This window comes from Lynx rufus, unplaced genomic scaffold (genome assembly GCF_022079265.1).
Source record: "Lynx rufus isolate CCGP_SWC_20201006 ecotype Redwood Valley unplaced genomic scaffold, mLynRuf1.p SCAF_10, whole genome shotgun sequence".
NCBI classification, from domain to species: Eukaryota; Metazoa; Chordata; class Mammalia; order Carnivora; family Felidae; genus Lynx; species Lynx rufus.
Window position 1 is genome coordinate 23,983,033 of NW_025814824.1, and position 144,179 is coordinate 24,127,211.

Consider the following 144,179-nt stretch of genomic DNA (forward strand, 5'->3'; position numbering starts at 1 on the left):
TAGGTCCTCCTCCCTATTTGTATTTATTAATTCATGATACATTATTATTACTAATGTGGTAGGCAATACTAGCCAAAAGGCAAATGAGTACTCTAAATGGTTCTGGCTAACTTCTTTCAGAATCACTTTTTCAGGAACAGACATCAAGTGAGTTTTACAATCTATCTGAGTTTACCTTTCTGGAGTAATTATCCCACACTGTCCACTATCTTTCAAGTCACAAGCCCTGTCATATTACAGCTATACACTTTCCATTTTGGTTAATGCTCGTCCTTCTACTTAGAACCCTTCTCCATCACAGGCCCAGATGACAGGTCTTTGGTAGGTACCCTCCCCACGACCCTGGCACCCAACATGCTCCCTGAATATGCTTCCTATGTCTAAATTCCACCTACTCCCCCAAATCTTTCTCAGCTTCTCCAACAGTATGCTATTTCAGCCTTCCTCACAGTGTCAGCTGCCCTTCCTCAAGACACACCAAACTGGCCCCCACCTTGCTATTAAATTAAGACCAGCCCATTCCAAGACCTCTATACCCGACTGCCTTTGGCTTCAGCTGGTACCAATGGAGGCTCCTTAGAGTCAGTATGGAAGGAAGAGGTTCTCCTTGAAAGAAAGAGTGTGATTAACCCCATTCACCTCTTTCTACCAGCATTACTGCTTGGGGCTGTCCTTCTGAGGAACCCAGAGGCAAACACAGATGGTCTCTAACATGAGTCATCACCTTTTGGAAGTCACCTGGCCTGGTGTCTCTGAAGACCCTGTTCTCCACCCACACTCAACCTAGAAAGCAACTCAAAGGAGTTGCTTAGCAGCCCAAGCCCAACTTAATCCAACACCCAGATAACTCCCCCTGGCCCAATTATTCTGAAAGTACACTTTCTGCTCTCCTGAGTCAGTTTTTATATGACAAAAATTCATATTGTCTCCTGGAGACAATCTAAGATGCTGATTGGTGCAAAGTTCACGCCACCTCTCTGATCGCCAAGTCTCCGTCCTGGTAGAGGGGATGGGAACTTCAGTTCATTCCAACGAAGAAAAATTGTAAGTGTTAGTGTGTGTGTTTCATAAGAAAGTACATGACTCAAATCACTTGCACTGGTAAACAAAGTCTCCCCAAAGACTTAAAGTGGAAAAAAAAAAAACACCTGTGAATTTTCACAAGTGCACACTTACTTGATGAATTGAGAGCCCCAATAGGTTCAGCAACGGTGTGAGTGTCTCAGGAGAGTCTGGCTAATGTGATTCACCTTATCTGACTCTTTCCCATTGAATTAATGGAGGATTTAATTTAGATTTTGAAAAAACATAATTGAAATATTCTTATGCACAGAATGGTCCAATAAAAACAAATTCCTTGCTACATCACACAGGTCTGAGATAGGCAAATCTAAAACATTTCTATGGGCCCTGTGCACATTTTTATAGAAACAAAGCAGACAAAAAGAGCATTTCTGTATCTTTCTCATGGAATGGAAACAGATGGTTTATACACAGGCATTTTATAAGTACTACATTCTTCACAGATATGCAAATTTAGGCTCAATGGCAAGGGGTTGATTTATCCTGTTAATATCCCTGTTATATATCTATTTTTCTCACTTTTTGTCTCTTTTTCCCTCCTACAAAAATTGAATCTTTGGCATTCCAAAATGCCAAAATCTGTAAGTGGACAATAAGTGTCCTGGATTTTCAGAAGCCATTTTTAATGCAAAAGGATAGAAGGAATCGGAGATAAAACCCTCCAACCCAGGCTTTACTGTTAACAACTTTGCCACTGACCCAGCTTGTGACCCAGGGCACATCACTTACCCTTTTGGTGCCGTGTTTCTTCATCTGGAAAATGAAGGTACCATAATAAGGGCTCGCTGCTTCACAGGGCTGTGAGGGAAAAGTCATGATTAATTCATTTCCCACACTCAACACCAGAATTGTACAGCACAATAAAATATAAGCAATGAAGACACAGGTGTTTTAGGATTCTTGAGTTAATGAGCTAAAGTATTACTTAGCTTTCAAATGCGATGGCAGACATATTTCAAAACTTGAGAATTATCAACCTTAAAGTGGAAAGAAAATTCTCATTGGAACCTCACATGTATGACCATCCCATCATGCACTGGCTGCCTGAGCTCAGAAAAGACACTAACCTTGCCAATCTTTCATTTTCCCCATCTTCAAAATGATGTGTTGGATTTGCTGTTGCTATGTTTCCTGCCATGCTGGAAGTTCAAGGATTTCTATCATTGTGAAGCATCTAGTCCTTCCTTCCATACACATCCATAGAAATTGCTTTATTTTACCTTAGAGCTCACTTTTTGGTGGTCAGATTTCCAATGGTACACCAGAATTATTTCTACATATACTAAGCTGGGATCCTTTTTTGAAGAATCCATTTACTCTGGGTTTTTTTACTGTAAATTCCACAATAAAATTATATGGAAATAAATTTAAAGAGCAAGTACCTTAGTATCTTCTCATGTGAAAGCAGTTTGGTGCAGTTTCCTCTACAGTTTTATGTATTATTTATACTATTAATATTTTCATAAGAATGGGTTTATGCTATGTATTCATTACAAAATTGTCTTTGTTTTTAGAAATCCTTCCTGGTCAGCAGGTATAGATCAATCTCATTCTTTCTTAGTAACTGTATTAGATTCCTCTATGAGTCTGGACATCCTTTTGATAATTTTTTTGTCTAATTTTCCCTAATCAAAAACCTCCTGTTCAGCATACCCCTCTACATATTATATCTTTGTATAAGTAAATGACTATTGCAGAATAATTAACCCACAATGGGAGCTTGCAATCGTATTTCAGGATGTGTTTGGTTTACTAATAAACCAATGTGTCAATATCCACCCTTTAATCAAATATGGCACAACATACCATCCTATAAGGCAAATGAAGGATACACAGAATGTAAGTTATTATATATGATAAAACTTAATTAGCCATTTGCCTCAAAATGATTATATATTTTTTAAAATGTCTACCTCCTTTGTTTGCTATAAATATTCATTTAGATACATAAAATATACTCAGCAGCATTTTGTCTGCATCCCATCAAGCAAATTCATTGAGGCGTGAGGGCTATGTAAGCAGTGGAGCAGAAGACCATGCTATTACATGGATAAATGCTCCGGAGTTACTGAAGCAAGACAAAAACAATCACGGGAACATGGATTTCAGAATATGCTGAAGCAACCATGTTTGGGGGACTGGGGGAAAGGAAGGGGATTGCTCAGAAATAGAAAAAACACAGATCCCATGATATTCCATAGAACTGAGTGTATTTAGTCTGATTCAGATAAATTGTTACTGTTATGCTATCTGCCCCTCAGATATTTTAAATTCATCAAGAAGCCATGGTCAGTTAACAGATGTATATAATGGAACGTTTTATAGGATGATTTTCTTTTAATCACCCAAAGGTCTAATAGGGTGGTTGGCCTGCTTCCCTAATAAAATTTAAATAGCTTTGCCTCAGGTCAAAGTGAAGTCGGCCATCCTACGAGGAGTTCATCTGTGACATCCATAATAGCTGCCCAGTCTCAAGAGACTATTTGAGATTACTGCTTCTGTCAGAAAATAAATAAATAATCACAGAGAGAGAGAGAGAGAGAGAGAGAGAGAGAGAGAGAGAGAGAAAAGCATTGCAAGCAGCAGCTTCCTGACCAAACAAATTTCAGTCTGTAGTCTGGGCCTTTACCTTATTAAGGCCTGAAAGAACAACACGATCCCTTTCTATGTCCTCCTGGCTTGGCATATCTCATGATCCCTTCCTCACCCAGTGCAGAGGCCAGACTCTGCCCATGGAAGAGATCACAGTCAGACTTCAGCAGGCTCCATTCTTGTTCCTTGGCTTGTGGCCTTGAATCTCTAGTGTGGTCCTGTCTGTTCCTTTTCCTACCTCTCTGCTTCATCCATGCTTCTGTTGTATTTTATGCTTGGTTTTCACCGGTGGCTTCAACCTTGAATTCTCATGGATTAAACCCTCAGGCTCATTCTCCAATGCTGAGCCCAGATCCTGGGGCTAAACAATTGGTAAGTCTTTAACTGGTCAATCACACATGTGTAAGGGCACATACACACACACAGTGTACCTAACCGTGTATGGGTGAGTCTGCCATGTTACTTTTACAAGTAAAGCTCAGAAGACTTCCCCAGGCTTAGGCTTCTCTCCCTGTCTTAGATCTATTTTCTCTCTGTGGATACCTTACCACGCTCATGGCGATAAATTAAGATGGTCATGATACCTCTAGTCCTTCAAGTTCAAGGCCAGCAGGAAAATGTCTCTGACTCTATCCCTGAGTTCTCAGAAACACATTTAATTATATTTTACTGGCTGTCAATAGGTCTCAAGACACTCCCTGAACCAACTGTTGTGGCAGGAAATTTTAAACACCGATGCCTCCCAAATTCATGGAGATTGAAGCAGAGACTGATGACTGGAGAAAATCTCCAGGGAAACTCTAGATTTATTGCTGCAAGAGAATAAATACTGAGGTGAATGTACATGAAGATAACCAGATCAATTACATCATATTTTTGTGCCAATTATGTAAATTAAGAAGTTCTTTCAAGACCTTCTAATGACTTGTAGAATCATATAGTACGGAGCCTTAGCACTTAGCAATCATCTAGCTCTTGGCTATTCAAAATGTGCTTCACAGACTGGCAACAACAGCATCCCCAGGAAGCTTGTTAGAATTGCAGAATCTCCGGCCCCCTGGACCTATTGCATCAGGATCTGCACTTTAACAAGATCTCTGGTATGCAGAGTAAAGTTGAAAATTAATAGTTCAAACTTGACTCTCAATTGACAGATACAGAAACTGGGACAAGGCAAATGAAGAGCCTAATCCAAAGTCATACAACCAGTAAGTGTAGAACTGGCGTGGGAAATGGAATCCAGGTCTCTTGTCATGTGTGGGAGGATTTACTCCAAGTTCACACCACTTTGCACGGTGAACTTTTAAATCAATCATAATTACGTTTTTAATTATGTTTTTGTTATTAAAACATAGAAAGCAGGATATAAGTCACTATAGCATAATGCTTCAAAAGTACAACTCTGCAATCAAAGAGGCTTTGATTCAAATCTCAGCTCTAGCATTTTTTACCTCATAAATTTGGGGAAGGTTATTTGACTACTATACATGCAGTTTGTTCATCTACCTACCTTATAGAATTGTTATAGGAATTGAAAGAGATGAGGCACCTATGCATATTATATATGCTTAAAACTTAGTATTTTGAGTACATAGAACTCAAAAATATTATTTTTATCATTTTTCATAGAATTAACATTTTTTATACATTTATTCTTTTTATCTATATCTTTTCAGACATCAGCAATACAAGGATGGATAAAAATGAGTGCCTGCCATCAGGGAGACTATATTCTATCAGAGGAGACAGAATAGCAACAAATTGGACTGTGACAAAAGCAAACCCATCAGCATGAACAAAGTGCCATCAAGGCACAGAATAGAAGCAGTTAATTTTGCCTAGAAAAGAAGAAAAAAGTCCTCAGAAAAAATTACATAGCCTTTACCTCGATGCGGGCCTGGGAGATCAAGGTATTCAATTAAATTCAGGTTTTGAGGAATTAACATGCACTTGGTATTGATGGTCAAGGGCATTAAAATATAAATAAGATAGATCCCGACAGAATTATAGAATCAGAAAATACACAGTGATGTAATAGGCTGGAGGCTATGATGCTTACCCAATATTTCCCCCACTCCCTTGCTGTTGAGCATAGCCACATAACTAGTTGTGAGCAATGAACCAAGGCAGAAGTGATGTGTATCCAGAACAGAGCAGAGAAAGTCTAAGAGCACATATCCAGTGGTGCAGTTACAAGATGGTAGAACTTCTGTGACAGTGTGGAGCAGGGTTCCTGCCAACCAAATCGGACAAGTTGTATGAGTGGGGAACACATTCGGCTGGTGGTAAATCACTCAGACTTGGGGGTTGCTTGTTACCATACTATAACCCCAAAACAGCCTGACGCACACATTCTGATGATAATGTTCATCAAGAGTGACTCTTCATTTTAACGTGGAAGAAACCATGGTGTCAGAAGAAGGTGTGAGGGAAGGGATTGGCCTCAGACAAAGTGGGGGGTGGAGATGTAGCCAAACCTACCCAAATGTTTTACTAAGCTGCATTTTCTAATATTTTCCCTGTTCACACGTCAGTATTTTTCAGAATTTAATCTTGAGATCCTACTAAGGACGTGCACCCTCATTTTGGCCAACAAAACTGCAATATGTCATTGGGTCATAGTGCATTTCAAGGTTACAAAAACAGTTATGAATTGCCTTAAGGAAAACAAATCCATCTGTGTGTCTTTGTGTGCTACTTCAAAGCCACTCGACCATCTGAAATCAAACTTCTTAGGATTAAATAGGCTACAAGGCTGAGACCTAGAGAATGTCACTTTTCACCTCTAGCCAATTTTCACAGCCAAGTGGCAAACTCCTCCCAAACGACATTTCTAACGGGAGGCCAACAGACCTCTAACCAAAGCAGTTCCAATGTGCCACTGTAATAACCTACTTCTTTTGATTGCATTTATTTTTAATGATTATTTTCCCTGCATGCCAATCCAACCTGTGCTGGCAACCAGGAATGAGGGGGAGGGGAGAAAGCAAACGACCAGGCACGTTGTCTTGGGCTGCAGTGCCACCTAGAGGTACCATTCAAGAACTGATGCATTGCTTTTAAAGGGGGGCCTTTCAACACTGCACCTGGCTGGCTCAAAGAACTGAAATGATTCCCTCAATTCACTGAAACAAAATATATTATGCAAAAAGCATGACCATGGGTGTTTTCAGTGAAAAATTATTGGCCTTAAAGAGGGAGGCCCTTTAAGTTATAGTTGCAACTGGCACTTGGAAAATGCTTTTCTCTGAAGTTATTTTCATCACAATCGTTAGATTTGACCTGTAACTTGAACTGAATTGACAGAAAGTCATTTAGCAGTGGATTGTTACAAAAGTCTGAATACGTCCATATGGTCAGAACTACAATTCAATCGCAAAAATGAAATGTATTCAAAAGTTATTTAGGCTTTACTCAGAAGCCAGGAAGTATATTGTGAGGAGAGAAAGAAGGATGAGGCCAATGATGGTTTGGTGAGAGTTTAAGTTCTACAAATGAGAGGGTTTGATGAGCATATTCTTAATTGTCACTATTTCAAGGGCAAATTCAAAATTCTTTTGTTATGGATGGCAAGGTGTTGTAACTTCTCCTCAGGCAATGCCAACTTGTACACAATGCAAACCATTCTGAATAAACATGAAGAACCCTTGTTTCATGAGGAAGTGATTTTCAAATGGTGACCACAATGAACACATGGGGTCAAGGAAAAGATAATTCAGGCAGGCTTTGGGAAAGAAAATGATTTAGTCAAATTATTAATGATACTTTCAATACAAGAGGAGCAGAAATCTGAGACCAATCATTCAAGAGCTCAGGGATTTTCAGCTGCAACCTCTTGGGGACATTTTAAGCCAATGACGATGGGCTCCTCTTCGAATTGAAGGAGCATATGTACATTCAGTAACACACTCTGGGGACTACAGACCACATGCTACCTTCATTTGCATCATTTGAGATTTTAAAAAAAAGGATGTGAAAAGCCCAACAAAGACAAGTGACAAAAAGGGGAAAAATGTATTTTGCAGCACAAAAATCTTATTACCCTTACAAAAACAAAATTCAAAACTAGGCAAATTAGTAATTCTAATCGTTGGAAGACATGGTCATTTTCAGAAGGCTACAATTAAAATAACTCTTTCCATTTTTGAATACTTGCTAGGATTCCTTTACTATCTTAGTAATTTACTCAGTTAGTCCTCAGACAACCCTAATGTGCTGGGTACTATCATATCCCCATTTTATAGATGAAGACAGTGAGGTCTAGAGAGGTTAAGCAAACTTACAGGGAGAGCGTGAATCCAAACCCAGGTAATTAGTCGGCCTTCAGATGCTGTACTCTTAAATACCATGCTATTAAACTATCTCATTAAAGAACACTTTCTAGTGGACAGGCAACTCAAGAAACCTGCTTTTTTGCTGTGGGGTTGTTCAAGATGGTGCCTCCTGAGGACCATTCCTGCTGCCACTCTGTAGATGTCCTTTACTGCTTGGATGACCATTCAGGTCAGAACGCCTCGCTGATCACAGGAGCTATAAGCCCTATCAGTATTCTAGAACCTAATGACTTTTTCTCCTGGATCCTTCTCTGGTTGGAGCTGAGCCAGCCCATTCTTCAGTCACCCCACAAAGAATTTCCCTTTCCTGCCCAGTGTTCATGCAAGCCTTCCCCTTCCCAGGCCTTGGGCAAAGGTGACTTTTCTGAAGTCAATCAGTATACCCTGTCTGAGGTAGATGTTCAATAAATATTTGAATAGAATCAATGGAGGTATTTCCGAAGCTTAATCAAGCCAGAGGCATTTTCAATATTGATGGAGTTCCTGGCAGCATTTCTAACCTCACTCAAGATCCCTGGTGGCTGAAGATGGAAAATGGTCAATTGCCTGCAGGCATTCATTGTTCTCCCTAAGATGCCCTCTGGGAGAATTGGAACACTAAAAAGACTCAATAATAAGAATTTTACTGGTTAAAAAAAAAAAAAGAAATAAATAAAAAAAATCAGCCAAGGGAAATAAGGCTCATCTGCAAATGTCATTAAACTAAATGCCTCTTTGTTGTACCTTTTAGATCCTTTCTGATGAGGGTGAAAGAGAGGTCATTTGATTGTGATTCCCAGAAGCTGCCACTCTGCGTACAACATGTTCAGTTGGTTTAATTATTAAATCTCATGCTATCAGGACATAATAAAATCTAAATTATCCATGAGGTTGGGGAAAAGGAAAGTAGAGGGCTATGAAATCTCCTGGCACACCCCTCATATTATCTACCTGGTTCAGAAGTACTGAATAAATAAAAGAATGAACAAAAGAACACACAAATCAGCCAATGGAGAAACAAGTTAATGAAGGAACCAAAATATTCTGGGCCAACTAAAGGTGGAATGCCATTAGAGGCAGCCCCACTACTTCCTATATACAATGGACACCCATGTAGACCATTCTCTTTTTGTACCTAGGCAGTGTCTGCAGCCAGGTGCATGCTGTCTAGTGACCTGGCTAGCCTGGCCGGGAGTTGGCGGGCTCCAGCACATTGAGCTGCAGAGAGCAGGAGAGCATCCATGGCATCATGCCCAAGAGAAGAGCCAGAGATGGAAGCCAGAGGAGCCTGTCTAAAGTGGGTTGTCAGAACAAAGGAGGCTGGTGGTGACTATTGGGAGTCAAGAGAGAGCCAAGGTGAGGATCCAAAAGACCAGCAAGCCAGAGAAGGTGAGCCAAGCAGATTGGAATAGATGGGCAGAAGGGCCATTTTTGCCAGCATCGAGACCACAAGCATTTTGCTTGGCTGGGTTTTCTTCTGCTTTGTGATTTTTTTTTAATGGGTAATACATGTACATGAAGCAAACCTCAAAGTGTTCCAAAGGGTATACTGGGTGGTAACCTCATTCTCATCCTTATCTCCTACTTCCCCAGTTTTCTTCACCTGATTATCTTCTGGATACTCTCAGAGGTAGCCTGGACCTGATAGATACATAACCATATACAGATCTACAACCTTTACAACCTTTATGTCACAAGCCATATCATATTATATGTATCAGTCTGTATCTTTCTTTTTCACCTAACAATATGTTTTAGAAATGGTTCCATATCAATATATATACACCTGGGTCATTCTTCTTGATGGCTACATAATATTCCATTGTACAGAAACACCATAATTTATTTAACCCATGTTTAAATGATATTTAATTCCCACTCCAAACTTTGCTATATCAGATAATGTTGTGATGGCATGCATTTTAGATGTGTGTGAATATATCTATAAAAGGGAAACTTCTGGGTGAAAGGATATGTATATGTAGGTCTTTGAGAGCTAATGGTCTCTGTACCATATTTTCCCCTCGAATCCTGGCTAGAAGCATTTCAGTCAGAACTTTCCTATCTTCTCCTGTTTTATTTATTCAGCTCTATCCGTCTTTGCTAAGGATCCTAAACAATCCAAAACAGAACCCTAAATATTACCATTGTTCTTTTAACAATTTAAAATTTTTGCTTTTCAGTTCTCTGAAGCTAACCTAAATTATTGCCTGGCTGTAAAGACTTATTCACATTTCCTCTCCTCACAGTTTTGCCTATGATCAATCTCCTTCATTGAAAGTATAACACAGAGATGTCACCATAGATGTCACCTATCCTTGACTGTCATTAAAAGTGGATATGCCTGTGGGTGGGATGGAGGAAATCACTAAGGTTTCTAACATAACTGCTAGACTGTGAGTTCCTAGAGGGTAAAAAATTGTATCATATTCTCCTGTTAGGTTCTCTCTTCCCCACCTCGTCCCCTACTCAATGCTCCTGGCTACAGCAGGAATTCTGAAATGTTTGGTGACTACATTATTTTCCTAGGGCAACTGTAACAAATTACCATGAAGTAAGTGACTTTAAACAACATGTATTTATTCTTTCACAATTCTGGAGTCCTACAAATCAAGGAATTGTAGGGGCATGTTCCCTCTAAAGGCTTAAGAGGGGAATTTGTCCTAGACCTTTCTCTTAGCTTCTGATGCTGCTGGCAATCCTTAGAGTTCCCTGGCTTGTAGACACATCTCTCTAATCTCAGACTCCATCATTACATGAAGTTCTTCCTGCGTGTCTGTCTTCTCTTCTTATAAGGACACCAGTCACAATGGATTAAGGACCATCCTAGCCAAGTATGACCTCATCTTAATCTGAGAACATCTGCAAAGACCTATTTCCAAGTAAGGTCACATTCACTGAGGTCAATGTTTATGATTTCAACATACACATTAGGGAGATACAACTCAATCCACAGTGGTGACTTAATGGGAAAAAATAAGCAATTAACTAAGTGCATACTTCACAGGAAGAAGAAAAGAAGGAAGGAAATTAAAAAGGAAGGAAGGAGGGAAGGAAAAAACTGTATTTTTCTTAAAACTTGAAGTATCATATCAGGAGAAAAAAGCCATGTCAAGTAAGTTTTCTGAATTGATGTTCTGGTGAGTTACTCTGCGATTTGTATTCTTTCATATAACTGGCTCACATGAAGTTCTTTCCCCCTAAGACAAGGGGTTTATTTCCTAAGTCTTTGCCTATACAAGGCTTTTTTTTAAAAATTATCTGATGGTAAGTACTTTGCATTAAATACCCAGAGTATAGTAGGTTAGGATCCTGTTTACTTGTTTGCTTTTGAGGAAAAGAATTTTTTACTTCTATGCCAACGAGGGTGTCACCAGTGACCAGACCACATGCCTCTAGTTGTCATTCTCTCCCACCCCTCGTGACCTCACCTCTGTATGCAACAGAGGAAGGAAGGAAGGAAGGAAGGAAGGAAGGAAGGAAGGAAGGAAGGAAGGAAGGAAGAGGGAGGGAGGGAGGAAGGGAGGAAGGAAGGAAGGAAGGAAGGAAGGAAGGAAGGAAGGAAGGAAGGAAGGAATTCTCAGGTTCCATTCCTAAAAAGCAGGAACAAGTGTGGCATCTTGAGCTGTTGGCCTGAAGACGGGAGACCTGGGCTCTGGGTCCAGCTCTGAAACCACACAGATAATCACAGGTTGTCCCTGAACACCAGTTACCTCACCAATTAAAAACAAAGTGTCACCAGCTAGACCCCAAGACCCAACCTTTATTGCTCACCTGCTTGTATTCACTGACCTTCTTCCCACATTTTTCCTTAAGCTCTTCTTTCCAGCTTATCTCTTAACTAAGGCAAGTGGAAAATGAAACCATTGCTTGCCATAGCAACTGCCCTGACAAGAAAGACCTCCAGACCTGCGCGGGTGGACCATGGAGTGACCTCTAGAAGGACCCTACAACTACCTATAAGTCATTATAATACTGAAATCCACCCAAAGAGGAGCACAAGCCTCAGTTACATAACATACAATGTGTGTATAGGCTTTGTTTCCCTAAGGCACATGCACCACCTATGCCTGCCTGTACATATAAGGACAAGTCTTCTCTATCTAAATATTCATCATAACTCTAAATAAAAGGAAACCATCCACCCTTGCTTGGGGAATCATGGCTTTGGAAGTCATTCCCCTTTCCCCGTAATCTCCTTATTTGCTGCAAATAAAGTTTTCTTTGTGTGACAGTTCAACTTGGTGCAGTTTCTGACTCACCAAGGAGGGAACTCACAGTGGTTTGGTTACAAAAGTGCATAGAATGGATATTCTTTACACATCTGCTCAGCACTGACATTAATTCTATCCTGGATGTCCACTCACTGGATTAGGTCCACAGAAGGATAGTGTTTATTTTGCTCAGTATCCAGTTGGGAAATCAAGAAACAGTTCTTAGGAGAACTTGAAAGCTTCCAATGCTTGAGACTGAGGGAGAAAAACCCATTCCAAACCATCTCCATTCTAAAATAAGAACCCTAAGAGTCCTGGCCTGCCACAGGGAAAAAGCCATTCAATTGGCTTCTTGGATTTGAATTAGAACATTAGCCACAGTACAATGTTATCTAGTCCTTCTGGGCACTTCAACTCAGTGAGTCAAGACAATAGAAAGAAAAGATGTTTCCTGTTCTTTCTCTTTCTCTTTCTTTCTTTCTTTCTTTCTTTCTTTCTTTCTTTTTCTTTTTCTTTCTCTCTCTCTCTCTCTCTCTCTCTCTCTCTCTCTCTTTCTTGTGAGATATTTTTTTTCTCCAAGATTTTTTAGACTCAATAAATTTGGGTAACCTTTAAGACTTACACTATCTGAGATAGGGAGCCATACTGGACTCAAACAGACCTGGGTTGGAATCCCAGCTCTGCCACTTAGGCCCTGAACCTGTTTCCTCATCTGTTAAAATAGGAATTACTGCAAGGATAACATGAGAAAACATGAGAAAGATTGTAGGACACAGTAAACACTTAGAAAATATGAGTTTTCCTATTGACAATAAGGAATATACATTCTCTCTGTAACTTGCCCAAATCTGAGCTGACCACGTGTCTGGTTGATGCTCCATTAGTACCCTCAGGTAGATATCTAGCACTCTTTAGGATAAACCATCTGTACAAGGGCAGTTATACATGCTATGATGTATGTTTTTAGTAATTCATCTGTGTACTTGTTCACTGTTCCCACTGAAATTCCATCAAGTCTACAATCTCAGGAGTTATAAACTCCTCAAAGGGCCATATCTGTTTACACCCATTTGAACAGCCTCTCAAGTGGTAACAGGGACACAGTACACATCAACCCAGTGGCTGATGGAGAAACCCACAGGAATGCACATTCTGCCTTTCTACACAGCTGGGATTTTTCATTGGTTCCCTTTTCTCTAGTTGGTGATGAAATGGCCTCTTTTGTGATCTTGTCAACTAAATGATATGTTCCTCAGGAAGAGGGAATGTACCTTTGTTTTGTTTTTCTTCTGCCAAGGCTTCCAGAGAGTACTCCCCCTAACAGGTGCTGTATCAATGTTAATGCCAACTCTACGTCAAGTTGTGGCCATTTAGACAAACTTAATGTTCAAAGTGATAAATGCTCATTTCCTGTTTTCAAAGAGCAGTTAGGAATCTTTTTTTAAATTGCCAACACACATCATGTTTTTTAAAAAGTGAAAATTTGGGGTTGTGTACTTATTTAGGTTTTCAAAATTAAAAGGTTAAAGGGCAAACTATTCAAGAGTAAAGCATTCTTTTTAAAAATGTACGTCATGTAATAACTTGCAAACTGTGAAAAGAAAAAGATAATAGGACAAAATTATTGTGGATGTTGCAATAGACAGAATAATAGCCGATCAAAGAACTAATTCACAGAACCTGTAAATATGTCACCTTATTGACAAAAGGGTCTTTGTAGATGTGATTAGCGATCTTGAGATGGAGAGAGTATCCTGGATTATTCAAGTCATCTCAGTGTAATCACAGGGTTCTTATAAGGGAAAGAGCAGGGGAGGACAGTCAGAACCAGAGAAAAGAAAAAGCTAAAATGATGTCATTGCTGGAGGGGATGGGGGAATGATGTCATTCCATTAGCCAAGGAATGCAAGCAGCCTGTAGGACCTGGAAAAGACAAGGAGTGAATCCTCCCCTACAGCCTCTTGAGGGAATGACATCCCGTGCACACCTTGATTTTTGCCCATAAAACCCAGTTTTGTAATTCTGGCTTCCCGAACTATAAAATAAGTTAGTATTATTTTAAGTCATAAAGTTAATGGTAATTTGTCAGGTCAAGTAGAGAAAACCAGACATAATACATATAACAAACTAATTATGTTGGAGTTTGAGATCAAAATTAAGAGATGCCATATGTAAGCAAACTAGAAAGATTGATGGATTAATTGCATTTTACATTCTTTTTTTATTTTTGAACCTTAGCACAAAATGATGTTATCCAAAGGCTATGGGAAACACAGAATTAAGAAGGCACAAGAACCCAGTGTGGGTTATAGATGATAAGCAGAAACCAAGGGAAGCTAGGCCCTGGGAAGTACAGCCATGTCCCAAAGGGTCTGGGGTCCATCACTGTGGTTTCTTAACTGTCTTCAGGTCTGTGTCATTCCTTTACAGCACAGTGATGGGTGGGAAGGCAGGGATAAGGTAAGTCTATATTATATACCTAGGTTTTAGGGGATGGTGGGAGGGAATATTTGTTCCTTTCAGCTTCTCTCAGGATCCACAAAGTTTTGCTTCTCACTAACATTCACATGGTGTAGGATAAAGAAGGGTGTTCAGATGGCTGGTAGGAAAGAAAATGGCAAAAGTCTACCACTGGTTCTGATCATCTGAATTATCCAGCACAGCATTTAATCAAGAAATTTAAGATACTGTCATGAAGACCCATTCATCTGTAGTTATAAAAAACATAAATAATTTAATCTCAAGTAAATTAGAGAATGTTTGCAAATTCTGTTCCATGTAAAGTGTTCCACTTTCCTCTTTTTGTCCCTCCTTCCTTCTTACCTTTTCTTCCCTGTTTCTGGGTATATCATTTGAAAATCTGGCACGTTAGTCTCTGGAAACAGTATTTACCCAAAATTGGCAATCTGGGAGGATCTAGTGTGAGCTGGGTACTGGATGTCTGCAGCAATATAGGCAGGGAAAGTGTGCAGCTTTCTTCCTCTCTCTCTCCCCCTCTCCCCCCTCCCTTTTATTTTCTAGTTCCCCATGGCCTCCCACCACCTCCGCGGAAAGGTAAAAACAGAATACTCCTATGGGGTAGAATGAGCAGCTAATCCAAGCAGCAGGGCATGAAGGAGCAAGCAGAAACTTCACCAGCACAGGGCAAGGACAGGAGAGCATAGATGTGGATCAGGGCCAGGCTTACCCTGCCATTCTGTCCTCAGATAAAAAGATGATGTACTTTGTGGTGAATGGCACTTTGTGGTGACAGCTCTCTTAAGTCACACTGTTCTAATATGGACCAGTATCCTCTGCAACAGGTAAAGTCTCTCGGCCTGGGCTCTTCCTTCACTGTCTGTTGCCCTGGGATTGGACATTCCTGTGCTGAATGTCTTACTTTCTGTATTCCATGTCACTTACTCTTCCTTTGTTGTAGCAAGTCCTCCTCAAGCTTCTTTAGAAAGGGTATATAGTGTATGAGAGATAAGGTTTTGAGACCCTGACTGTCTTGAAATGTCATTATTATTGACATTTTATCAATGGTTTAGTTAGGTATAGAATTACAGGTTGAAAATAATTTTCCTTTGGAAATTTAAAGGCATTGTTTCATTGTCATTTTGCTTCTGGTATTTCTGTTGAAAGATGCATAGCCATTCTAATTCCTGTTTCTTAATTTCTTTTTTCCTCTCTGCAAACTTGGAGAATTTTTTCACTGGGCAATGGGCCCAAATGACAATATGCTTTATTTCCATTCATTCTTCTGAATTTGTTAATGTTTATTTTTGAGAGAGAGAGTATGAGTGGGGGGGTGCAAAGAGAGAGGGGGACAGAGGATCAGAAGCAGGCTCTGTGCTGACAGCAGAGAGCCCAATGCCAGGCTCAAACCCATGACCCAAGCTGAAGCTGGGTGCTTAACTGACTGAACCACCCAAGCTTCTGGGTTTTAGATAAGCTTTTTCAATCTAGCAACTCATGCCTTTCAGTTCTAGAAATTTGTCTTGATTTATTTGGCTATGTAGTCCTGTTTTCTCTGATGTCTCCTTGTGGAATAGCTATTTTTGGATGTTGGACTTCTTCTGATTTCTCTTTATGTGTTCCTGAAAGACTCCTCGAATTTGTCTTCCAAACTCTATGTTGTTTACTTTTTTTATACTTCTCCCATGTTTTTAATTTCTAAGAGCTTACTTTTGCTCTTTAAATGCTCCTTATTGACAGTAACTTGTTCTTGTTTCATGGCTGCAATAGTTTTGTCTATCTCTTTAAATATATTCATGATAATTTTTTTTCTTTTCTCTGCATGAGCTCTATCTCCCCCAACTTGATATTTTTGTTTTAGTTGGTCTCCATCTTCCATGCTAGAGACTTTCCACAAATATCCAGTGATCCTTGGATTATTCAGAGGAGCTAAAATCCTGATGGAAAGTGTGGGGCATGACTTGCCAACTTTGAACTTTACTGTAGGATGATGGTATGGAGGTTATATTTGTTGGGAAGATATCTGATGTTAGTGTCTTAAGGTCTTCCCTCTTGACTGGTCATACTCCAGGGAAAAGTCTTTGAATCTCAGAAAGATAAAGGTGTCAGTGTCCTGTAAGCTGAACGAGGAATATTGGCTTTTATCACCAAGCACCCAGAATGTATATTGTCACTTAATTCCCCCATTTGTTGTTGTTTTTTTTGAATAGTACCAACACTCAACTATGCCTGGCACCCATCCCCCAATTTAGCAGCCCTCTGTTTTATTCCAGAAAATACATCTCCAGATGTTGGTCTGGGTAGTAGTGGCATAGCATTGAAGAACAATACTTTAGGATAGAACTGCTTCTCAAACTTTCATCCCACCTTTCATTGAAACACCAGTTACAGAGGTATCTGCTTCCCTAGTTCCTCAGCTTTTTGGGAAATTCACAGTGTAAATCTAGATTATTCTCAGCTTTCTCCCACTACTGGTTTGGGATTCAACTTCCTAGGGTGCCTAGGTGGCTCAGTCAGTTAAGCGTCCAACTCTTGATTTCAGCTCAGGTCATGATTTCATGGTTTGTGGGTTCTAGCCCTGCATCAGGCTCTGAGCTGACAGTGTGGCGCCTGCTTGGGATTCTCTGTCTCCCTCTCTCTCTGCCCTCCCCTGCTCACTCTCTATCCCTATCAAAAATAAATAAACATTAAAAAAAAAAAAAGGATTCAGCTTCCTTAGGTTGTTTGTTCAGTTCCCAATTTTCCATCTACTTTGCAGCTTCACAATTTTGTTGTAACGGTCTTCTGTCCTTGTGGGTCTATCTTTAAAAGAAAATCTATAGGACTCTAGTTTTAACGGGATTTTAGAGGAGATAATTTATATGCTCTCTCACCCCTGAAAACATTCAGTATTTCTGATTCCTAACTGAGTCTTATCCTCAGTCTTATGTACCATGTGCCAACTTGTGGAGGTTTTGCTGTCAATTTGCTTTATTTTTGCTTTTATTTTGAGGGCGTAAGGCCTTCCTTACTTCCTTAGCCAGCATTCATGGCCAAAAGAGGAATCATGAAAGCAGGCTAGTTTCACAGCTGCAGTTATGAGGCGGAAGGTGGGCTCCAACACACTTCTGCAAGGGGCATATTTTATCCTTCAATGTCAGCACACTGGATGGTCAAGAACGGCAGGCCACGTGCCTTCTTTTTCTTTCATGAGATCTATCTTGCTAACATGTGAAGCAGTATCCATGTTGTAAGCACCATGCTTCCCTTCCCTGGACCTTATGGGGAGTGATTCTGTAGTAAGTAGTACATCAGGGATGCGGAACAGACAAGGGCGACGGAGCCCCTTCCCATGTCAGGCTTCAGGCTGAAGCAAGCCTGAGCTGGAACAGAGAGAAAACTAACACCACTAAGGCGAACTTGGAGTTCTGATTACATTAAGGGAATTCTCATCTAGATATACCTTCTCATCAAGGGCCTGAGCTTCCTACTTGGAGCAATGGATCCATTGCCTCCACAGATGGAAACCCATTTAACTTGAATGGGACAAAAATTACACGTTTATTTTCACTAAACTCTAACTGAAATTTAGCATGTCAGTTCATATAAAATGCTGGCAATGAAGTGCAGTAGTATTATTGGTACCTGTGACCACCCTGTCCACAAAATCAGATATTCATAATTTACTCTAGATTAATGCAGATGTCTCAACACACAGTTTACTTTCATGACTACATCACAAGTATGGGGACTCTTGGATCCATCACCAGATCTTGCACTAGATCTTGTGCCAATAAAACAGCATAAATACCATATTATCACATTGTTTAAGTATCTTGGGAATAGTCTTTCAATAGCATTGGTTTCCTTTACAATCCTCTGTATTTTGTTTTATTCATTTAAAAACATTATTCCTAGGGGTTCCTGGGCTTCAAAGGAGTCCATGGCATAAGAAAGTTGAGACACTGATCCAGAAGAGCCATGAACCTGCTGAAGTGTACATTCAGGGTGGAGGAAGCTTACTTCCACTCAGTCACGTTTAAAGGGCTGCAGGAGGTAGAAATCATCCAGCGTGCCAGGTGCACAAGTCAGCTGATCATGGCAACCACTGACGAAGGGCTGCGATGGGCACTGCAGGGAGACATCACGGAGAGGAGGCTCTGGCTCAGACCTGAGTGTCAGGCATAGCTGCCAGGAGGAACTGAGACGAGCAGTGCGGACAGGAACTGGGTAGGGCAAATGGACACGAGCACATGGTTCTCCAGGCAGAAAGCAGAGCCTGAGTAAAGGGTGGGGGTGAGAGGGCTGGCATATCTGAGAACAGATGTTTCTGTGCCCAAAGGTAGACTTTGGAGTAGAGAGAGGTGAGGAAGAAGCAGAACGTGGATCTTCTTTATTTGTCTGCACATGTTTCATCAAGCCCCACCAGAATGTAATCTGCTTGGGAGTCTATTTTATTCACCCTGTATCTCCAGTGTCTAGAATCGTAGCAAATGTACAGGTAGGAGTCAGATCACAGAGAGCCGCAGAGATCATGTAAAGTTTTTAGATTTTATCTAAGAGGTAAAAACATCTGTTTCTGGAATGACTGATCAAGAAAAGAAGATAGGTGTGGTGAATTAAAAAAACTCCTGAGGCACCTGAGTGGCTCAGATGGTTAAGTGTCCAATTCTTGATATACACTCAGGTCATGATCTTGTGGTCATAAGATCAAGCCTTGCATCAGGCTCCATGCTGAGCATGAGCCTGTTTGGGATTCTCTCTCTCCGTCTCTCTCTGCCCCTCCTCCATTCACACAGGCTCTGTAAAAAACAAAAAAAAAAAAACAAAACAAAAAAACAAAAAAACCCCAAAAAAACAAAAACAGAAAACCCCACAAAACTCCTAAACCCACACTGGAATTATTCATAAGATATGCCCTGAAGGGATCTTTGTCCAGCTCTTGAGTTCTGCCTTGCTGCACAGCAATGGGAAGATGTGCCAGAAAACCTGCATGGAAAAATTTCCAGAAAGCCAAAATCCTGAGGACAGTGAGAAACTCTACTAAAGTGTATGTCAAATGCTATGAAATGTGGTTTGTGAACTGCCAGCCTGAAAGGCCACAAGTTAAAGGACCTTGCACCTAAATCCCCATTCTACAGAAATTTAAGAAATATAAATTCACAAATAAACCTGATATGCAGATGCAGAAAAAAATAAAGGAAACTGGGTAACTATTTCTAGGATTTTTCATTTGAAAATTTGCCTCACCCTGCAATTTTAAGTTGAGGCATTTTTGCCTGTTTTCCATTTTCAGCTATGAAAACGAAGCGTAACATCTAGATCTGGAAAGAAAAGATGTTATTTTTACTTTAAAGCTTGTAAAACAATATGCTTTCCTAAGGATTAATTCCCATCTTGTGGACATTTGCATATATCCATCAGAGATCCTTCTCAACAGGCTACCTGTCATGGTATAAACATAAAGGTTACTCTCTAATTAGTTTGAGAACATCATTAACCACCACCATTGTCTACTGTCTTTTAGATTCACACTCTCAATCACAGCTCTGGTTTTCTCCATCCCTTTAACTATTTGATACAATTAGACTTTAATAAATGGAGGTTCCACACCTGTAAGGACTCCATTCACAATTTTCCATTTTAATTTTCAGATCTTCGTCTTTCTCTCCATGATTTCCCCCTCTTTTAATTCATCTACACAGTAGCCTATCCCCTGTGATACCCAACTTCATGTCCATCGAAATACCAAGAACATATATGGGAAGTAATCAATGAACTTATGTCAAAGTGAGTCCTCTACAATGCCCTATCCCCCAAGTAATCTGGTAAATTTTTTTAAGGTTTAATTTTGAAAGAGAGCGAGAGAAAGGAGAGAGAACAGTAGTGGGGGAGGGGCAGAGAGAGAAGGAGACAGAAAATCTCAAACAGTGCGCAGAGCCTGACACGGGGCTCCACCTCATGAACCTGTGAGATCCTGACCTAAGCCGAAGTGGAGAGTCAGACACTTAACCGACTAAGCCACCAAGGCGCCCCTCAAAACTTTCAAAGTGAGGGTGATAAAAGTGCCAGGTAGTATTCCAAGCCCTTTAAATACACTAACTCATTTAGTCTTCATAAACTTTCTGTGAGAATAGTACTTTTATCACTATTTTATCAAAGAAACAGCTGGGGTCCACAGAGGTTAAGCCCCTTGTTCACAGTTACCCCACTAGTAGGTATATGAGGCTGGGTTCATCCCCAAGCAGCCTGGCTGCAGAGCTCAGACCAATGGCCATTAACATATGTTGTCTTGGGGCTCCTAGGTGGCTCAGTAGTATGAGCATGTGACTCTTGATTTCGGCTCAGGTCATGATGCCAGGGTCGTGGGATGGAGCCCTGCATCCGGCTCCATGCTGAGCGTGGAGCCTGCTTAATATTCTCCCTCTCTCCCTCTGCCCCTCTAGCCAGTCAGTGCTCTTTCTCAAAATAAATAGAAAATAAAATATGCTGCCTCTTGATTACACTGTCCATGACTATTGTGTACGTGCATCTGTGTATGTCTGCAGAAACCCTTTGCAAAGCCTGCCTTATTTAAAGTTAGTTATTTGCTCCCCTATTTAAGCACTGCATGCAGCAGAAGGGAGGCAGCAGCAAAGGGCTCAGGGCATGTGTCTAGTTAAACAAGTATAAGGGCAATAAGGATGCCAATCAGTTCCAACGGATGCTACACAAGTGAGGGCAGGAAGCCTCATCCTATTTTAGGGGGTTGAGAGGGAAGGCTCCTGAAGAAAGTGACGTTTCTGCTAAAACCCAAGGACAAGCAGGAGTTGGCTAGGCAGTGTGGGGAACGGAAGGAGCAGAACGAGTGTCGGAGAAAGGCACTAACCCCTGAGGTCATGAGGATGGCCAGAACATGCCCTGAAATTTTCCTGCAAAGCCTCCCAATTCCTGGCTGTCACATCCCAAGCTGGTTGACGTGCTGCCCCACTGGCCAAGGTGACATGGCTGTACCGTAGCACCAAATAAACCATGTGTTCATTTGTTTCTCTAGCCAGCTGCTGTCCAGGCCAGATAAGGCAAGTGTTTTAGAGGCATGATTTCATGTAGGCACATCCTAGAATTAAAGTTATTTAGGTATGCCTGCAGGAAAGCTGAAGGAAACACCCCAAAGGCCAACAGAAGCGTGCTTTACTGAATTTACAATGCAGAAAATATTTGTAGTTCCTTAGACATTTGTATTGCTATAAAAATTACACTTTATGGTATAATTATTAATGGTTTGAAGAGAAATAAACAGTATAAACGAAATATGGCCAATACTATGAAAATGTAAACCATATAAATCAAAATCATGAAACAATTATTCAATACCCAGAGGCCTACTTAATATATACATATGAAATTTCTTACACACATATACAATAAAAGCCCACAAAAGCCTTCACTCTGAAGCCGATCACTGTACAAATATGAAAATAAATCTTTATCTTTTAACCTCAATTTTATCTTCAGCAAGAGGGTTGTATGACTTGGGTTTATGCAAATCACATTTGGTATTAAATAATCAAATGTCACATATGTCATATAAAGCAGCAAGTGGAAAAAATAAATTATGAAAATGCATGAGGCTAAAAGTTAACAGTGAAAAATGTCTTCTTATCCAACATTCTTTTCCATGATGAAATTAAAATATTATCCAATGTGTCAGGACGCATAAAAAAAGGAGCATAATAGAATTGTGATTTTAAAAGCTCTCAAAGGAAAAATTGAGTCAAGATGAGTTAGCTGCACAGGACTATGCAAATGTGTCACAATAAGTCTAAGTTAAAAACATTAAATATTTTTTTCTTACCAAAAATACACTGTAACTTTGAGAACACCTTCATGAAATCAAATGTGAGTAATAATTATGATTTCCCACCAATGCAGCTGAAAGAACTTTCAAGTAGCTTTTCTTTAAACAAGATTGCTAACCAAAGCTATAAGTCTCTAATTTGGATTTTATTGCCAAAATATTTATCTAGGTTCAAATAAAGATGATTGCTTTGTCTATTAAAGGTGCCTTTGTAATCTCCGAATCTATGGGTGTACTAACCATACAATCCAGAGGCAAAAGCGAAGATAATACTTCTGTATCAAAGGTATACTCTACATACAGACCGTCATACAAACACAGAGAGACACTTTGGGGGAAAATAAATAAAGGCAACACAACATGTATATTAACACAATTTTGTGCAACTGCACCAGACACCTGAACATGTGTCCCCTGTGTCAACACAGAAGATCCTTTCTAACCTGGGCTCCAAAAGGTGCCACAGAGACAAACAGCAGTGGCCAAATCTGCATCTCACCATAGTCCCAAAATAACCACCTCCCTGCCCTGTTCCATTCATTTGACAAGCAAGGCATTCTTTTCAGTCAAAACTATAAACTTCTTTTTCTGCAACCAAAACCACACAACAGAAATGCATGGTAGAGTTGCTGAGGATAGATCAAACTTTCCAGTGGGGGGAGGGGGGAGGGGGGGGCTAGATGTCAATAGAGAAAAGGCAAGCTTTTCAAAGCTAAAGGATGCTGTGGTTATTTATAACCTGTGTGTGTAACATATCTGGTCAGTTTTCATTTAAAAAAAAATGAAGCTAGGGAATTTAAGGTTTGATCATAAAAATCATAAACAGGAGAAAACTGCTACATGGGATTCTTTTAATTCAACAAAAAGGAACGTTATTAGCTCACATAATACCATAAATAACCACTATTCTTTAAGTTTTTCAGGAACCTGGACCTAACCTATACGAACCAAGGTAAGTTCAAACGTCTGGTTGGAAATAACTTAATTGGTTCAAGACCACTGAAAACCAAACACCAAAAACCAGGCTTCTCTCTAGGGTCAGGTGTCGACTCTCTCAGCTGCTAGCGACATTTCGGTGGAGAAATCTGGGAGGCACTGCAGGTTCTAGAAGAGCAAGGCCAACCAAGCTGTTGGTGAGCAGGAGTCACTAGTCACATTCACCAAAGGACTCAGACTTCCCATTCCTAAGGACAATTCCTCTTTTGAAGAGTTGAGTTTCCAAAACCACACATTTCTATCACTGTTCATTATTTCAGGAAGCAAATGCTGGCAACTAGGGAGTTGAGGGATTTGCACTGTATTGGAGATTATGTTTGTAAACCATGGAAAGGTAGGAATCAAGCATGCACATTTTCATTTGTCAAAATGTTAAATTGTTTCTACTGGTAGTGTTTTTTTTTTTTAATGAGGTATAATTCACATGCCATAAACTTCAGCCATTTTAAAGTATATAATTCAGTGTTATTTTGTATATTCACAGTTGTACAACCATTATCACAATGTAATTCCAGAAAATTCTCATCCCCCAAAGAAACCACATACCCATTAGCAGTCACTCCCAGTTCCTGTGTGTCCCCAATCCATGGTCATGACTTACTGGTATATATTTTTAAGTAAAGAGTGACAACTTTCCTGGGCATTGCATTTTTAGTAGTATGTGGCCTCCTAAGTTTTCATTAGAATTTTTAACATTGACTCTAAACCATGGATTTTGTAAGTATTCTGAGATTACAGTACCATTTTTTTCCAACTCTTTGTCAAAAAAAAAATGTTTTTTTCTTTATATATATAAAAAAAATAGATTTTTCTGTCTCCACTGGAGCCTAACACATTACCATGTTTTTTCTCAAGTTCTGTTGTTTCAGAAATGAGAAAAGTCAATATCCCCAATATTTAAAAAGTACAACCAACCAGAGTCCTTATTAACTGTGGGCCAGCAGGCGCTCCTTCCCGCTCCTTACAGCGCACAAAATCTGAGAGGTCAAGGCCCACAAGGCCAAGATGCTTGTTTCACAGATGAGGAAACAGATCTAATGTGGGTTGCTGACAGATCTCAGGCCACAGGCTAGTTAGCAGTAAAGCTAGGATGGTAACCCCTTTTTACTAATATTCTACTATCGAATATTTGAAATAAAATTTTGTCATGGATTATCTACAAAGTCAGCTACACATGAATCTAATTATGTCAGTTTCTTCTACAGCTTTGATCTGAGCAGGTGACTTTTTTTTTTTTTATCACTTTTTACACATTATCTTGGAGACTCTGCAAGGACAAGACAAGTATATTTAACCAGGGGGCCCAAATCATTCACTGAAACATAGCAAAAAGCCAGGGCTCCAGAGAGATCTAGAGCACGATTCAGACTCCCACACTGTAACTTCCCACAGGCAGTGTCTGTAGGATGTACCACTCTGCAAGAAGCAAACAGGTCATGGAAACTTAGCACTCTGGGACTTGAGAGGCCAAGGATGTGTGGGATTTAACTACTGCAACAGTTCTTCATCTGGGTTGACTTTTTGGAACTGGTCCCGCTCAGATTGGTAATGGATTTGCTGTCATCCTCATCAGTTCTTTTTTTCACTTCCCTGGGGGAAGGGGGAAAGGGAGGGAGGGAGATAGGAAGAGAGAAAGAAAGAGAGAGAGAATGAATTATCGAGGTACAAAACCGAACCACAAATGGCTTTGTAGAAATAAAAACAACACTGCTGAGCATTTGCTGTGTGCCACCCAGACCTTGTGGTAAATGCTTTATAGGTATTGACTGTCTTAATCCTCACCAGGACCATATGAATTTGTTGTGCCCCATTTGATATATGATGAAACCAAGGCAAAAAAAAAAAAAAAAAAAAAAGGTTAAGAAATTTCCCTTCGGTCAGGCAGCTGGAGGAGACACAGAGCTGTGCTCTGAGCACCAGGCCACACTCACATGTGCAAAGGCAGGCACACACACATGTGCATAGGTACACACACACACACACGCACAGCCTACTCTTGCTCTCTCTGGTGGTTTCATACACTTTATTGTCTCCTGCATGCACAGCTCACTCCTTAATACTCTGGAACCTGGCTTCCATCCCTGACTCATGCTTGCTGACCTTCATGAAAACAACGATAACTTTATAACCATTCTTTAATTATACATGATCATGGATGTCGTGATGAATGTTTAAGTTAAAATCCAGAAAAAGAAAAATCTTCCTAAATTTCTCTTAGAATTAACAGCTAGAGGCAACAATGACAAAAGATCTGTAAAATCTTGCAAAAGTCTCCTAGGGAAAGATCCTTCCACGTGTATTCCTTGGGATGCTCGTGAAACATGCAGGGACCCTGAAGTCCCACCTGAAACTACTAAGGACTGGCGTATTCCTAGTACAGCAATATATTTCAGTAGAAATAGAATATAATCCACATATGCTATTTTAAATTTATCAGAGACCACATCAAAAAATGTAAAAACAAATATGCAGATTTAATTTTATTAATATATTTGATTTAAATGAGTATAGCAAATATATTGTCATTTCAGCATTTATTATCAATAAAAACAGTAATGAAGTATTTTATAATTTTTATACTGTCTTCAAAATCCAGCATATACTTAATACCTACAGCACATCTTAATTTGGGTTAGCCACACTTCTGGAATGTCCGAATTGGTCAGCACAACTCCAAAAGGTGCTCATTTGTGCTAATCACTTTCGAAAACCACTATACTGTGAATTGGAAAGAAGATGCCTCAGCGGAAGAAAAAAAGAGAGAGAAATTAATTCTTGCTGAAGGCCAGCTAATAAATGCTAGGCTTTACATTTTTACATTTTTCTTATTTAATGCACATTCACATGCACACAACATAAACACACATGCAAACCTGACAGGTTGACAGGTGAGTACTATTATCCTCTCTCCACAGGTAAGGAAACAAAGACTCAGGATAAGAAGGAAGGAACACGAGCCAACCTAGAACAGCCCACGAGACTCATTTCAGACTTCTGACCACCAGAAGCGGAACATGATAAATTTGTACTGCTTAAGGGACTACGTTCGTGGGAGTTCATTACAGCAACAACAGGAAAGTGATACAACTTCCAACTGCATCATCTCGGACATTTGGTCATTCAACAAACTCTGGGACACTCTCTGTGAGCTTTGAAGGGGAGAAAGTCTAAACAAATCATTACAAGGCCCTGAGAGAGCTGCTAATGCCCATACACAGTGTGATGTGGAAATACAAAGGGTATACCACAGTCGTGCTGGCCTGCAGGAAAGGAAGGCTTTATGGAGACAGCTTCATGGAGACTTTGACAATGGAGGGATCTCTTAAAAGGACAAGGATTGAAGGGTTCCTGGGTGGCTCAGTTGGTTAAGCGTCCGACTTCGTGGCACAAAAACAGACACACAGACCAATGGAATAGAATAGAAACCCCAGAACTTGACCCACAAACGTATGGCCAACTCATCTTTGACAAAGCAGGAAAGAACATCCAATGGAAAAAAGACAGCCTCTTTAACAAATGGTGCTGGGAGAACTGGACAGCAACATGCAGAAGGTTGAAACTAGACCACTTTCTCACACCATTTACAAAAATAAACTCAAAATGGATAAAGGACCTAAATGTGAGACAGGAAACCATCAAAACCTTAGAGGAGAAAGCAGGAAAAGACCTCTCTGACCTCAGCCGTAGCAATCTCTTACTCGACACATCCCCAAAGGCAAGGGAATTAAAAGCAAAAGTGAATTACTGGGACCTTATGAAGATAAAAAGCTTCTGCACAGCAAAGGAAACAACCAACAAAACTAAAAGGCAACCAACACAATGGGAAAAGATATTTGCAAATGACATATCGGACAAAGGGCTAGTATCTAAAATCTATAAAGAGCTCACCAAACTCCACACCCGAAAAACAAATAACCCAGTGAAGAAATGGGCAGAAAACATGAATAGACACTTCTCTAAAGAAGACATCCAGATGGCCAACAGGCACATGAAAAGATGTTCAGCGTCGCTCCTTATCAGGGAAATACAAATCAAAACCACACTCAGGTATCACCTCACGCCAGTCAGAGTGGCCAAAATGAACAAATCAGGAGACTATAGATGCTGGAGAGGATGTGGAGAAACGGGAACCCTCTTGCACTGTTGGTGGGAATGCAAATTGGTGCAGCCGCTCTGGAAAGCAGTGTGGAGGTTCCTCAGAAAATTAAAAATAGACCTACCCTATGACCCAGCAATAGCACTGCTAGGAATTTACCCAAGGGATACAGGAGTACTGATGCATAGGGGCACTTGTACCCCAATGTTCATAGCAGCACTCTCAACAATAGCCAAATTATGGAAAGAGCCTAAATGTCCATCAACTGATGAATGGATAAAGAAATTGTGGTTTATATACACAATGGAATACTACGTGGCAATGAGAAAAAATGAAATATGGCCTTTTGTAGCAACGTGGATGGAACTGGAGAGTGTGATGCTAAGTGAAATAAGCCATACAGAGAAAGACAGATACCATATGGTTTCACTCTTATGTGGATCCTGAGAAACTTAACAGGAACCCATGGGGGAGGGGAAGGAAAAAAAAAAAAAAAAAAAAAGGACGTTAGAGTGGGAGAGAGCCAAAGCATAAGAGACTGTTAAAGACTGAGAACAAACTGAGGGTTGATGGGGGGTGGGAGGGAGGGGCGGGTGGGTGATGGGTATTGAGGAGGACACCTTTTGGGATGAGCACTGGGTGTTATATGGAAACCAATTTGTCAATAAACTTCATATATAAAAAAAAAAAAAAAAAAAGCGTCCGACTTCGGCTCAGGTCATGATCTCAGTTTGTGAGTTTGAGCCCCATGTCAGGCTCTGTGCTGACAGCTCGGAGCCTGGAGCCTGCTTCGGATTCTGTGTCTCCTTCTCTCTCTGTGCCTCCCTGACCTGTGCTCTGTCTCTCTCTCAAAAATAAATAAATGTAAAAAAAAAATTTTTTTAATTTAAAAAAAAAAAAGGACAGGGATTGGCCTTCAGTTAATGAGGAAAGGAGAGTCCAGGTTCAGGGAACAGCATGCATAAAGGCAAGGAAACATAAAAGAGCCTGGCCACAACTAGAAATAAAGTTTGACTGTGTCCACAGATTATCACTCCTTTGGGAAGCAAGATAAGAGATGCCACCAGAAAGGTAGGTGAGGCCAGGCTGTGAGGGTTTAGACATGTTGGATACAGTCATGCCTTCAGAATTCCTACTTGTTGATGGGTTGGGGATGTGGTTTTGGAATTTTAAAAAGAAGTGGAGGTTAAAAATACAGAAAGTGGAAGTCACCAGCTAGAGACGGTTCTAGAAACACTGGGGACAGAAGGCATTAGGTGGAGAGAGAGTAAAGAAGAGAATGTGGAATGCAATCCTGAGACTGCCAACACTGAAGTGACAAGCCTACGCTTCAGATTCACGTGACAAGTCCCAATGATGCCACTTAGTGGCTGTGTCACTTTGAGCAAGTTGATCAAGCACTCTAATTCTCCATTTTCTGATCTGTAGAATGGGTATAATAATCATAGCACCTTCACAAGACAACTCATGTCTCTCCTTCTGGGGGTTCCAATGGCCTCTATCAGCTACAATCATCTGGCTGCCTGGTCATATGTTTCTTCTTTTCCTCTCATGTTGTTATTTTTTTGTTTTCAGAGACAGGGAGAGAGAGAGAGAGAAAGAGAAAGAGAGAGAGAGGGAGAGAGAGAGACAGTGTGAGCAGGGGAGGGGCAAAGAGACAGAGAGACACAGAATCTGAAGCAGGCTCTAGGCTCCGAGCTGTCAGCACAGAGCCCGATGTAGGGCTTGAACTCATGAACCGCGGGATCATGACCTGAGCTGAAGTCGGACGCTCAATCGACTGAGCCACCCAGGCGCCCCTCTTCCTCTCATGTTAAATTACATGGCCTGTCTCAAATTTATTTCCTCGGTATCTTTACTGAATCATGTATGGGGCCTCCATGGGCTGAATGCTCACATAATGCAGACATTATAGAACCTGAAAACAAATATTAAGGAGGAAAAACATGTACCCATATTTTTCATCTGGCCTTTGGGTTTCTTTAATCCATCATAAATGCAGGCATGTCCCACTTTAAGGAAATCAACAGTGTTAAGGCTGGGAAAACTAGACTATCTCTCCAAAAACTACCACATGCGTAACAGCTGCATTTTAGGTGAGTCAGTCTCATGGATGGATTTACACCCACAGGCTCAGCTCCTCGGCTGAACTGATAATATCAACCTAAGCATTTTTTGTGGGTTTTTTTTTTTTTCAATTTTCAGAAATTGATCAATTAAATGCCCCTGGAACTTGAATCTAGTGCAAAATGCTTAACACTTGTGGTCCTGGTATGGCAAATTCACCTGCCAAGGGATGATGATTGTGACAGATGTCCCGTCAGCATTACAAGGAAACTGCATTTCTAGGAGAAACTTTTCCTGGGATTGAGAGGTTTCCAGAAAAAGCAGTATTAGTAGTTGCAGGTGTTAACCACACATTTATGGCCACCTTTCAAAACAGAATTCTGTTTCAGACTGTGCAAATTCATAAACTCTTATAGTACATGTTTTAAGATGTAACACAGTGTGAAAGGGGCCACGACAGGAATTATCTTGTGAGATCCAAATCGAGAATGTGACATGCTTTGGATGATGCATAGCTTTCTGAAGGATGAAAAACTTTTAAAAATGATAATTTCACCTGTGGTGACTCTGCCATTTCAAGACATAGGTACTTTGACAAGCAAATCTGAAGGCAGGATAGAAAGCAAATTCAAGCATTTACATGTTTGCCCTACTTGTAATTTTCACATTTAACACATCGCTAACGTAACTAAACCAGAGGCCTTGACAGGCCACGATGCAATAACAACAATAAAAGAACTCCTTGATAAGTGATTCACGAGAAGTGACCTCGTTATCAAAATGCCTCTGCACACAGGTGTTCTAAGGAAAGAAGCACATGGCTGTGCGGATGCTGCATGGTAAACAGGGCGCCGGGCGGGAGCAGATGGGGAAAAGGCACAGGCGGCTCACAGCCTCTCCCATCTTTACAATACAATAAAGGGAATCGATTCTGTGCTCTGGGTGTGACTGTGGCAATTTGGAGTCATTTAACTTTAATATGACCCCGTGAAGACAATTCAGCATTAAACAGTGATTATGGGATTCAGTGGACTACTGGCTATGATACACAGAACCATGGACTGTCAGAACCGGAAGGACCTTGGGGGTCGTTTCCTCCAGGCTCCTTCCTCATTTTACAGATTAGAGAGGCCGAGAGGAGACTCCATGGCTGTGCGAGGGCAGATTTAAGATTGGACTTTGAGCCTCCTGACACTACAGTCTTCCAATAAGCTAGGCAGCAAACGACAGCCTCACAGGGGGCCTGACATACAGCATCCTTTTCTCCCCACTGCCAAAGCTAAGGCTCCCTCCACCTCCCCTGGGGTTCCAGGTCAGCCTCGGGCCCTGCAATGTTCTGCAGACCTGCAGTCAGGCCCTTCCCACACCCATCGAGCCCAGCAAGTGCATCACCTCCACCCTGGAATCCCCGGGTATACTGCAGTGAAACACCATATGACCACCTGGAAAAGTGTAAACAACTAATAGTTCAGCAATGAATCCATCTTTCGTGCATTTCGCTGAATCTCTCACCACCTCTACTGAGTGAGCCTTCCTTGGTCAAAATGGCTGGAGGCCCCTATGCACACAGAGGTGCACGAAGTCACTTATTTCACCCAACTTACAAAGGTTTTACTTGGGTTCTTGTTTGACAAATATAATACTAGCCCATGATTCTCCCTGCGACTCACAGGCAGAAAACCAAGTAATTCCCCTGAATCTACAAATGTTTAATGCTTACCTTTTTTCTACCTGTTCTAGGTCACACTCAAAGTTAGCACTGCTTTTGCTTTAAACAAAGATGATTTCCAGTGTGGTGGGGAAAGGTGGTTCTCTGTCTTGGACTGATAGCAAAGGAGATAATTTTTAAAAACAGGCCATTTAAAATCCTGGGCTAATTTCCTGGGGCAGCTGAGTGGCTCAGTCAGTTAAGCATCTGACCCTTGATTTTTGGCTCAGGTCATGATCTCATGGTTCATGAGATCGAGCCCCACCAGGCTCTATGCTAACAGTGTGGCACCTGTTTGGAATTCTCTCTCTCTGTCTCTGTCTCTGTCTCTGTCTCTCTCTCTCTCTCCTTTCTCTGCCTCTCCCCACCCCCAACCTCACCCCATGTGTGTGCCTGCGCACTCTCTCTCAAAATAAATAAATAGTCTTAAAAAAAAAGTCCTGGGGCCCATTTCCTGATTCTCTCAAGTGAGGGCAAGGATCTTGCCCAAGGCCCCAGTCGAAGCAGCTAGTAAGCACTAGAAACACCAAGTCATCAATATAAAAGCAGCACTTAAAACACTGCAAGGTATTTTACTTGTCAATGTATATTAGCAAGCCAACTATCCTTCTAAAATTAAGATTCTTGTAGGGGTGCCTGGGTGGCTCAACCGGTTGGGCATCCGACTTCAGCTCAGGTTATGATTTCACAGTCGGTAGGTTTGAGCCCCACGTCAGGCTCTGAGCTGATAGCTCAGAGCCTGGAGCCTGCTTCAGATTTTGTGTCTCCCTCTCTCTTTGCCCCTCCCGGGCTTGTGCTCTGTCTCTGTCTCTCAAAAATAATAAATAAAAACATTGAACAATTTTTAAAAAAAGATTCTTGTAAAACCTCACAAATGACCAGGAAAAAAAACCTACACAAATTACACTAAAATTATGGCTTTGTCAGTAATTAAAGATCACTGGCCTGAATCTTGCTAATGTACACTTTCTTTTCTTTTTTTCCTTTCCTTTCCTTCCAATTTTTTTGGATATTTAATTCCTTTAGGCTAGTAAAGAATCATCTTTTCATTTGTGGCAGAAAACTAGGCAAAAAAGAGAGATCTAACAGATAATATTGTTATTTCCTAAAAATTAAATTTACTCCAAGGATTAAAACACTCACATTTATATTCAAGTTCCTCAATGATATAATTTTCATTCTAATCTATATCCCAAAGTGTTATTTATTATTAACACCACTACCTTAGCTTAGTAATTATCTGACTAATAATTTTAACAAGGTGCTTCCAACTGGCATGACATACAATTTGCTTTGTTGAGGTTTTTTTTTTCCCTTTACCCAGGAAAATGTCATAATAGATAATTTCATAATAGTCTCTTGTGTTTAAAATCTGGTTCCTGGAAATGATTCATACAAGTCAACTATTAGCTTTGCAGTGACATTTTGCAGAAATGTCAACGACACCTCAGATGCACCTGTTTTGTTTGGCAGTAAAGGTACTTTGCCAACATTCACAGTGCAGAGGCAGCATTACCAGTTTTTATAAAATCTGTGCTCAATTGTTTCACTCACCACTACTAAATACAAGACTGTGTTTTCGAATGTATATTCATGTTATGGTCAAGAAATTTGATATATGCACCAACTACATGAAAATTCAATCCTACTTCCAGTTTTCCAAATATGAGGCAACACTTTACCGAGCGAGATGGAGAACAGCTTCCACTACATTCGAGCCATCTTTGGCGCTGGTTTCACAGAACAATGCCCCATAGGTCTGTAGAAAAGAAATACACACAATTAAATGAAGAATTCTCTCTCTCTCAGGTCTCTTTCTTAGGTCTCCCGGAATTTTAGCTTTTAAAACCAACAAATAAAATAAAAATACTCTTCTGTTGAGGATGCTAATAGCCAAGAAACTGGATTCAGAGTTTCAATGCTTTAAGAAAGATTGAATCTGAATGTAGTTATGCCAGAAACAGTTTCTAGTCAGAGGAATTTTATTTTGCCTTAAAAGTAAGCACTGTACACAATTTCATGTTTTAAGGTTCTTCCCACAGTCCTATCGCAGTTGCTACAAATGTTCTCTAAAAGATCATCTGAGAGAAGTAAAAATGATAGTTTAAGGTAACCACTCACGAATTAAACGTCCATCAAAAGTATGTGTCCTTTGGGCCAGCAGCTAACACACATCCCTTCACACTATCATCTTTTCCTATCAAGATTCAGCAACCTCCATGTTGCTAAAACCAATGGACATCTTCTAGGCCTCTATTATTCAACCTCCCAGCAGTTATGTATAGGATCACAGATCATATTCTCCCGCTTCAAACCTTTCAATGCTTCTCATTCCTCCTCAAGTAACGCTCAAGTGCTTCACCACGGCTGACAATGCAGTCCCAGCCCACCCCCCAGCTTTACCTGACATCATCTCCCCTCACTCACAATGCTCCAATTACCCTGACCTTCCCTCCGTTTCTACAATGTTCTAAATTCCCTCCTACCTCGAGACCTGTGCACCTGCTGTTTCCCTTACCTGGGTTATGCCCTTCCCCCATCAAACCCCTTCTGCAGGCTGACTCCTACCACCCTTTGGGGTTTTCAGGTAAGCCTCCCCGGAGGTTAAGATTCAGTGTTGTCTCACCCTGACAAGTTGCTGCACAGCCCTGTGTGGTTTTCCTGCATTGCACTTGCCACAAGTGTAATGGATGAAGTTACTTTTGTGTCTTTGCCTGGAGACAATTTCCCTCAGGAAAGGCCTGGGTGTGGGCAACACTGTCCATGTGGGACAAGGGGAGGATGTAATGGCTGCTCTGGAGCATGGAGAGAGAGAACGACACAATGGGGAAAGATTCCACTCCACAGTGGGACCTTCACCCATGAGCCCCTGTGGATTCCACAGAAAATGCATAAAAATCACAAAATTCTAGTGGAAATGGGTAGCACTGCTGCTGAGTTCTAGAGCTAGGATGTCAGGGGGTGAAACAGAGATTGCCTCCACAGATGCACAGGGGTAGGGGTCACAAGACACACAGGTAAACAAACCTTGGGAACATATAGCCAGGAATGATGTGCTCTCAAGGGGGTGTGTGGGACAATGTGGCACGCGCATTATGTAAGTTTTACATAAATCTCCCCCAGAAATAAACTACATGAAGACAAGGACTGTCTGCTTTGTGCTCTAGTCTCTGCTCAGCACACAATGAAGTGGATACAATGAAGTGTGTGTTGAATGAATCCCCTCTGTATTTCACTGCCTGGTTTTGATGTTTAGCATGTTAGGCTCACAATTCCAAGATTTAAATCAAGAAATATTTTCCAACTGAAAATAGTGACACTGAAACTCATTGTTCAAGCCCGCATGTCCATGCTACAGGGCAGCCCTTCCATGGTGCTGATGACAGACAACAATGACCACAGTATCAGATCAGACTGTTAGGGCATGAATTTATCCAACCCAAGTACCTCTGATTCCTTGTTGGGGAAGGACAGGTCGTGAGAGGGCCCTGGAGCATTCTCACACACTGGTAATAATGGCAGAATAAACACTTCCCATGGTAATAGGCTGGATAGACATGGGCTTCATCCTCTATTCAAGTGCATAACCAAATTTAGACTATTCAACTAAGCACAAATCTTAGAGAAAAAAAAACAACAAGTTTCCCAATGCTCTTCCACCCAAGTGACACACTGCCCTTTGGCACAGTAAACCTCTGGAACTCAACCATGTTTTCTAAACAGGAAACCCTTCTTTTTCCTTGACATTGATTCCAGAACTACAGGAGTCCAGGAACTGGTAGAGAGTGGGGAGGAAGGCAGGATAATTCTGGCTACTCTTTGTCAATGTTCTCCACTGGAGGATGACCAAGTGGTCATTTTACTTCCATGAGAGGTTTAAATCCTTGGTACAACTACATCCATTGAAGGGAGGTGAGCGGAGTTCTGCCTGAATAAGGACAGGAGACCCATCAAAAAGGATGGAGGTTGGGGTGCCTGGGGGGCTCAGTTGGTTAAGCATCTGACTTTGGCTCAGGTCATGATCTCACCATTCATGGGTTCGAGCTCCACATCGGGCTCCGTGCTGACAGCTCAGAGCCTGGAGCCTGCTTCAGAGTGTGTGTTTCCCTCTCTCTACCCATCCCCCACTCCCACTCTGTATCTCTCTCTCTCAAAAATAAATAAACGTTTAAAAAAAAGTTTTAAAAAAGGATGGAGGTTTGCCAAAATACCTCTTAAAGTGAATGTAGACAAAAGTGAAGGGCCATAAACTACAAAGCTCACGAACTGCTAAGGTCTATCCCAATAGACCCACTTCTACCCTTACCATGGCTAGCTTTTCTCCAAAGTATCCTGGGACACACTTTTGTCCCTCTGCTGCAGCAGCGTCACGAAGATCAGCCTTGTTTCCCACCAACATGATAGGAATGCTCTCCTGGGTTGCATCCTGCCATAAAGAATAAAATTGTGTGTTCATCAGACACCGAACAAGTTCCACTGACAAGAGCAGCAATACCAACCCCACTTCCATTCTCCAAATGCCCCTCGGGTGCCAAGTGACATAGAGGGACGATCTTTAAGCCTCAAAATATCTCTAAAAAGAGTCAGACTTCTTCCCATTGCCAAGTGAGAACACTGAAATTCAGAGAGGCCAAATAAGAACTTGTAAAGGCCCAGGCCACGGTCCAAATGCACTCCATCCCCCCGCCACCGTACAAACCAATATAAACTCAAGAGGCATGACCACAGAATTATATTTGGCTGTGGCGCCCAGAGCATTTTCTGCAGCTTTCACTCCAACGAGCGGTGATGACCAGTCAACTTCGTTATCTCAGGTACAAAACACACAGGAAATCCCTCAGCCATAATGGGATAAAAACAGAGCCTGAGGGCTCCACATGCACTGCTGTCTGGTTTACAACAAAAGCAAAATATGAAGGTTCTAAAAGGTTCATTTTTCTTACAAGAGTTAATTACCAATCATTCAAAGGAATCAATTGTAAGGATAATGCTCCTAAATCAACTTACACAAACTGTACCACCATCTGGGACCACACAAGCTGGCAGAGCGTGAAATGAGAGAAGCACAGCTGAGTTTGAGGCCCCCGCTCCCACCACCGGGCTGCTGGTGTGGGTGTGTGAAATTAGGCAAATCTCTTCATGTTTCTGACTCAGTTTCCCCACTTGTAAAATGAAGGAGTTAGTAAGAGCACATGTGACCTCAAAACGTGCTGATGAGAACAGAGGAAGATGACCTGACCAGCACAGAAAAACAGGGTTCTGGTTCCTAAGCACGAAAAGCAGGAGCCCCGACTAAGGCACATGGGACGTGCCCTTTGCAGTGTCTAAGATACAAGGTGTTCTTTCAGTTTGGTGCCCTACCTGTCACGAGATCAAGAAATAAGCATTAAAAATGATGACATTATACCTGACTTCCTTTCTCTTCAGACCATTTTCCTTGCACCAGAGTGTGATAACAGCAAAGGGGGAAAGGAAATAAAAGGCCCTCCCAGAAACTAGGCACTCCATCCACTAACGTGTTAATTAATTGTGCTTCTTGGGCAAACTGCTCAGGTTCCAAGGGGGCACCATTTGGAAGCCATTAAACAAATATTCACTTAAGTAAGCCAAGAACCCAAGCATCCAAATGACTTCCCAAAGTCATTCCAGTAAAGACTGGCAGTTCCTTCAGGTCTTGACTCAAACTCCACCTTCCAGGGAGGCCACGCTGACCACACCACCTGCGGTCCAGTGCTTCATCATCAGGCCCCTTCCCCTGCTCTCTTCTTGTTGCTACAAGATTTGTTATTTTCTACAATTCTATTTATTTTACATATTTATTGCTAGTTATGTTTCCCCTACTAGAGTGCAAGCCCCGTAAGGATAGGGCTCTCCGTTTATTAATGGATACACTGCAGGCTCTAGAATAGTACGTGCACAAAGGAGGCACTCCCAAAATGCTCTTGAATGTGTAAAAGTCAGGAAGAGATCCCACATCTCAAGTGTCTCCTCCCTTCAACTTTCACCCAATTATTCAATCAATACATTATTCATGACAGGTGAGTAAATGGCCAAAATTTAACTTTATCCCTAATTTTGTTGCACGACTTTGTAACCCAGTGGTTTTTATCAAAGTGTATTCACTAATAATTCAGAGGGTCTGTTCACCGCTGAAGTTCTACTACAACGCTCTGGCTTACCCCAACAATCATAATCTGAGTTTCTACCCATATTTATAGTGGCCATATAAACTGTCCCTACAGGGGATGTCTGGGTGGCTCAGTCAGTTAAGTGGCCAACTTCAGCTCAGGTCACGATCTCATGGTTCCTGAGTTCGAGCCCCACATCAGACACTCTGCTATCAGTGCAGAGGCCGCTTCCTATCCACTTTGGATCCTCTGTCTCTCTCTGCCCCTCCCCGCTCTTGCTTGCTCTCTCTCTCTCCCTCTCAAAAATAAACATTTAAATAAATAAATAAATAAATAAACTGTCCCTGTAGAATTTCCTCAAATTAGAGTGAGCCATGGCAAAGGTTTATAACGCTTTGTTTTTTTCTGAAGGTGAAAGTCTAATGCCAACTGGTATCTATTTTTTCCCGATTGCAAATTCAATCATTCATATTCAATACAGTTTTCATCCTTTTCAGACCCTGTGAAAGGTGATCCAAAGAGCTAAAAAAGTCACTTATCATGTGTTGGTGATTAGCAAATCACGGCAAATTATGAGGTCCTGGTACATGCTGTGGCTGGTCACTAAGGGCCGTTTCAACATGGGCTGACCTTGCCTTTAGGCCTCCTTTCCTTGAGCATAAATCCAAAGACTTAAAACAAAGACTAAGTCTAAAAACAACAACAACAATTAAAAAACCAAACAAACAAAAAACAAAGACTAAGTCTGATAGTTTTAACAACAAAAAGTTTTGCTATAGATTTTGAATTTCTGTGGGGTATGAGTTTGCTGGGATTATGTCATTCTGGACTCATCGCTCTGTCCCAGGGAGGTCTGTCTGTTCCCTTGAGCAGCTGCTTTTCCTCTGTTCACTGATGGTACCTTGGAATTCCTTTCTGGACCTCAAAAGCTTTTCTCAACCCACTGCTTACTCTGGTGCTTTATCCCAGTAGCAACCAGGGTTGAATCAGGAGAGCCAATTCCCCATTCAACTCCTAACCTCTAAATAACCACAAGCCATTGTCCTATTCTTTCTCTACCTCAAGTTTCACATAAAAAAGTGAGAAAAACATTACACTTTTTACTTCTTTTCTCAGATACATTACAGAGATGAATATAACATGTGGAAAGTTTTGTGAAATAAAAATTCTACGTAAATGTCAACACACTTTCATCGTTATTTATAACAAATTTAAGCCATGATATTTCAGTAGAACAAAATGCACATTTCTTTGTCATTTCTCACATCACTTCTTTAGTTAGAAAGAGATCATTAATTCTATTTTTGATAGGGTATTAAATAGGCCCAACTGAAGAATCTAGAGGCTAACCTGGTATCATACAGCAATCAGTTCTGTGTTTAGCCACCACTGTACTATTTCATGCCTGTTAAAAATTATAGATAATGGACTTAATTGAAAAATTATATTAGCCACTATTTTTTTTAATTTTATTTTTTCTTTTTTCTTTTTTTTTTTTCAACGTTTATTTATTTTTGGGACAGAGAGAGACAGAGCATGAACGGGGGAGGGGCAGAGAGAGAGGGAGACACAGAATCGGAAACAGGCTCCAGGCTCTGAGCCATCAGCCCAGAGCCCGACACGGGGCTCGAACTCACGGACCGCGAGATCGTGACCTGGCTGAAGTCGGATGCTTAACCGACTGCGCCACCCAGGCGCCCCTAATTTTATTTTTTCTAAAAGAGTATATTGAGTGGTGCCTGGGTGGCTCAGTTGGTTGGGTGACTGACTTTGGCTCAGGTCATGATCTCTCAGTTTGTGAGTTCGAGCCCCGTGTCGGGCTCTGTGCTGACAGCTCAGAGCTTGGAGCCTACTTATGATTCTGTGTTTCCCCCTCTCTCTGCCCCTCCCCTGCTCACGCACTGTGTCTGTCTCTCAATAATAAATAAACGTTAAAAAAAAAATTAAAAGAGTATATTGAACCATAGCTTGCAGTTTTATGTTGATTAATAACTGCTGGGGGCTCCTGGGTGGCTCAGTCAGTTAAGCGACTAACTTTGGCTCAGGTCATGATCTCATGGTTCGTGAGTTTGAGCCCCACGTCGGGCTCTGTGCTGACAGCTCAGAGCCTGGAGCCTGCTTTGGATTCTGTGTCTCCCTCTCCCTCTCTGCCCTTTCCCCATTCATGCTCTGTCTCTCAAAAATAATAAATAAACATTAAGAAAAATTAAAAAAAAAAATAAACGCTGACAGCAAGACACCTGGGTGGCTCAGTCGGTTAAGCATTTGACTTTTGATTTTGTTTCAGGTCATGATCTCGTCATGGTTCTGGGATCGAGCCCCACATCAAGCTCTGTACTGACAGCATGGAGCCTGCTTAGGATTCTCTCTCTCTCTAAATAAATAAACCTTTAAAAAAATAAATAAAACTTAAAAAAAATAACCTCTGGCAGCACACTATGGTCAAAATCATTTCCTACTTTCAGAAATTATTCACCACGAAACCAAAGATAAGAAAGGTCCTCAGATGAAAGGCATCATCTCATTTAACAAACAAACAAAAAAGAGCACAGATGTTACCACGTATGTTTAAAATACCAACTGGAGGGTGGGAGGGAGGGGCGGGTGGGTGATGGGTATTGAGGAGGGCACCTTTTGGGATGAGCACTGGGTGTTGTATGGAAACCAATTTGTCAATAAACTTCATAAAAAAAAAAAAAAAAAAAAAAAAAAAAGAAAAAAAAAAAAAATAAAATACCAACTGGAGGGGCACCCAGGTGGCTCAGTTGGTTGAGCGTCCGACTTCGGCTCAGGTCATGATCTCACAGCTCGTGAGTTCGAGCCCTGCATCAGGCTCTGTGTTGACAGCTCGGAGCCCTGGAGCCTGCTTCAGATTCTGTGCCTCCCTCTCTCTCTGCCCCAACCCACTTGCATTCTGTCTCTATCTCTCTCAAAAATAAACAAACATTTAAAAAAAATTAAAAAGTAAATAAATAAATAACATACCAACTGGTATTTCAGTGATACCCAAATTACTGCCACCACAAGGCTGAGAACGCAGGTGCCACAGAACTGGGCCGTGCACATGCTCACATCCGTGATGCGACACCCACACGTCCGGCATGCATGGAAGGCCCTGTGCAACACCCAGTCATGCTACACACTACCCCATGTGTAAAAGCAGCTTCTTCTCAGGCTGCCTACATGTGCATTTACTTCCAAAAGGGTTCTGATTTCATCTGTAAGAACATCCCCAAGTTTCATTCCCAGAAGCTCCCTTCAGTGGTATCCATGGTTCTGTGGAAACCTACCCAGCTACTGAGGAAGAGACCAATACTTCCAAGTGTCACTGGAAACTCCCTCTAACACCCAGTCCTTCCTGTGACAGCCTGGACCAATGGTCTCTACCGGTGTGCACTTCAACCAAGAAAAGAAATCGCACATTCCAAGACGGCCTATGACTCTCTTGTGTAATTTTTGGTTTGTTTCTCTGTGTTGAGGTCTTACCTCAATCATATCTACCCACTCTCGTACATTAAGAAAGGATTTCTCGCACGTCACATCATACAGCAACAGAACGCCATCTGCTCTCCTGAAGTAAGACTTGGCAATACTTCTGAATCTGGCAAAGAGAAAAGCATGTTAAGTAACGGTTCTAATCAGTCCACTGGGCAGGAGCTGCCCCTTCATCTCTTTTATGCTTTTTTTCTCATCTTCTATAATGAGCCTCCCTTGAGAAGACTCTAACGGCAACCGTCACTGTGAAACAGCCACCTCCAAGGACTGGGATGTCTCAGCGGAAGGTAACTGGACAACAATCTGGGGTGCTAATCTACAAGAGCCAATCAATTTCTCCATCAAACTACCCCCAAGAATGTCTGCAAACCGCAAAACATAACCAGGACAAGGTTGGAGCATAATTTCTTAAAAATTTCAGCCTTGGCAACAAGCTCCTGAACCTACACGTGGGACACAGAGGAGGGAGGGAGATGCACAAGAGAGAAAATCTCCGTTTTGGTGGGGGGGGGGTCACATGAAAGAAGAACAACGGCTGCAACAGGCCAGAAACTGTATACACAGGGTGAGGGGCAGCTCGTGAGGGGAAGAGCATATACCTCAACGTGTATGTCCCAACTCTAAGCCAACTGCCCTATTTTATATTATCTTCAGTAAGGCCACATCAACCGTGAATGTTTTTTATTCCTTTTTTTAAAAAATATTTTTTAAATGTTTATTTATCTTAGAGGGCAGGGGCAGAGAGATGGGGACAGAGGATCTGAAGCAGGCTCCATGCCGACAGCAGAGAGCCCGATGCGGGGCTTGAACTCACAAACTGTGAGATCATGACCTGAGTTGAAGTCGGTCGCCCAACCAACTGAGCCACCCAGGCATCCCAACCACAAATATTTTTTTGTTTTTTTTTAATTAATTTTTTAATGTTTATTTATATTTGAGAGAGAGAAAGAGAGAGAGAGAAAGAGAGAGAGAGAGAAAGAGAGTGCGTGAGTAGGCGGGATAGAGAGAGACGAAAACAGAGAAACTGAAGCAGGCTCCAGGTTCTGAGCTGCCAGCACAGAGCCTGACGTGGGGTTCGAACCCACGAACTGCGAGATCATGACCTGAGCCGAAGTCGGGTGCTTAACTGACTGAGCCACCCAGGCGCCCCATGAATGTTTTTTAAACGTTGAAACTCAGCCTGCTCCAGAATATGAGCTCCGGGTGAACAGCTTTTACATATCTGTGTCTGTTCACTGCTGAATCTTAGCAGCCTGAGTAGTGCCTGGTACACAGGCAGGCAGCACCCAAACTTAGTTGAACAACTGGAGAGATTCTATTTCCAAAGAGTTAGACAAGATTAAAACCTGTGCTTAATACTTATGGTCATTGGCAATGAATGCAAGATAAGGCAATGCCACCCAACATGAGTCTTCCATTTAGTTTGTGCCTCTGCCCTTGAACTGAAGGAAGCGGACAGATTCTCTTTTCCATCACTTACTGTACCCGACTAAGTACCTGCCCCCACTGATACTGCATTTGGACTGTTGGGTCACCTAAATTCCCTTGTTCTCTTTTTCCCAAGTCAACACAGGCTCAGAGGAAGCCTAAAGATCTCCACAGACAACGGACAGGTAAGTGAAGGAGGGAAGAATGTGGCAAAAAGTGCGCATTCCTGAAATTGTAATATAATTATATGATCACGAGCAGAAAAAAACACCAAGCACCTTAGGAGGCTTGTCTAGGCAAACCTAAGCAGAGCCCGAAGCACCAAACAAAGCACTTGCCTCTCCTGACCGGCTGTATCCCAGAGCTGCAGGACCGTTCGCTCTCCATCCACAATGAGAGTTTTCATTTGAAAATCAACTCCTAAGAAGGAATTATAAGAGAACATGAGGGAACATGATGTAAATAATTCTATTGTTCTTTTACTCTCAAGCACTACTGGGATAAGAAAAAAGCCAATAAGCCCAAGCTCAGTGAGGTAGACAGGAATGAATGTGGCCTTCAAGGGGACTGACCTTCAGATACTAATTACAAGTCAGACCACACGTGTGCACACAGATGTACCATCTGCAGGTTGGCTGACTTGGGGAAGGATTTAATCTATGGACAAAAGGAAAATCTATGTTCTATTTGCTTGGGTAATCAGACAAACTCAGTTATGTCTCTGTGTTTGTGTGTGTGCATGTGTATGTGCTTGTGTGCACATAAACGTGCATATGTGTATGTATGCGCATGTGTATGAGTGTGTATACGGGTAAGACACACATACGTGCCATGCTCTTTAGCAACTGAACAAAACACTGCAGTCTTTTTATGAATCAAATTACAGTGAACTTTCAGCTTTGTTATCTTGAAGGGTATGTAAGTAACAAAGGACCATAAATTTACAAAGATACCCACTATGAAGAGGGTAATCAATCTGTTCTAATATTTCTAGTTATCAAAATAAGAACTCTTAGATGAAGAACAAAAGTGAATGATAATTTGCGTATCTTCAACCCTATTTACTGATTATTATCCAAATCTGGGAAATCAGGACACTTCTTTTCTTGTTCTCAGAAGTATTTACTCATGTATTCCATTGTAAAGGAGGGGAGGGATCATACACCTGCCTATGATTTTGACCATGACAAACTGGCCATTAATAATGTCACTTTATCAACAAGTGACATCTTATCAGAAAAGCCTTCCCTGGTCACCCTGTGTGAGATTTCGCCTCTCTCCAAACCTCATATTTTTTTATTTGTTTTTCACCGACTCCCATCCTTTGGGATGTAGCTTCCTTCGAGGCTGGGTTTTAGTTGACTGTTCATTGTGTGCCTTCAGCACCTACAACTGCATTTGGCTCATAGCAGAACCCAGGAAATGTTTGCTGAACAAATGAATCTCCAGCTCTGAACTTGGTTCAGTTTTTCTGACCGGCTAAGTAGATTATCTTTGTCCTTTGTCAGTCTTCTTTTCCTAAAGTTGGGCCTTGACTAAAACAGAAGAGGACCATTCTACAGACAAGGAGACACACACACACACACACACACACACACACACACACACACACGCATGTACGTATACAGAGAGAGATCTGTATATCTGTGTATCTAATCTCTAAAGAAAATAAACTCAAGCTAAACAAGGTCATCTCCCCATTATCAACTGAAGAAGGAACCATACCCAAAGTGGCACTTGTATTTCCTCGAAATTCATTCTTGCAAAGTCTCATGAGGAAACTAGACTTCCCCACTGCAGCATCTCCAGCAAGCACAATCTTGTAAGCCTTCTGTGAGCTGGAAGATTTATGGTTACCATCCACCATGTCTGTCTAGGGGACAAAAGCCACAGTGGGTGATAAAGGTCATGCCAGTTTTCTTCCTAAAAAGTTGTATGACACTGAAAACTCACAGTGTTCATGAATAAAATACCTCAGCAACTACCTACCGGTGGTGACAGTGCCGAGATGGGCTTTCTCGAAGAACTGACAATGCTGCCTTCGCTAGAGGGCCCCTGGGGCTTCCAGTCCAAGATGGAAGCCACGCCTTCTGCACCAAACGTCTCTTCATCTCTTATATCAGGAACCTAATTTTTTTTTTAAGGCAGCGATTAAAAAACAAAGTCTCTCATTACACATATACATCATGGATTAGAGAGAAGAAAAATAAGTAGCTGAATCTATAGTCAGTGCTGTTAGGGAACAGAGTAGCCCCGAATGGCAATCTGTGAGAATTTCTTCCCAACTTGGTGGAGGGAAAAACCATTCGGCTGACTATGTTTCATATTTATAACCATTAAGTCGTATTCCCATGACGGATACAAGTCAAATGGGGTGACAGATTTCTATCAAAGGTAAGGCCCAGGAGACCATGATTTCTGGGGCTTACGTCTGTGTCTGAAGCATCACCCGCAAAGCTCTCCTGCGTGCCGTGTGACCTCTGAAGTCCCCTCTGGTGCTTGTACTCCACCTCTGAGTCGTACTCATTGGAGTCTCTCAGGGTAGACAAGCCGCTGTCGAAGCAGCTCTCAGGCAGGCTGTCAACCTCACAATTCATTCTCTGCATTGGATCACAGAGGGCCAACGAGTCACAGTCCTCATCCACATAGGAAGAGCGGGATGACCTGGTGACAAAGGGGAAGAGAGATTTACCAGAGAGCTCACAAAGCTCAGGACCACACAGCAGTGGACTCCAGAAGATCAACACTCTAGCTTTGGCCAAGAACCACAATGTATACCATGATTGTGCATCAGGGGAAACAAAATGTTCAAAGCAATATCAGTTCATTCCATGCAACAATCAGTTAACATAAAGATACTCAAATCAAACATTTAACAAAAATGAAGCTGTTTTTAAAATCACTTTATTTCCTGATACAAAAGGAATTACAGTGTCCAGGGCATAAATGCAATCTCAAGTTGAGTTAAGAAAAATGTATGCAGAACATGTGAACCTTTTTACTCTGATGTGTTTGGACCATATTCCAAACAGCTTGTCCATTTCTGGATAACTCTCTACTTAAAAGAGATGCTGAGAACCTGGACAGCGAAGGCATCTATGGTGATGTGAGACTCAGATGCAAGAAACAGTTCCATGAACTCAGCTTAAGTCTCGTGAACTCAGCTTAAGTCTTAACAGTTTCTCTCCTCAAATACTCAAAGAGCGATACATAATGAAGAAGAACACATTCTCTCAAGTTGCACAAGACAAAATAAGGGCCAACTGATAAACTTTTCCAGGAGTCATACTTCCAAACAACATGGTGAAAAATGACAGGCAATTAGAAAGGTATGGTACTGGAATATGACCTGGGAGTTTTCTGCCAGTAGGTGTTGATACAGAGTCTAGAAAGACTCCTATAGGAAAGGTACTTGGATAAAGGCTAGATCCCCTGACTTCTATGGATGTTTCCATTTATCAAACTCTCTAACATCTTATAAGTGAGGCAGAAATTAACATCAAACAGGAGAATCAAAAGAAACCACATTATTTCCCTATATACTTTTGCTTTTCCATTTGATTTTCACAAAAACCTAAGTTTATGTTGAAATAAAAGCAAGGGCTATAACTCATTTAGTCACCACTACACTCTGGGGACCATTCTGGCCACTTGGCATAGACCATCTCATCAGAATGGAGAAATGGGCAGGGTATATAAGTGTACAGAGATAAAAATATTAAGAGATTAATATGCTTAGAAAACAGAAGGTGATCTCAAATATAAGTAAATATAAGCCATATAAATCTGAGAACTCAAAAATATTTTGGTGCCATTAGCAAATGTGTCAAATTAATTAAAAAGGTAATAACTTAAACCACCAAACTCTCCCTAAATATGTTGCTCATATCCTGGGGCATGTATTCACACCATATCTGTAGCTAGCGATTATCTGTGTGTGTGTGTGTGTGTGTGTGTGTGTGTGTGTGTGTGTACATTTTCTTGTTGTTTTATAATTTATGAAACTCTCCTTCCAAAACTGATTTAGGTAACACTATAAGGAAACTAAGAAAACCATACTCATAATATAGTACAAACTACTTCAGCTCCATGTAATTATTGATCAGAACTTTTTTTAAAAACTTATTCAGATTTTTGATAAGGAATGAAGAAGTGAAATCCTGAATTGAGAAATCACTTCCATGAATATCTAGACTCCAAATTAAAAATATAGGTACAGGGGCGCCTGGGTGGCGCAGTCGGTTAAGCGTCCGACTTCAGCCAGGTCACGATCTTGCGGTCCGTGAGTTCGAGCCCCGCGTCGGGCTCTGGGCTGATGGCTCGGAGCCTGGAGCCTGTTTCCGATTCTGTGTCTCCCTCTCTCTCTGCCCCTCCCCCGTTCATGCTCTGTCTCTCTCTGTCCCAAAAATAAATAAAAACGTTGAAAAAAGAGAAAAAAAAATTAAAAAAAAATAATAAAATAAAAATATAGGTACAGATCAGACTTTCTCAAAATCAAGTTCTAGACATACTCTTTTAAAAGTAAACTATTCTTACTTCCCCAAAGAATATTTTCATCATAATTAAATATGTACAAATATAGAACAAGTCATATTTTTGTTACAGATCTTAGAGAAAACACAAAACTAAAACAAATAGACAAGTTAAAACCCAGTAAGGCCACAAAAGCAATAAAATTCACAATGTGCTTTCAAAAAGTAAATTTAAATGTTGATTTCTTACATCAAATTAATGACCCTCCAAAGGGGACATCAGTCCAGACCCTACTGGCCCACTGGTTCCTATTCAGGGTGATGAGCACCTGAGTGCTATGCTCTTATCTCTCTGAGCCACAGGCGTGTGATGACTTTGTCCCTTAGAACCTACTGTTGAGGAGTTCTTAGTCCAGTACTATTCAGTCTTACCCATAGTGTGTAATCTTTTCCAGAATGAACTATGGTAAAATTTCTGAAATAATTTTCAGTTATGTATCTTTTCCCTTATGTGCTTAGAATTGATCTTAAATATCAGTCCAGAAAAAGCACATTGCACCCACACATTGTTAAAAAGAAGGAGCCTGGGTGGCTCAGTCGGTTAAGCTGTGCTGACAGCTCACAGCCTGGAGCCTGCTTCAGATTCTCCCTCTCTCTGCCCCTCCCTTGCTCTCTCTCTCTCTCTCAAAAAATGAACATTAAAAAAAATTTAAATAAAGATAAAAAATGTCTACTGCTTAGTAACAGAGCAACCAAGTTGCCTACACATCTATAAACCATCCACATTTATTATTTCACAAATCAGTGAACAACAAAACTTCTGATACCTGGATAGAATTTTCCTAAAAGTGACCACCAATAAGCCTTGGTAACAGACCTTTCTGAAAGGGGACTTGACCATCTTGCTATCTCCGGGATAGTAAGTACATTATTCTTGAGAACAAAAGTTCTCAAATGCAAAGGGAATGAACATGAATTGGAGGGTTGCACTGGAAATGGAGAGCTGGAAACCTAGAGTTTATGTGCTCACTTCTATTTACAAACTTTGATACACTCCAAAGTTAACTTTTTAAGTAAAACAAAGGACATATGTGTTTGTACACACATGTATACATACATGTAACCTTCCAGTCCTTATCACTAGATCTCAAGCTAGGACCAATATTTCACTTCATATGATTCAGAATAGAGGTAAATTCTCACTTCAGCTTCAATACAATAGCTCACCAACACCTACTAGTCATATTTCTATTTGTTTTTAACGTTTCCCTGCCCTTGAACACAGCTTACATATTATGCTGAGCTATTAAGCATTTACAGATCACGCCAAGAGTCTCAAAATCATATACCACACGTACATCAACATCCTACACTGTAATTCCATTTATTTCCCTGAAACAGCACTCAGAGTCCATTTCTTAGGAACACGACATGATGAGGGATGAGGTAATGGGGAACACATGTAAAATCAAGTCATGATAACATCTTAAGGAAACTACTTTGCCCTCTCTGGGACATTTTTACTTGGAATTTTTACAGGTTTCAGAAATTTACAATAACATAGCAGAAAATAGAAATTTGTGCCCAAAGTAGATTCTACTATTTTATTAATTCACCTTTAAGGAAATTCACTTTCCTTTTAACTTTGATCCAGAATTCAAACAAAAAGTAAGTAGGTGTTAACATACCTGTCATAGCCCAGAGGTTGAGGGGAATGACCATTAAATTTGGGACTGCTTCTAGAAATTGTATTCCCTGGTGATATATTATTTATGCGCTGCAATACAAAAAATATATAAGCAATTTTTTGTTATGCCAGGTACATATAGTACATATACATATACACATATTTACAACACACTAGTTACCTTGCACTGTAATTCAAATCTTGGTATCCTACATGAGTAAGTGTTGAGTATGGACGCTGAGGTAAAAACTTCAACAAGGCACCTGCACACAGTACCCTTGCCTCATTGTGTCTTCAGTCCAAGCCTTACTGCATAAGCGATAAAGGGGTATCCCAGTTCCCCACATCTGCCAGGACCCTGCAATACCAACTTCTTTGGATTTCTCTCTTCTCAAACCATAATTTGGCCGAGTGACTGACCTGTCCATATGTAAAGCTACTGCATAGGAACCCCAAACTGGAAGCTGACCTCCAAAAGTGGGAGAGGAGGATTTCTGGCATGTGCCCTCTGGGGAAGTTCCTCAAATTTCCAAGAAGGGCTTAGCTTGTTTCCACAGCAGGGTTTTAAAACTAATGCCCACTCTGATAATCTTACCACCATAGAAAATACTTACTGTGTCTAAATGCATGCCTCAGTCAGAAGTGTGTTCTCCCTCCTCAGAAATGAGCAGTATTTTCTTTGTACTTCTATAAGATTTCCCACTTTTTCTTATATTATTGCCATCCATGCACATCTTAACTCCCCACTACATTATAAACTCTTCCTGGACCCAGGTCACACTTTATACATCTTTCTCTGGTTTCCCTGAACATCTAACAGAGAGTCAGTTAACATCTAGGTATTTACGTCTACAGAGGGGTGGCATATTTTTTAATTTGGGAAAATGTTGCTTCTTCTCATTAAATGGAATAGTTTCTCATTATTGTAAGTTCCCCTTTAAGAAAATACATGATTTGTGGGGTGCCTGGGCAGCTAAGTCCATTAAGCAAGTCTGACTCTTGGTCTTGGCTCAGGTCATGACCTCACTGTTCATGAGTCCAAGCCCCACGTCGGGTTCTGTCCTGCCAGTGGGGTCCTGCTTGAGATTCTCTCTTTTCCTCTCTCTCTACCCCTCCCCTGTTCATGCTTGCTCTCTTTCTCTCAAAACAAACAAACCAACAAAATACTTTAAAAAGAAAATACATTATTTTCATCAAGATATCCCATTACAAGAAGGAACAAAATGTATTCTAAAATTCTACTTGCGGGGCTCCTGGGTGGCTCAGTCAGTTAAGCATCTGACTTCAGCTCTGGTCATGATCTTACGGTTCGTGAGTTCAAGCCCCACATCAGGCTCTGTGCTGACAGCCCCGAGTCTGGGGCCTGGTTCAGATTCTGTGCCTCCCTCTCTCTCTGCCCCTCCCCCACTCACACTCTCTCTGTCTCTCAAAGATACATAAATGTTAAAATTTAAAAAAAATAAAATAAAATTCTACTTGCATACCAAAGATCTGTTGAACTTGCTGTAACTGTTTTCAAGGGCACTCCTCAGGCCGTCATTACTGTCATGCAGTTTCCGGTTAGCTGTTCTGCAGAGCAGATAAATTAAATAGATAGATAAGGAAAGTGGGGGTGAAAATCACTGCCTTTGCAGGCTCTCATGTTCATTCTATGGAATTACTTACCACCTCTTGCAACTTTGTACCACTCCCCTTCAAACCTCATCAACTGAGATCATAATTCATTATTAGAACTACAACTTGGTGAATCACCTCTCTTTTAAAGGTTTGGAAGCATTTAAGGAAGGAATTAGCTATGCTGTAGAATCCCCTCCCTCAGGTAGGTTCACAGTGTGAGTAGGTTTCCTGCAGGTCTCTGTTCCCTAAGTGCCTGGACCCAGCTGGCCCCCTGCACGTGTCCCAGCCAGGTGTGGATGCGATGTGTTTTATCACAGTTCTTTCTCCTCCTGGCTATTCCCACATCCTACTCATGGCCTGCCACTGCCCAGGTACCAGTTAAGGTTCCAATGTTGACTGTGGATTCAAATCCCAACACAGGCATGTACTTACCATATAATTTATGGGAGTCATTTAAGCTGTCAAAGCCTCGGCAACCTCTTCTAAAAAATGAGGACAATAACAGAGCCCCTGCCTGAGAGCAGCCAATCTTTTCCTACTGAAGGCTTATCCATCCTTCAGATCTCAGCTCAACTGCTGCACCTGCCAGAACACTTTCTGGACCTTCCTGGTTAGGAGGAAGCTCTGTCCTGTATGCCCCTGGGGGACACGTCCCTTCCCCCTGTCCCACGTCCCCTGCAGCACTTTATGTTTGTTTCTATAATTATTGATCAGTTTCCATTCTCTTTCCCTAGATGAGCCCCATATCTAGAGAGACTTTTTATTTTTCTTTTTTTTTTACTTGTACTCCATCCTCAGCTCCTGGAACACCTGACCCATAAAAGGTAATGAATGTAAATCTGCTGAATGAATGAATAAATGAACAGAGTTACTATGTCAACGCTGTACCTGCTACAGGTGAGAATTAATAAGCATTGTAAATGGTGAAAAAAACAAAACAAAACAACAGGGGCTCCTGGGTGGCTCAGTGAGTTAGGCATCCGACATTGGCTCAGGTCACGATCTCAACGTTCGTGAGTTTGAGCCCTGCATTGGGCTCTGTGCTGACAGCTCAGAGCCTGGAGCCCGCTTCAGATTCTGTGTCTCCCTCTCTCTCTGCCCCTCCCTCACTCACACCCTCTCTCTCACTCTCAAAAATAAACATTAAAAAAATTTAAAAACAAACAAACAACAACAACAACAACAAAACTTGACAAGCCTGACCTTACTTCCTTTGGGAAGACAAACCAGAAGAAAATACCTGGATAGAAAAGAGAGCAGGGTGGAGGAGGGGAAGGTTTTGTGGAGAAGGCCCTCACAGGCTAGAATTACAGTAACTCAGGAGCAAAGTTGACAGGGTGGGTATAATATTTCCAGTAGGGTTAAAAAAAAAAAAAACTAAGAAAAATAGCCGTGTCATCAAGAACAATACACTGGGAAAGAATGATCCTTTGTACCTGGTGCTGTGGCATGAGCTAACAGGACTCCTGACAACCTCTGCTGGGCTGCAGAGGAAACCTCTGAGGTCACAGCCCTTAGTCTTTACAGAGGTATTATAACATACCACCTGACTTGCGAGGGTTTTCAGAAAATTATACTCTAGCCTCTGGATTTGAATAGTTTACTTAGGATTAAAAGCATGAGAAAACCAAGTGGATGTGCTGGAGGCAGCATGGTGAGAAGAAACGAGCATATATCCGCAAACCCAGTATATGGCAACTTGTGTCAGATGTGGCACGGCTCTTATTAACAAAACATTAGGAAAATGTAGATGTAATGAGCATTTTATATGAGAACTTACTGGAGTATTTCGATTTGCCTCTCAAGACTATTTCGATCTTCTGTGTACTCTTGGATTATTTGCAGATCCCTGTAAAATCATATTTTATGTTTGAACAAGAATTTGGTATTCAGTCCTGCCTCACCTGTACCTATCTTCCCAGACCCCCTTTCTCAAAGATGTGTCCCTGGCCCTGGTTTTCTAGCTCCCTGCGCTTCCTGCGCTCCTGCTCGGTTCCTCTGTGCCGTGAGCACATCCCCTCTGCTTCCTGTGCAAGTTTCTGGCTGTGTTCCTCCCAGAACATCATGACCCCTCCCCTTCTGCTAAGTCCACTCTCCCCAGGCACTCATCACCAGTCCCTTCAATCCAGCCTGCTCTCTCACCTCTGACCCTTCCCTGCTTATTCCCTGCCTTACACAATCCCAACCCAGCTACCTTCTCCTGCCTTGTGATTCCTTCTCCTCTCCTTGCCTGGGCCTCCCCTCCTCACCCTGGACCGCAGAGGAGTCCGCAGGACCAGGCTTTCTCCGTCTGCTATAAACCTATGCTCAGAGATTCCTGTTGCTTTATTACAAAGCCCTGGCTGCCTCCCCATAACATCCACTGAAAACAGCCACTCACCACCAGCCCATATTCTACCCCCATTCCTAAGTGGACAAATCCCTAAGCTTCCAAAGACTCTGAGGCTCTCAACTTTTGTTCACAATAACCTGTCTGCTCACTCTCTTGATGATAAAGCTCAAAGTTTCCCAATGGACTATAGGAATTTAAGTTCCTTAGTCAACAATTCTGGGCCCTTACATCATAGCCTTAAATTAGCTTTAAAATTTTTTAATTTTATTTAACTTTTATCTTTCCATTCAAAATATCTTTTTCTGTCCAAACGTCTGAGCACTGTTCCCCAAACAGTCTTATCTGTCCCTATGTTTGTGCCTCTGCCTTGGTTACTGCCTCACCTGGAACATCTCTGAGACTCTCTTTTTCCATCTGTGAAATAGGAATACTAAAAGTCCCTATCTCCTAAGATATTCTATGGACTGAAAGAGTTAATACTAGTAAAGTACTAAGTACAGGGCCCGGCAGACGGTAATGCTACTTTTGTTACTTGCTGATGTTGCTACTTTTGTTACTTGCTGATGTTGCCCCTTTGGCCAACACAAACCAACTCCTTTCAACCTCAATGTCTCCTCTTTAACAAAGTTTTCACTTCGTCTGAATAAAAAGTACATTTTGCCTACCATCACATGGCAGTGAACCCCACCTGTAACACTGCTGCTGGTATTGTTTCTGACACTGCTTAGCTCTCACGTTAACTCTGTCATCTTTTGGCTTTGAATCTTTCTCAACAACATTTGATGTTCTCACAGAGCAGAGACCACATCTTTGCTTTTTTATGTATTCTACACTCATAACTCCTTATTTAGTTTAGGAGCCTGTGTACAGTAAGTACTTGCTTCGCTGCTTTTCATTACAGGACTTTAATTCTGATTAAAGTTTGCAAGCAAATAAAACAAAAAGCAACATAGTTTTCCCAAGTGTACATGTTTTATATATATGAGTATGCATATGAATGTATGTGTATGTGTATACACATACATACATGTGTATTCTGTGCATATAACCACATATGCATTCACATGCAAGTGTGTGTATACAAATACATGCATTATACATTTGTACACCTTTACCTATATACATATACAAATATATATAAATACATGTGTTTGTGTGTGTGTGTGTGTGTGTGTGTGTGTGTGTGTGTTAGGTCTTGTGTTATTAACACCATACTAATAAAACTAAAGCATATCAAAAGTAAATGACTTACTAATAAGATGCTACTTTTTCCCCTTTCATATGTTGAAGGGCCAGGATTCCCACCTTCAAAGCACTTTAATTAGCACTGACTCCTGACACTTCATATTCTTCTGGTCCCAATAATTTAAGTATTTATTAAGTCCTGCACTGTCCTAAGCACTCAATAACTAAACTGTTTGTTAAAAAAATTAAAACACAAAAATCACCAGGAAACATGACACTGAAAGTGAAAGCTTTAGAAAGAACATATCAGCAAAAGTTAATAAATAATTCTTTATTTATTTCAGTTATTACACAGCTCAGCTTCATTCACATGAATGGTCATCAAAACAAACATTCCACTCAAACTAAAGAATAAAATGGAGAGTTTCATACCTTTCTGAATTCAGACTCTGATCGGCATAATCACTTTTCAAAGCATCTAATTCACTCTGAAGAAAGGCTATGTTTGTCTGTGCTTCTAAAAGATCTTTCTTAACTTTCTGATTTTCCTGGAGAAGAGGAACAACAGCATGGGCAGTTAGATTCAGGAGTGTCTTCCACCTGAGAGAGTCAAGTGCAGGGGAACCTCGCGCACCAACCTTACCCCTCCACCGTTCTTCCAATCTTGGTATTCCAACAAACTATCAATTCAAGGTGATTTAAAATTATTATAAAGTATTAAAATCTCAAAGAACTAAATCCTTGAAGCTGTTCTTTTTTTTTTTTAATGCTTGACATTTGGTGCCAAACAATAGTCTAGACCTGATCATGAGGTCCTTTAACATGTTATTGGCAAATAAACTCCAATCAAATACTTAAACATCTGTTTTACTCAATGAGAGCTACAAAAATGCTGACAAATATTCTGTGAAATTACTAGTACCGTTACCAAGTAGACTGCCTAGTTTTTATAATAAATCCTATCACCTAATGTTTGTAAGTTTTGCACTTAAAAATAAACTAGTGTGGTTTAAAAAATGTCCATATTTTTCAAAAAAAAAAAAAAACCATTGGGGCCTTCTGGTTCAAAATGATGGACTGAGCACTATTCTTTCCCTTTTGAGACCCCATTAACATGAAATACCAAATAACATGAAATAAACCAATACAAGTTAAAAGAATGGAGGAGGGGTCCCTCAACCATTCAGTGAATTAAATACATTTTTGGAAAATGGAAACTGGATGGAAATATGCTAAAGGGAAGAGAACAGGAGCAAAGGAGGTACAGAGGAGGCAGAGTTGAAGGTTCTGCTATAGAACAAAGGAGGAGGCAAAGGAGAAGACAGTTGGAAATGGGGCTAAAAACAGAGATTAAATTTTTATATTAAGGCACACCCCCCCAAGGCCATCCCCTTTATACTAGCAAATAATAGCAGATAGTTGATTCCCAAGGCAGTAATACAGGGCATGTCTTTTAAAAAATAACTGGAAGACCCTGATACTGTTAGCTACAGCTTCTCGATTATCCATACCCCACTCATTCCGGTAATCAGGGGTCCCACAGTCTGACAGTCAGCTTCACACACAGAGCTCCTAGGAAGACTCTCTTTCAGGGAAGAGGCCTTGAGGCAAACAGATCTATTTACCTAGCTGCACAGGAATCCTACACCAGCGACCTTTTAAAATGCTCAGAAATTACAGGATGACATAAGGGGAGCAAGTCTGAAAAACAATCACTCCAATAAGAACTGAAACTTTGTGGACTCCAAAATTAATATTTTCAAGGAGAAAAAACAAACTCCATGCATTGGGAACAATAAATAAGAACCTGTAAGGCATCAGTGGATGATATCATGAAGATGCCAGAGTTGGGTTTTTGTTTGTTTGTTTGTTTGTTTGTTTTACAAGAAACCAAAAACTCAACCAGAAAATCCAAGAAAAACAAGCAATTCCACAAGAAAGTCATGATCCAAGTACAAAGCCAACTAAGATGTGGCAAAATTTGGAACTGCTGGTGCATTCCACTTTGACCATAAAGCTGGGAGTTTCCCTTCTGAACGGTACGGAGTAATGACTACACAGAAAGAAAGGCACTTCTCCACAGTCAGCTCACTTCTGGCTCTGCAATGAGAATATTTAGACTCATAATAAAGGAAATGCTCACTACTGGCTTTCAAGAGTCCACCTAAAAACAAAATAAAGACAATTTTAAGGACGGTAACAAAACAGATGCAAATGCTGTCAACTGCGGCAACAGAAAGAGCAAAGGTATGGTCAGCAAAAGATGGGAAAGGGACAAAAAGAGGAACGCTGGAGGAAGAGAAGGGCAATAACAGTCATCCTACAAAGCCAGGGACACAGACGGAGCTGAAGTTGTAAGAATACAGGGTTAACAATTTCGAGTTCAAGGGCGATGCCATTACTGCTTTGAATTAAAAAATAAGTAAAAGCATTCACAATAGGGGGCACCTGGGTGGCTCAGTCACTTAAGCGTCTGACTTTGACTCAGGTCATGATCTCACAGGTTCGATTTGTGAGTTCCATTCAGAGTTCGAGCCTGGGGCCATGTGGGGCTCTGCACTGACAGCTCAGAGCCTGCTGCCCCTCCCCTGCTCTGGTGCACACGTGTGCACATACTCTCTTTCTCTCTCAAAATTAAATAAAAAATATTTTTTAAAAATCCAGAGGAATGGGGGTGCATGGGGGGCTCAGTCAGTTAAGTGTCTGACTTTGGCTCAGGTCATGATATCATGGTTCATGAGTTTGAGCCCCACATCAGGCTCTGTGCTGACAGCCCAGAGCCTGGAGCCTGCTTCAGATTCTGTATCTCCCTCTCTCTCTGCCCCTCCCCTGCTCGTGCTCTGTCTCTCAAAAATTTTAAATGTTAAGAAAAATTTTTTTAAAGTCCAAGGCAATGCTTTATACTTAAAAAAAAAAAAACATTCACAATAGTTGGGGTATCACTGAGGATAAAAGACTGAGTAACACCCTTGGTCAAAGGTATGTCAAAGACTTTCTCTAACTGCGGTATTAATTTCTCTCTATGCTTCCATCCCTGGAACACTGAAATAACAGCATGATTATGTCTAGGAAACAGTCATCTAAGAGAAAATGTATTTCTGTAAGTGAAAGTTGATTCTTACCATTGATAAATCATAAATTTGCTTTTTTAATGCAGCCACATCTTCCTTTTGACTTATGTGTTTTGACTGTTCTTCTAGCTGAAAAAGCAAATAAAAGTTGTGCATTTTGCAAACTCGCTTTGAATTGCTTCAGTTAAGTTTCTGAATATCCGTAAGTGTAGATACAGGAATTCTGAAAGTCTTCAATTTTCAACTTTATCAGTCATTAAACTACACATAACTCATGAGGATTTGAAAATTTGCTTTAAATAATTTAAATAATTTCAAGTTCCTGAACTTGAAAAAGGGGTTTTATCGTTTAATGAACTTCCTTCGAAACAACTGAAAAGTCCTTTTGGGAAACCTTTCAAATATTCAGCAACCTACCTTCGCTTTTTCAGTTATGTTACATAGGAGTCTGGACCTTTATATTCCCCAAGAACTTTTATCTGTACTTTTTATCTATCCTCTATTATGATTATTTATGAAGGCCTTGATTCTACCAGAGTCTAAGATTTTTAAAAGAGGGTTAGTGTCAGATTCAACTGTTTTCTTCACAGCGATTTCAGTAAATGGTTATTAAAATAACTGAAATCAATAAAATGTAAGTATGACATAAGGCTAATGAATACATACTTGAGCTCTGCTTTCTGGCTGACTTATTAGTATATGAATACATACACAAACTATATGAATACATACACGAGCTTTGCTTTCTTGTTGACTTGTTAGTATTACCAGACTAAACTGGCTCGGGAGCATCTCTAACATGGACAACAAAAAAATATCTTCTCTACAAACAGCTTACTTACCCGGAACCTTAGGGATTTGTGGGTTTCCATTAATTGAATAGTTAGGTACTGAGCAAAAGGAATGCTGTATTTCATCAAGTCTAAGTCAAAGGCTAAGTAATCTGATGCTGGACTTTCTTCATCTTGCCAGACATCATCAACTAAAGATTTTCACACAACTATGCCGTGACTGCCGCATGGCAGACCATACGACTGTAACTAAGAAGAGCTCTTGATTTTATAAGAGGGATGTCAACTTCAGAGAAGAAAAACTGTGTGTGTGTGTGACGGGGTGGGGAGGGGTGTAGGATCTAGCTCCTCAGCATCAATGGCATAAGGTAATGGCAACTGTAACCAATTTGTGAACGTTTCCATAGTTCTTTAAATCCTTTAATGTTCTTACCCTACGACCCAGCAATGACACTACTAGGTATTTATCCAAGGGATATAGGAGTGCTGTTTTGAAGGGACACATGCACCCCAATGTTTATAGCAGCACTATCGACAACAAAGTATGGAAAGAGCCCAAATGTCCATCAACAGATGAATGGATAAAGAAGACATGGTATGTATCTGTATGTATGTGTGTGTATGTACACACACACACACACACACACACACACACACACACACAATGGAGTATTACTCGGCAATCAAAAAGAATGAAATCTTGCCATTTGCAACTACGTGGATGGAACTAGAGGGTATTATGCTACGTGAAATTAGCCAATCAGAGAAAAACAAATATCATATGACTTCACTCATAGGAGAAATTTAAGATACAAAACAGATGAACATAAGAGAAGGGAAGCAAAAATAATATAAGCGAGGAGGGGGACAAAACATAAAACACTCTTAAATATAGAGAACAAACTGAGGGTTGTTGGAGAGGTTGTGGATGGGGGGGATGGGCTAAATGTGCAAGGGGCATTAGGAAAACACTTGGGATGAGCACTGGGTTCATATGTAGGGGATGAATCACTGCAATCTACTCCTGAAATCATCATAGCACTATATGCTTAGATGTAAATTAGAAAATAAAAAAAATAAAAATAAAAATAAATAAATCCTTTAATGTTCCCTCACATAAATCATTGCTTGCTCTCTTGCAGAACAACCCTCAAGCAGGCAAGAAGTCTGGTGTGAGAAAGCACAAACTGTGTACCAAGACCACTCCCTTGCTTATTGGCTCTGTGACTCTGGACAAGTTACTTCACTTCACAAGGAACTCAGCGTCCTTACCTGTGAAAGTGGGAGATTTACCTATCCTCAGAGAAAGTCTGAGAATTAGATTTAAAAATTATGAAAAGAAGCTTAGTAAATCATGAAGTCAAAAAAGTATTGGTTATTACGGTTAAGCAAGACGGCCAATGATTAACCCCATATTATGGATGAGAAACTAAAGATAAGATAAAGAAGCCAATTGTCCCAGGTGTTACAGGCAGAAAGTGGCATAGTCTTGATAAGAACTCAGGTCCCAGGCTTCTGACTCATGCTCTTCGCTGACTATTTGGTCCTCATCATATGCCTTATCATGGTAAGAAATTTTGTGTCTTTCTTGTGTAACTTTCTCTTAGCCTAAAGATTTGGAAAGGCATGAGGATAACTGAGGACAGGGGCTAGGAGAATCTGTGATTCTGGCATAAACAAAGGATTGGTCCATTCAAATTCTGTAATGCAAGCATTATGTATGGTCTAACGACCTTTGGAAATCAGAGAAAAAGGCTGACATCAATAATAATTTCCCAAGAAGGCTATTGGGGAAAATTTTTAATAATTCCAGAGGTTTGAACTGCAATAGCCCATAAAATACAGTTAACTGTCCCTTAATCTCATGAATATAAACATTGGAAAGAGCTTGAAAGGTTATCATATCAACAACCAGAGAAGCAAAGTGATGTGCCAGAATCCACGATGCTACTTTCAGGGATGATTATTTTTTAAGTATCCATTTGCCTTTTAGCCAAGATATTTCCACTAGTTATGGAGACAATCCACATGCAAGAAGTGGATCCCGTACCGTGCTGCAGACAACCCGTACCCGCAGGTGAGAGCCTGTTTTAAGCATCTCTTGCAAACTCTGCACCCAGTGATTTGAAACTATTAATGGTGGGAATACTCACAGCACAGAAACTGGCAAATGTTGCAGACTCCTCCCTTTCCCCCTTCTGCCTCCAGAACCAGTTGTTAAGTATCTACCAGCACACACTCGGTGACACATAACCTACTCATTAGAAACCAAACACAGCAAAGGCCAAAGGCCAAAACCAATCACACCTTTGCTCACATTTCAACAAATTCTCTCCCACCTCCTACTGATCTGGGGTCCCCTAGATCTGGAACTTTCTACATAGAAGAAAGTATTTACTTCATTTAATGTTCACTGAATACTGACTGTGTACCTTGCAGTAAGCTGGGGATAGGGATACAGGAATACGTGATGAGTAAAGACAGTACCCCTCCTGTCATGAGCAGAGTCCACTGAACGTGTGGGAATTGAGGGCACCTGAGGAAGGAAAACTGGGGCTTGATGGACAACTGTTCAAGGGATCAGAAATATTTATTAGATCTGTGTGCAGAAGATAGGTTCCCCTTGGAAACAGAAAAGGAAATCAGGGATCTTCAAAAAAAACATCTTTCCAGAGAGTGCAGTTTGACTCTGAAATCTGATTCCAACTGCTGCTTTAATATGATTCCAAATGTTTTTAGTTGCCAGTAATTAAACACACCGATATACTGAGACTATTCCTAGAAGCCTCACTGCCACAAACCTACCTTTCTGAGTTTCTTTATTGTCACCTGTAGATCCCCTACTTCTGTTTCATACTGACGTCTGAGGTCACTGAGGGCTTCCTCAGCTTTACGTTTTTCCTAAAAAAAAAAAAAATTATTGATTTAAAAAAATTTTGTTAACATTTATTCATTTTTCAGAGACAGAGACAAAGCGTGAGCGGGTGAAGAGCAGACAGAGAGGGAGACACAAAATCCGAAGCAGGCTCCAGGCTCTGAGCTGACAGCACAGAGCCCAACGCAGGGCTCAAACTCATGAACCACAAGATTACAACCTGAGTGAAGTCAGATGCTTAACTGACTGAGCCATCCAGGTGCCCAAAAATTATTGATTTAAATAGGTTCTTCAACACCTCATAAAGCAGGAAATGTTTTGTGTCAAACTAAGGCTGACCCCAAGTCTCCCACACAGGGAGTGTGAGAAGGGATGGAAGAAATAAATCAAATGACTCTTCTGGAACTAGAACCTGCAGGAGTGAAAGAAGAATGGAACACTAGAGCCTACGTGCACACATCAGCTGAAGAGACACCTCTATGACTATTACCCACATTATGATGGAAGGCCATAGCACATCAATTAACTAGCTAAATTAATTGTTGCTGTTATCAATTAAAAGATATGGCAACAGCCAAGGGTCCAAGTGCTTGCCTGAACCCTAGCATGTCATCAGGGCCTAGGAAGGTTTGGTGGGTTTGTCCTTTTTCCAAGAGCTCACACATTACCTGAATTCAAATCACATCACCTACACATTGCTATGCTAAGTGCTTCCACGTGGGCTCATACTTCCCAAACGTGTCCTATCTGTGTCAGAGAGTGGCAAGGGGCACCCCAGGAGGTCAGCTCCTCCCAAGAGCCCAGGTATCTTCAGATTTCCTTTTTCTCTTAACAAAGTATGTAACTTTATATCCTATGTTTAGTATTCAAATCAAGTTTTATGTTAATAACCAGTGAAATTGAGTGTACAAATATCCACCGATAGCCTACTATATACCAACAGTCCTGGGCACAGAGGAACAAAGCAGGAGCAATGCAGACAAACATGCATCCTGGTGGGGGAAGCCAGGAAACAAAGATGACCTCCAGAAGTACTACTAAGGAGAAGCTAACGATGAGATGTGACAGGAAGTGAGTTAGATGGGAGTAAGGTAGGGCGCTCTCTGCATAGGAGACCTGACCCCATGTCTAAACACCCGCCTGAGATCCAGGGTCTTCCTGCCCACTTACTGGCTGTCCAGCTGGGACAACTTACTTGGTGCCTCCACTTCCTTACTGGATTAAAGGGAGGACTGTATTAAATTATCCAAGTAAATTAAATAACCCATATAAATTAAAGAACCCACATAAATTAAATATTCTATGCTTAGGAGAAAATATATAGGAGAAGAGCAACATTTTCACTCATTATAACCTTTGCCTGAGTAATCCTCCCGACTTTATCCAGCTTTACGGGTGAGGCAGCCAGTGTCACCACTTCACAGGTGGGATGAAGATGTGCAGACTCCCAGTGAGGCGCCACCTTGGACAGCCTTCCTGCCATCAAAATGGACCCAGATGTCACTAGGCAAGTCTCCTCACTAAATCCAGGGCCACGACCCCAAACATAACAAGTTTTACAGTTTAAAAATATTTCATCCAGAGCTCAATACAGGAAATTATCACTGTGTAGCTCTCTCCATTCCCAACCTGTCACAGGTAGATGTCAAGAGATCAGATAGGAGGTCATCGCAGCAACCTACATGAGACGTGGCGGTAGTTTGGACCAACTCATCACAAACTTCCAGGAAACTGAAGGGAAGGGAAGCCTTCCCAGCTCATTCTATGAGACCACCATTAGACACATCAAACACATCAAAAGAAACCTATAAACCAATATCTTTTATGAGCATGGATGCAAAAATTATAAACAAAATTTAGCAAAATGAATTCAACAAGATATGAAAACAAAAATACATCATAACTGAGGTTTATCCCCAGAGTGCAAGTGTGTTTTAATACTCAAAAATCAATGTGATTCACCACATTGATATTCTAAAAATGAGAAAAACCATGGTCATTTCAATAGAGACAGAAAAAGCATTTGCCGAAATCCAACCTTCCATTCCTGATTGGCACAACAACTCTTAGCCAACCAGGAACCTGCTCAATTCGGTAAAGGGCATCTATGAACAACATGGACAAGGATGGCTGTCTCACCACTTTTCTTCTTCTAACCACTGCAAGTAAGGAGAGAAAAATCAATAAAGTGATTATTCACATCAGAAGTAAAGAGAAATAAAACTGTCTTTATTCATAGATTACATAACCATCTACCTAGAAATTCTGATGGAATCTACCAAACAAGCTACTGAGTGTGAACAAGGTAAACAAAGGCTCCAGGGTACAAGATCTACATGGAAAACTCAAATGTGCTTCTGTAGATTCACAATCAGAAATGGAAATCTTCAACAACCACTGTGTAGAGTAGCATTAAAATATCAAATACATAGGAATAAATCTAAGGAAAGATTTATAAGATCTTTATACTGAATACTACAAAACATTGCTAAGAGAAATTAAAGAAGACCTAAGTAAATGGAAAACGCATCAGGCTTATGGACCAAATTATTCATTATTGTTTAGATGCCATTTCTCTCCAAATTGATCTATGGATGCAATGAAGTCCAACCAAACCCCCAGCAGGTTTTTGTTTTGTTTTTTAGAAATTGACAAGCTGATTCTATGGAAATTAAAGGATCTAAAATAGCCAAGACAAGACAACTTTGAAAAACTAACATTACCTGACTTTGAGACTTATTATAAAGCAATAATGTAATATTGGCCTAAAGCAATCAATGGGGAAAATCAGCAGGCCCAGAAATAAACCCACACAAATACAGTAAACCAATTTTGGACAAAGTGCAAAGGCAATTCAGTGGAAAACAATCTTTTCAACAAATGATACAGGAACAACTGGATATCTACCTGCAAAAAAAACCATGAACTTTGATCCACACCTTGCAAAATGGATCCTAAATGTAGAACATAAAACATAAAAAAAAAAAAGTACAGAAGAAAACATAGCAGAAAATCTTTGTGACCTTGGGGTAGGCGAAGATTTCTTAGATGCTAAAAGCATGATCCATTAAAGAGAAACTGACAAATTGGACTTCATCAAAATGAAAATTTTCGACTCTTCAAAATACAGTTAGGAGAGTGAAAAGACAAGTCCCAGTGTGGGAGAGAATGTTAAAATCAGAATATATAAGAACTCTCAAAGCTTCATAACAAGAAAACAACCTAATTTTAAAAGTGAGAAAAAGACTTTAACAGCTATTTCACCGAAGAAGATACACAGCAGTGGCCTGGCAAGGAGGACAGAGGAGGGAGGAAGGGGCGTGAGGAAACCCACAAGATGGACGGATACACCCCATTATCTTGACTGCGGTGATGGTTTCAGAGTATACAGATATACCCACTATTATTGTATTCTATGCTTTAAATACGTGCAGCTTCTTGTATATCAATTATACTGCAAGAAAGCCATTACACTAAAAAAATTTAACTGAAGCAATGAATACCACTATACATACAACAGGAGCTAAGGTCAGGAAGAGTGGAATACAGGCCAGAGGACTGGGAGAGAGCATCAAGGAGAAGAGGAGACTTTCCCTGAACTTTGCCAAGTTCAGGAAAAGGGGAAGGAGTGGGGCAACGGTTACCCAGGCAAAGAAAAGAGCTGGAGCAAAGCCGGACCAGAGCTGTGTGGTGAAGAATCACAGGGAGCTGAGCTGAGCCAGATGTTATAATTAACCAAACCTGATGCTATAAGGCGTGGGGGCCATGGTAAGGTCTCCAATACCAACAACAAATATGTCTGTTCCGTACTTAGCTGGAAGAAGCAGGGAGACTGGCAGCAGAATAGCATATGTGCTCAATAAGTGTGCGATGCAGGAGTGAGCACACAGATTAACGGACGGAGGGAAAAAAGGAAAAGAATTTACGATTTTTCTGTTTCTAGACTACAACAAATGAAGTGCTAACAGAAGAATGGGATCCCCACTGCACTGAAGCTGGGCCTGTGGATTCTGAGCCATTCACTCAGTTGACTATGACTTCCCAGTAGTTATTAAATATGTCATTAAGAAATAAGACAACAAAGAGACCTGAAGTCATGCATGTGAGAGAGCAGTTTTAGGCAAAGAATGTGAAAAAAGGCAAAGTACGCAAAGCAACAGGAAAGAGCGGGTAGGCCCCAGGTGCAATGTGCCCACCATACCTCAGGCACGGTGCTAGGCACATAGCCAGATCATCAGGCTTAACCTCCACAAAGCAGGTAGGTGACATTACCCCATTCTAAGATGGAACCACAACCGTCAGAGGGCAGGTTATTTTCCCAGGGCTACCTACCCCAGGCAGGAAGCACACTAAGGCCTGTCAGACGCCAGTGCTCAGGCCTTCTTACTACCCACTGCTGCCTCTCAGTGGTAACAGAGCAAATGAGTGGAAAAGAAAATAGAATGTTCAACTGAACGTTAGCCTCAAAGATACATCATATCTATTTTCTGTTTTCAGTAAACATTAATCACCTAACTATATTACATAAGGAAAAAAGACAATTATTGTGTCTCCAGGAATCACTGAAGGTGTAGCAACTTTCAACCACAAGAGTGCCTATGATGAATAAAAAGTACATCCCATTAGGGGTGGCCTGGGTGGCTCAGTCAGTTGAACGTCCGACTCTTGATTTCAGCTCAGGTTATGATCCCAGGGTTGTGGGATCGAGCCCCACGCCAGGCTCCACACTGAGCATGGAGGCTGCTTAAGATTCTCCCTCTTTCCCTCTGCCCCCTCCCCTGCTCACACACTTTCTCTCTCGCTCTCTAAGAAAATAAATAAATAATAAATAAATAAAATTTTTAAAAAAGTACATTCCATTATAAAACACTGAAGTTTGCAGAGAGAATTTTAATTTCCCCACAACCTACATTTAAAGTTGGCAGTGGACATGGTCAGTGACAACGGTATAAAAGCTGAGCCACCTTCCTCTACCAAAGAGGGTTCTGCCTTCGTCCTCAGGCCTCAGCTCTCACATCGCCTCTACAAAGAGGCTGCTGGCCTCCCCGCCTCCTTTCCCCATTGCGGTCTACCACACTTGCTTTTCACTGCACTTGTTGTGCTTGAAATTATCTGCCTTATTTGATTACTTATTATCTCTCTCTCTCTCCTTACTCTCCCCACAAAGCCACCACCACCAAAAATTGCCCTCACTGAGAGCCCCCCGGAGCCTGGACTTGCTGCACCACCTTGCCTGGTGCCCAGTCTACATAAGGTGCTCCCTCAAGATTCGTGGAAAGAAGGGGTCGATCCCACACACTCACATCTTTCCGTGTCTTGTGCTCTGCCGCCTGAATCCTCTGGTCCATTTCCTCCTCCAGCTCACTCAACTGCATGGCTGCCTTGTCCTGGGCTCTGAAATTCAAGAGGATGCACGCCTTGTCACCGCAACATGCAGAGAAAACTTCAACCTCTGCTATTCCAACCCCTATTTTTACAGATGAGGAGAAACCTGCCGTTTAAAGTAATATTCCCTGTTCCTTCCACGTAATAAAACGAGATTGGCAATTTGACCATTTGGGTGTAAAATGACATTAAAACTAGACATTAAATAAATGGTATAAATTAGATAGAACAGTATTAAACTAGATTGTGGCAAAGTACAGATAAAGATACCAAATCACTGGGAAGCTGTCAATAAATTCTGAAAATCCTTTTTACTGCCATGACTGAGTGACAACTCTGGACAAAAAAAGAACCCCATGGCAAACAGATGGTTAGATATAATTTTGAAATTTTATTCTATGAAACACACAGTACTACAGTTAGAAGGGGGAAAAAAAAGGAATCTCAACAACTATTTCTAATCAGTTCCCAAAGTTCTAGAATACAGATATATGGTCTTTACATTGTAGAAAAATTCTGTTTCTTTTATTAATGTCATCACTAAATCACCTCTCTCTAGAGGCAGAGCACACGGATTTGCCAAAAAGTCAGAAATGGGAACATTTCATTGAAAAGAGCTCTGGGATAGTTTTCTTGAGCAACTGTCTAGTATGGAGACATCTGCTACTTTACAATGGTTGAGGCTTCAGATTAAACCCTAGAAAAAGTATCATTTGTTCTCTCTCTGCTGCAGGTCTGATTATCTAAATTTTATCCTGCATGAGCCTTGCCTACTCAACTAGATTATGAGAGACTTGAAAGCAGCCACGTGAGATTTAGACGATCAATGACATGCTGTTAATAAAAAGTAGAGACCAGGACCTAAATATAAGACCTCCCATCTTCCAGTTTGAAGGCTTCTGCCATACCATCCTACCCGCTTTCCACTTACTTACTCCTTGTTAACAGTCTGTTCATGCTATAGTTTAATTTCTATATCAAGTTCCAAATGAACACTGAGGGGTTGGGAGAAGGGCCCAGAATAAAATTTTTCATGATTTCCTACTACTTCCTGCTTGTGTTTTCTTCATCCTTACCTTACAGCTTGTCCAAAGGTATGTTAACCTGGTTTAGAAAGTCAGCTATTTCTGGTTCGTTTATAAATACTTACTGTCTGAAATCTAGGAATTACATATCTCCAGAGCAACTTTGGTTTGATTTGGTCAACTCTGGGAATGTAAACAGCCAAGCCACATATCCCTTCTCCCTCTATGACCATTTTTCCAACTGCCCCTTCTAGATATCCAGATGCTCCTTCTAAACATCTGGGCATCTGAGACTGCTCCTGAATGTGTTCTTTCTGCCTCCTCATTTCTGAGCAACTTTTTTTTTTGGTAAATTGGGGTACTCTATAATGACACAGTGTTTGCCTCCAGCAATTCCTAACTCCTAGTGAAATGTCTAATGAGATGAAGACTGTCCACTCTAACCTAGTCCAGGGCTCCCATCCAGACACTAGGACCATTCTTCAGGTCCAAGTGCAGGGCGAAAAGATGGAGACCCTCCCCCAACCAAAAGCCCAGGTGAGGAATGGATGGCCCTCAGGTAAGAACATAAGATAACTGCACAGTTGTCATGTAAGTCCTTCAGTGAGGTCTCAGACAGCTAGGGCAGAGCCTGACTGTGGATTCCACCCAGACAACACAGAAGCAGGAAGGAGAGAAGCACTAACACAGATCAACACACATGACACACTCACTCCACAGGAGCAGAGCAGCCTGGCTGCTGATGAGAACATTAAGAATCCCATTCTTTTTTCCCCAATGGGTTTACATGGTAACATCCTTAAAGGTCACATGTAAATGTGTGTGTGTGTGTGTGTGTGTGTGTGTGTGTGTTCCACATGGTTTTGTGTGAGTCTGTGTGTGTATATATGTGTGTGTGTGTACAGGGAAGTTAGTCTGTTTTAAGACGTATTCACTGGATACTCTAAAATCTCAACACGTGTGTCTGTGAATCACCCCCAGCTCCATAATGCTCTACAGAATTTGGAATGCAGAGGACCACCCTCCTATCCTACTGAAAGCCCCTAGCAGGCAAACTTGAGGGAGAAGTTCAGGGTCAGGAACTGAAAATTTTCTAAGAAACCCCCTGTGAATGGTACAACTCTTGCGTGACCCCAGCACTATACAAAGTCCTACTTAGCATCAATGTTTTATTTATTTATTTATTTATTTTTAATTTTTTTTTTTCCAACGTTTATTTTACTTTTGGGACAGAGAGAGACAGAGCAGGAACAGGGGAGGGGCAGAGAGAGAGGGAGACACAGAATCGGAAACAGGCTCCAGGCTCTGAGCCATCAGCCCAGAGCCTGACGTGGGGCTCGAACTCACGGACCGCGAGATCGTGACCTGGCTGAAGTCGGACGCTTAACCAACTGCGCCACCCAGGCGCCCCAGCATCAATGTTTTAAAACATTACTCTTCTATACGTTAATTCCCTTCACTTACTGCAGAGAGTCAACTAGATAGTTTGATCATCATTTTGAAGGAAAGAATAAAGAGACAGAGGAATAGCCCTCTCCTGCCTCCATGCACATGGGGAACATCCTATCAAAGAGGCTGTCACAAGTTCTGGCAGAGACCAGCAGGATGTGCTGCACGCTCGGAGATGTCGGTAAAACAGATGGCAGCAACGAGCATCTGTGGGGCAGAACACCCAGGAATTAGGGCAAACAACATGCCCTCTTTCCCACTACTGCCAAAGGACTGTGGTCCTTCCGGGGGGGCAAAAAGGCTGATGTTTGGATTGTAACATATCTAAGCTCTTTCTCTGCACTGGGCTGCTGGTAAAACCAATAAGATGAATGGCTTACACAAACTGTCTGCATGACGGTACGCGATTAAAGCTTTTTGGCTTTCAGTTCAGGCTGGGCGGAGAGGGCGGGAGAGAGGAAGAGTCCCACCACTAAGCCCACGCCAGGGGCTCCAGCCATGACATCATCGATTGCATCTCAACACCCTGAGAATGTGAATATTTATCGTTTCGTTCTGCAGATGCAGAAACCTGCCCAAAGTCACACACCTGTCAGTGATGAGGCCAGGCTTCAAATGGGAGTCCTGTCTGCCTCTCTGGATGAAAAGTTTCCCGTACGTTTCAAGTGGCTGGATAGAAGATAACAAATCTCTCTGAACTGGTCTGTATGGAATCACTGGCCTTGAAAAGTTTATATGACAGGGTCACAGCGACCTACTGATGGGCTGCTGGCCGCCCCTACAAAGTACTGCCCGACACAGCTGCCCTCATAGCTGGCTGAGTTTAGGCAGCTCCAGATTCCTGAGGCTCAGGAAGCCCACCCACAACATGATGCGACAGCGCAGTTCAGTCCACGTGCCACCTGGTCAGAGAGCCAGTTAAAAGACCCCCGCGTGCCACAGAGAAAGGAAAGGTTCTAATACCTCTTCACTGCAATGGCCAGGCTTTCCATTTCTGTGCTTTGCAGTTTGATCTCGCGGATGAAGTTCCTTATAACATGTTCGTATGGCTGAATTAATCTTGGCTCCACAAGGTTGATGTTTAGATACAAGGTACTGACTTGCTCCTTTCTGCCAAAAAAAAAAAAAAAAAAAAAAAAAAAAAAAAAAAAAAAAAAATTTTTTAATTAAAATTAAAAACTAAATTAAACCGAGTAAAAAATAAAAAGGCAAATTTTCACAATACTTTGAGGAATAAGATACGTAAGAACCAAGAAAGAAAAAAGCAACAATAGAAGGACCGGAAGAGAGGGAAGAGATGCCGTTGCCTTATTCTCCGTATTATTTTTCAAGTGGAACAGCAAGCTCATTTTTTCCTGGATTTATTGAGGGATGACTGGATAAATAAAAACTGTATATATTTAGTTTTATAAGGTCATGACTTAGTGTTAGAAGATGTAGACCAGTGCATAGGGAGGGAATGATAGGGAGTTACTGCTGTTTTTCTTTTTTTTCCTTTAACAGAAAGGTAAAAAATAGATGTACAGAAAAAAAGTGAGGTAACCATTAAACCGATTAATAACGTGTTCCACCAATCTCTAATAAGACATATTTCAGCATTTATGATCAGAAGAGTGAGTATACCTGTTATTTGATAGTCCATTAAAAATTACTTCATATAAATTCATATATATTTATATGTGACAATTCTATTTGTCATTAACTTTTATTAAAAGACAAATACTCCAGAGTCATTTCAAAAGAAAAACTGATGCGCCTTGGCAGCCTGCCTGCCGGAGGATAAAGGAGTGAGTCAGGGGGGCTTGCGGTGCCCCTGACTCAAGTTCAGGACCTGGTGCGCGAAGGAAGGAAGGAAGACCCTGTGAGGACACAGAAAGGTGACCATCTAAAAGCCCAGGAGACAGGCCTCAGAAAGAACTAACCCCGCTAACGCCGTGATCTGGGACTTCTAGCCTCCAAAAATGTGAGAAATCTTGGTTGTTGAAGCCACCCAGTCTGGTATTTGTTACTAGAGATACCTAGGCAACCAGAGCCAACGATAAAAAGTCCCTGAGTGACTGAGTGACAGAGCTGGGATTCCACCCCAGTCTGTGGCTGAAGACCACATCCACCATAACACTATTTTGCTTCCCAATTGTGTTAGACATCTGAACCTTGCAGAAGAAATGGGATTCAAAATTAATCCACTGAACTATGAAACAGTGAAAAATCTGAGGTATATATTAACCTAGAAGCTTAGTTAAGCATGGCCTCAAGGGGTGCCCATGTGGCTATAAAATCCCCTAGGTCTTAAATAAACTGTTCAATCTGTGTAGATGCCAATTATGATTCAAAAGAACTGCTCAAGTGAAATGTTATTAATAAACCCGCAGGATGAAGTCACTTTATTTGATATAAGACAGAAAGCAGTCATCACCGTTCCCATCAGAGCAGAGTACAAATGCTAGTTGCAATAGTGAGCTGTACTTACTAGAGCAGGAAACAAAACAAAAAATACTCTTATATTGTCCCATGCAACCTCAGTGCATAACTGGATCATTAACTTCTTTGCCTTTTGTCATTTACGGATCACCAGCAGAATACAAAACATAAAAACTTTCTCCTTAATAGGGACCTGCCTGTCAGAGATGGCCATTAAGATACTGTCACCTAGAGTCCTTGTTTAGTGGCTAACAGCACAATAAAACGTTCAGAAGCAGAGATCAGATTTCCTGCTTTCTGCAAATTTCAAAAATAAGAAAGACACATAATGATTTCTAAATCTTCTCAAGTCCTTTGCTGGTCTTGACATTATAAAGAATTTCGGATGGTTTACGGTGACGTATACAAACAGATCAATTCTAGAAAATATCTGCCATCATCAGAAGATAGGTTCTATAGTTAACCATCATGCTACAGACTACTGGAATGCTCATCTGTCCTGCTTCTTCTTACTGGGCACACAGGGAGAAGTCACTTCCCAGAACCACAGGCAAGTACACCGGAGCCATGCGACTGGTTCTGATCAATGGAGTGGGAAGAGAAATGGTGTGTTTGCCACTTCATGGCTTATTCCCTAAAATCCTTCATAAAATCCTCAGCTTATACTCATTTTTGTTTGTCTCTCTCTCTCTGTGTCTCTCCTTCCACCCCCTTTCCCTCTCCCTCTCTTCCCACTCCTCTACCTATTTCCATCTCTCTTCCTCATCCTCATAGTTTAAGTGGAGAACTCTAATATGGCAAAGACACAGGATAGAGTGCGCTGGGATTCTGGAGTCCCCACACTGAGGTCACCTGCCCTGCAGGGCTGCCTGACCACTTTAATCTGAATGACATGAGAGAAAGAAATAAGTTTGTATTTTGCAAGTTTGTTCCAAGCCACTATGACTTGGAACTTGTTACAGTCAGTTTGAACTTAAAAAGTTGGCATTATAGTTTCCTATGTTGTTTTTTTAATCATCCTCTTCCAGATTAAACTACTTCCTCATCCTCTTCCGTGCTAGCTTTGTATTTACTACGTAAAAGCTTCTATGACCAGGGTTAAGTCTTTACCACCACCACCCACTCTCTTTCAAGGAAACAAAAGACTCTTCTGAAGCATTCATATACTGAAGCAGATACTTACTAAGCACCTTCCATATGTAGTCCAGGCAGTGATTTAGCATTTAATATGTACTAGTCACTCAACCCTCCTGGCAACCCTATAAGGAAGTTACCACTAGTATCCTGTTTACCAAAGAGGAAACTGAGGCAGAGACAGGTAAGCATTGTCCTGATAGCAAAGCCAGGATTCCATCTCAGCCCATCTGGCTCGAGTCCAGCTCCCCATGGAGAAACTAGCTCTTCGTGCCAAGAGTAGACGTTGAGCTGGTCTTCAGGGGTCCCAAGGGCATGAAGAAGATTTAACATACCAAGATTTTTAAAAACCTACTTTGCAGGAGGATGTATATTATCGCTGCAGGGATTGTCCACATCACAAAGAGACTCCTTTAAAGAAGGAAGGCATGAATAAGATTAAAATGAGATAATCTCATAAAATTTGGTTTGCCTAAAGCTATTTGGGGAAAGCACGTTAGGAGACAATAAGGCACATTCCGACCTTCCCCCGCCCCCCATATTCCTGTGTGCTTCATTTGGTCTCTATCTGTGAAACCAGAGAACCACCTGGATTATGCTGAGACAGCCACCAGAAAGTACCTGGCAATTCTGACACCTCATGGAAAAAAACAAAGACAAAAAATGTCTTATTGTAACAAGAGATGATACCTGGTCCCTCTATGCAAGCTTTCAATGCTGTGCCCCACGCACAGGCAGCTAAACACATGTGGGTTCTTCAGCTCAGCAGACTTGGTGCCACTATTTGGTGCCAAGACGATCTTTAGTCTGCTAAGAGTACCACAGTCATCGGCCTCCCTAGTGTCCTTGCTCCTGCCATCAAAGGTTAAACAAGCAGAGGATGCACAATGCCACACACACAGATCTGGTTTTTTCTGGCCCAACCCAGGGTGGCACAGGTGGGTGCTGAGTGTGGTGCCCGGTGGTGACAAACCTGAAGCTCTTTTAATTCGTTAAGTCCAGGGACTCATCTCAGGCAATTACGTTTGGATTCACAAGTACCACATACACCTGTTTATAGGTGTGCTTGACAAATACTCGGTACCAACAGAGGGTCGAATCATATGCTTTAGTCAGCCAAGACAAAACATGCTCTCTGCACTTCAGTGCTGGGAGAGCCCCTAACACTAAAAGTAATCTAATTTATGTCTGAAGGAAAGAGATCAAATGAAAGGCTGAGAAAGACATCAGATCAGAGAAAAACACGCACTGAATTGTCAACCAGCTTTAGATGTTTAAACTTGAGCCTACTCATCTTCTTGTCTGATAAACTACAAGATCATTTGTTTAAAAAAAAAAAAAGGACAGCGGTGATGGCTAATTACTGATGAAAAATTCACAACTTAGAATTTTAAAATTGTCCCTGGGAAAATAAAAAATAAAAACCAAAATAAAATTATCTTGGGAAATGTGCATTTTAAATCACAAATATTCCCACTGAAGCTGAAAGGGCTATTACATGAACTTGGAAGAAAAACAGGTATGCTTAAGATGTGCAAAAATTTTTAAAGGGTCACATATTTTCACAGGATTAACACTTTACTTAGAAGAGCACGCCTATATCTACCTTTATGTGTATGTAATGTAGTAGAGCTGGGATTTAGAATGCCTGCACACCTCTGGTCTAAGGACACCTCTGGGGGTCACCTGGGCGGCTCAGGTGGTTGCCGGCTCAGGTCACAGTCTCAGTTTGTGAGTTCAAGCCACTTGTGGGGCTCTGTGCTGACAGCTTAGAGCCTGAAGCCTGCTTCAGGTTGTTTCCCTCTCCCAATCTCTCTCTCTCTCTCCCCCTCCCCTGCTTGTGTGCTCACTCACTCTCTCTCTAAAATAAATAAACATTAAAAAAAATAATAATAAGGGCACCTCTGGGAACAGCCAAGCACAGACAACACCACTCCGCACAAAGGAACACAGTGACCCAATAAGGTTGTTAGGAAAAGACTCCATTAGATTCCAAGTCTTGCTCCCTTAAGCATTAAAATAGGGAGCTAACCTATTCATTCAAACTATAAGTTAAACAGATCTAAAGCCCAAACAGTTTGCTGTTGCCAAAAGCTAACAGCATTAAGTACCAATGTCTGCATCATTGTACAGTAGCGACTGCCATAAGAAAACTGACATTATGACACTAATATATGAGCGTGGGAAATTAAAATATCCATGCCATGCAAGGGGCACCATGCTACATCCTAAAAGTAAAATGCTAAAAAACAGACTGAGTTCCTTCCCTCATTTGAAGGTTAAGTACAAGATGCTCTGGCAGCATAGACAGGTGAACATGACCAGCCTTTAGGGGATTACTTGAGGGATGAGTAGAGTAATACTAAAGTAGATTAGTAACCATAAGCTGAAGAGGTGGGGGCAGGGAGCAGGTAACTGAAAGAAGCTGGTGGGACTGGACAGCTCAGAGTGGGGGAGGGACAGCAGCAGCATCAGATGTGGATGTAGCCTGAGAAGTTAGCAGGAGCCAGAGGACCTCACAGGGCCTGAAAGCACAGCAGAGACACGGTGGGGGTGCAGGGCAGTTACTGAGAGAGTAGGAATCCAGCGGAAGTGTTAAAATGAAGTGATAACTTAATCAAGCATGCATCTTTACTATTCCCATCTTCACAACATTTTGGCTGAAGCAGGTAATTAAGCAAAGGACTTTGAAACAAGTTTGTAGAGATAAAGGTAAATCTAAGTCCATTGTCATTGAATCCAGAAATGTACAACTTCAGAAGTTTTCATGAACTTCTACTTTCCTTTGCCATAGAATGTGTAAAATTATAGACAAGTAAAATCTGATCAGATAGACCAACAGATCACGAGAACAGAACAGATAGCCCATAAAGAGACCCAGATGAATATAGTCAATGGATATTTGACAAAAGAGCAAAGGTAATATACAATGGAGCGAAGAGAGTCTTTGCAACAAACGGTGCTAGAACTGGGCTTCCTCTTACAAAAGAACCAACAGAGACACAGAATTTATACCCTTTGCCAAAATGAAGTCAAAATGGATCACAGACCTAAATGTAAAATGCCAAACTATAAAGCTTCTAGAAGATAAGAAAGGAGAAAACCTAGATGACCATGGGTATGGCAACAAAGTTTTAGATACAACACCAAAGGCATAATCCATTAAAGAAAGAACTGAGAAGCTGGACTCCACCAAAATTAAAAACTGCTTTGTGAAAGTGCCAAGAAAATGAGAAGATAAGCCACAGACTGGAGAAAATATCTGCAAAAGGTACATCTGATAATGTAGTGTCATCCAAAATATACCCCTCAAAAACCCTTAAAACTCAGTAAGAAAACAAACAACCTGACGTAAAAAATGCGTCAAAGACCTTAACAGATACCTCACCAAGGAAGATATACAGATGATAAATAAACATATGAAGAACTGCTCCACATCATTTGGCATCAGGGAAATGCAAATGAAAACAAAAGATACCACGACAACACCTATTAGAATGGCCAAAATCCAGAACACTGACAACATCAAATCCTGGTGAGGATGTGGATCAACAGGAACTCTCATTCATTGCTGGCAGGAATGCAAAATGGTATTCACTTGGGAAGACAGTTTGACAGTTACTTAGAAAACTAAATGTACTCTTAACCATACAATCTAGCAATTTACCTAAAGGAGTTGAAAACTTATGTCCACACAAAACCCTGCATATGAATCCGTATAGCCACTTCAGTCATAATTACCAAAACTGGGAAGCAACCCAGATAGATGTTCTTGGGTAGGTGAGTGGATAAACTCGGGTGCATCCAGACAACAAAATAGTGCCCAACACTAAAAAACTGACCCGTGAAGCCATGAGAAGAATTGAGGAACTTTAGATGCATATTACTACATGAAACAAACCAATCTGAAGAGATTACATATTAATTCCAATTCTATGACATTCTGGAAAAGGTAAAACCTGGAGACAGTATTTCATTAGGGCAATGAAAATACTCTGTACCATAAGAATGGGTATATGTCACAGTACCTTTGCCCACATAATGTACACAAGTGAACCCTAATGTAAAATAAGGAATCTGGGTGACTATGATGTATAAATGTAGGTTCATCAATTGTAACAAATGTATCATTCTGATGGGAGTTCTGGAAAATGGAGGAAGTTGGCAAGTGTGTGGCCAGGGGGTATATGGGAGATCTCTGCACATTCCTCTTAATTTTTCCATGGACCTAAAATCGCTCTAAAAACTAAATCTTTTTTAAAAAAATCTGATAGTTTCAGGGTGCCTGTGTGGCTCAGTCAGTTGAGCATCTGACTCTTGATTTTGGCTCAGGTCATGATCCCAGGGTCATGGGATCGAGCCCCATGTCAGGCTCCACACTGGGCATGGTGCCTGCTTGAGATTCTCTGCCTCTGCCCCTCTATCCCACTGCTCTCTCTCTTTCTCTCTCTAAAATAAAAAATAAATAAAAAATAATTTTAAAATCAGATAGCTTTATTTCTCTTTGGGGGTAATAAAAATGGGTATACTCCTATTCAGGTGACACCAGCTGATCTCTCTGGATGCCCTGAACCACCCATACTGTCATTTGGTCAGTAAGTGGAAAGGCTTATCCTTTTACCCCCACACAAGTTAGGTAAAAGGTACTGACTGACTTCAAAACGTACTCTTATTACATAGTACATCACATTTCAGAATAAACCCCAAATGACTAGAAAATAAATTCCAACAGCCAAATCCAGCTCTGGCCCTAAGGCAGCATTAGCTCTCTCTGTGAAGTTCATGTCTCTCTCTCCAGACAAGGGTGTACCTCTCGGCCCACTAACCGCCTGAAGCCGGCCGCCTCTGACTGGAAGTGATTCCCGCTGGTGTTCTCACAAAAGGTGAGAACATTAACTCAGTTACAAAATTATTTCCGGCTCTCCCTTCCAGAGGGGAAAAAAAAAAAATAATGATCTCTTCAACTCGGTCCCACCATCCCACAGACAGAAAGACAAGCCAGTCTACTGGCCTGGCCTTTCCTTGGCTCTGCTTTGCTACTGCTCAGGCAGAGGATGATGTAGTCTGGGTGTTCAACTACCAGTGCCTCATCCAGGCCCCCTCCCAAATACATCTCCCACGGATAAAATTCCTTCAGGATTCCCATCACCCTGACGAGTATTTTACTTCCCTAAGCACTTATATGGGTAACATTCCAGCAAAGATTTTAAAATGGAAACTCCCTGGGAGATGATTCAAAGTCTAGAAACATTTCAAATTGTAAATTGCTTCCTATTTGAAATCACTGACATTTAGTTACTGGGAGTTTACCAATGGAGGGAGGAAGACAGAAACAGCAAGAGGCACTGTGCTAAAGGTTTAGGGAGGGCATGCTCCCAACAGCTGAGGCCTGCCTCAGTCATGAATGAATAGTGCGTGGGGGAAGTGTAATGGCCTGGCTAAATCAAATGCTTCCACACCACATCTGGCTTCATGACCCAGGGCAAAACGCTTAACCTCCTGAGCTTCAGTTTCCTCAGACATAAAGCGAGGACAGTAATGGAACCTACCACATAATGTGACCATTAACTCCTACTGAAGCACACACAACTGTACCAGGCACACTGCAGGGAATCCATAAATGTTGGCCATTATTATGGTCTGTTATTGCTCTTGACTCCTCTACCCCAATGCATTAAAAAGAACTAGGGGTTATCTCCTGTGTGCTTCTGGGTTGTGTTTTGGGAAGGGGCCAAAAGGGAAAAAGTGATGTGATGTGGAAACCTCACAGACAGAACTGCCGTCTTATGGGTGCCAGTGCCGAAGAAACTAAAAAATGAGAACTGGGTCATGCCCGAGGTCATTCTGCAAAGCTTATGGTCCAGGCGTGTGATATAATGATTCATAAGAAATATATACTTGGTCACTCGGGTGACCAAAATACATTTCTTAGATAGATTTCGTATTCATCCACAGTTCCTGAAAAGCTGCAGAGCCATAAAGGTGAAATGGGAGTCTTTTTATTAACGAAGGTGACTTTTGGATCCCATCCTAGGGCAGTGATTGGTTGCCAGGAAGACCAACCATAGGATTAAAGAGTTGAAACTTTCAGCCCCACCCACCCCACACCATGACCTCCAGGGAGAGGAGACGCGCCAATGGCCAACAATTTAGCCAATCACGACTGTGTAATGAACCCTCCATAAAAACCCAAGAGAACATGTTTTTGCTCCTTTTCAGAGAGTTTCCATGTTTGGGGAAAGCCAGAACACTTCCATGTGCCACCGAGGTGGGCCCCAAGCTCCATGAGGACAGAATCTCCTTTGGTTAGGACCTCATCCTAGGTATCTCTTCACGTGGCTGATACATATTATGTCATACCCTTTAATAAACTGGTATATGTTAAGTAGGTGTCTCCCCGAGTTCTGTGGGCCTCTCTAGTGAATTAATTGAAACCCAATCAGTCAGAAGCACAGGTAACAGCCTGGGGCTTGTGACTGGCATCTGCAGTGGGGATGGGGGATGAACCCTTAACCTGTGGCATCTGATGTTATCTCCAACTGTCAGAATTGAGTTGAATTCTTGAACACCCTGCTGGTGTTCAAGGATTGCTTGGTTTTGGTGGGGGAGGGGGTACAGAGGTCAGCCCCCACCCATGTTGGAATTGGGTTCAAGTGCTCCAAAAGAAAGAGTCAGTAAAAGTCTTCTGTAAAGCACCAGTCAGAAAACATTTACGATTTCTATTGCAAATACTCAACCTTGCCATTGTAGCATGAAAACAGGCATAGACAAACCATAAATGAATCAGCTTGGCTATGCTCCAATAAAACCTTATTTATACAAACAGGCCGAGGGCCAATGGACCTTCCTTTGATCCCTGTATAAGTCTATTAACAGAAGGCCCTGAGCACAGTAATGAGCACGGGGCAATGCAGGCCTAGCTTTCTATACACAAGGGAATGGGCGGGCCTTCGTTCACATCTTGCCCCTAGGTGCAGAACAGTTTTTTTTATATACGGATATCACATTGTCAGCGTGCTCTATATGTGTGCAGGTGTATGTGAGAATACATACCTCTTTACTTAAGAGTACTGACCTTGCACGTTCATACCCCCAGTATTTCTCTTCTATCAATTTACCTGGCATCAAGTTAAATGTAGGCATAATCCAGTAATGTTAGTGCAAGCTGGTGTATTTTCACTGAAAATCTCTTTGTTTTGGTAAGAAAGATGGGAGTTAGGGAGAAAATAAAAGAGTGCCACATCAGTTCCTATTCAAAATTTTCCTTTAGAAGACATCTGTCACCTTCCCAGGTTTGCCTGGGACAATCTCAGTTTATCCTGTTGTCCTGTATTCTGTCTTGCCTTAAAAAAAAGGAAAATTCTGGATAAATGCTAATCAAAAAGCTACATTAACAGTAGGTAACTATTACTAAACTATGTACTAACTATGCACCGAAGTTATTAACAGCTGCATTACAATAAGCCAGGGTGAGCTGTGGATCTGTACCCTTTTACCTCTTGCTGTCACCTAGTGGTGTGTGACATACCCCACCCGTGCAGTGGAGAAACTTCTCACCAACAGATGGCTAAATCAGAAGACAATCAGTGATAAGCCCATCTCTCCTTTCCTGATCCTTTTCAGACACAGTGTAACTAAGCCTTTCCTTTCAGGACTAAGGAACAGAATGCTCACTGATAAGACACATTAGGCTCAGACAAGAGAAGCTATAGACAGGTAACTCTTGTGGATCTCAGATGGTGGTGGAGAAAGGCTGGGGACGGCTGCCCTGCTGGCCATCCGGGCAACCAGCCTATTGTGCCACTACCTGCAAGATGCACAGGGCAGCCAGGCGGCTGTGTGGCCAAATCAATGGGAAATTAGGAAATTAAAGGCACAGTGTACATGAAATTGGTACAGAAAACAGAAGTCGGACCACCCTGCCCCACAGCAACAGAAAGTAACTAGAATGCTCTTGCTATTGTAACTGAACCATTTTAGTAAAACTTACATGTATAACTTATTTTATTGAATGGTAATGACTTTACATTTTGCAATAAACCCTTCTAGCAGCAATGACTTCAAAGAACAAAGGTTCATGCTTTAAAAAGGTAAGTACCAAATCTCCTTTCTACAAAAATGATGGTGATAAATGTGTAACTTGCTCATCATGTTTCCCAACTGTCACAGCCAAGAGGAACCGATGCAGATATAACAACTAAACGGAATGTGGTCCTGGATGGGATGCTGGAACACAAAAGTCCACTGGGGAGAAACTGAGGAAATATTAATAAAGTATGGACTTAAGTTAATAAGGATGTACCAGGACCAGTTCACTAATTGTTAACAAGTGCACTATACCAACACAAGATGTTAATCCTGGGGGAAAGTGGGTACAAGTTATAAGGAAACTCTGTACTATCTTCACAACTTTTCTGTAAATCTAAAAACATTCTAAACAAAAGAAGTTTTTGTAAAAAAAAAAAAAAAAGTTTGTCAACATTTAGCCTCCACCATGGTGGACCAGACTGATACCATTAACCGCAAGAAATCCAGAAGATAATAAATAACAAATCTCCTAAAAGCATCTACGTATTTTTAAAAAAAATTTTTTTAATGTTTATTTGTTTTTGAGAAAGACAGAGAGACAGAGCATGAGTAGGGGGAGGGGCAGAGAGAAAGGGAGACACAGAATTTGAAACAGACTCCAGGCTCTGAGCTGTCAGCATAGAGCCAGATGCGGGGCTCAAACTCACAAACCGTGAGATATGACCTGAGCCGAAGTCTGACGCTTAACCGACTGAGCCACCCAGGTGCCCCGCATCTACATCTTTTAAGAAAACTGTTCAGGGTCTACAATTCATTCATGCAGCTGCAGAATGAAAGCATGCAAAGCATGACCCTTCCCTTAGATCAAAAGACTATCTTTCTAAATTGATTCTATGTATTTTCACTTCCAAGTTTTCTTGTACAAATGCACATGGTGACGCAACAAGTGTTTATGTGTCTCTGGTTAGCAGAAAAGGAACTCTGCAGAGATAAATGAGGCCAGTTTTATATCAGTGTCATCAATGCTTCTAAAAGAAAATCAGTGGAGTTAATTCCAATAATGGTTTGATTTTGTTTTTTCCATCCACTTCATGCAGAGTAAAGCTTTTGGAAGTTCATTTTGTTGAAGGTAAAACATCCAAACTCATTACAAATGTGACTATAAATTCAGTGCAATATAAAACGAAAGCACTTTTAGTAAAAATCTTTTAGTCAAAAATTAAATTTTTACTAAATTAAGAAATGTATGGAGTAGAAATACATGTGGAACTGTCAGTGGTGCATATGACTGCACCCAAACAGGCTTTGATATTCTTACCAACTGAAAGAGAAGCTGTAGCTATCAGAATTTCAAATATATTCACACATATCATTCCAGCATCTAAACATTTTTGTGGAGATTACTTTTTTTCGTGGCTTATCATCATTCAAGTTTTGGAAGCATTTGAACCTTTCGAGAACTACTTAACAAATCATCCTATGGTTTTTTTGTAAACCTGTCCCCTAAGTTGGCATTACATTTTGTTCAAAAGCTGCTGGAAAACTTTTATCAAATTAGTCAACAATGGGAGCTACAAAAACTACCTTCAGCTTCTGTAGCTGTTAGAGGTTGGAATTCACTGAAAAATAAGCCTGAAAACAGGAATGCACTGATGAACTAAACAGATTAAGAGCTCAAATGTTGCACAAATTAAATTCTAAAATTCCGTAATTATGATTTGGAATATCTCCACCTATTTTTACTTGATTAAATTTATACTCTGTACCAAAATAAAATGAAATTGAAAAGGCCTACAATTCTGGAGCATCTCAGTACTGAAAAACATTCCTAAGAATCATAATAGGAGACAACTCATCTGACAAGTCTTATCTTGTAAAACTTAAGAAATCTGTCAAAGTATTTGTCAAAGAAAGTACTTTGAAAGTACTTTGAAGACAGAAGGCATAGAACTTGTGACCATCAAGGGTGGAAATATTTACGTATGTCAATATTTACACTTCTCCATACTAAAACTAAATACAATTGAGAATATCTGCCATTTATAAGAATTTGCTCTAAGCTTATGGCAGAATTTTCTCTATGACCGTATCTCAGCGCTTAGACAGAGAATGTTTTCTCAGTTAAAAACATGATGACCTTCAAAGAAGCCTCAATGCTGATGTCAATAATTTCAAATTTAATAATCATAAAGTGGAACTCTAAAGAAGATCACAAACAATTTTATGGCGCAGAAAAAGCATAAAAGACCACAATGAAGAAAGATATATTCTTCGTGGAAGTACGAGAAGTAGTAGTATGAATAAGATGAATAAGTAACTGATTAAAGTGCTGAAGTATTTTCCAAAACTAACTATTCCACTTACACAATTTTTTTAACAGTCACAAGATTGATCAAAAGATTTTCTTTGCCTTAATGTATATACAATGTGTGTATGTTTTAGAAATAACCTTATTTTTAAAACTTTTTGAGTAGAACTATTTCAAGGACCACATATATAATAAAAGCAATTTGTCAGACAATAAAATACAATTCCAAGAAAGTTAGATAATCTCAAGCATATTAGTTTCTCTCATTTTATTCACAGGAAAATTCTGGGTTTGAGGATCAATTCTATGACCACTCTACTTCCTACTTCATTTCCTTCAACCTGCTCATATTCTAAGCACTCTTAGGTGCTCACTGTCCTCAAATATTTTCAACAGTGCTCAACATGTAATACATAAATTTTCAACAAAGGAGACAATGTTCAGATCAAATACGTCACTTTGGTTGATTTCACATCATCCCATTCCTTAACCATTTTTTTCAAATTTTAAGACTAAAAAAGGGTTTGGAAACACATGCATCCCTTCCTGGTCAAAGTGTACTTCGATATTGCTCTCTGATCAAATCAAAACCCTTTGTATTTCCTATCTAGAAAGTAAACCCTGGGGCACCTGGGTAGCTCAGCTGGTTGAATGTCCAACTCTTGGTTTTGGCTCAGGTCATGATCTCACAGTTCATGGGAATGAGCCCCACACTGGGCTCTGCTGATGGCATGAAGCCTGCTTGGGATTCCTCTCTCTCCCTCTCTCTCTCTGCTGCTCCTCTGCTTGCATGCTCTCTCTCTCAAAAAAATAAATTTCAAAACAAACAAATAAATAAAAAGCTCTTTCAGAAAGTGAACACTGCATATCAGTCAAGGCTCTCCCAAAAGTTACCTCCTCCATGAAGCCTGCCCTGTTTCAACCGCAAGAAATCTTCCCCTTCAGATCCCCTGCCACACTTCATCTGAAGCTCTGTGGACTGTTTTCTTTTTTTTTTTATTTAATTTTTTTTTTCAACGTTTATTTATTTTTGGGACAGAGAGAGACAGAGCATGAACGGGGGAGGGGCAGAGAGAGAGGGAGACACAGAATCGGAAACAGGCTCCAGGCTCTGAGCCATCAGCCCAGAGCCCGACGCGGGGCTCGAACTCACGGACCGCGAGATCGTGACCTGGCTGAAGTCGGACGCTTAACCGACTGCGCCACCCAGGCGCCCCTGGACTGTTTTCTGTGAATGTTTACCTTCCCTGTTACCCTATCAGCCTCCATATCCCTTGCAGCACCAGAGAGCTAACCTGACACAGATCTTGCATCAATGAATAAAGGAGGCCAGAGCCTAGAGAAGGAGGACTCAGTGGGAGCTGAAGAGGAGAAGAGAATATGGACTTCTGTGCTGGATCTGAGGTTGGCTGAGGAAGTCCATGCTGAGGAGGGAGCAGATGAACCTTGCTGGTCACAGAGTCAGAGAAGAGACTAACTAAGGGAAATCGAACTGCCAAGGAAGAAGGGCCAATCCCCTCCTGAACGCTGTGAGAAAGCAGGGCTTTCCAGAAAGCACATCTCAACCCTACAGGCAAGAGCGTACACTGTTACTCTAAACCCACTGCTGCCCTTCATTTATTTTTCCCTTTTCTCATTTTGCATTGTTTCTAACAGGGGATGTGCCCAATATTTACCATATAATACTAGGAAAGAGTCCAAAATTGTCTACTCCAGAAACCGTCTGTCCTGCAGAGGTTTTTCACTAATATCTCTAATAGGCACAGGTGCCTTCGTTGTCCATCCACCTCAGATCTGCCTTTCTGTGTTCTGAGGTTGCTGAAATCAGAACTCCAGCCGAATGGCTGAACTAATGTTGTGAATCCTGACTATATTTTCTCATTAATAAACAAGGATGCATTTGTAACAAACGAACATGTACATTTTAGTTTCAGAATCATGAGTACCACTAAAGAGCACATTTTTTCTCTCCTAAAATTAGCATATTCTGGAATATAAGTGCATCCTACCTGTTCACTCAGCAGCAAACATATTTCTTGAATTTGTATTTAGTATATGTTAAAAACCTACTACTGATTATTCATATAATGCTAAATTATTATTGACATCATGGAAAGATAACTGGTGCCAAAGCTATAGTCACATTTTCTTGAACAGTTAAATCTTGACCTTATGCCGGTGTATGGATGATATGGGCAAGAAATTTTGTTGTACATCATATACAACCCACTCTGGCCTTCTTAAAAACCTCTCTCGAGGGTTACTACAGTTTTCTCTGAAAGATCATGTAATTAAATAAGAAAGTTTTTTCTATGGCATCCTTGAACTACCTTAAAACTATTTGTATACATGGCAATGTTTGTTTAGTTACTGTATGAAAAGCATAGCAAAGAATTTTTTAATCTACTGCTTTTAAAGTATCATTGATTTTTACCTATATACCTTCTTACCTAACTATCAAACATAAAGATAAATCAATAATGGCTTTCCAGTCTCTCTGTTTTACGCAAAGAGGTGGATCCAAAATATTAAACTAAAGTTAAATTCGCTGTAGAGGTTTCCTCATAATGTTTTTGAACACATTTCCCTTTTAAAGTAAAATGCTGCTGATACCATTAATCTGACATTTCAACAGCTAAGACCTTTTGAGAGACTGCTGGTCTCATTCAGTGGTGCCTGGGGCATGTTTTCCACAAGGGAGAAGCTTCCCGAGATACACTCCACCGCTCATCAACTGTCCATTTCAATGCTTTCCAAGCATCCTGCAGGAAAGTTTAATTACTTTTTCATTTGATTTTCTCAACACCCAAAGGGTGATTTTCTGGAATGTGATTTAAAAAAAAAAAAAAAGAAAGCAGCCAAAAATCCTATCAAAATCTGACTTTTTTACATTATACCAGGATCAGTTGTCCTGAAAACAAATCCACTTAGGAGTTTCCAGAGCTGCAGCCCACTAGCAAACAACCTTCAGATTTGCAAACACTATCTACTGAGGGAATCTGACCTCAGCCCCTCAGGAGAGCCAAGAAAAGAACAACTGGTCTCTTAATTGAGTCATCATCTTAACTCACTGGTTCATCAGATTTAAAAAAAAGAAGGCAATCTCAGTGAGCTGTGTATTTACATTTATCTCAGTTTATATTTTTCATCCCAAACCTTTACTCTTCCCTGGTTTGTAGTTCTGGTTCCCTGTGGTATGAGCTGCCCTCTGCTCTCATGTGCCTGGAAAACATCCCCTCTGGGCAATACAATTGGCCCAAACGCTACTAAATAAAATGGAAATAGATGTTGAATGGTTGCTTTCAATCCAAGTACTAAAGAAGGCGCTTAATAAAATGACATAAGCAATACAATTATTATAAAAATTCATATGAGTGGATAAGGAGAATGCACAAAGCTGTAGTAGGTGTTTACCTCCATGGATAGTTTTTGTAGCATTTCCCCAAGACTCATAAAAAAGAGCATTAAAGGGGTGACTGGGTGGCTCAGTCAGTTGAGCGTCCGACTCTTGATTTTGGATCAGATCATGATTTCACAGTTCTTGAGATCAAGCCCTACACCTGGCTCTCTGCTAACAGCACGGAGCCTGCTTGGGATTTTCTCTCTCCCCTCTCAGCCTCTCTCTTCTCTCAAAATAAATAAATAAACTTCAAAAAAAAAAAAAGAGCATGAAAAATAATTTCAGTGACCAGCTATTGGCCTGGAGGCCCATGACACAGGTGAAAGCACCCACACCTGGCCAGACTCCCATGGGCTCATCCAAGCATATGCCCACTCCTACTCTTGACTAGACACCTATTTCTCGCATGTATTCATAATAATAAAATTGAATGTTCGTGCTTATCCAAGTATCATCATTTCTACAAAGATACTTTAGAACTATCAGGTCTACTTTGCAGAACTTTCAAAATGAACATGGGAAAAGGAGCTAACTGGAATAAAAATTAAGACTGCAAATAATAATAATAATAATAATTTCAAAATGACAACAGCACTCCAGCCACCTAAAATTCAGGGATCTGGCACCAAGAAGAATCCAAAGAAGGTTGAAAGCCAAGAAAGAATAAAAAACAGCCTCTACGACACCCCTGCTCAGTACAGGAATAACCTGCATTCAGAGAGGTTTGAAAACACAATTCTAATCATTTGCTTTGTGAATCTTCAGCAGATGGAGGTACCCAGGAAGGAAGGAAGAACTGACAATCATGAAGTGTCACCGGGTAGCCTGACAGCTAGAAGAGAAAATGTATATAGGAACTCAGAAAGCCACGCTGAACTACCATCTCAACAAATCCTGGGGATATCACTATACTACAGCCCAGGATGAAACCAGACTTCATGATGATGTCCCTGAGTTAGCAAGGAAATCTTAAACCATTTTGCAGTTATTAAGAGCAATGCATTGTATGTGTCCATGTGTTTACCAAAGACATGTGACAGACTGCTCATTGTACAGTAACAGCCACAAAGCAGAAATTTCCCAAATGGATAAGTAAATCCATTTATTTATGGGATACTCTACACACAGGGATACTCTATAGCAATGGAAATGACAGATGTACAACTCCAAGCTCATGAACACAATGTGGAGCACAGGAAGGAAGATACGCTGTTTGGGGCCCTGTATGTAAATTAAAACAAAAAACAAAAAACAAAAAAACCCTGGCAGGGGCGCCTGGGTGGCTCAGCCAGTTGGGCGTCCGACTTCAGCTCAGGTCATGATTTTACGGTTTGGGGTTTGAGCCCCATGTCGGGCTCTGTGCTGACAGCTCAGAGCCTGGAGCCTGCTTCAGATTCTGTGTCTCTTTCTCTCTCTGCCCCTCCCCCACTTGTGCTCTGTCTCTCTCTGTCTCTCAAAAATAAATAGATGTTAAAAAAAAAAGGCAAAGGATAATGACTGTTCTGGGGCTGAGGACAACAGGGATTGAAAGGGAGCACTGGGGACTTTGAAAAAATTGGTAAAATGTTCAGGTTCTTGATCTGGATGCCGATTACGTGAGCATTCCATCTGGGAAGATCAAGGAAGATTAAGCTCTGTGAACTGTTCTGTATGCGTACGTCTTTGAAGAATACATTCACAAAATACACAATATATTCAGTGAAGTATCAATTACTTATCTTCATGGTAAATTCTGTCAGGAACACTTCACAATTCAGATTTCAGACAACCAGGGCAACCCAAGGCATAATTCTGGCATACGTCAAGTTCATATTTTCTACCTAAGTTCAACATTCTCTTTCTCGGTCTTCTCTTTTTATAAGCAACTCCCAAGCAAAAGTGGCTAAATCCCATACTCTCATTTCTCATTTTACTGGCAGAGTTAAAACAATTTTTAAATGTTTATTTATTTTGGAGAGAGAGAGAAGGGAGAGGGGAGCGGACGAGTGGGGGAGGAGCAGAAAGAGAGAGGTACACACAGAATCCGATGTAGGCTCCAGGCTCTGAGCTGTCAGCACAGAACCCATCTCGGGTCCAGAACTCACGAACTGTGAGATCATGACCTGAGCCCAAGTCGGACGCTTAACGGACTGAGCCACCCAGGTGCTCCTCCCTAACAGAGTTTAAAATGTGCACAAATCACCCAGGGACCCTCTTAAAATGCAAGTGCTTCAGCAGGTTCATGGTGGGGCTTCAGAGTCTGCGGTTCTAGAACCACTACCAGGTGCTGCCAGTGCTGCTGGTCTGCACTGCTGAGTAGCAGTGCCTGAGAAAAGGTGTGATTTAAAAGAAGCGTCTGCTGGGGTGCCTGGGTGGCTCAGATGGTTAAGCGACCGACTCTTGATTTTCGGCTCAGGGCACAATCTCACAATTTGTGGGTTCAAGCCCCGAATCAGGCTCCATGCCAGCAGCCTGCTCGGGATATTCTCTCTCTCTCAAAATAAATAAACTTTAAAAAAGTAAAAAAAAAATAATAATGAAAGCAGCGTCTGTTGAGCTCCTGGGAACTGAAAAATGAGCATGCAACTAGCAGCTTTCTTATGGCTGAATTTTAGGACTTTTATCTGGTGGAACACTTCTGGGATTCCCTATGCCTCTCAAATTGCATCCTTGTTAGGAGCTACCAATTCAGGGACTAAAACTAGTAGTTGGGGACAGTAGAGGAAGAACCTTCCCTACTCTAAGGAACTTCATAATGTTTCTCATTATCTTTGGACTTCGTGGCATAATGACTTTTCCACAGCATCTGCAAGAGGGAAGGAGGGAAAGAAAGGGAAGGAGGGAAAGAAAGCGAAGGAGGAGAAGGAAGACATAAGCAAGCAAGCAGATGGTTTGCCCGGGGAAGGGCGACAGTGTGGAATGCTGGCGTGGCTTGATGCGGCCAAGGCTGCTTCAATCCGAAATGCCTCTTCTGTCAGGTGCTTGGTTCAGACTCACGGATACTGTGATGAAGAGTGGGACTGCAGGGTAAGGATGGAGCGGTACAGAGGAAGCCCATTTCCCCCCAGGGGGCATCTCAGAGCCATAAACACATGCAGGGCAAGCCTTTTCTTGGCAGATAGAAAAATAACAGGAACCACAGAAAGCTGCCACAGAAATTTGGAATGTTGTTTTGGACTGTTTAGGCATTTGGAAGGGGCGTGGGAGGAATATAACATACGTACCGGGTTTTTTTTTCCAGAATCAAGTAAATATCCACAAGTTTTCTGGTATATATTTTATAACCTAGAAGCATTTTTAAAATGGTCTCTGATCTTTTCAAAACTGATTCCCAAGACATCGGGAATCTCAGAAACTGGGAACATCTGAAAAAGTTTCTTACTGGCTGTGGTTAATTTTATGTGTCAATTTGGTGAGGCTACTGTACTCAAACACTTGGTCATACACGTCTGGATGTTGCTGTGAAGGAATTTTGTAAATGACACTAACATTTAAATCAGTAGGCTCTGAGTAAAGCACATTCCCCTCCATGATGCAGGCAGGCCTCATCCGATTAGCTGAAGACCTTAAGATAAAAGACTGACCTCCCTGGAGGAGGAAGGCATTCTGCCCATCCCTCTGCCTGCAATGACTCTTCCCGGGGTCTCCAGCCTCGTGGTCTACCTCTGCAGACTCTGGACTTGCCAGCCTACACAATCTAAGAACCAATTCCTTAAAATAAATTCCTTTCTCTCTCTTATACACACACACACACACACACACACACACACACACACACACGCTTTATAGTTTCTGTTTCTCTAGGGAACCCTAAATAATATGGTAGTTTACATCATTGCACTTTGGGGCTAATCACACATAAACAAACATATACCAGCTTCACAGCATATACAAGCTAGCACCTAAAAGAGCTGAATAAGATTATTCAACTTACTCAGTTGAATAAATTGAATTCAATAAGAACTGAATTATTTTTCAGTTGGCAAATACGAACTTTAAGTGTCATTCGATGGAGTAGGTCACTTTTTTTTTTTTTTTAATTTTTTTTTCAACGTTTATTTATTTTTGGGACAGAGAGAGGCAGAGCATGAACGGGGGAGGGGCAGAGAGAGAGGGAGACACAGAATCGGAAACAGGCTCCAGGCTCCGAGCCATCAGCCCAGAGCCTGACGCGGGGCTCGAACTCACAGACCGCAAGATCGTGACCTGGCTGAAGTCGGACGCTTAACCGACTGCGCCACCCAGGCGCCCCTGGAGTAGGTCACTTTTTACGGGCTCCAAATGCTCAGCTATATCGTAACATTTTAATTGTCACAGGGCTCATTAGGATTGTAATAACCTGTCTGAAAAAGCTGCAGACTTTTGGGGACTGATGGATTTTTATTGGCCTAAAGACAGCTTATTCACTATAATCTATTAGCAGCAAGGCAATGCATTATCCCCTTAGACCAGTACAAAGCCTCTGAATCTGTACACACAGAACCAACCTCCCACTCAGCGCTGGCTTTGTGCCTGGCCCTGCCCCCTCATGAATTTGTACTGAAGACCAGGACTGCTCCACCACAATGTGTGTTCCTATAGCATCAACCAGCTTGTTTCCTAGGTCAACAGGTGAGTGATGCTGAAGTGGAAGCTGTGTTTCCCAGCATATTAAGGCTCTGTGCCCCCAAGTAACAGCCACCAAATGCAAGTCCATTCCCCAAGCTGCGGCGGCAGCTGAGGTAAATACAGGGCCGACACAATGCCCACTCGGCCGGGGGCCTTCCTCTTGGCACAGATGGTCCACATGCTTTGTCCTGGTTCTCTCAGAGCTTTGTGCATTTTGTCCTTGTCCCTATAATTCAGCAGCCACAACCTATATACCTCCTCCATCGAGCTACCTTAATCTTCAAAAAAAAAATTAAACTGTAATATCCTATATTTTTGTTTTTTAAAACATGTGCAGGTATTCCTGGGCTGTTGTATTTCCATGTCTATGTCTCTAACATGACTGAGGCTCCTGGGTGGCTCAGTCAGTTAAGCGTCTGACTTCGGCTCAGGTCATGATCTCATGGTTCATGAGTTCAAGCCCCACATTGGGCTCTGTGTTGACAGCTAGGAGCCGGGAGCCTGCTTCAGATTCTGTGTCTCCCTCTCTCTCTGCCCCTCCCCTGCTCACACTCTGTCTCTCTATCTCTCTCTCAAAAATAAATAAACATTAAAAAAATTTTTTTAATCTAACATGGCTTTTTTTTTTTATTGTGCTGGTATCTTATTAGAGTTGTTACTGGGGTTTTTTTCCAATGTTCTGGTTACAAAGGTGTACAATATTGAGTGGTTGGCCCTATCCTATCCTTCTTCATATGTCCTATGTGTTTGCAGAATATTATGTCTTTCTGGAATGCATACACCATGGTAGAGCAGAATGCCGGTACTGTAATTCATTCATTAACATCCCCAAGCTAACCATTTCTGCCAGACTGTGAAGTACATGCTGCGCCATGGATCCCCAAGGAGGAAAAGAAAAAATATTTTGCATCACAAACACTGGTTTATAGCATTTCAGTCAGAAAGCATGACATATGAACATCCTAAAACATGGATTTTCTAAGCAAATGTCGATGGACTCTCCCAGAATTCTTCCACCCCAGCCCAAAGCAGACTATAACTCTGTTCTACGGAAGTAAGAATTACGAAGTGATCGTGTCGCGTCAAAGATGAAATGGCACAGCCGCCATGCCCCGTAGATGAGCCACAAGTCAGTGGATGTGCCACTAGCTCCCGTGAGCCCTTTCACCTCTGCCAGCAGGTGATACTCTCACCACTACATTCGGATTTCAAAATGAATAACTCATTTGCACATGTTTGCTTTATATCCAGACATTTAAAAAATATTCCTGGTCAAAAATATTATGACAAAAAGCCATCTGAACATGCTCCATAATTTTATAATTGTAAATAATCACAATGGGGTATCGTGGTTGAACATTCTCATAAAATGTCCCAAAACTATTTAAAAAAAAATTGAAATTGAATAGTGACTGCCCTTGGTGTATGTGTGTGGTGAGAGAGTGCTCTTAGAAAGTGTCATTACCTCAAGTGTTTCTGCCTGCTTGCCTAAAAACAGCCAGTATGAGTACACTCAAGGGGCAAAGCTTCACAGACCCTGTATTTGGGATGGCTCAGAAACAAATGACACAAACAGAAATCAAGGCACAGAGCTTTGATAACTCTTCAAATTTCTTATCTGTCTGAAAAAAATTCATATTTAACTTTTTTTTATCATGGTAAGAAACATACATGAAGTCTACCTTCTTAACAAAATTTTAAGTGGACAGTCCTGTACTGCACATTATTGTAGAGCAAATCTCCAGAATGATTTCATCTTGAATGACTGACAGGCTATACCATCAAACAGGAACTCTCCATTGTCGCCTCCCCCCGCCCCCCGCCCCTACAACCACCATTCTACTTTCTCCTTCCAGGAGTCTACTTAAGATACTTAAGATATAAGTGGAATCATGCAGTCTTTGTCCTGCTGTGACTAGCTTGTTTTACTTAGTGTAATTCCTCAAGGTTCATGTATGGTGTCCCACATTGTGGGAATTCCTTATTTTTTTAAAGCTAAATGATATTCCATTGTATTATATACATATTCTTCATCCATTCGTCTGTCAGTGGACACTTAGATTATTTCCACCTCTTGGCTATTGTGAATAATGCTACAATGATCATGAGAGTGCAGATATCTCTTTAAGATCCTCATTTTAATCAATTCTCTTCTATACATACCCAGAAGTGTATACATACCCAGAAGCTGGATCATATGCTAGTTCTGGGTTTTTTTTTTTATGTTTATTTATTTATTTTGAGAGAGAAGATGAGTGTGCATGCGTGTTGGGGAGGGACAGAAAGGGGGAGAGAGAGAGAGACAAAGAAAAAGAAAAAGAAAGAGAGAGAATCCCAGTCCTGTCAGCGCAGAGCCCGACATGGGGCTTGATCTCATAACCATGAGATCATGACCTGAGCGGAAATCAAGAGTTGGACATTTAACTAACTGGGCCAACCAGGCACCCCATATGGTAGTTCTATTTTTAATTTTTTGAGAAACCTCCATGTTATTTTCCATAGTGGCTACACCATTTTATATTCCCACCAACAGTGTACCAGGGTTCCATTTCTCCACATCCTCACTAGGATTTGTTACTTTCTGGTTTTTTGATAATAGCCATCCTAATAGCTGTGAGACGGTATCGCATTGTGGTTTTGATTTGCATTTCCCTGATGATTAGTGATGTTGAGCATCTTTTCATCTGTGAAAAATTTTGTCTGAAGGACAAAGTATTCCAACAGTAAAAGATAATACCACTGCAGTACCTCTTATACCCAAATTCCTTTATTTTTAATCAGAAGTCATTCCATTCTGATTGACTTTGTTACAAGTCTTAAAAATTACGATATGCTTAAAAACTGTGACATGCCTTAAATGTTGTTCTAGCTTCAAATGAAGAGAAAGACATTAGGGTAAAAGGGGTTCTGGACATCCCAATGCATTCAGAACTCAGCCCTCCTCCCCCAAGGACGCACCTATCAGGGCAGCAAAACCTGGAGGCAGAAAATATCGTACAAGCAACATCTGTTAAGCCTGAACAAGGTGACTCCGAAAAGTACAACAATATCCAGGAGAAAAAAAAACAGTGGTAGAGAGAGACTATCTTTGGGTCAAAAAATACTACCCACAAACTTGGGAAGTGGAAGCAGCAGCCCAAGTCCTAATTTAGGGTACCGTGCAATCACATGCTCACATCAACATGGATCCTCAAAGCAAAACTATGCCTGACACTTGAATTTACCAGGGTACCTTCTCAGGTAGGAAACAAAGGATGTGCAAACTAGAAATGGTAGCTTTCCCGACTCTATGCTTTGACCTTCAGAGTCTGAAAAATTGGAATTTCCACTTCAAATCTGAATTTTTCACCATCTTTTATAAGCTGGCATCACTCACAGCACTGAGCCTACATCCAGCATGACAGTTCAGAGAGGCTGGTTTTGGGCCCGGACTCTTCTCCACCAGCTCAGTGTTAATCATCTGGCCCCAGACCCCTGAGTTTGTGACCCCCACCTCCATGACATCAGTCACGACCCACAGGATGGTAAGAGAAGGGAACCTGGAGGTCATCTGACAGGTGCCTAGAGTCCCTCAATGGAACTGTAACACCATCATAGGAGCTAGAAGGATACGACTTCTGTATCGAAGACAGGAAGAAACTCTGAATTTTAGTTTACCTGTTTGATTTCTGACCACCAGTAAGAGCTGAACTCAGACCATCCACCCATGATTCTTCCCATTCTATAACCTCACTGATGCTATCACCTCTGGATAGAGACAAACTGGCCAAGAAACTCTGATTTCTAACAGGATACTATTTAAAAAAACTTTTTTAACGTTTATTTATTTTTGAGAGAGACAGAGACAGAGCTTGAGCAGGGGAGGGGCAGAGAGAGAGGGAGACACAGAATCGGAACCAGGCTGCAGGCTCTGAGCTGTCCGCACAGAGCCTGACACGGGGCTCGAACCCACGGACCGTGAGATCATGACCTGAGCCGAAGCTGGACGCCCAACCGACTGAGCCACCCAGGCGCCCCTGACAGGGTACTATTTTAAAACACCCAGTATGTAGCCCAGTCCCAGGCACATGTGGATATAAAAACATGTTATAGGAAGGAAGGAAGGATGGGTGGAAGGAAGGAAGGAGAAGGAAGGGAGGAAGAGAGGGAGGAAGGATGGACAAAGAAAAAAGTAAGTTTCTTCTGTTGGATTAAATGACAAGATTGGGAACCATTCAAGATGAACTTCTTCAACAGTATTATGCCCTCAAGTTAGAAGATGGACAAGACTGGGGTGCCTGGGTGGCTTAGTCGGTTAAGCATCTGACAGGCTCAGGTCATGATCTCACAGTTTGTGAGTTCAAGCCCCACGTCAGGCTCTTTGCTGACAGCTCAGAGCCTGGAGCCTGCTTCGGATTCTGTGTCTCCCTCTCTCTCTGCCCCTCCCCCACTTGCAGTCTCTCTCTCTCTCTCTCTCTCTCTCTCTCTCTCTCTCTCTCAAAAATAAACATTTAAAAAATTTAAAAAAGAGAGATAGACAAGATTGATAAGCAATGATAAATAAACTAACATTTCCAATCCTACATTGTTCTTGAGAATTTCAAGTCTTTTTTAGAACAGTGTATCTCACACTTGATTAACATGCAGACCTTACTTAAAAATATCTCCTATGAGTTCCAGGGTTGACATAAATATTGTTTTTACCATGTTGCTTAACCAGGAACAAACATAAACCATATATAAACTTCCTATACTTATAGCTCCAAAACACTTAGAAGACCAACATGCATTTACAAAATCAATGAAGTCAGAATTAGCAACATTCATCTAACCTGACAGGGGATACACTTCCGTCTGAAACTAAATCACCGTAGCCAACATCAATATGGTAGCACAGCTTGCACGTGGCTCTTTGGAGCACATTGACACAACCAAAACCCCACTCTCCCATCACTTTCTACAGAGACCACAGACAATCCAACAGTTTGGACAGTTCATGAGTGAACTGTCATGCTGGATGTAGGCTCAGTGCTGTGAGTGATGCCAGCTTATAAAAGATGGTGAAAAATTCAGATTTGAAGTGGAAATTCCAATTTTTCATACTCTGAAAGTCAAAGCACAGAGTTGGGAAAGCTACCATTTCTAGTGTGTGCATCCTTTGTTTCCTACCTGAGAAGGTACCCTGGTAAATTCAATGTCAGGCATAGTTTTGCTTTGTGTTGTCAGCCACTTGACATGAACATATCACCATGCACTGTTCTGCCTATGAATGCAGTGCTGGGGATGCCACACAATCTTAACCACAAAGGCAGGCTTTGAAACAGAGCGGCCAAATCTCTGACGTAGGAGTCATCCAGGTGATTCCAAACGTGTGCAAATCAGTTTGTGTTATATTTCATCGAAATGAAAACAAAAACATTTAGGATTCTAAGACTCCCAGGTACACATGGAAAGACCTCAAAGGGTCTGATTTCAGAAACACTCTTGACATGAAACGTCCACAGCATAGGGTATGTGCCAAGAGGTATTTTTTCAGATTATACCTCATCCCAGGTCCTTCAGGTATCAGAAACTCCTATGTATTTAAGGTGGGACAATAAGCTCTTTGAAGGTCCGGGTCAAGTCTACAAAGTCTCTCTAGTGTGCCTAGGACACTGGCAGGCACACTGAGTGAATGAGAGAAAGAATTACAGAAACATGTTTGAGTTACTGCATCTGTCTATCTTTTTATAAGACATACAAACTAAGTCCTTAAAGGTCACAATTCACTATTCTCCTTTTATAACTGCTCTGACAAAAGCAATTATAATTTAGAAAATCCTGGATATTTACAAGTTGAAGCAATGGAATTTTTTTGAGGAACTAACTCCAAGAAAATCATGTGTCATACATATATTCCCCCGTTACAACTTCCCTGTAGAAAGCAGTGTTTACTTTCCATTTTACAACCTGATAGAAGACTAATGTCATCAAACAGAAGCAGCCTGAATGCCCACGATAAAGAATCTCTTCCTGCTTCTTCCTTCCAACTACACACTGCAGTCAGGAGCTGCCTCAGCTTTAACAAGTTACACATGAACCAAGAATGTGTACTGCATACACCATCTTAGGAGGAAAAAACCCAGGCATTTGAACGCCCATGGCACTCCGATCTCTCCCATCACCTACAGGGTCCCATTTCTGCTATCAGCCTCCAAACCTCCATTCGAGGCAGATCAGTGCAATGGTGCTACTTCCATTTTTCAAATGAAATAATTGTGTAACCCGGGTGGAAATGAAGAAACAGGTAAAGATTTCTTTTTTTTTCTTTTTTCTTTATTTTTGAGAGAGAGAGAGAGAGAGAGAGAAAGTGCATGCAGGGGAGGGGCAAAGTGGAGGTGACAGAGGATGTGAAGTGGGCTCCACATGAACAGCAGAGCCCGATGCAGGGCTCCAACTCACAAACCGTGAGATCATGACCTAAGCCAAAGTCGGACACTTAACTGACTGAGCCACCCAGGTGCCCCCAGAAACAGGTAAAGATATCTATATGTACAGTGATAGGAGTAGTATGACCCTGAATCTGAACAGTGATTTGGGAGAGGAGTAAATCAAAATTTCAGGTTAAAAGACAAGCTAAGAGAACAGTCTATGGTTCTTGGAGTGCAGTCTTCCCAAGGACACCCCATTTTAAGCCTTTTTCTTTATGTCCACCTCATAAGGGCGGGATAAATCATCTCTTATCAAAACCTGAGAATAAAGACCTGAACAATCAGTGAGATCTCAACAATCTGAGCAGGCCACTAACCACATGGCCAGAACAGATAGTCTTCCAAGGACAGGAAGGCCAGAATACATTTCTGGGGCCAGGAGACCTAAATGAAATTATCACCTTGAGATGAAATTCAACTATCAAAACCAGAAGGGACCATCATCAAGTAGAGTCCATAAAAGCCAAGCCACCGGCAGACCCCTACAAAGCCCAGGAGCAAGTCTCGGAAGGTTCGAGGCTGAGCTGCGGTTTTCTTAACAGACACATTTCTCCCGCTCAGCAGCAGGGAAATGACACACTGAATTACAACAGAAGATGTACTAAAGAGGAGAAAACAAAAAGCGAAAGACCAGCAACAGTTAGAAAATAAATATACATATAAACACCCCACTTCTGAACCCAGAAAAGGCAGAGAATTCTGGAAAGCCTGTGGCTACTACACTGATAGATCCCAAAGCCAGCCCCAGAAGTAAATATCAGACACAGGCAAAATCACCCTTAATCCTTTTCCAGGACTGGGATCCAACCCACTGTCATGTCTCAAGGCTAGAACAAATCTTTATCTCCCCGGATGAGCACCAGATATATTCCTGGCCACATGAGTAGAAAACATATACTTATCTACAAACACACAGTCCAAAGCACCAAGATACCCACATTTTGGAGACACTCAAGAGCTAAAATTAGATTGAGCAAAGCTGATTTGCCTCTCCCGTCTCAAGGTGGCTCATGGCCTCTTCAGTGGAAAGAGAGGGGAAACTGAGGCACTATCCAATCTGTCCATCTATCTATTGATCTCTTTCCTCTCCCCTCACCTGTACCCTCTCTTGCTCCAAGTCTCCAGCCCTCTTTCTGAGTTTTTCTTTCTCTGCCTTTATCTCTCTTCTGCCTCCCCATCTTGTGATCTTGTACCAGACCATGGAAAGGAAGGGGCTGCATGAAACAACCATGCTATTTTAAAAGAAGACAACCACGGAGAGCCTGGGTGGCTCAGTCCATTAGGCATCTGACTTCAGCTCAGGTCATGATCTCACTGTTTATGAGTTTGAGCCCTGTATCAGGCTCTGTGCTGACAGCTTAGAGCCTGGAGCCTGCCTCAGGTTCTGTATCTCCCTCTCTCGGCCCCTCCCCAGCTGTGCGTGCGTGCTCTCTCTCTCTCAAAAATAAATATAAATAAATAAATAAATAAATAAATAAATAAATAAATGCATGCATGCATGCAACCAGACTGGAAAGGGCTAACGTGGAACCCAAGAAGGGGAAATGTAAAAGAAACCCTGAGCAGTAGGGAAACTATACTTCAGCCTACTTGTAGCTACATGTTTTAAAAATGTCCTGCTTAAATGGGATTGGTGTTCAGCCATGGATCTTTCTCTCGATTTCCATAATCATCCCTACAGTTATATGGAGATGCTAAAGTACACTGTTTTTGACACCCCATACACAACTCACAGGTCGGTAGTTTCAGTTCTTCTCAATTAAATTTATTCTTTCTAAATTGTCAATATAAAAGTCTCCCCTTCAACACCGTGTGTGTACAAAGGTCACAAACCATAAGAAACCACACAGGACTGATTTGGGTGCCTGAACAAATGGCATCCTTGTCCTGCCTAGTGGGTCACCAATCACACTAACACCTGTTACCTTACAAGCACCACCTTGGGTCTGTCCCTAATCTGGCCATTGTAGTACCTGTGCCCATGCACAAATCCATTGTGGTTCTGGTGGCAGCTGGATCCTCATGTTTCTGTTTGTGAAAACATGGGGCTCAAAACTGATTTATCAAAGTGAAATCAAATCACAACACAATTCGCAGCAAATGGAGTTAAGGAAGCTCTGAAAAGCTTCAGCTCCAACTAGAGGAAAGAGTTCTGCCATCCCCCCACCCCTGGTCAAATGCTCAATGCACCCACAGGCACATGCATGTAGACACACACACACACACACACACACACACACACACACACACACACACCTATTTCTTTCTTTGCTGATCTTAGAACACCATAAACAGCTCACACCAGAGTATTAAAAAAAAAAAAGGAAGGAATCAACAAAACAAATGAAGAAAGTGCACATAACATGAACTAACTGCATTCTCAATATATGAACCAAGGAATCAAAGAACAGAGGTTTATTCCATTCGTTTTTGCAAACATTTAGTGAGCACATTTATTACGCACTAGGTACAAAACTCTCTTTCATAACACACCTGGCACAAGAAATTGGCCAGGCTAGGTTATTACAAGCCTGTTGTCTATCTCTCACCCAACCTTCTCTTCCCGCTTCGTGGAGTTTTCTTGGCCCTGTACAATCTTCCCTTCCTGAATTCTCTTATATAACCACATGGCCATGCCCATTCTGGTTTCACCTGCTGGCTGACCTAATTCCAGTTCTCTAGGAAGTGGTGATGGCCATCCTGACCCTGAAGACCATTTACACCTGCCCAGTTCAGGTTAACAGGTCACTTGACTACTCTGGACAGTCCCCTTTAATCTGCTAAGTAAAAACCAATTTGTGAGTGTGCTGACACACATCCCAGAGACCATTTTCATCCTTTCAGACAGTGCAACATTATTTCTTCTCTAAGATCACAATTACTGACAACTGGGGAGTTTAACCCAAACTTGCTTAATATTTTACACCAGGAGCTTGAATGGTCTTACAAATGGGAAACTCTGTCAACACTACCACCTTGTGCCTTTAAAGGAGCCCAACATTCTTACATCTATATGTGTTCTTCTCAAACTAGGCATGAAAACCCCTTGGATAAGCATGGGATAAAGCCACCAGGCAAAATGGCACATCCTCCTACAGAAACAATGTTCCCACTGGAGGAAAATATAGTATTTTATATTAAAATAAGCCCTAATGTATTATGGGGAAAAATGAACAAATACATGACCTTTTTTATTGTTTCTTTATTTTTGAGAGAGAAAGAGAAAGCACGTGCAGCCACTAACTGGGGACAGGGACAGAGAGGGGGAGAGACAGAAACAATCTTAAGCAAGCTCCACACTCAGTGCAGAGCCCAATGACGGGCTTGATCCCATGATCCTGGGACCATGACCTGAGCCAAAATCAAGAGTCAGATGCTCTGACCACCCAGGCACCACTCAGGCACCCCCATGACCTTTTTTAAATATAAAAACTCAAGACTTCAAAGAAAGTTCCCGGTTATAGTAGTCCGTCGGACTGTCCTCTATGTATGGAATTTCTTGCAAAAAAACCCTCTCACCTTTAAATGTTATTTCATGAATTTTTTGAGAAATGTTTCACCTGCACTATAAATTTCCTGAAGTCATGAACTACATTCCATACTTCTCTTTGTCCCCAGGGACCTAGAACAGTACCTAAAACAGTGCCTGGCACAAAATAAGCACTCAATAATGTTTGCAGAATTAATTTGGCTGAAATAATGCTGATGGCATTATCAATAACAAAAGAGTGTTATCACATTTGGATGAGAGGAACGGAAGGTGAACAGCTGTATGAGGAAAGTGGAATGGAAGCAATTCAATTTACCAAAAACAGTTAATGGCTGCCATGGTAACAATCAGATGCAGCAGCTCAGTTTAGTTCTTTTCCACTTGAACAAGTACAGGAAGACAAATATTGTACTTGTTAATCTCCAATCAGAAGGGGGTGGGGCTTAAAACAAGTCTACTGGTGACGCTGGTGCCCATAAAATTTAATAACCTTTGAAGAGTTTGGAAATGATAATAACAATATCACCAATATTAAATCCTGGTTTGTATACTGACTCTAAGAAGATCAATCTAAATCACTTAATGGTTAAGTGTCATATATTTACTGCTGAGAGTTCACAACTGTGAAAAGTAGATCCGCGTGTGGATATAAAGCATGGCATGGGTTCTCCTTTCCTTATTCCTAAAATTGTTACTTTTCATTAGGCAGACCTAAACCAAGTTACACATAAGAGATAACGCAAAGAATACTGTTTATAGCAATGTTGACATTTTTCTACTTTCCTGGTAGAGCCATTGCATTTTAACTCATTTGTAAATAACAGAAAAATGGGTATCACACCCACTTTCTCTACACATCTGTCTCATACTGCACTGAGTCACTCTCCATGCCTCACTTTCCAAACTGGAGGGAGGAGCTGGGCAAAGGAGGAAGTGGAACCCAGGTCTCCAGGTCTGCAGGTCCACGCTGTGAATGAGTGAGCCAGATCACTGTCCCCTCCCAGGGCTTCTTGCTTCTCTGAGTCTTAAGTCTAAGATATGTGAATTGTCAGCCAGAATGACACCTTTCAGTTATTAATAATGACAGTCAGAGCTCCATAAGCTTTCAACCAAAAATCCAAACAGAGAGCAGAAATACACTTTTTACAGCATTCACGTGTTTGTAGTGCCAGAGGAAGAAGTGAAACTGGCAGCTCAAGACATACCATGGCAGGAAAGCAGGGACACATGCAAATTACTCTTGCATAAAACCTGAGTATCTTTCTTTCCCTGCCCTGCCCCTGCAGGCATTCCCTTAACCCCTAAGAAGTAAGTTAGTAACTTGATATTATTTCTGTCGGAGCCATAGGAGTAGAGAATTAATTGTATGATTTTATCATTTGATTCCATTGTATAAAACCAGTTTTTCAGTTCAACAATATCTGGGATCAAATCCCTGCTCTTTTATTAACTAGTCAAGTCCCTTAATATCTTACAGGTCTACATTTCTGAGTCTTTAAGTTTCCCCAACAATCAGAAATAAGAAAACCCACTTCCCAGGGTTGTTGCAACAATTAAATGAACGAACTCTGTAAAATACCTAGAACATAGTACGCATCAATGAATATGCGAATCCAGGAATATAAATGCCCTACATGTTTGATCTTCTATGTAGTTGTAAGAAAACAACAAATACAAAAACTACTTGCAGAGTATGCCGATCGCAGCGACGCTCCGGGGTGCTGCCTGGAGTCCTCGGTAAAAAGTGCGATTAAATGTAGGGAGCGCTCCCAAACCCTTGCCTGGGAAGAAACTCTGGACCCTGCGGAATTCACTGTGACCCAGGTAATTAACAAAGTGCCTTTTGCAGGGCTCAGAAATGAGCAAGCAAAACTTTCTCCCCAAACCCGAACTCTGAACGCACTCCCGTTCTTCAACTCTAGGGGGTCTCGACTTGAAAAAGTTAGAGTCCGTGGACCCGGAATACAGGAAACACCATCCTCACCTCCGGCCCCCCAACCCACACACGCACCTGGGGATGAACTTGGCCTCTTCCCCGAGTCGCGCCTGGAAGTCCTGCCAAGCCTGGACCGGGCTCGCGCGACCCCAGGGTGCTGCCAGCGTCTCCGCAGCGTCCTCGTCGCCCTCGTCCTCCTCGCCGTCCTCGCGGTCGGGCTCCACCTGGCCCGCGGTGGACGCGGGCTCCCGAGGCCCCCAGCCCCGGTGCCGCCCCCCGCGGCGGGCCCCGCGGAAGCCGCGCGCGAATTCCTGGAAGGTGATGGCGCCGTCCCGGTCGGCGTCTAGACGCTGGAACACGGCCTCGGCGTCTGCCGGCCGCACGCGCAGCTCCGCGCACAGCGCGCCGAACTCCTCGCGCTCTAGGCGCCCCGAGCGGTTCGCGTCGCAGGCAGCGAAGACGGAGCGCAAGCGGGCCAGCTCCTCCTGGTCACCGTCCGCTTCCATCCCGCCTGGCGGGGACAGCCCAGACAGCTCCGGGGCGCGACGGGGCACGCTGCCCGCCGGGGCTGAGGTGACGGCAGGAACTCCGGGGCCACCTGCTGCCGCCGGGAACCGCGGAGAGTCGGGCTCGTCCGGCTGGTTCGGCCACTTGCAGGAATGTCCGGACGGGGCGAGGCTCCTGGGCGGGCTGGGGGCGGCGCGCTTCGACGCTGGTCCCACGCGCTGCCCCTACCGGCCCAGGAGCAGTGTTAAGTGCGCCCCCCAACTCCGCGCACCGCGCAGCCCCGCCCGCCCGCAACTGAGCGCCGGGGACCGGCGGCCCTCACTTTCCGGGCCGGCCGGCTCCGCCCAGCCAGGTAGGAGGAGCGCACGGCTCCGGTTCCCACGCCTCCGGAGCCCGCTCTGCTTTCCGCGCCAAGCTCCAGTCGGCGGAACCTGGGTTGGGGGGCTCTTGGGTTCAGGGGCCCGGCCGGAACCCTGGCACTAGAGTCCCCAGCCCCTTCCGCGTAAACACTGCTCAGGAAAGCCAAGAGCTGGCAGAGGTGTGCAAAGCTAACCGGACAAAAAGAGAAAACGAAGATAGGTGTAGGATTCCAAGTTGGTGAACGTTATGTGTATTTTTATTCTCTTGTAATTCCGGAAAATTGGTAAACTTCTGCATATACAAGTTTTTTGACAAAGTAAACTAGACGATTTACAGAAGACACCGTTCTCTGATTTTACCGGCTTTCCTTAACCCAGGTCCTTCCAACATTAAGGTACAACTGGTTAATACACACTAGAAATCACATAGATCTTCCAGATACCCACATCCAAATAATTTTTTCTCAGTCCCTGTTTCCTCAACCTGAGAAAAAAGTAGAAACCGGGGCGTCTAGATGGCTCAGTCGGTTATGCATCCAACTTCTGCTCAAGTCCTTATCTCACTCTCAGTGAGTTCAAGCCTGTGTGGGGCTCAGTGCTAATAGCTCAGAGCCTGGAGCCTGCTTCAGATCCTGTGACCCCCCTCTTTCTCTGTCCCTCCCCTGCTAATGCTCTCTTTCTCTCTCTCTCAAAAAAAAAAAAAAAAAAAAAAAAGATTTAATAACCCAAATCCTTTGGCAGGCAGCAGCATTTAAACAAAGACTGGGGTTGCTTTTTTCCTTTTTTTAAACAAATCTTATGGGAATTCTATATCCAAATGCATGTTACCCTTTGATCTTAAACACTTATTTCAACAATACTATTGTTTCTTTAATACTGACTGTTTAATGGGTACAAGATCTTTAAAATTCTGTCGTTTTGATTTTTTTTAAAAATCTTGTCCTGTTTCCAAGAGACCCTCACTGTTTTATATGACTTATGCATATGTTCCCTTTGGTGATTCTAATAGCCTGTGAAAATGCATTTTGGTTATTCCTACTTTACTTTGTCCATTCCCTCCATGCTTTACACGTTCTTTTATTTACTGCCAGTTCTTTTAGTTATGAGTCTGTATTTCCATTTTATCTCATTATGGATTTTCTTTATTGCTTATTACTTTTATTTTTTTATATGATTAAAATAAAGTAGGGGATTTGACTGACATTCCCTCAGGCTGGTGTTCTTAAACATAAAGCTAAGTGCTAACCCTCTGAGAAACTGTTAATTCTTGAATAGTACAATAAACAGGGTCAACACTCAGCATCTATCAAGCCGTAAATACCACTGATAATCGCCATCTGTAAATTCAACTGGTAAATTATGAGAGGCATTCTATTAGAGGCCCCGGTCTTAGCAATCTAATTGCTAAGTGAATAGAGTTCCATACAAGTGGACAGCTAATACATTGAAATGAATTTTATCATCAGTGCAATATAAATTGTTATTGATTTTGAGTTTATGTTCTTTCCTGTTTAGTCTAAAGATTGATTTTTCCATATAAAGTAAAAAGTGGCTAGCTTGGTAATGCTTTTAAAGCTTTAGAAATATATGTATTAAACTGAATCTTTGAAGTATTATTATGATTATACTGTTGGCAATTACTAAATAGCTGTAGTTTTCAAAATAGATGAGTTAATGTTCATAACTGCTTAGATAGAAGTGCTTTCTTGAAAACTCTTCATGCAACTTCATTCCTGAATTCCCTTGACCTTTGCACTCGGTTTATAAACACATATTTTTTGACCTGCTCTGCCCTTTCACTCAGTCTCTTCACTGAAGAATCATCAAGAAATACGGATTCTTCCAAATGCCTTGTGTACACATATTTTCATTTCCAGTGATAGTGATCTACTCTAGACCTACTACAAGTTATCTATCACTGCATAACAACACAACAGACACTTAGTGATTTAAAACAGCTACCATTTCATTTGTTCATAATTTCATTGTCATCAGCTTGGTCAGGGCTCAGGTAAATACTTTTTCTGCTGGCTTTCCTGGGATCATGTAGTCATGGTGACTTCACTGTGGCTGCGTGGTGTTAGAAAGCCTCACTCCTGTCTGGCTGGAAGTTGGTGCTGGCTCTCAGTTGGACCATGTGTCTTCAGGAGGCTAGCATGGGCTTTGTTACATGGTGGCAGTGTTCCGAGAGAATAAGTCCCAATGCACAAATGCCTTTCCAGTCTCGGTTTGTGTCATGGTTGCTGATGTTACCTTGATCAAGGCAAGTCACATGGCAAGCCCTACATCAGTGTGGGAGGGGACTATGCAAGGGCACAGATACAGGGAGATGTGCTTTATTAGAGGCCCTTTACTATTACAATATACCATAGCTAGGGGACTGGGACAGCATTAATACATTTTCTCAGGTTCTTGTCCTGCTGTCCTTCTGTCCATTCTACATAACCACAACTGGATAGTCCTTTTAAAATGCCAATTATTCTGTCATTCTAGAGCTCAGTTGTTCTCAAACTATGATAATTTTGTTGCCCAGGAGACATTGGGCAATGTCTGGAGACGTTTTTTGGTTGTCACGATTGTAAAGGGGGAGATGATACTAGCATCTAGTAGGTAGAGGCCACAGATACTGCTAAGCATCCTGTGATCCACAGGGCTAGTTTCCCATGACGAAGAATTATCTGTCCAAAAATATCAATACGGATAAGAAAGTCTGCACACCCCCTCCAAAAAAAAGAAACCTAGCTCATAAACTCCCAGAGGTTCCCCAGTAAAAAGAGAACCAAGGGTAAATTCTTCATCTGGTCATTCATAGTCCTCTATCTACCTTTAATCTCTCACCAGGGCTCCTACAATCCCCAAATATGCCACCCTTGATTACATAACTAATGTTAATAGTGTCTTATTGTCATCACAAAATGTAAATATCAAACACCCTTTAGCTTTCCTCTCTTTGGTCTACCAAACCATTTCCCAGACTGAGTGGAAGAGTTGAATCTTGCTTTTCCTACCAAAGTTTCCACAATTTCACTGTGACCTGTCACTTACAAGGACATTGCTTAGTTTGTATTATGTCAGCTCAAATATGGTTTTATTTTTCAAGTTAAAATTGTAATCCATCTGGAATTTAATTTGGGTCAGGTGTGAGTGATTTGTAGATTTAACTTCACTATTGTTCTGGATTTCTACCTAGTGTCTCAACTCTCACTATCTCTTCCCCATGGATTGAAATATCACTTTTAGCATATACTTAATTCTTCTATTTGGGTTTCTTTCTGGACTTTCTAGTCTGTTCTATCAAGAATCACTCACATTTTGAAAGGACTCTTCGTCTTACAAAAATATTCCTAAGGTTCCTATTGTGTCGTCTTTTGTATTTTTAAGTGTTTGTTTATACATCAGTAAGTACATGGCAGAGAAGATCATGGAAAAGAGAAGGAGGCAATGAAGCTTAGGACTAATCTGTGAGGCACAAGCACAAATTGATAATACATCTGAAGCTGTCATGTAAATCAGTGAGAAAAAAAAGTTGATGTATGGAAAGAGTAAGGAACCTCCTATGTATCTAAAATGTGAGATGCCTCTGCAAAGCCACTCAACAAGTTACTGAGGAATGCTTTTGAATATACCAGCAATATACTCAGGGGAAGGCCAGGGTTATATAATCTGTCTCTAATTTTTCAAGAAAGAGAGGGAAGAAAGAAATAGGAAGCATTTCTTTTCTATTTTAGTATCCAGAAACAGCTAGTGAGAAATTGGAGATAACAGAGCAACCTTTGAGAGCCAGTGAATCAGTAGGTAAAGAGAGCTTGCCTGTATTTATCAGCATGACTTTGAGATAGATCAGCTTGCTCGGTGTCTGCTCAAGGATTTTAAAAATCAGAGATAATCTTGTTAGAGTGTGTTTCTCAAAACAGTGAAAAGATATTGTTGTGAGCAAATACATTTCTAAAATACACACCAAAAAAAATTGGAAAAGAATCCTATATCCGTTCTTGGATGAGATAAAGAAAGCTGTTTACACTTGTTTAATCTAAAATTTCCTAAATGTATTTGACTATGGAAGTAAGGTTTTTGGTTTTGTTTTGGTTCTGTTTCAATTTCTGAGGGCTCTCCACCAAGTTATCGATCTTGAGAACATACTTTGGGAAACCTCTCGATAGACAATGACCAGGGTGATGAATCATGAGAAATTCTCTCTTGCCACAGTATCAAAATTGGCCCAATTTCCTATAATGGGGAATGAGCCCCACCCCTTAACCTCCTCTTCACCCAGTAAATGGGAGAGGTTTTTAATGAAAGCCTGTTGTTATCTATCCTATAGGATTTCCTTCAGGTACAAGAGTGTTCCTCAAAGTCACTTAACACTGCAGTTACTCTCAGAAAGATCCAGTAAGCCTGTTAAGATGGAACTAGATATCCAAGTAATGGCATACCACTGAGGGACCAATTAGTAGGTTCAGACAGTCTCTCAAACATATGCACCCTGCAAGACCTTGAGTCTTCGTTCTCTCATGAATACTTGCCATGGCTTGCTGTTCCAAAGGAAGTTACAGGAAATTTTTGAAGATTTTACAAAAAAGAATGTGTCAGCAAATTTACATCATAGTGACTTAATTAATCGTTATGTAAACTTGAAAAAAAAGAAAAGAATAATATAACACCCATATACCAAGAAATTGCAAATGTGAACATTTTATCAGATCTATTTTTTTTAGAAAATATAGCATTATAGAACCAGTTGAACGTCTTCTTTGATTGTATATTGTTTCTGTAATCAGTATACAGCATTGTTGTGTGTGTGTATGTGGCAGTTAACAGGCTTTGGTAGGTCTTTCATTATAAAAAAAATTAAATATCTCTATAATGCTCTAAACAGTATAAACATATTTCACAAACCAGAGCAAGGTAGACCATTCGGTACTAGAATTGGGTGAGAAGTGTTGAGTTTCAAACTTCTGATCCCATTTTTTGATGACCAAGCAAAGCTCATATGTCATTTTCCCACATTAAAAAAAACTGTCTCATACGTACATCTTGTTTCACTCAGTCGAGACAAAAGTTTGCATTTTATATTATACATGCAGGTAATGGAAAGAGAAATTCAGTGCAGTGAAAATACATCCATCTCAGTTCAAATTTTGGACAGTAAAAAAAAAAAGGCCAACTGTGATAAACAGAACTGTCCAACAGCCCCCAAATTCCCATTCACTGCTGTATATGTTCCATATAATCCCTTCTTTTTCACAGTGAGCAGATCTTATGAATATGATAGGATAATCACCCTTGTGATTACATTATGTTATATAAGACTGGGCAGTCTGGGGGCGCCTGGGTAGCTCAGTCGGTTAAGCATCTGACTTTGGCTCACTCAGGTCATGATCTCGTGGTCCGTGAGTTCGAGCCCCACGTCGGGCTCTGTGCTGACAGCTCAGAGCCCGGAGCCTGTTTCAGATTCTGTGTCTCCCTCTCTCTGACCCTCCCCCATTCATGCTCTGTCTCTCTCTGTCTCAAAAATAAATGTTAAAAAAAAAAAAATTAAAAAAAAAAAAAAAGACTGGGCAGTCTGGAGTGAGATTCTCCTGCTCATATTGAAGAAGTAGCCGCCATGTCGTGACAGGACTCCATGGCTAGGACCTCAGAGATTAGATTTAAGGTGATTAGTCTTTTCTAGAGTTTCATGTAAATAGAATCATTCAGCATGTACTCTACCATGCCTGGCTTCTTTTGCTCAGCATAATTATTTTAGGTTCATCCATATTGTTTCATATTTCAGTAATTCATTCCTATCTGGTAATGCATAGGATTGCATTATACAAATACACCACATTGTGTTTTATCCATTATTTTGATGATTGATATTTGGGATAGTTCCAGATTTTGACTATTATGAATAAAGCTGCTGTAACTATCCCTGTACAAATCTTTGTAAGAAGAAACATAGGTGTCCATTTCCCTTGGGTAAATTCCTAGGAGTGAGATTTCTGGATCACGTGGTAGGTTTATGTTGAACTTTACAAGAAACTGACTAAGTGTTTTCCAAAGTGATTGGAATTTTACATTCCCACCAGCAGTATAAGAGAGTTCTAGTTGCTCCATATTCTTGCCAACCCTTAATGCTATCAGTCTTTTCAAATTTAGCCGTTCTATGGGATGTGTACTGGTATCCCATAGTGCTTTTAATTTGGATTTCTCAGGGCACCTGGTTGGCTCAGTCAGTTAAGCGGCTGACTTCAGTTCAGGTCATGAGCTCACAGCTTGTGGGTTCAACCCCCATGTCGGGCTCTGTGCTGACAGCTCAGAGCCTGGAGCCTGCTTTGGCTTCTGTGTCTCCCTCTCTCTCTCTGCCCCTCTCCCACTCACACTCTGTCTCTCTCTCTCAAAAATAAACGTTGAAAAAGCATTTTTTAAATTTGCATTTCTCTGATGACTGTGATATTGCATAACTTTTCATATGCTTATCACCCATTCTTGTATCTTCTTTAATGAAATGTCTGTTCAGATCATGTGCCCATTTTTTATTAGGTTGCCATCTTACTGAGTTGTACATGTTCTTTCTGTGTTCTGGAAACAAGTCCTCTGTCATTTAAATGTACTTTGAAAATCTTCTCCCATTCTGTGCTTTGCCTTTTCGTTTTCTTGATGGTGTCTTTTGAAGGGCAGATGGTTTTAGTTTTGATAAAATCCAATGCATCAATATTGTATTTTGTATTTATATTTTTGTGACCCATCCAACAAACCTCTATCTACCTAGAGTTGCAAAGATATTTATGTTTCCTTCTAGAAATATAGATTTCTCATTTACTGTTGCATCTATGATCCATTTCAAGTTAATTTTGTGTACGGGATGAGTTTAAAGTTGAAGTTTATTTCTTCCTATATGGACATCCAGGTCTTCCAGCACTACTTTTTGAAAAAAGTATCCTCTCCCCATTGAATCACCTTTGTCAGAAATCAAATGACCATACATGTATGGGTCTATTTCTGGACTTTTTATCCTATCCTATTGGTTTGTACATTTACCCTTTCACCAATACCATATGGTCTTGATCACATTGCAAGTCTCAAAATCAAGTAGTATAAGTCCTCTGGCTTTGTTATTCTTTTTCAAAATTGTTTTGGATATTCCTGGTCTTAGGGATTTCTATATAAATTTTAAGATCAGTTTTTCAATTTATACATATATATCTGGCATTGTGATTGTGTTTGAATCTTGTAAGTCAATTTTAGGATAACTGATATCTGAATATTAAGTCTGCCTATCAGAGAATATGATATATCTCTTGTTTATTTGTTGCCAGCATATAAAATGCAATTGATTTTGGAATTATCACAAACTTGTATTCTGAGACCTTGCTATATTCACTATTTAGTTCTGGTCACTGTTTGGTAGAATTCTTAGCATTTTCTCCATATGCTATGCTTCTTCTATGGGAATAAGAGGATAGTTTTACTTCTTCGTTTCCAATTTGTATGTGTTTTTTTTCCTTACTTTATTGCACTGGTTTATACTTCTAGTACAATGTAGAATTACAGTAGTAAGAACAGATCTCGTTGCTTTGTACCTAATCACAGGGGGGAATCATTCACTCTTCCACTGTTAATTATAATGTTAACTGTAGGGTTTTTTTTTTGTAGATGTTCTTTATAGGGCTTAGGAATTTTTCCTCTATTTCTACATTGCTGAAAATATTTATCATGGGTGGATTTTACATTTTGTTAGATGCATCCAGCATCTACTTAGATGATAGTGGTTTTTTGTTCTCCTTTATCTTGTTAATGTGATGTCTTATATTGATGAATTTTCCAATTCTAACCCAACTTTTACTTTCATAGGGTTTCAGGGACTCTTCACATGGTCTCTCCCTCAAGATAGTTGGACTTCTTACATGGTACCTCAGGACTCCCAAGAATGAGCGTTCAAAGAGTCTTGGGCCAAAGCGGCAAGCCTTCTTTCATCTAGCCTTAGAAGTCTTAGAATGTTAGTTCAGCCACCTTCTATTCACCAAGCTAATCACTAAGGCCAACCCAGACTCAAAGGAAAGGTAAGTAGTCCTCATCTCGCAATAAGAGTCCTCACCATGCAATCATATTTCATCCTTTACATATCCTTCACGAGGTTAGACTTCCAAATTTTAGAGACAAGAAAATTAAATCTCAGACAAAGTGATCACAGGACTAAAATCACACAGCTACTAAAACTAGCATTCAAACCCAGATCATCTTATTCAAGTTTGCTGCATGTTTCCCCCCATAGTGCAAGTAGCAAATGCTATCTTGCTCTGCCCCATCCCCTTAGATTCCCCTGGGCATGTTCACAGCCAGCCCCTGTGTCACATATTGGAGGACTGCCCTCAGGCTGCTAGAGTTTGCTTGGCTTGTGTGTCTAAAGAGCTGTAGGTGCCTGGGAAATTTGTATCTTCTCTGAAAGTAGTGGTGTTCAAGGCCCCTCACTCTCTATGTAGAACAGCTCCGAGTTGACCTGCACAACCTTCAGCATTGGGACGGAGACAAAGTCACCCACTGGGTGACACTGCTTGGTGTCAGTGTTGCACCGTTGCTTATCCTCCTTCCCTTCACAGTTCTACCCACCCCACTTCCCTCGACTTCCACATGCACATGAATCCTCATCCCAGGGTCCAGGTAACCCAGCCAAAGCCATGCACAACTACTTCCCTGGCATGAAATACTCTCTATAGAGACTCAAGTCAAAGGGCATGGCCTTGTCTGGAATTTGTGAAAGGATCCTGTGGGATACATGGGCTCCTCAGAAGCCACCACAATGCCCTGACACAAGTCCTAAAGAAATCAACACATTTGGCATTGCTGTATTACATATAAAACAATGGTGCATACAATTAAATATGTATGAGATATGAAAGAGAAAATATCCCTCCCAGAAGGTTGGGATTGCAATTAATTAAATACATCATAAATTATAATTATACATTATAAATGAATAATACAAGCAAGAAAAATACCAATATTTAAAATTTTGTACTTTTTTACTTTATTATTACAGGGGGTATAATTGTGTGGCATACAAATGTGTATTATTTTTGATGAGATGCCAACACTTCACATGGAATTATTCCTTGATTATCTATCTCCACCTTAGCTCAAAAATAATTTATATCTCACTTTAAGTGGGAAAGTTTTCTGGGCATATTTTACTTCAAATATTTTCATTGACTATTGCTAGAAATTCTATTTTCCTGAAAACATTAGCATGTAAGGGCAGAAGTGTCATGAAATACTTTGACTCTTTTGTAAGCCTCTTTTATTTTACACAGGTCAGAAGTGATGGTGCAGCCATAAAGATGGAGAATTTTCAACCTAAAAAAAAGGAAAAGACAAGACCCCAGATTATGTGGAGTGAATAAGTGGAGCCTATATCCTAAGCATGGTAAGCACATGAAAAGTCTTTAAAATAACCTTGACTGGTACTTTATGTTTCTCAAGGGGAAAGATAGCATCAAATTTGAGAATAACAAGTACATTTTAAAAATCTGTCACATTAGTGAGGAATAGTAAGAATATCTGAAGTTGAAGACCAGCTGCATTCTGAAGGAAAGGGTGTGTTCAGTTCTACTGGGACACTTACTGTCCATAAATAAAGTTTTATTGGAACACAGTCATGCCTGTTCACTTTCATGCTTCAAGGGCACAGCTGAGGAGTTGCAACAAACACATATGACCTGCAAAGCCCAAAATATTTATTCTCTTGCCCTTTACAGAAAAATATTTCCAACCCCGCTCTACATGAAGAAGTGAGGGAAGGACACGTTTCACGTATTCTCATAGCACAAGTTAACATAATACACTGGCAAAGAAGCTCCTTCTTGTCAAACTACTCCTCTACCTTTATGCCTCTAAAAATTCCTCAGATCCAATAAAAACATAATATTTCAACAGACAGGAAAAGAAGTGTAGTCATCACAAGGGAACAGTGGTAGCATGAAGGAAGAATGGAAATTCTATTGATGGTGACTTACTTAAAATTTTTTATTAAATTTTTTTAATGTTTATTTTTGAGAGAGAGAGAGACAGAGACAGAGCACAAGCAGGAAGGGGCAGAGAGAGAGAGGCAGACACAGAATCCAAAGCCGGCTTCAGGCTATGAGCTGTCATCACAGAGCCAACAGAGGGCTTGAACCCATGAATCATGAGATCATGACCTGAGCCGAAGTTGGATGCTTAACTGACTGAGCCACCCAGGTGCCCCTACATTTTTTTTTTTACTAGAGAGAATGAGAAAGAGAACACAAGCAGGAGAGAAGGGCAGAAGGAGAGAGAGAGACAGAGAGAGAGAAAGAGAGAATCCCAAGCAGGGTCAGTGCTCAGCACAGAGCCCGACACAAGGCTCGATCCCATGACCGTAGGATCATGACCTGAGCCAAAATGGAGTCTGACACTGAACTGACTGAGCCACCCAGGTGCCCCTAACATTTTTTTAACAGTTTTTAAAATAAAGGAACACGGACCAACCAGAATCTTGTGCCATTGTCTGGTTTGTCTCACTGTTAAGGTTTTCAGTTTCTCAGTATTTTAGAAGAATCCTATGATAAATTCTTCTCAGAATTACCAGGCATCATTTTAGAAGGCAAAAGGGCCATATTTTATGGTGCTTTCCATTTTTCCTTCCCTGCCAGAAATTCCAGCTTAACATTTAGTGTTAAACTGTGGCACTCACCTTAACCTCAGTTCCATTTCTTCTTTTTCTCCACCTGATTTCTGATCATTTTTTAATATAATTTTGAATTGTTGAGAGGTGTGCTTGTGTGTGCACATGTGTGTGTGTATGTGTGCACTTAGCTATAAAAAAGTCTCAAAGCCTTTTGGAAAGTAGGCAGGACTTAAAATTAGGAATAATTAGGAATAATTATAAACACCTGTTAGGCAGTTGTGTGCATTTTAATGTTGGCAATATTGGAATGATAATCATGTCAATATTTCCTTTAATTTACCACTTGTTTTAGAGCTGCTTAGGACAGGCTTAACTTTTCCCCAAACTTGTATTCTAACAAAAGACAGATCATGTCCTAAGACCACAATGGATTTCTTCCTAAGAAAGCCTATGAATTTGATCTCAAATGCTCAAAAATTACTTTTAGCTCCAGGGAATGCAATGTGTGCATTGTTAGATCAGAGATACATTTACATTCATCCAAAATAATGGAGAAATGTACATTTCTATGTGATATGAAAGTAGTTCCCAATTTTATAATACAAGATGTTAAATATTAATCTTTTTTTAGACTAAGAAAGATTAAAGCTCCTGTTCCCAAAAGTACAAAGTGAGACAAACTAGATCAGTCAGATAGAGATCTATAAAATTCTAAAACCATTCCTATTCCTTTGGAAAGCATTATGTAATTCAGTATTCAAATGATGAGATACTCAAATAAGGCTCTTTTCACCAATACCCTGGAGTCTCGGCTTAGCAGTGAACTAGGACACTAATTTTTTTACTAATGTAGTAATTGGAAATACAGAATCAGGATTTGTAACGTTGTTACATGTATTCTTTAATTTGAAAATCTTTAATATTAAAGAAGATGGGTGAATAAAGTAAAAAGTAAGAGGTCACATTTGCAATGAGATAGTGGAAGAAAACAGAATTCTTTGCCAACCAACATATTTGTTGAGAATACCATTTCTTTAGAGATGATTTATTAAAATAATGTAGATTCCATTATATCTTTTAAGGTCCCAACTCACATTTCCTAGTAATAAATTAGTTAATATTTTATAAGATATTACAGTCCGCACACCAGATTTCCTCAGGCTGTTCCATTATTTTGTTTGTTTCAAAACCTGAAAAGTTCCAGGGCTCCATACAGAAATATTTGTTCTAGGGATTCCCCCATTTGTTCTATGGATTCCTCTATTTCCTGAAAGATTAATTCCTTACAAAAAATCTTAGATTTCATTCAAAAAGCTCAGATTTCATGGACTAGACTATGATTAACCAAATAGTTCTTGAAATATGGGACATATGAAATGGTAATTTCAACTCTGATAACTCCTCGAATATTTTTCTTTCCCTGGCTTGTATATCGTTCTGGTAAATGGTGTTCCAAGGACAGAGGCCAACATAACTGAAAGGTATCTAAGTTTTTCTAAGTATTTTTTCCTGAGCTTTTTAATGACTACTAAAGTACAAAGGAACTAATACAATTTTTGCAATAAGAGAGGTCATGAAAACTTGGTTTAGTCTTAAATAAAGTTACCAGAAGCTATTTTCTGGGAAATATTTAATGATTGCTAGAACTCTGTGTCAATAAAATGATAACAACCCTGGGGATTTATAAATAAGCATAAACCAGTGCACAGCTCATATCAAGTTTCCTCTTAATTTTATGATGACATTTAAGACTGAAAGAGACACAGTGGGCAAAAATCAATATTCTCTTACCGTCTACAGTTTTTGCAAAGTTTTTTAACCACATCCAGGGTGACATTCTTGCAGAAACTGAGTTTCACACATTCCAAACTAATGTGACAATAATTAGCCAATGAACAAACTCTGGAAAGGAAAAAGAGAATAAAAAGTTATTAGAATAGATAGTTAAATGCACTTTTTACAAAGTTTTCAAAAATCCAGCCCTCAAATTTACCTTGGCCCTGCAAGTCCACTAACCCTACCCTATCCCTCCTCACCTCCTGGTCCTGCCCTCCCAACCAGGCTGAGACTCCAAAAAGAACTCCCTGAAAAAAGTACACACAATGAACACACCTAATAAAATTTCCAGACCAAAACCAAACAAAAACAGTAAAGATGACAGGAACAAAGTTCTAAAGATGTAGATTTTACTTTGAGATTCTTAGAGAAATGGTAATAGTAGATAAGTCCAGAGAGTGTTATCATTTTGATGCGTATTTAATAATAATGAAGTAAAAGTAATTACCATGTTAACATCTGACACCAGAATTACTCCCAGAAGGGAACCATCTTTGGGATAATGTTAGACTTGTCGAGGAAAGAATCTGCAGGACAGCACATGATAGTTCTGCCACTTTTCAGGGACAGGGATGGGCTTTTCTTCCCCCTGATATGTGGGTAAAGAAGACCATTGAGGGGAGAGAGATAGAAGGTAGAAAAACAGAGAGAAGGGCTGTTGCTGAGACCCTTGAGGATTAGTGAAAGTGATGTAGGCCCTTCTTAGGGTTCCCTGAAACATTTCTCCTAACTTTTGCTCACAGATGAGCTCAAAGAAGAGGATGAGTTACTGTTGTCCATGTGAGAGGGAGCAGGACCCCAAAAGGCAAGACAAGAGGGAACGTGAGGGTATAAGTCTCCCCCAGAATTTGTCAAAATCATGGGCATAGAATTTCGACAGCCTCAAGATGTTTACCTAGATCTTGGGAGTAAAAAGGCCTCTTCTAGGACAAGGGATCCCTGTATACCATAAATCACTAGTTCTCAAAGGATGGCTCCTAGACCAGCAGCATCAGCATCACCTAGGTGCCTGGGTGGCTCAGTCAGTTGAGCGTCTGACTTCGGCTTAGGTCATGACCTCACGGTTCATGGGTTTGAGCCCCACATCGGGCTCTGTGCTAACAGCTCAGATCCTGGAGACTGCTTGGGATTCTGTGTCTCCCTCTCTCTCTCTGTCACTCCCCTGTTTGCACTCTGTCTCTCTCTCTCAAAAATAAATAAACATTTAAAAAATAAAAAATAAAAGAAATTCGGGTGGGGAGTGGCACAAGGGCTTCACTCCTGACCCACTGAGTCAGAAACTATAGGGGTGGGGCTCCCAGTCTGTGTTTTAACAAGTCTTCCCGGTGATCCTGACGCACATAAACATTGAGAATCACCGACCTTCGTTGAACAATGGTTCACAGCCTTGGCCACATATCAGATGCATCTTTGACATGATTAGCAAATGCTGATGCCAGGGAATCATTCTCAGTGATTCTATCAACCTAAACAAATTATACTTCTAAGAAACAAACTGTTGAGAATAAGTCTATAAAGTCAAAAATCTCTGGTAAGCAGCACTTTTAATTGACCTTATCACCGGGTTTCCTAAAAATAGTAATTCTGATTTAATAGAATCCATGTTCAGTATTTATGGCCTCCAAAAGCATTAATTCTTCTTTCCATTTCAACCTTTCCTGTTAGTCCAGTTACCAGGTTTTCATAGAAAAATTGGGTGGGGGGGGCAGCTGTAGGAAGGCAGGTAAGAGCAGAGAATAGAAAGAAGGAAGGCAAGTTAGGGCAAGTAGGTTGTAGCAAACATATTTCCACTTACCCAGAACTATTGCACAAATGGGACAATGATCAATGTCAGAAACAGAAGATGGTCTCATATAGATATGGCCATGCCAACATTAAAGACAAAGTAAATTTCAAACTTAAATCCTAAGTGTTATCATCTTTGCTCTCCAGATATAGACCCGGATGGTATGTGTGGCCTATATGATGACGCGGGTTGGAGATTGTGAGTGTTTCACATAGCACACCATGGAGAGTGCTCCTGATGTTAACAAGGGCAAGGAAAAGCTTCTGTAGACTGTCCTTGAAATATTTCTCCAGGTTAATGCCAACATTAAAGACAAAGTAAATTTCAAACTTAAATCCTAAGTGTTATCATCTTTGCTCTCCAGATATAGACCCGGATGGTATGTGTGGCCTATAAGATGACGCGGGTTGGAGATTGTGAGTGTTTCACATAGCACACCATGGAGAGTGCTCCTGATGTTAACAAGGGCAAGGAAAAGCTTCTGTAGACTGTCCTTGAAATATTTCTCCAGGTTTCATAATGGTGAGAGCAATATACATATAAAACCTCTAATTTCTGTCCTTGCATTTCAAATGGACTTTTCTCTAGTTTCCAATTAATAACAAAAATTGGAGGACTTTAAATGTCATGATGATATCCATAAATACTGAAATTCTGATATCTCTTTGGATTCCACTGAGTGATTAGGCCAGTGCTATCGAAGAACTAAGTCTCCCCTATAATAATTATGAAAATTCAAAATTCTTCTTAGTGGGTTTATTCAAATTGAGTAATGATAATTTTTGCTTTCTTTTTAATAATACACTATTGAGAGAAAAAATAAACACCCCAAATAAGGAACATGAGTTTAGGTCTAGTGAATAATACTATTTGAATGAAGAAAATTTTTTTTTTATTTTAAAAAAAAAATTTTTTTTTCAACATTTTTTATTTATTTTTGGAACAGAGAGAGACAGAGCATGAATGGGGGAGGGGCAGAGAGAGGGAGACACAGAATCGGAAACAGGCTCCAGGCTCCGAGCCATCAGCCCAGAGCCTGACGCGGGGCTCGAACTCACGGACCGCGAGATCGTGACCTGGCTGAAGTCGGACGCCCAACCGACTGCGCCACCCAGGCGCCCCTGAATGAAGAAAATTTTAATGGTATTTATAAACAAATAATAGTGTCTAACACAGAGTGCTTTTCATGTGCCAGGCCCCTAAATCTTTTCCTGTGTTAACTCACTTAATCCCCACAAGGCTCCTGAGACAGGAGCCATTATTTTTATCTTCATGTTACTGATGAGAAAACTGAGGCACAAAGAGGTTTAAGTGTTGTACCCAGCCAATAAAAGAGCTGGGGTTTAGGCCAGAGAATTGGGCTCCAAAGTCCATACTATATCAATCTTACCTCTGCAATGAAAGAAAAGATTCAGACTACTTTCACAAGAATTAAATGGGTGTTTTCCTGAACACTTCGGTGAAAAATCTTATTACTTCACAGGAAAAAAGTAATCTGCCTCTCATTCTTGATAGTCTATTTGTGAATGAGTGGGCAAGACTCTGTTTGATAATTGTCCCTGATCGTTTCTGGCCCAAACCTTGAGGATAATATAAAAACCCCATGATTGCACCCCAGGATACAGACACAGGTTTCTGTTGAGTGTTTTCATGAGCACAAGAATGGTGTCCCACATCTTCTTCTAAGAAAACAAATTCACTTATGTGAGGAAGGCAATGTATGGACAGGTTTTATATTGCTGGAAATGTTTCTTTCTCAAATTCTTCAACCACCATTGGAAGTACCCATCGCTTTCAGAGTAGATCATTCTTTTCTCTTATAATTGAATAAATCCTGCTAAAATAGGCTCTACTATAGAGGTACCCATGCTCTAAGAGTTGCAGTAAAACAATGAGACACAGAGTGTCTAGGTGCCTGTCATATATTTACCTACTTGGTCACTGCTCTATAAATTAAGCTACTGAAGTGCTGGCTTGGGTGCAACAAAGAATGCAATGTAACTGGTTTTGAATTCACATTTGAATTAATTGAATATTTTATTTAAGATGTGGAAGTAAAATATAAAAGGAACGTACTGAGGAGGCATGAAACAGATAATCCTGTAAGAGTGCCAGGAGAGCCAACAAAAATGGGGATGTTGCCATAGTTACCAAGAAACACACACACACACACACACAGCCTACAGTCTCCATGTCAGTAAGATATTGAAAATAAGCAAAATAAGCTCTTAGGTCTGGGGTCATTCTCTCCTCTGTACTTTAATTAGTACGATCTTGGCCTTTGGAGACACGCCAGAATGAAAAAAATGTCTTCAATTCTGCCTGTTAGTAAGTTTCATCCTTATGAAACTCACTCTGAAGCCTCGGTTGCATATTAGTGTAATTAGAGACATAGTATCCTTCTAAAATGAAGATAGTCTCCTAATTAGGGCATTGACCAGAGCTGTCTATCATTCATGTAGGCCCACCACCAGAGGTAAGACAGGAGAGACTATGGTTCTAGCTGAATCACCCTTTTGTTAGTTCCACATCACAAAGGAGCTACTTTTGTCTCATAAACAAAAATCAGTAGAAGTGTGACAGTGGCTTATCATTAGCTCCACCATACCATATATTCACTTTTTTCTTCATTATGTCTCAGTCAGACATTTGTAAGTGAAATTCAAACACATACAGTAAGCTGATCAATGGGATGATGAGCCCAGTCTTTATCCAGGTATTTCTAGGTGAAAGACAAATGAAAGAAAGGTAGAGAGAGAGAGGCAATTTCCATCTGTAACTTGGCTTAATCATAAATAACAAATGGGGCCTAAAGGAAAAGTAAGCTTCAAGGCTATAATGAAGTAAATTCATGATGTCTTCCTTTCTATTTGCTTTGACTGATTTTTCTCATAGAAAAATCTGTAGGACTCTGACAAGTGTCCTCTGTCGACCAACTGCTGCAAAGTATGAAGTAGATCATGGATAGAAGTGTAATTAGAAAGAGGGATAATATTCATGAAGTTGCAAAGCGGAGAGGAAGCATGTCAGTGCTGTAAATCTTTTCTTTTTTTAAGTACTTATTTAAATTTTAGTTAACCTACAGTGCAGGAGTAGAATTGGTTTCAGGAGTAGAATTTAGTGATTCCTCACTTACATACAACACCCAGTGCTCATCACAACAAGTGCCTTCCTTAGCATCCCTCACCCATCTAGCCCATCCCCCCCAACTCCCTCCATCAATCCTCAGTTTGTTCTTATTATTAAGAGTTTCTTGGGGGCGCCTGGGTGGCTCAGTCAGTTGAGCGTCTGACTTCGGCTCAGGTCATGATCTCACGGTCCGTGAGTTCGAGCCCCGCTTCAGGCTCTGTGCTGACAGCTCAGAACTTGGAGCCTGCTTCAGGTTCTGTGTCCCCTCTCTCTCTGACCGTCCCCCATTCATGCTCTGTCTCTCTCTGTCTCAAAAATAAATAAACCTTAAAAAAATTTTTTTTAAAAAGAGTCTCTTATGGTTTGCTTCCCTCTTTTTCTCCCCCTTCCCCTACGTTCATCTATTTTGTTTCTTAAATTCCATGTATGAGTGAAATCATATGGTATTTGTCTTTCTCTGCCTGACTAAATCACTTAGAAGTTCTGTAAATTTAATGGAAGTGCGTGGGCCCAGTGATCTGCAAGTAAACAGACATATATCTGTATGTACTACAGATAATACCTCTGTAGTAAATGAATGAAAAATTCGTGGGTACTTTGAATTCTGTCTATTCCATATGACCCTATTTTTTCCATTCAGACCCATTTATATATGTGTGTGTGTGTGTGTGTGTGTGTGTGTGTGTATGCAGGTTCACAGGAAGAAACCAAGTATAATCTTTATATTTCTTCTAGAACATCAATGGGCCACACCCTAAAACACCACCTTAGAACAAGTGAGTTCCATAAAAAGGGCTTTGTGTGACTTTCCCAGATTGATACATGATTGTTTCATATATTATCTTTAATCAGAGATTTTGAAGTTTAACAGATGTTGGGGGCACCTGGGTGGCTTAGTCGGTTAAGTGTCCGACTTCGGCTCAGGTCATGGTCTCACGATTCATGAGTTCAAGCCCCACATGGGCTCTGTGATGATAGCTCAGAGCCTGGAGGCTGCTTCAGATTCTGTGTCTCCTCTCTCTCTGCTCCTCCCTCACTCACATTCTCTCTCTCTCTCTCTCAAAAATAAATATATGCTAAAAATAAAAATAAAGTAAAAATAAAAATAAAATTTAAAAAACAAATTTTGACCAGACTTATTGTGGAGATAATTTTGCAATATATACAAATATTGAATCATTATGCTGTATGCCTGAAACTAATATACTGTTATTTATCAATGATATCTCAATAAAAAATTTAATAATAAGAGTGCCTGAGGTGGCTCAATCAGTTGAGCATCCAACTTCAGCTTGGGTCATGATCTCGCAGTTTGTGGGTTCAAGCCCTGCATCAGGCTCTGTGCTGACAGCTCAGAGCCTGGAGCCTGCTTCGGATTCTGTGTCTCCCTCTCTCTCTGACCCTCTCCTGCTTATGCTCTATGTTTCTCTTTCTCAAAAATAAATAAACATTTTTTAAAAATTTTTAAAAATTAATAATAAATAACTCAAGCAGTTTAGCTCTAGAAAAATAGAACTGTATGTGTTTATTATTGTAACATATTGTAAAGTGTGTATATTTTGTACATATTCATGTATTCTACTTTAAAATGTATGCAATATATCAGGAAAACCTAAGAGAATCAACTGGAAAGCTTTTCATAAAATGGTATACTTGGACAAATCCCCACAAAATTTTTTAAAAACCAAGCATTAATACCATAATATCTATAAAGATTTATTATACATCTATGAAGCAAGATATATGTTTCAATAGTAAAGAGGGGCAAAAAAAAACCCCACACATACACACACACAAAAATAAAAAATCGATCAAGAAATGCAAAATGCCATTAGGAATATTAATAAAAACTTAATGTCAAGAATCAGCAGCAAAACAAATCAAAATAAGATACACCCTCCATAATTTGGCTATGTATGTGACGGAGCACTGAGGTTTCCAGTGGTGCTGCAAAACAGGCACTTCTATATGCTGCTATTGGAAGAATATACTGTACAGTGTTTTGGAGAGCAATTCAGAATATTCACTAGAAAGCCTTGAAAATGTTAATTTCATAACTTTTTGAACTAGCAATTCTATTTTTAGGGCTTATACCAATGAAATAATCAAAGATGCAAATATTTGGGTATAACGATATTTTTTACTGTGTTATTTTTCATAAGTAAAATTAGAAGCAATCTATATGCCCAATAATAAGATAATATTTAAACTAATTATATCACATTTATGTAAGGGGATATCAAGCAAACATCAGAATAGTGTTTTTGGAAAGATGATGGTTAATTAGAAGATGGCATAACTTTACATGGAAATGCAACAGACACAAAACTGCATTTATGAGATGATTCATATTTAAGTGTATTGTAATAGTGACATATCTTGATTTTACTATGATAAACTAAAAATGTTTTATTTTGAAGATCCTAAGACAGTGGTTAGAATACTTTCTCTTAAGGGCCAGATAGTAAATATTTGAGGTTTTGCAGGTTTTAATTTGTATTTAATCACAGGCTAACAAGTAAAATCAAAGATATATAGGCTTTTTATATAAGCATTTAAAATATAACTATTTAAAGTTGTAGAAAAAACATTTTTAGCTTGCAGGTCATTAAAAAAACAACAACAACAGGCAGCTGGCTACAATTTTTCAAGCCCCCTCTTATATTAACAAACTTGCAAAGTTCTTCTTAAGTTCTTTCTGGCTTACTATGTCTTATTCAGCAAGTGGAACTATTAACAACACCTGCCCTAAGCACATTGCTGGATTGTGGTATCTGATTTGTAGGGAAGCTTTTGGCAAATATAACCTGTTTTTTAAAAAATCACAATATGGGGGCGCCTGGGTGGCTCAGTCGGTTGAGTGTCCGACTTCGGCTCAGGTCATGATCTCACAGCTCGTGAGTTCGAGCCCCGCATCGGGCTCTGTGCTGACAGCTCAGAGCCTGGAGCCTGCTTCTGCTTCTGTGTCTCCCTCTCTCTCTGCCCCTAACCCACTCACATTCTGTCTCTGTCTCTCTCAAAAATAAGTAAACATTAAAAAAAAATTTAAAAAAATCACAATATGGAAGAGCTTGTTCTCTCCTGGACTTCCTTTTCCTCCCTTCTGCCCACCTAAATCCTCCCAATGCTTCAAGGATTATCTGAAGTATTATTTTCCAGAAGTCACCCCACTCTTAAGGCTACAGAAATCTCTTCTTCAAAGGATGTGTATGCCATTTATTTTTTCTCAAAATTAGGTGAGAAGCACCTTGGAGGAGATACTTGTCTTGGATACTGTTTGCTATCCCTCACTGCAAACAGCTCACCTAATTATTTTGAATTTATTATATATTTAAAATGCTCCATTAAACTAAATGACAGGAACTGCATTGTTGCATCTATTCCAGGAATATTCAGCTTTGTGATTCTAGGGAATGAAGACTTAACCACAAAGCAATCTTTTACTTGAAAAATTTTAAAGATATGTACCAGTAATGGCAAATAGGTACAAGAACATTATTTGATTTTACCAGGAAAGTAAAATTGCTTCCAGTAAAGGCACAGCCATCACTATGCCCTCCTGCTTCGCTACAAACTGAGAATAGTAATAGTAGTCCTATCTAGAAGCTGGAGAATCCATTGACTTCTTATAGTCATTAGGAAGTTGATTCTCTATAAGTTCGCTTATTCTGAACTGTTATTATTTTATAGATATAAAATGCCAGTTTTCATGATATTAAATAATTTAAGCATCATTTAAAATGTTGCAGAACTTCCAACAGTAATTATTGATGTGCATGTGACCCTTCACATTGCATACATTCCAAACCAATACCCCCTCTATGTTTATTTCAACATTTTTATTTTTTAAAATATTTTCAGGTATCTTTGGCAAAGAAGATGCTTTAAGCAACCAAGTGGGTAGAGCTTACCCACTAATGACCTTGTGGCATACTAAATGTACTAGGTGTTATGAGGGATGTAAAGAAGTAGAATCAATCTCTTAAAATCATATTTTTACAAGATGACCATTCAGAGCTCAAGAACATCTTTGTTAAAATATACATCCACAAAAGTGACCAGACGTGATGTGTGGGCTTGGGCAGCAACTGTCCAGAGGTCGTCAGTGTCCTACGTCACTGTCAGTGTTCTTAGTAAGTGGAAATAATAATACCAGCCCTGAACACTTGCCATGTGTGTTAGTTGTATGATGCATCATAAATTACTCCCAAACTTAGAAGCTTAAAATAATAACCATGTATTATCTCTGTTTCTCTGGGCCAGGAATCCAAGTGCAGCTTAGCTGAGTGGTTCTGGCTTTAGGTGCCTCATGAGATTGTAGTCAAGCTGTTGGGAGGGCTATAGTCTCATCTAAAGGCTTGGCTGAGGGAACATTTGCTTCCAAGCTCATTCACATTGGTTGTTGGCACATTGCTGTTGTTCCCTTCTGGCTATTGGCCAGAGAATTTAGTTCTTCACCATGTGGACTTCTCCCTAGATTGCCTGAGTGTCCTTATGATATGACAGCTGGCTTTCCACACAAGAAATAATAAGAGAGGAAAAGAGACAGAAAAACAGAGAGAAAGCTGCCCCAGATAGAAGTCTCAGTCTTTTATCACCTATTCTCAGATGTGAGATGCTATCACCTCTGCTGTGTTCTGTTGATCTCACAGACCAATGCTAATACAGTGTTGGAAGGGACTACTTAGGGCATGAATTCCAGGAGCTGGGAATCATTGGGTGCTACCTTGGGAGCTGGCTACTACAATGGTAGAATATGATCTATCTAATATTAACTGTGATCGAATATTAAGTGTCACTAATACAGGTATTTTGTTACATCCCTTGACTTGTTTGGGGCCCAGAAATGAAATAAGAAACAGTAGATATATCTGACCAATAAGGGGCAGGCATTGCAGTAGAAGCAAAATTACAGAGAGAAACATTGAAGACAAAAATGAAAAAAAGGCACCCTACTATGGACTGAATCATAACAGCCCACCCAATTCATATATTGAATCACTACTCCCAATGAGATGGTATTTAGAGACAGGGCCTTTGGGAGGTAAATAGGTTCAGATTAGGTCATGAGGATGAGGCCTTCATGATAGGATTAGTGCTCTTATAAGAAGAGACTCCAGAGAGCTTGCTTGCTCTCCCCCCACCTCATCATATGAGAATACAGCACAAAGGCAGGCATCTGCAAGCCAGGAAGAGAGAGTTCTCAGCAGAACCCAATTCTGCTACACTGATCTTGAACTTTCCAGCCTCTAAGACTGTGAGAAATAAAATTAGGTTGTTCAAGCCACCCAATCTATGGTATTTTGTTATGGTAGCCCAAGCAAACTATGCACACCCTAAGTTAGCAGTAGGTTAGCCTATGCTAAGCTATACTATAAGGCCAGAGTGTCATAAGGGAGCAGTGGTTCTGAATATACCATTTATATATGTGCATGTGTGTGTGTGTGTAGATAGATAGATACATAATATATTACATATATTACATATGTTGTACATTGACTTTATTCAACATTAGTGAAGGTAACCCCACACCATGGCATAAGTGAGACTCTCCCTCAGGTTGGTAAATGTTGGGACCCTTGGAATATAGCCTCCATTGGAAGACTGGTCTGTGAGTTCCAATATTCTGGGGAAGGGTAATTATGATTCAAGAGTTTAAGAGGAAATGCTGACTGGGGAGAAAAGAAAGGTGGCAATTCAGGAACTATGAGTTGACGGGTGTCAGGACCAGTTGTAATCAGTAAAATAATTCCCTGGGAGGTAGCTGTGCAAAGGAATTGAAGGAACTAAACACAAACAGGAAAATATTGAGATCTCAGTCTTGGGGCACACAGCTTAGAATTGAGGTATTGAGATCATTCTCCCTCAAAGATTACTCAGTTGGCCTCAGCAGTGGAGATCTGGAATCATAAGCATCACTGCAGTAGAGGACACTGGAATCCACTGAACCATCTTCAGCATCATCCCTTGTGGCAGCAGGAGGCAATGGCCATAGTGGGCTCACTGGCTTCCGGTCTCTTCACCTGCGTGAAGCTGGATAAACTCCCTCCTCTTTTGATTATATAAGCCTTCAGGGTTCCAGGATAATTAGTGAGGAGGTCAACCAAAGAAGAAGAAAATATATTTCTTATCAATGAGGCAGGGATTGCTTAAACAAGAAATTAATTAGAATGGGGGCACCTAGGTGGCTCAGTTGGTTAAGCGACCTACACTTGGTTTTGGCTCAGGTCATGATCTCACAGTTGTGAGATCAAGCCCCGCGTGGGGCTCTGAGCTGAGTGTGGAACCTGCTTAGGGTTCTCTCTCCTTCTCTCTCTGCCCCTATCCCACCCACATGCTCGTGCTCTCGCTCTCTCTCTCTCTCAAAATAAATAAACTTTAAAATGTTTAAAAAGAAATGTAAATAATTATGACCATATTTTTAATTCAAAGTTTGTGAAGTAGTTCATACCAGACTATACATATCGTTTGTATATATCCCTCTTGGGAAACAACTCTTCTGTCAGTTGATTGGATAAATCTCTTCTATTCATATTTTCATTTATCATGGATTTTCTCTTACAAGAATCTATAGAGATTCCTTTTGGCCTAGCATATCATAGTCTACATTGTAGACTCACAGGTACCCTTAAAATGATGAACTGAAATGGACAATTAATTCATGATTCATTTTCTTAAAGCAACGGGATAAAAAAAAGAATCTGCAGATTCCCTACCCTCTTTTGCTTATTCCTGTAGAGCTCAGGTCTAGATATTTGAGCTGGTGGCAGCTTCTTGCCAATGCATGGATTCCTGCATTGGTTATCTGCCGGCATCCACTCACATCAAGATACCTGTAGAGTTTAAATAAAAAGGATTTAATAGGGGCTTTTCATAAATTGGCACTCTCAGTTTCCCCTCTCCTAACTAGCAGGTTAAGAGTTGGTGTTTCTATATGGAGAAATATTAGCTTCGTATTTATGTAGCTGAGAGAAGACACTTCAATGGAATTTGTTGTTTTATAAAGAAAACACGTAACAAAGCAATTTAAATCACATTGTTCTTTACCCAAGTCTTACTTTCCTAGAGATAGAACTCTGTCTACTATGCCCCCCATATCTACTCGGTTAAGTACTATGAGCTCTAAGTATCTAAACAAGTTAAGTCTTACCTAGAATTTCATAGACTGTTCTGATCATGAGAGTTATTTTAAGAGGCATTAAAGATAATATAAACAGTTTCCAGGACCAGAGTTCAAATAAAGATCAGATGTCTTTGCTGCTTTCATTTAAGTGTTTTTAAGTATCAAAATCAAGAAAAAGAATAGTTTTCTAAATGAAAAACTATTTGAGAAATCATTGTTGAATTTTTGCAAGGGCAAAAACATCTTCAGCTTTCATAATAGAGAAGGGCTTGTAATAGAAATGTCTACACAGATATAATAACAACTATATTTTAACTTATTATTTACATTATTTGTATTCTATGTTATTAATCTCTTAATTTAATCTCTAAGTCACCTTGGAGAGTCAGTTTATAACTCTTCAAGCCTATGAGACAAAAATCACTCCCAAGGTCTTCTTTTCTAGAGTCTTTCCAGAAACCACCATACGGTACCTGCCTTGCTTCTCCAAGGAAGCAAATAAACAATTCTGAATGCCTCTGCCGGGCTTGCCTGGAAGCCATCAGTAGGAGTCTATAACAAGGGGTGCATTTATGGCAGCAGGAATGGCATTGCTTGCCTTTTCTCCCCTTTTCCTTCTTCTAAAGGAAAGCAGACATTCTTAAGAAATGGAAAACCCACTAGACAGATTCAGGTGCAGGAGTAAAAAATGCTGGTTTCATGCCCTTGTCCTCTGATGCCTTCGTTTGTCCTTACAAGGCAAACTTCCATCAAATTAGGGTACCCCTATCTATTTATGTTGCATATTAAAGATTAAAACAGTTCTCCTGCTGGGGAAAATGTAGCACAGATGTACAGCCAGATGACTTGGTGTGGAGGCCTACATTGCCATTTACTGATTAGGCAAATGTGGACAAGTTACTCAATTCCTTTGAGCCCCAGTTCCCCTTGGGGGAAAAATGGGAATAACTTTATCATTTAGAGTTATTATGGTGGTTAAATATATGTGTCTGTGAAAGTGCCCATCAGATAGAAGGCAATATTATTATTTTTTTAATGTTTATTTATTTTTGAGAGAGGCAGTGTGTGTGAGCCGGGAGAGGCAGAGAGAGGGAGATAAAGGATCTGAAGCAGGCTCTGAGCTGTCAGCACAGAGCCCAAAGCGAGGCTCAAACTCACGAACCACAGGATCATGACCCGAGCCAAAGCTGAATGCTTAATCAACTGAGCCACCTAGGCACCCCTAGAAGGCAATATTGTTAAAGAGGTGGCATATTGATGGATTTCCCAACTGTTACTCTGTCCCCCATGTTTTCACTAGTGGTGGCAGTCACTATTTTGTGAAACCTTTGATGCTGCTGCTGGTGTCATTTGTCATTCCAAAGTTCTCTTCTGTCAGAGAGAGTTGTTTGTAGTGAGTGTTGCTCAGTTGCTAATACTCATTCAGTCTGATAGAGCACTTGTTGGTCAGATCCCCTGGGATCTGATCCCAGCCCTACCAGTGCCCAGCTGTGTGAACTTGGACAAGTCACAGCACCTCTCTGGACCTTGACGATACCCTTGTTATATAAATAAGTGTTTGTATTAGGGTATCTTTAAGGTTTTCTTCAGTCCAAAAATTCTAAGTCTATATATAATTAATTTAGAAATTATATGACAAGGTATTGGTATTTCTTTAGGTTCCTCAACTATAGAATGGGCAGTGGCCATTTTTTTAATAGCCATAAACGTTTTTTTGACATTTGTCCACTGAGAGGCGAGATCTATGTGCCCTCTCCTATAGAACGGGGCACACCTGTTAACTGCTTCAGTCAATAGAGTACAGAGGAAATGATACGATATGAATTCCAAGGCTAGTTCATACAAAGTGATGCAGCTTCCTCCTCATTTCCTGGGACACTCATGCTAGAGCCCTGAGCTGCTGTGGAGGACGTTTCATTGTCCTGTGGCTGCCACTCTATGGGGAAGCCCACACCATAGGGAAGGCCACGTGTAAGTTCTTCAGTTGACACCATCAGCTGAGTACAGAGCTCAAGTCATCCCTGTCCAGATGCCAAACATGTGAGTAAGAGAGCCTCCAGATGATTCTAGACCCTTTCAGTCTTCCCAGCTGAGGCCCCAGACACTGTAGAAGAGAGATGAGCTGTTATTCCTATGCACTGTCCAAATTCACAAACCACAGAATCTGTGAATCTGATAAAATGGTCATTTTACGTGACTCAATTCCAGGGTGGTTTGTTATACAGCAAACTGGAACAGAGGCCAACAATGCCAGAGTATTAAAGACATGAGGTTGTCCTCCATGTATTTCATAGCTCTGTCATTCTGAGTTCAAAGAAAGTAGAGAAAATAGTAAGGAGCACATTAAGTAAATGGTCCTGTGGCTCAGACCCTTTAGAACATCACCTCTCAGGCCATGCCTTTTTCTGGTGAATACTTGTGGGTCAGTGGGCTTCTGTCATGGAGGGCATCTTCTCTATGCCTGCTCTGCCTTCCCCTTACCTCTTCTTACCATCCCCACTCTTGCTTACATTTGATGGGGAAGGATGAAGACATTAAAGCCATTTACTGGTATTGTAAGGCAGGCCTGTTAGGAATATAGAATGGTCGCTGTGCTGAAATATTATCCTGAATTTGCCCTTCAAAAAAATCTTTGGTCAGACAAAAATCTCACACATCCCCAAACCGTGCATCTGTTCCTTTCTGTTTCATCCTATTCCAGTCAGTGTTGATGGGTCAGGTCACTTCACAGAATAATGTTGGCTGTTCTACCAAGACACAAAAATGTATCAGGCAGAACCCTGGCTTCTAATTCATCCATCCACAAGAATGTATAGGTTATTTCAGTGATTTTTTTTAAAAAAAGAAAAATACACAGATCAAAGTCAGATTTCTAAAGAACAATGGGACCACTTTGCTGGGGTCTGGTTATGATGCTTACAGAGGGGAGATTACCTGAGGGTTCGCAGATAGGTGCTGATTTCCACCAAGCTCACGTCTGTTACCTGAGAGCAAGAGCTGAGGACCAGACTGTCCAGTTTAGGACACTGTGTCACAATGCAATGGACAATCTGATCCCTCATCTACAGGAGGAAACAAACCAGAATTATTTTCAAGCACAGGGCTCTCTGCACAGAAAAGACAGGACGATGAATCGTGTGTGTGTTAACGATAAAAATGTGCATTTTTTCCCCAGATGTATTATCATTATCATCATCATATTAGTAATTCTCTTTTGAGGAGTGCTTAAGGTGTGTCAGATCTTGAGCTAGTCACTTCATATACACCAGCTCTAATCCTTGCAATGGTCCTACAAAATAGACATCAATACCCCCACTTTACAAGAAGGAAATTGTGAGCCTGGGAATTAAATTGCTGAGGCTGCCCCTAAGTAAATGGAAAGCATACAGTCAAATCTAGAACTGACGGTCCCAAAGCCAGTATTTTTCCAAGGTACTTTCGGTGAAGAACTAAACTAGTAAGAGTCAGTCATCTGATGCAAGCACTGAGGCTCATTATTAATATAATTGGTAACTAAGAGAGACCTTGATAAATTAATGATATAAAACGGAATTAGTTGTAAGATTCTAAAATGAATGTCAAATTTAGGCTTAGTAGGTTCTGTTTTAGGTAATTATTAGAATAAAATGAGTTATGAAACACTAAGAAACTGAGGTGTTATGAAGGATCTGAATGCACCAGACAAGAAAATCAGATCTAACTTGTGATTAACTGCATTGTTTTCTGATTTTTCTGCTTATTTTAATCACTGTTCACTATGGTTTTTTCACCATAATGTTAATAGCTACTGAGCACTGTCTTAGTAGGAAGATTTTATTCATCTACCTAAAATTATTATCATAATAAGTAACTAATAATCACCTAATTGCAACTAGGATGGTGCTAGGCACTGAATGAACACAGACTCAGATTTTCCTTCTCATAATTTATAATAGGACAGGATCTTAGAAGCCCTGTCCCTTTATATACATATAGGTGTAGGCACCTATAGAGAAGGGGAAATCAACTCCTCAAGCCCTCATCCACCTTACATCTTTATCTGTCCATCTCTTTGTCTTTACATAGATTTATATCTATCCATGTTCTGTCATCCATCCATTTATTTTTTATGTTTTATAATTATGCTATAAGAATTATTGCCTTTACCCCATATAGTCTGGTTTAAGTGCACATTTACATTTATGCTCTCTTACGTGAGTGAGTCCGAGCCCACTTTTCAAACCTTGAGCTCTGTCTGGACCACAAAGCCTATGGTTTCAAAAGCAAAGAGACCTGTCCTTCTTCCATGGTGACTCTCAAGTCCTTGCTGAAAAGCTTGGCATTTAGAGATCATAAAGGGTCTTTGACTTTCTGGGACATAAGAAGATGGAAAATCACAAGAGAGATCCTGTCCAGGATATCATGCTGTGCTAAGTGATTTTCTCATACACTCAGGTGACCCACACTTTAAGAAAACCTTAAGTAAGAGAAAGTCAAACTTAAACAGTAGGCAAATTAGGCAGTACCTATTCATTTAAAAATAATTCCAGACAAAGTTCTTAAATAGAACAAGCCTTCCCTATGCATTCAAAATGAGACCTGACTCACAATATTTCAATCAACACATAATTTACTGTGATATAGCCTCCATAGCCTGGTCTCAGCCCAATCATTAAGTTAACACAAATTTGCGTAGCACTGACTGTATTACAGCAACTGTGCCTTGTTCGTGATCAACACTCAGGGCCCCAAGACCTTTTGGGGCTCGGCTCCAAATCTGTGATCTTATATGGCTGTTTTAGTGCCAGAATCTATAGAATTCCCATTTGGTTATATAAATCAGAATGTCATAGAGGTGCTTTGTCCCATATTGTACTTAGATTAACTAAGGAGCCTCAAATACTATAGTGATACAGCATTTCTTAAACTAGGCTCACAATTTAAGTAATGGGCTCTGCCTATCTCATTCAGGATATCAAGTAATCCAACATGGCATACATAATGCTAATTTGGGAGCTCTTCATATGTTAGAAGCGAATGCCAAACATGAAGTAAGATTAAGCTATTGTTACTGTGTGAGTTTGCTGTTTTGAGTAAAAAGAGACGAAGAATTTTGAGTTTGTGAAAAGACTTTCCCAAACATATCTAAATACATCATCAAGCAAGCTAAGAGCAGACTGTCGACTTTTCAGTGGAGAATGCTTTTCAAGGACATGACATTTTGATTAAAAGAAAAAGAAATGCAGTATTGTTCTTCTCTCATTACTTCATTCAGAGTGGTGTTCAAGGCAAGAACACTTCAGAGCTCAAGATGAGACTATAAAAGAGAAAACTGAGCACAAAAAAAATTTTAATTCAACTGCTTACAGCAGCTGACCCTTTCACTGGCTTCCAGTCAACCAGTACCAAAAAACATGAGGATGTTCTGAGCCAGAAGTACCATCCACTCAAAGTTCACAGAATTGCAGTTCATATTCAGTTTGTGACGATCAGCCTGCCCCATGGTCATGTCACCTTTTGGCTCATCATGTGTAGAGGGAAAAGTCAGCCTGCCTTGTCCTTCCACATACCGGTGGAAACCGGTGGATATGGGGTGGGGGTGGGGGGGACAGCACACCTGGGTCCAGGCTTACTAGCTTTGTGACCTGAACCATATCTCTTTCAACCCTCAGAACTTCAATGACTCCATCTGATAATTGGGGATAATGTTGCTTCTCCCACAGGGAGGATGGGATGCAAATGAAATAATACGTGTAACAAGTGCCTTGTACAGTTCCTGGAATATGGGAGGGGCTCAATAAATGATAGCTATTATCATTATCTCTTATTTGTTCAATAGTTTTATTGAATTACGGTAAATATTAGTTCAGTTGCAAAAGTGGTAAAAGATCCAGTGAATGGGTCGACTTTTAAATCTATCACCTGATCCATAACTATATAGCATTGTTTCCTTAGGGAGATCGTATTTGCTCCTCTAGTTTAAAGTATTTTGAGTGGAAAAAATAATCCAATGTCCAAACCCTTTCTATCCAGGTACTATGGGATTCTTTGCCTTCTGTAAATGCACATTACTTCATGATGAGGCTGGAAAGCCACAGAAACATTATTAGTTTTGGGTTCTGGAAATGTAGGAATGTGGAGACCTCGTTAAAAGTCTGCAGACCAAGAAGTCTCACCATTTTGAGGCCAGCGACATTAAGTGCAGTTACTTCTCGTAAGTTCTCCAGGCTCCTGACCAGGCAGGCCTCAGAAACCTTGGGGACTCTCCCGATGTTCAGGGTCCGCAGGTGTGGACATTGCACGGCCAGGGAACCTACACTCTTGGCAGTGAGAGCAAGACAGCCAAATACTTCTATTTTGTGGAGACTAGGAAGGAAAAAAAAATTAGCAAAATATATGGTGCTTCCTGATCCACTGCACATGAGAAGATCCCTAAAGTCACCTGAGTGACATTTTTACTTTTTCATGGTGGAAGGCCTGCATTTTAATGTCATACTTGAGGCATAAACATATAGTGCTGATAACATGAAATGAGTTGGTAAATTTCATCAACAGACGAATAAAATTCACTAAGTGTGGTATTCTCAGCAAAGACAAGTCTTGATTCTCCTTATTCCTGATAGCTGTGTTCTATAAAGCTGCTGCAAATACTGGATGAGTGAATACGTAACCATTGTTTCTAAGGGAAATACAAGGTTAGGTTCCCACAAGCCTCTGGTCTTAACATTTTTGTCAACTGATCAATACATAACCTTGTTTTATGTGTGTTCTTGCTTAAAGACACTTATTTTAATATATATTATTGATTCATTAGCATTGGACATGGCCAACACTGTAACTCCTGCCTAAATAAATTAAGCTGACACATGTAGACACTTTACAATCTTCTTGCCCTTAGGAATACTACACAGCACTTCAGTACAATGCTTGGGGGCCATTTTAAGCAGCAAAATCACCAACAAAAAAGCACAAAAATGTGAAAAACACAGCATTCAATAGACTGCATAAAAAATACTTTACACTATGAGAACTGAAACAAGAAGACAGAGCCTCGCTCTGTTGGATCTCAGCTGAGAATACGCACTTTGGGCAACTCAAATTTGTTACCGTTCTATGCATGTCCACAAATGGACAGGAAAGCTCCTTGAGTGTTGATTTGGGGGTTACAGATAAATTTTAGTAAGTAGGAAAGTTCACAAATATGGAATCCACAAATAATGCACATCTTCAATATCAGTACACTAAATTCAGCAATAGTATATACGATTAAAGGCAGCTTCTGAGAGGAAGAACAACCTTAGCTTATATTAGCGGCACCTGAATTACAGGGTAGCTGTGCTCACTGGCAGTGCAGGTTTATCAAAAATATTTTCACATTTCTTACAAATTGATATTACATGGGAAGATGGAACCATCCCTCACCTCAAACTAATTACAGGACTTGTAAAACCTGTCTGCTTTAAAGCACTGATAAGGCTTGCAAATCTGAAGTATCCTTTTTTTTTTTAACTATTTTAATTTATTTATTGAGAGAGAAAGAGCAGGAGAGGGGCAGAGGAAGAGAGAGAGAATCCCAAGCAGGCTCCACTCTCAGCACAGAGCCTGACACAGGGCTTGATCCCACAACCGTGGGATCATGACCTGAGCCAAAATCAAAAGTTGGACGCCAGACCGACTGAGCCACTCAGGTGTCCCTGAGGTACCTATTCTTGTAGCTGGTGCTGTGGTGTATTTTTCACACATATTTGCCTGATCTGGGTTACTTCTTGCTGTGTTTTAGGAGCCTCCTCTTAGAGAATCTCCATTCAGAGTAGAAGCATGGGGAAGGATTAACGGTGTCTCCGTGGTATGAGGCTACAAGTTCAAGAGTCAGCTCTGAAGGAATCAGGAAGTTCCCACCAGGTCCTCTTGGTAGCAGCTCTCCAAATGTGCTTCCTGAACCAGTAGAACCTTGTTAGAAATGCAGATGGCTGGGGCCTCCCCAGATCTATGGTATCAGAAGCTCTGAGAGTGGAGCCCAACAATCTGTGGCTGAGCCGGCCTCAGGAATTTTCTTCATCCTGTCCAGGTCACTTTAGTACTTAGCACAGGCACATGGGTCCTGGATCCATGTTTACATCTCGGATATGTAAGTTCACTAGTGCATAATGAAGCTTTAATTATTTCCCAGAACCAGTACAAAATAATAAGCTACCTTAAGTGATAGCCTGCTTTTAGGGCATGATTTCAAAATCAATCCATATGATAATTAATGAGTTATTGTGAAGTATTTTAACAGATAGCCTGTTAATTTATTGCCCCATCCATCTAGCCAGGTTAATTTGAGTCAAGGAATTTCTTTTTTTTTTTTTTTCAACGTTTATTTATTTTTGGGACAGAGAGAGACAGAGCATGAACGGGGGAGGGGCAGAGAGAGAGGGAGACACAGAATCGGAAACAGGCTCCAGGCTCTGAGCCATCAGCCCAGAGCCTGACGCGGGGCTCGAACTCACGGACCGCGAGATCGTGACCTGGCTGAAGTCGGACGCTTAACCGACTGCGCCACGCAGGTGCCCCAAGGAATTTCTTTAAAAGAGCAAAAGGAGAGTGAGTTTTCAGGTGTGGGGGTGTTTATGTTGTGTGTTAGTGGATGTTTGTGAGTATTTGTGCATACATAAGCAACAGTCAGAAAGAAAAATCTGGTATATTACAATAACAGAATTATAATGAAATATGACATAAATTGTTATTAGAACATTTTTTCACAAGAAAGTAATTTCCTGGGGTGCCTGTGTGGCTCAGTCAGTTGGGTTTCCGACTCTTGGTTTCAGTTCAGGTCATGATCTCACGGTTTATGGGGTTGAGCCCCACTTTCATTGCGGAGGCTGCTTCGGATTCTCTCTCTCCCTCTATCCTTCCCCTGCTTGCTTGTGTGTGCGTGCCCACATGTACGTGTACTCTCTCTCTCTCTATCAGTAACAAACTTAAAAAAAAGAAGGTCATTTCCCAGTTGTCTAAATAAATATTTATTATACTGATTGTGCTATGGCCAACTATAGTAGTCCACTAGAACTTGTTATTGTGAAACATGATCTATCTTGAATAAAAGTCAGATTTTACTGAAAATTATCAGTGTAGTAAGAGAATATGTCCTTTAGTGTGAAAGACCTCCGCCTTTTTTGCAGCCTGTGTTCTTAGGACCAGTCCTTTACCTCTCTGAGGCTCGGTTTCCTCATCTGTAAAATGAGAATATTAGATTTAGAGAAGTCTATGGTGCCTGATCTGAGATTCTACCTAAGGTGGACACTGAGCTGGATATGCAAGCATTAGCTTGAGAACTAGAGTCTCAGAGAAGAGGAAACACTTGAGGTAGAGTCAGGTACTGAAAGCCTCAGTTTCAGTCCTTCTCTGTTGACTATCATAAGATTGCATGGGATATGCAGCACCAACAGGAATGGTAGCCTGAGGGAAGAAATACTGGGGAGGCATCAACATCAAGTGCAAGGGAATGCTGCTTCCTAGTCCTCAGGGAATGTATCTGAGACGACATTCATACCTAAGAAAAATTATAATTGCCCCTGGAATTCAACCCACCTCGGGAAGCCAGCAAGGTAATGACTGCCTATTGCCACTCAATTATGATGTTGTTCATGTGCTATTTACCTCATTGCCTTTGTCCCCATTGCTCTTCTTTTATAGAGTTTGATCTCCAACCTGATTACCTGACCCTGGACCCTCAACCAGCTTCCAACTAAGCTTGTCTGACCTTAGAAAGGCCTTGATATTAGTCTCAAGAGATTTTACTCAGCTTTTACCATCTTGTTTTATTTTTTAATTTTTTTAATGTTTATTCATTTTTGAGAGAGACAGAGCATGAGCAGGGGGAGGGTCAGAGAGAGGAAGACACAGAATCCGAAGCAGGCTCCAGGCTCTGAGCCGTCAGCACAGGGCCTGACACGAGGCTCGAACCCACAAACTGTGAGATCATGACCGGAGCCGAAGTCAGACACTCAACTGACCAAGCCACCCAGGTGCCCCACCATCTTGTTTTTAAATGTAGGTTTTATTATTATCCAAGTATAGTGAGACCAACAGATCAATAGTTCCTAAGAGAAGGGGCATGCAACACAACAGTGTGCCACATAGGGAAGCAACAGAGGTAAGTGAAGGGAAAATATGGGCAAGAGTCTTTATTGTGCTTTCCATGGGAAGGAATGAGTGAGGCAGGGTAAGCAGGTTTAGGATTAGTTGGTTTGAATAATTTCAATGGGCTTTAGGGCACAGGGGCTGTTGCTGGTTGTCTGGTACCTGGCCCTGTGGTGATTAGGACAGATAGATAGTGGCCTGGGGTATAACAGCTAGGTAAAGAAGGTGGTTAGGGGATATGGGCTTTGGATTGGTTGGCTTGCATATGAAAACCATACTTGCAAGTGAGTCCTTTACTCTCTGTAGGAACTGGAGCCCTGGGAACAGCAGTGTCTCCAACGTCAGCAAGGCCCCAGATGTCAAAACATCAGAATAAAAATGCTTAATACACATCTCCAATGACCACTTTCCTCTGGCTACCCTCAGCATCCTTTAGTTCATTCTCAGGTATCACAAGACTGAAAGAAGGGAGCCTCTGCACAAAACAGATGAAGTCAAATACTCAAAGAATAGCTTTTTATTTGATATGATCATATATACTGCAAGTGCAAAACTTAGCTAAGTATTTGTAGGGGACCCAAGTTCAAAACCCACTGTTACTATTCAGTAGCCCCTGAAAATGTCATTAACAATCAAAACCTCTGGGTTTGTTTTTTTTATATGCTAAATAGTAATAGAGTAATATATAACAAATGATTGTGATAACTTCATGAGATAAGGCACTTTAAAACTGTAAATCGCTATGTAGGTTTTAACATTTAGAATGATTTTAACATAAAATAGATTGACAGAGGCAAATACTGAAGTGTTTATGGGTAAAATAATATATCTGGGATTTGCTTTAAACACCTCCTTCCCCCCAAAACAAAGAGAAAAGTGGAGGGGATTGATGACACAAGATTGACAAAATACTGGTACTTATTGAAACTGAATGATGGGTACATGGGAATTCTTCACACAATTTTGTGTATTTCTGAATATCTTCATAGCAAAAATTAAAAATTTTTTTAATGTTTATTTTTGAGAGAGAGAGCGTGAGCGGGGGAGGGGCAGAGAGAGGGGGGAGACACAGAATCTGAAGCAGGCCGTTAGCACAGATCTGTCAGCACAGAGCCCAAGGCGGGGCTCCAACTCTGAAAGGTGAGATCATGATCTAAGCGGAAGTCAGATGCTCAACCGACTAAGCCACCCAGGAGCCTCTCATAACAAAAATTTTAAATACAAGTTGAGAGACATAGAGAAAAGAAGCATTAGACTTTACAATCTTTGGAAGTTTGCTATTCTATAAAAACGCAAACTCTACCATACAATATTTATTTTTGTCTACATGAATCAGAGGCCCTTCCTGTTTCCTTGGACTTCTGTATTGCTAAGGCGACTGGATCTTATCAATGGTTCCAAGTACCTCTAGGCTAAAATTGACGGAGGTTAATCAAATTCTTGTTATAATCCATTTGTGTTAAGCAACGGAATTCCTAATGGCAAAACTATAATCAACATGTTATGACTGGTTTATGATGAGAGGTCCTATCCAATTAGAAAATTTCCCTAATCAAAGGCTCTTCACTCTCAAGAGAGCTTCACTGAATAGCGGTGGAGGTTGCTTAATTAGTAAGGTTAAAACATCCTTCAGAAACAAGGTCAAGATGACATTTCTATCTGTGCCAAGTTGATGAAAGAATCCTCCAAAGACAGCACTGAGAAATCTTGATGTGAAAATTCCTAGAAGACTTAGTAAGAGAAGGAAACATAAAATACATTGATGTTAATAATATCAATGGACTTTTCTCTAAGCACATTCTAGGCAATGGATTTACATAAGCATTTCCTTAAGCTTTCCATAAAAGCAACCAACTTTTTGGCTTCAGAAAACTCTTTCCCCAAATGTATTATTATTGTTTTAAAAAATAAAAATCCTTAAAATAACAATAAGCCCTCAAAGCCAGAAAACCATAAACCACAACTCTAACCCAATCAACAGAGAAAATTAAAAAAGAGGCAATTCTCAGAGAGTCTTTTTTTCATGATATCTATAAGGCCACTGAAAGAGATTGCAAGAATCACTGAGTCAGTCTGTGCAATAAAAGGAGAAGAATAACATAACACTCTTTAATCAAAATGCTGTATGCAATGACAAAGAAGTTGATAATCAATGTCAACTAAACAAAAGCTCAGTGACAAGTCCTGATTTTTTTTTCTTCATCTGACCAGACAATTCTGCTTCCCAAACAATTACATTTTTGGTAGATGGCATCAGCTTTCAAACCCTTGTTTAACTCCGTGTACTTTAATATAGCCTACAATGATATTAAAATGTTATCTGCTCTCTAAAAACATTTAGCTATTCAAATTAGTAACAGGACACCCAGATAGTATAAAATAAAACAGGTGCCATTACGTAACACTTGCTCACTATCAAGGCTGGCTTGCCTCAGACGGAAGACACCCTTTCTACACTTTCAAACTTCACTTTAGTGCCAAGTGTAGACACTAGTTCAGCTAAAAGGAAGAAATGAAAGTCTCACCTTTATGGAACAGTCTACCTTGTTCCAGGTAAATGAGTTTTATAACTTTCATTGTTAATAGGGAGGAAAATGGGGTTCGGGAGCAATTATGTAGCTGACTCAAGCTTGAGCATCTGTAAGAAGGTAAGTTTCTACACTTCATGCTTGTTTTTTTGTTTTTTTGTTTTTTTTGCTACTTCTGAGGCCAAACTGAGCTTTACATTACCAACCAAATATTCACAGTAGCAGCTACTTCCCTCCCGATCGTGAAGAGTCACAAAGCTAAATGAGAGAATACAGACTCCTGCCCTGAGGACCATTATTTAAAAAGTGAAAAGGGGCGTCTGGGTGGCTCAGTCGGTTAATCCTTAATCGTCTGACTTTGGCTCAGGTCATGATCTCGCGGTTCATGAGTTCGAGCCCTGCGTCGGGCTCTGTGCCGACAGCTCAGAGCCTGCAGCCTACTTCAGATTCTGTGTCTCCTCCTCTCTCTGCCCCTCCCATGCTCATGCTCTGTCTCTCTCTGCTCTCAATAATAAATAAATGTTAAAAAAAAAAAGAGTGAAAAAGAGTGGAAGTCATCATCAAGTCTGGGGAACAACCTGAAGACTCACCTGCTAAAATTAACTTCAATTTGACCATTCAGGGTCTCTGAAAACTGACAAGAGATATACCTCGTCTTTCACTCCTCAAGCTTATTTTTCAAATCTTAATCCCCTCAATGTGTTTTTTCATTTCCACGTGAGAAAACAATTCATTTAACTGAAATTATTAACCAATATAAAATTTTCTTTTCTCAGCCTGAGTTTTCCCATAATTGTGGATAAACCACAAGAGAAAAGCTTTGTGTTTATAAAAAGAAAATGCAAGGCATTATTTGGGATCATGTGCTTGAAAGTACCTTGAAAACTGGTTCCAAAGCCTGGAAATACTATGAAAGTATATGATTGCATGATTATAGATCCCAATTTATGGCAAACAAGTATGATGCCAGAATATAGCAGCTAACCTCATCATAGCCAGGAATTTTGATTACAAGACTGAATAACAGTAAAGGTTTTATACCATCTCATGCCTTAGCTGTAGGGTTGCAAGTGACTTGACTGAAGGCCAAGTGACTGCAGAAATTGCAGCTGCTGGGACCAGTATCATCTAAGAGAAATCATCTGGACATGGGCCCATTGCCCACTCTCCTCAAAAAGATTAGCTGAAAACCCACTATGCATTTTCACCAGGAATACACAAAGTATGAGGCTCTGGCCATCCATTCTCTCCTCCACCCTCACCCCCTCTGTCATACTTCTGGGCCCTTCACCCAGCCCATCCCTCCCCTACCCCATCTAAACCCTTGAGCTCAGCTCTATGGAAATACCATCCCATACACTAAAATCTTCTATGAAGTTATCGGTTTCTTTGCTTAATCTCTCTACCTTTCCTTAAGGGAGTCCCCTCCTCCTCCATGCAGTTACTTTCCCACATCCTTCACAAGTTGATACTGTTCATTCTCTCACTGTTATGTAGCTCAAAATCTGGATGGAGAGATTTTGTCCTCTGTGTTCCCCACCATCACTTGCCAGCAATTATCACCTCCTCTCACATCATGTGTGACCGACTGACCACCTCTCCCCTTCCTCTTAGCTGTCACTTACCACCCTTGCGTACATATCAACTTCCCATATCCCTCAATCACTACCATTTCTGAAAGACTTACCACGGGCACAGTCTTCCTTCCCACCCAACTCCTGCCAGTATCCTGGGCAACTTTAGTAGCCAAGTGGATGACCTGTCTGACACCTTGACCTTGGGTTCTTGACCTCCTTATCTCTTACAGTCTTCTCCTCTGCACACCATCAGCCACCCATTCCATCAGTATGGCCTTAGACTCATACTGTGAAATTACTAACTAGGGCATCCCTTATTTAGATCTTGACTTCTTTTTCTTCCAGCTAACAACTACTTTTCAAGCTACCATGGCCATTCTTCTGCTTCATCAGGGTCTCCAAATAACTGTCCAGATGCAAGGGATTTTTCGAACATACACACTTTTCTTAAAAGGATAAAAGTAAGAAAGACTTTGTAATGGAAATGCTGTTTATGCGAGCATCTAAAAACAGAGTTCTGGAATTAGGGAGAAGGGTAGGAAGGGTATCATAGGAAAAAGTACAGTACAACCTGCTGCTACTAATTTAGTCTGTGCTCATTACAAAATACGGGGTAATCAAACTCATTGTGTAAATGAAGTCCTTAAATGAACAATATGTGTGTGTTTGGGGGCTCAGTGGAGAGAGGTAACTCATGCACGAACATGAGCTGATGTGAACAGTAGTTCCTGGAGATGACCATGAGTCAGCTGAAGCAAAAAACTAAAATCAACAAAACCAGAAAACATCTGCCTGTTGTAGGAGGGTCTAAAAATGTTTCTGTAATAAAGTAAAACTTAACAAAGATGGCAGTGGAAGATGTGATGGACATGAGTCCATTTGAAGTTTATAAGCCCTAAATGTGTTAACAATCTAAAAGCATATGTTATGTCAATATTTAATACATAAAAGCAGAGATGGTCGGGTAGCCTCAAGAGAACAAATTAGGCAAATACCATGATATGGAGAACACAGGACTTCCTGGAGAAAAAATCCACAATAAAACCAATAGAGGAAGACAAAGCCACGTTCCCACCTTTAAAGTTTAAACATAGAAATAATGGAAAATAGATGTTGTTCCACCAGGAACCCAAATTCCTAAGTTCCTATGGCTGCAAAAGACTCAGGGTCAGAAGTAGTCCAGAGATGGACTACAATCTGGAGAGTTACCCAGAGCTAGTGCTGTTTGTCTAATTTCATAAAGTAGACCCTTGGGAATCACCCTTGGTATCTTCCATCCCTCCTGTACTATCCTAGTTTCTCAGCAACTTCTCTCCATTTTAATTTGTAAATATCCTACTTCTCTCTGAGTTTTCACTGCCACTGCCCTTGGATACCATTGTCTCTGGTCTAAACCACACCAATAATAATTACTAGAGGAGAGCCCTGCTACTCAAACATGATTCTCATGCAGGTGGCATCAGCACTATGTGGGAACTTGCCAGATATGCAGATTCCCAGGCCATACCCCCTGAATTATAACCTGAATTATAATCTGCATTTTAACAAGACTTCCAAGTAATTCATATGCACATAAAAGTCTGAGAAGCACTGAACTTCCTCGAAATTTCATGAGCCAATGGTAGTATAACACCAATTTGGTTTCTACATGGTCTTAATATGAGCCCTCACTTGTTAAGAACACACTTACGGGTGCCTGTGTGGCTTAGTTGGTTAAGTGTCTGACTTTGGCTTAGGTCATGATTTCATGGTTCGTGGGTTCGAGCCCCCAGTCAAGCTCTGTGCTGACAGCTCAGAGCCTGGAACCTGCTTCGGATTCTGTGTCCCTCTCTCTCTCTGCCCCTCCACACTCACTCTCTTTCTCTCTCTCTCTCTCTCAAAAATAAACATTAATTTTTTTTAAAGAATACATTTAAACCTTTAAATTCTTCAATGAGTAAAAAGTACTCAGTTCATGTTTCAATTTGTTGATGTTATTTGTAACTAAGAGTTCCTGAATTGCAATTTCTATGTTTGTGATTTAACTCCAGGTGGTGGGAGGGTACAGACAGCAATTCTCCTGCATCTCCTTGTGGCCCCTAGTATAGCACTATAAACACCAAAAGGACCAACAAATTCCTGCTAGTTAAGCAACTGGGGTCTTCAGTAACAACAATATAAAGAACCAGGATATCTATAATAAAAATGTATGTGTTCAAAAACACAGGTGAGCCTCAAAAACAAACATTATGCTGAGGGAAAGAAGTCATATACACAAAAAATACACACTACTCTATAATCTCATTTAAATGAAGTTCACCCGGGTGGATTGGTGTCTCAGTTGGTTAAGCATCAACATCAGCTCAGGTCATGATCTCACAGTTCGTGGGTTCGAGCCCCATGTTGGGCTCTGTGCTGACAGCTCAGAGCCTGGAGCCTGCTTCAGATTCTGTCTCCATCTCTCTCTGTTCCTACTCTGCTTGTGTTCGTGCTCTCTCTTTCTCTCTCTCTCTCTCTCTCTCTCTCAAAAATGAATAAACATTTTAAAAATATTTTAAATGAAGTTCAAGAAAAGGTAAAACTAAGTAAACT

General features: G+C 40.8%; 1 protein-coding gene across 1 annotated transcript; it reads right to left on the bottom strand.

Moving 5' to 3' along the window:
* Positions 1-24,955: 24,955 nt before the first annotated feature.
* On the bottom strand, positions 24,956-102,541 carry RASEF (RAS and EF-hand domain containing). The gene is made up of 17 exons (XM_047097575.1): positions 102,111-102,541; positions 69,246-69,392; positions 65,727-65,817; positions 60,354-60,449; positions 56,809-56,886; positions 54,119-54,234; positions 51,950-52,018; positions 50,037-50,121; positions 48,554-48,642; positions 44,823-45,057; positions 44,383-44,520; positions 44,119-44,266; positions 42,732-42,813; positions 40,957-41,071; positions 35,649-35,768; positions 33,025-33,101; positions 24,956-25,061 (listed from the first exon to the last, which is right to left on the bottom strand). The coding sequence occupies exons 1-17, from the start codon at positions 102,539-102,541 to the stop codon at positions 24,956-24,958; spliced, it is 2,223 nt and encodes a 740-aa protein (XP_046953531.1).
* Between the last annotated feature and the right edge of the window lie 41,638 nt (positions 102,542-144,179).

Excerpts from the sequence above, each read along its gene's own strand:
- RASEF (XM_047097575.1), bottom strand. The coding sequence starts at position 102,541 with ATGGAAGCGGACGGTGACCAGGAGGAGCTGGCCCGCTTGCGCTCCGTC. Across the intron at positions 35,769-40,956 it reads AGTGGGTAGATATGATTGAG|GATGCAACCCAGGAGAGCAT; the intron begins GTAAGACCTCAA and ends TCTTTATGGCAG. Across the intron at positions 33,102-35,648 it reads TTGGAGAAAAGCTAGCCATG|ACCTATGGGGCATTGTTCTG; the intron begins GTAAGGGTAGAA and ends TCTTTTCTACAG.